Source organism: Cyanistes caeruleus, chromosome 5, assembly GCF_971803275.1.
Source record: "Cyanistes caeruleus chromosome 5, bCyaCae1.hap1.1, whole genome shotgun sequence".
Taxonomy (NCBI): Eukaryota; Metazoa; Chordata; class Aves; order Passeriformes; family Paridae; genus Cyanistes; species Cyanistes caeruleus.
The window spans coordinates 55,566,389-55,690,024 of record NC_141705.1 but is presented as its reverse complement, the minus strand read 5'-3'; the positions used below and the strand labels follow the sequence as shown (position 1 = coordinate 55,690,024).

The window sequence follows — 123,636 nt, the reverse complement described above, 5'->3', positions numbered from 1 at the left end:
CAAGTTCTGAATCAGGAAAGCGCACTCTGTTTTACAGTGGGTGTTGGTGTTGTGCCGTTGAAGGAATGGCATCAGTTAGGTAATGCTGGATTATAAAGGGTACTTAATTTCCAAAACTGGTTCTCTTCTTGCTAACTGCCTTATATAACAAAAGTAAAATCCAGTTGATGTCTTACTTAAGGAAAGTTGTTTGTAAGGGATGGGAATTCTACAAGCTGGATTGGGTTGTAGCTCCTACTTCATGTGTCCTGTCGCTGTGTGATTTTAATAACAAATTATTGGACAGTGTTAATGGAACAAGTCTGCTACATCAGAGCATGTGATAATGCTCTGAACTTTAATGGTGGGGGATTCCTGGCTTCGGTGACTCGGTGAGGATAGCGGTCCGTTCAAAAGTCAGTAAAGCATTTTCTGTATTTTGGACTAGTATGATTCAGAAAATGTGCATGGATTTTACCTACTGTTTATCTTTAGAAGCTGCTATAATTGTGAAGATGCCCAGCAGAATGTGTCATGGAAACAGGTGCGGTAATCAGTAAGCACACCCTGGCTTTTAGTTACCTTTAGAACTTGGCTGATCACTTGGGTGTTGATGTAGCACTAGAAGAATGCCACAGAGGTAGTGGGCAAACTGCTGCAAATGAGCTTGAGCCTCTAACTTGGTTTCCAGAGGGTGGACCTGTGTTTAAACTGCTGTTCTGTCTGAAGCAAAAGCTCTAAAAGCTAGTTTACAGGCTGGCTCACAGCAGGGTAACATTTAAAATACCCTATATAGAGTGAAAGCTTCTGCACCCAATCTCTGCATCTCAAAGGTTTGCTTGTCACAGCACCAATTCCTGGTCAGTCCAGAGAAGAGCTGTAGCAGGGGCTGTACTTGTGTGTTGGAAGATGAGGAACATCTGCCTGGTGTCAGGCACAGATTAAGGAGGGCTTTTACCCTACTGAAGGTTTGAGCTTTGCTTTTAGTCAGGTTGACTTGAGTTGTGAACAAGTTCTTGATTGCCCTTCTGAGTTAGGGACTGATGTGAAAGGTGTCCAAGCAGGCAAAGATGCTAAGGAGCCGCAGCCGTAGGGAATGTCAGCATGTGGTCTGAGGGCCTGGTTGTAGCTCAGGGGGTGTGCAACACCATGGGAGTGTTTGCTGGTGCTGTGAAGGGTGAGTGTGGTGCTGTGATGGGAAAACACAGAGAGGTAATAAAACCTGGAGCTGAAGGGGAAGGTTACTCGCCAGCTGGCATTGTAATTAGTGTTTTGTTATAGCAAGTGCAGAGCTATATGACTGTAATAACTTTGTTACTAGCTTATTCTGTGAGCAAGTGATGACATAGGGAGTGCTGTAACCACCTGGGTCACATGAGGTTACTTGTTTGCTTTTATGGCCCCTTGTGAAAAAGGTGTGTCTGAAGTGTGACATGTTCTATATGCATCTGCTGTTTCCTTTGCAGTTAAGAGATGGAATCCGAGTTCTCTGCTTGCCAGCTTTGTTCAAAGTGGAGTGGAATTAACCCCTGAGCAGGGAGGGAGGGAACTGTCACCTGGACTTATCTCCTACTGGTTACCTGTAAACAGCTGCTGTCTCCAGTCCTTTTCTAAATCCTTAATTTTGGTCCCTGTAGCATTTAAATAGGACTGAAAGCAGATTGATTGGACAAGTGTGAGATGGATTTACATGCTCAGAACAGTTTTAATAAGCCTGTGGAGGTTGTGCATGCTGTTTCAGCTTTCTGTTTAACCTGTGCTTTGCAATGCTTGGCCAGTACTTACCATGAATTCTTTGTGTATGAAGATTGTAGCCTATTCTACAGTACACGCCAGCAGTTGCTAATAAATGTATTAAGCTTTTATATTTTTCAGTCTTTGCGTAGTTCTCAAATGTACTTGGTGACAGGAATATATTTTTTGTCCCTAGTCCTGCTTGTTCACTGTTGAAGAACTGCTGTTCTTGATGACTTGCTGAACATGCTGAGCTGTGTCCATGTATGTATATACTTCTGAGAGAGACTCTGCTCTGCTGCTTAGACTGGTTGGAGGAACTTGCCTAGGTAGTGTTCCTCTTCTCCACCTGCAGCCATATAGCACATCCTGAATGCTCTCTTTGAGTTGGTTTAGGCAGGGATTGGTTACATGACCCCAGCTACTGCTCAGGTGTCCAGTACAGCTGCACACAGCTTAGCAAGGAGAGTGAGTAATGTACAAGGGTTTGATTAGGTTTTTGTATTAGAAAAAATTGAAGTCTCAGGAAAGCAGGCATCTGGAATGTTCCCTGTCAGCTATGGTAGAAGAGCTGTGAGCTTTCTGTCAGTGCAGTGTCATTATCACTGTGTAGGCAATGAAGTATTGGCTGAGCTCTTTGGTTTCCAGATCTAGTGGAAGTTAAAACCAATTTTGTCTCTTGTGAGCAATGAGGAGGAACATTTTTCTAGACCTTGGAGTTCCAGTCTTGTAAATTGGAATTTTGAATTTCTCAGCCAGGAGTCCCCTTTGACAAATGATGGTCTCTTATCAAGTGTTTTGCTTAGGAACACTGCAAAAGGGTAGCTGAGCTAGGATTGTCACTGCTCTGTGCTACACCCCTGGGCTGGTTTTCACATCAAATGTCTTATAAGTGCTTGTAAACTTTGTGCATGAAGTTAGAGTTGGCAAGGTTCCCTGCACAGCTTCTGTAAGGTAACATAGTCCTTCCAACCTTCGTACATAGAGATAGATAGAACTTTTTCCTTGCTGGAGGAATGGGAAGGGCTTCAGTGTTACATATGGGTGGCATGTTTTGGTCAGGCTGATGGTCTCAGCCAGTGATCCCAGCAGCTTGGCTTCCCTGCCTTCTAATTCCACGATCCTTGTCCCATTATGCACTGGAGCAGTCAGGTGATAATTTACTCACACACGTGTGTGCTACAAAAGACCTGTAAACTGTTTTTTTCAGGATTTTGTTTTGTGGATGATTTTCTCATAGATGACCATTGAAATTTATGCCTTGCTAAGAATTATAATCACTTCTCTCTTAAAGCTGTGGGTTTGTGACTGAGTAGCAAAACATTTTGAGAAAACAGCATTTTCTTAGGAAGCGGTGTAGGCTTGTGGATACAGATTTGCAACCAAATAACCTTCAAAAAGTGACTGCCCTCTATAACCAGTCTAATCTTTTTACATTCCTTTACCTCATAGTGAGATAAAAAATTGTGTGACTGGTACATCCCTTGAAGAAAGCAAAGGCAGAGATGGGGGCAGTGCTGAACTGTGATCAATAAAGCCAAGTGCTGGGCACAGGGGCAGGGAAAGACATTTCTACCTCTTCCCAGAGCTGGGCAGATGTGTTGACCCCTGCTAGACTGTGGTCCTCAGCCCTTCAGTGCTCTGGAGAGAGAGGAGGGCTCTTTGTGCACCACTGGGCTAGCACAGGGACCTTGAACGTAGTTCTGATACTCCTGAAAAGAGACAATTTAGGTGGAGAAGTACCTGCACCAAGAAGTGCCAGAGGGTGGGAATATAGTATCACTGACCTGAACCCAGCAATTTCTGCCCAGTACAGCACTCATGCATGTGCTGGGGGTGTGTGAGAAATAGCTGCTTCTGTGTGAGCTGGTTGAGCACTGGGGCATGAATTAATTGGGTGCTCACATGAGCTGTCTCCAGGCTCATTTGTCAATAGATTGAGTGCTTGTGCATGAAGTGATTGGATGCTAAGGTATGAATAAATTGGGCACTCATGCATAAGCTAATGAGGCACTAATGCATGAAGTTTTAGGTCATTCACGTGTGAAATGATGGGATGCTTTCATAAGTTCATGGGTTGTTCATGCATGGTCTGGTGTGCTCATGCATGCACTGATCAGGCACCCATCATGCTTGCCATGGCCCCTGCAATATCTGCTCAGCCACTTGCACACTGGTTGGGCTTTGTGTTTGCTGCCAGCTGGGAACGTGGACATCCATTCACACACCTCCCTCTGCCTCCAGTCCTGGCTGGCCAGCAAGCACAGAACAGTCTTTTCTGCAGGAACTGGCCTAGAACCAATCCAAACCCAAACAAGCTTTTGGACACGAGATGATAACCGTGTGACAGGCCTCCCAAAAAGAGCTTTTATCTTCTGCATCCAAAGGAATTGACAGCACTGTGCTGCAAAAGATGATGTTGCTCTTGCCCGCCCATGGATACAGAATGCATATTTGCAGCCAGCACTGACAAAGCTGGTGATGAGATCCATGGGGTCAATGGTGTGCTGGCCTGGCTTTTATATTCCATTAAATGAATTGAGTGCCTGTATGAGGCACTAGAACCCCACACTCTGGTTTCTCCTGATTCCCAGGAGGCCCATGGCAGCCTTTTCGGGAAGGCAGTGGGCGTGTGGATTTGAGAGCCTTTGGTTTCCCAATGGAAGCACCTGTGCCCTCCCAAAAACACATTGTCCCACCAGTGCTCCCACTCTTCTGGCCAGTGGCCAAAGGTGCTGTGTGGAGCTGGAGTTTCAAGAAGCAGGAGCTGGACTAACCTAGCTGGACTTCAAAAAACTGAGCTGGAAAACGTCCATCAGCAGGTACTGGAAGAAGCAGGAGCAACTCTTTTTCTGAGTGTCCACTACTGAAGGTAGAGCTTCAACAAAGGGGAGCTGGAATGAGCTGGAAATTTAATTAAGCCTATGTCCATCAGCTGGAGCTGTAGGAAGCCAGAACTGCCACACAAAAGCTGGAGTTTTAACAAGCTGGAGCTGAAATAACCTTCAACTGAAAACAAGCCAAAGCTGTAAGAAGCTGGAGTGTTCAGTAACTGGAATTGAAATCACCTGAACTGAGCAGCAGCAGCAGCATCTCATCACAACTGTGCAGGAGCTGGAGCTGCAAGACAGAGCCAGAGCTTTAAGAATCAGCAATTAAAATTAGCTGGGGCTTCCTGAGTAGTAACATGCTAGACCCTCTGTGAGCACAAGCTGTAGGAAGCACGAGCATCTCTTATGCAGAACATCCAGTCACTGGAGAGCCCATTAGCTGGAACTGCAGCAGGCTGTGGTGTCCATCAGCCTTCCAGCACTGCTGAACAGAGGAGCATCTGCTATCCACGGCCTCTGTTAGCCAGGCCCAAGGGAGAAATGACAACAGGAACTCCTGTCCTGCTGGCACAGACCCTGCCAGAGCAGGGAATGGGAAGGTGCCAGGTGAGAGTTGCAGCAAGTGCAGCCCTGTGTTACCTGCATCAGTCCAAAGAGGCACAGGGAGCACCTCAGAGCCTCACCCCCTAACCCACTGCCCCAGCCAGTGAGTAGGGCAGGCTGTGAGAAACTGGAACTGGGAACACAAGGTCATGTCTAAAACCTGATGCTCTTACCTCTCTTCAGGTCACAATGCTTATCTGATGACAAACTTGGCTTTGTAATGAAACAAGCAGCTCCTTTACTGAGAGGAAAAGGTACAACCCCAGCAGTGTGACATTTGATCCTTTAAGCATGTCTGGTTAAGGGTTTTTACTGCTTTAAACTGCCTTTTCTAAGCCTTTGGTTGAAATTCTATCTCTGTGGCCTTTCTCATTATATTTATACTTTCACTTGACACTGGGTGGCAGCAGATCTATGAACACACTATTCAGTAATCTGTTTCCTTCTCCCTCAGTATTTTCACAGTTCAAGTACCAAAGCAATAAATTGGAAATGCTTATCACTTTTTGACATTTCTCTATATATATTCATGCAGAAGAGTTAACAAGTTAGCTGTTGTCTTTCTCTCCTCTTAAAAAGAGGAGAAAAGTTCATTTTCATGAAATTTCTGGCTCAAATGTTCCTTGAGGTGGTGAGGGGACTGAAGAGGCCCTCTCTGGTTTCTGACTTTTGCCTTGCCTGCAAGGAATTGGCACACCCACCGTATTTCCCTTTCAAGCTGGTTTGTTTCCAGATCCTCTCCTCTCACTGTTGCTCTTCTTGGCTGCAAATTTCAGCTTCCCACATGCTCCCCCTTGTCCTTGATGTGGTTGTTAAATTAGTTAAATCAGTTAAATTAAGCAGTTACATTGCTGTTACTGCTTTCACACATTATAATAACTGTTAAATGCAAATTTCTCTTTCCAGGGTTAAGGGTTATCCTCTTAAGGGATAGGATGAGCATTTCATCCAAAAGTACCAGATTTCACGATTACACCTACCCCTAGGGCAATTCTTGTGGAACTGTGTTATCTTCCTTCTCAAAATGCCTTTTCATTGGTGGGAAACGAAATTGCCATTCAGACAAGGGAAAACAAATACTGTGTGGTGAAATCAGCAAGTCAGCAGCCACCATCAGCCTGTGAAAAAATGGACAGGCTAAATTCCAGCCTCTTTTGGCTCTAGAATATTAGGAGTCTTTAGCAGTGAGAGCTTTAAGAACATTCAGGGAAGAGACAATGATAATATGGGGCTTTTTGGAGTTTTTTTGTTTGGAGGGTTTAAGGGTTTTTTTTGTGCTGTGCCTCTATACATCAAATGCAAACAGCAGCACACTGGTAGGTTTTAGGCAGAAGGAACTTGAAAATCATTAAGCCATTTTTTTGCCAAGGCGGGTTCAAATCTGCAAGCCTTCTCTAAGGGAAGTGGCCAGGAGAAAAGCCAAATCTATGTGCAAAAAAGGTGGAGTTAAAAACTGGAAGACAAAAGCTGTGTTTTCCCAGTTTAAAACTGGAAGCAAAAGCTAGTCTGGCTAAGAAGACAGGCAGCTGCAGACAAAAAATACTTTCCACCACTGTGTCATGGTAATGAAAAAGAGCCCATCTCTCAGGTGTGGGGCTCTGTGGACTCCTGTCTTGGCTTTAAGGACAGCCAGAAGTAGTGATGTGCACAGACTCCCTGTACAATAGGATTCACTTTTTAATCCAGTGGTCACTCCTGGGCCTGGTGTCATTAGGACAGGTGGGGGATGGCACCTGCTAAGATGGGAACAGGCTTGGATTTTCAGTAAGCATCAGGCCCTACATGCAAAACCAGATGTGGTTGTTCCCAACATTTGTTTTGTAACAGCTGCTCAAATAAATCCACAGTTTATAAAATTCGGTGTGACAATGCCTATTGTTAAGAATCTCACAAGCTCAACCAATAAACCCAACTGAATCTAATCAATTTGTAGACAGCTCATTGCAAAATAGATTTCAGAGAGCTTGACAAAGAGTCACAGCACATCAGGAGTCACAACGAGCTCACGTTTGGGAATCCTGCCAAAGGATGCACCTGACACCTGAGTTAAATCCTGCTGCTGTCTTGCTGCTCTCCCCAAGACAGACAGCTGGGAAATATTTGTGTGGCAAACAACAGATAATGGATTTACAAGAAAATAATTTCTACCTTTTCTGTGCCTGGTGTGCAGCTCAGTTTGCTTTGAACTTGTAATTCTATGTCTGGCACCATCTTGCACATGACGTACAGAAGAACCAGGCCCTCATCTCTTGCCTTTGATTACAAGAACAGCACTACAATCATGGGAACCACATCCCTGAATGTGGACATGCAGCCACTTCAGTGGTGAGAAATACAACTGGGAAACAAATTTCTGTACTGGGCACATTCCTGTGTGCATATTGATTTACTTCTATTGGTTTAGTCCTACATCAAGATGTAAAGAAGTCAATCAGAAATGTTCATTTCCATGCCAGGAAACAAAACAACTGTACTACAACATTCAGGCACAAAGAACTTAAGAGAGAAAGCACAAGTCTTGTGCTGCCTTGCAAAAAGTGGGAAGGGAGGAATACTTCAGGAAAGTGTGCTACATTACAGTTGGGAAGGCTGGCTTTAATTTTATCTTCTTTCTCGCATTTTGTACACAATTTTGAGGAAGCAAAATTGTCAAAATTGTCAAACTGTCAAAGGTGTCAAAACCCAAAGTAACACAGCTCTCTGGAGGGACTTCAAAACTATCAAGGGACTGAAATCTCTCAGAACTTTGTCAAAAAAAGATAAAAATTCTTGCCACTACACTGCATCCTCTCACTCTGCTGCTATTCCTACCTTTCTGAAGTGCTCACCTGCATCACCACTCTGGTCTGAGTAACTGGCAATCGAGGGAAGGTGCTTTCATCTTACCAGCCCAGGCTGTTCCCTCACCTCTGTTCTCTGTCAGGAACAATCTTCATGCCCCCTGCCTCCTAAGGATGGTTCTCTTGTGGCGGAAGTGCAGGGAAAAGCGCACAGCTACAGCTGAGTTTCTGAGGGAGACACACCATAAAAGCAAAGCTGACAGGACAGAAAGGCAAAGCACAGATAACACCAAGGACAGAACTCAGACAATGACTAACATATCCATAGCGTGCCCAAAACTTGAATGTCCAAATCCATTATTCAATGAGTTTAAATTAGAAAATACAGCAATAAGAATAATCTGATCATCATCCTAATTGTCCATTCAATTCTCCCATGATCTTCTGCACTGCTGACATTACTTGAGCCTGACTCACTTACTCATCCCCTTGTTTTACATCAGCATAACTCCACTGGTGCTGAGCTGAAGTTAAAGACAGATGGTGTGAGATTAAGTAATATTTAATCTCTACTGTATCAGCTTTTGCTTGTTTCTGGAAAACTTCCCCTCAGTCAACTGTATACATGCCAGAACTCGAATGAATTGGATGTTCATGGGAGCTCTACATAAGTACAAAATAATCTGTGACCTCATTTATTGCAGCTTCTCATACACTCATTTTCTCAGCATCCACTAGGGAAAACAAAATCTAAGTGGGGGGTCATGCTGCAAAAAATTACATCAGTGGCTCTCACTCCAGGGTAGTAGCCTTTTCTGCCTCAGTCTCTTCTGAATCATGTAGACAAGTATAAATACAGTCTATGAATCTGGACTGCTGTATGGAATGTGCTTGTAAAAAATTAATGTCCTTCTAGTTACATTTTAAGCTTACTTTATTTGCACACAAATAAACAAGCTAAGTTAAACTTTATAAAGGAAATATATCCCACAGCTGCAAAAACTTAATGCTAACTGCACTAAACATCATACAGATATTTTTTCACTTAAAAACATATATATATATAATTTTTTTAATGTATATATATATATATATATATAAGGAAACTACATATAAATACAATGGAAAAATACATTCAAAAGTTTTTTATAAAACTTGACACAATATTATTTTGACTGTAATAAAAATATTTATGAGAGAAAGACAGATGCACGGAGAAACACAAATACCTAATGTCTAGTGCTTCATCTGAATCCTGAAAATAAAATTTAGTCTTTGGTATTACTAAATAAAATTAAGTTTTATTATATCTACAGTCCCAGCTTACAGCCTCTGCTCCACCCTCTCTGATTCCACTTTGCACAGGCTTTGCTGGCTGCAAGTTTCCATAATAATTTGCAAAGAGGCAGAGAAACAAAACCAGCTACATGTGTAGTGTCTTCTTTCAAGGGCTCCATCCAACCTTCATTAAATTCAATGGAAAATATTCTATTGCCTTATTCAGGCTGAAGGTTATACAAAATATTTAAATTGATTTGCTGTCAAAGCGATGGTCACCCACCAGTGAAAAATAATTGTAACCATGTAACAAACCACAGAACTGCCCCTGTGGCATTCCCTCCCTCATTTTCCCTTTCCCAGTGGGAAAAGTCATGATCAGCAGCTAGGGAGATGATCCAGCAGCCATGGGTAAGTAAACCCTGAGCACACAGTACAAGTTGCCCGGGAGGTTTTCCATCCAGCGTGTGAAATGCGCTAATGCTACGGCAGCTTCAGTATGGAAATTTAGATTGGACTTGGTCTCAGCAGGAGCTGGAATAAATCCAAGCAGTGGCTGCAGATGCATCCATCCCATAAACCCAGCATGAAACCCAGGAACACCCCTATTTCAACAGCAGTTGGGATTCATAACACAGAGCAGCAGAATTTTTCTGTGTAAGCCACAAATGCACAACATCCATCTGCATTTTTCCCTGCAAAGTAAAAGCTTTTTGTCCATCTGTTTTATCTTCGCACTACACAAAAGCTAAACATTTTAAGAAAGGCACATGGCTCTTTAAAGCAGTAAGGGAAATGTACACCACAGTCTGATTCTCTAGGCAACTTCTGTTAGGTTATACCTTTTCCTTTGACCAGTCTCACATATTCAACCTGGTGCAAAACTAGACTGACGGAGAGGCAGCTTACACAGTGATACCCTTTTAGCTGTAGCTAAATTAGATCAGCTTTTCAGTAAAAGTCTCTTTTCTACACATTCCTGGATCAATGCAATACAGGACATTTTGGGGGAAAAGCGAAACACAGCAGAGAAAAAGAAAACTAAGTGCCTATAGTTTTAGCTACTGACGAATGTCACGACTGTTGGCTTTTGATACCCATCCTCTCCACCCAAGAAAAGCTATACAGAAACCTTATAAATATCAAAATTTTAGCTAGTGATATTTTTAGTGGCAAAACCATAGATCCAATCAATGGTGTCTGAAAATGTTCATAGAGACACTGTGTATAAAATAAAATAAAAAGAATCAGGTTACAGCTGCTGACTGAATGCATGCCCTTGTTACAAAATGCACAGATTTTGGTGGATTATCCAAACAAGTTCTGGTCCCATACTGTCTTCTGTTCTTCAGGGACTGCTGTGTAATTTGTGTAACTTCATTTTAAGCAAGAAATAAAGTAGAACTAATGCCTATGAGTCTCTATAAATGTGCCAGAAGGAAAAATGATCAGAAATCCTTGTCCCAGCCTGAAAGTTCATCTGGAGGGCTTCCCACTTCAGGCGGATAGCTGTCAAAGTAGCTGTAATCGGTCGGTCCAGACAACTAGGACATTGAAAACACAAACAAAAGGGTGTTTCAGAAAGTACCTTTTGAAAATGTTCTCTATTGATTATGCATAATTTTTGTTGCTCCCAACATGGAAATGAAAGGCTAATATGATACAGATGATGTCTTTCAATGGATGCAATTCCTCATTCTTTAAAAGCAATCCCTCCAGTAATTACATTGTACAACAGAATAGTGGCATTAGCCTCCTTATACAAAAGGACTTCCCAAAGCCCTGTTAATTCAGTAAGAAAACAGGGCCACACTGTACAATTTGGATGCTATTTAAGACCAAATCTACACTCATAGGGTAGCTACTCAAAGCAGACCTCAGAATTCATTTTTGTTTCAAATTAAGATCAAAGTGAGTTTCTTATGAACCTCTTAACTGAGGTTAAATACTTTAACCTTAGTCTCTTTTTCATTTTAAGGTGAAAACAAATAGGCCATATAAATTTGGGAGCTTACTCAAGGATGTGTTTGAACTCAATAGTAGGAAAACACATTTGTACTCTTCATAGTAATATGAACAGTACATCTTAATAATGTGCCCATTACCAAGGGAGATATATTTTTTCAACATTAGTTTCTGACCAAACACCATTTTTTCTAGTAATGGTGAAAATGTAGTGCAAACTACACAGGCAGAATAATATTTCCATTACTTGACTGATTGTAAGATATGTATTGCTTGCTGTCTCTCTTTCGTTCAATTTTCACAAAAAAATGTTGAACTGTAATAATTCAAATGCATTTTTGGGGAATTTTGCTATCACCATCAGTACTCCTTTGTAGCCAAGCTGTGTTAGTAAAGCATCACAATACTGAAAGCCAAAGCCAATACCTCTCTTTTTAAAGGCGATGTTAATTTCCTCACTTTCAGACTATCCCAGTTAAAACCACTCAACCACCTGATTAAAAAGAGATGAAAGACAGACAGGAAGAGACCAAAAGAGAAAAGCAGATTCTTTTCTGACATTATACCACAAAGAGCTGAAAATCCCGTGAACAAGGGCTGTAAGAAGCCTTTTTCATGCCAACTCCTGTAACAACACAGTTAGAAGGATGAATCTGGAGCACCGTCACTGCCATACAAGGCAGGGGCAGCTTCAGGGCCACCAGGCACTTTGGCACTTCTGTATGGAGGAGGTGCAGAGACAGGCAGGTTAATACATGCCATGAAATACAGCCATGCAGAGACTTGTGTGCCTCCTTGGAATGCCACCCTTTTTACAGCTTGAGAAGAGGGAGACAAGCAGAAAAATCAAAGAATTGCTTTCCCCAAGAACAAAGTGTAGGGCTTAGAAACAACTCAGATAGAAAGAAGAAAATGTTTAATTTACAGAGGGCTTTCTTTGTTAGAAGAAAGACTTGCATTAGAAAAATTCATTGTGAGAAAGACTTTCTTTGTTACAAGAAAGATGACAAAAGCCTAAAATTATTGCTCTGGAGCCCTTAACTCCTCATTCTTAAAAAGCAAATGTTGAAGGGTCAGGAGGTCTGAGAAGCAGATGCTGAACTGGCATAGGTTTCTCTGAGAACTGGATTAAACTCCTACATCAGCAACCTGCAGCAAAACCAATAAAAAATAAGATTTCTAGATAATCATGCTGAGGATTTATGTTCATATTGTTGCTTGCTATAGTTGCAAATATACTCAATAGCAACAGAGATGTCTATGAGTTTACCAGTCTGGGTTTTAAGACATTAAAAATATTTCAAATGAAACCCCAAATTTTCTTCTTGGCAGTCTCTTTTGCTTACCTGTGCTTCTTGATGTCATTTATTCCATTCCTCAGATTGCCCAATCTTTCTGTAGGGTTTTGCCTCAAACAAAAAACAAAAAAAAAGAATAAGGATAAGAATATATGAAATATCCCTAAAAGAGCATTTATAAGTCCTAACTGGTTATATTTAACAGTTGCACAGGGATGCAGCTTGCATAAAACATGTGGCCTCATGAGGAGATATGAGGTGTTTATCACTGCTCCTTTTATCTGAGGATGAAGAAACCTTCTAGAAAGCCAAACAGTGTTACTCAGCTGTGACAAGCAGCACAGGGAAACCAGCTGGCTGAGTTCTAGTTGCACATCCTTTTTTTTTCCCCTGGCCAGCAGGTCTGAGTTACAAAAGTAGGCAGATCAAAATTTACAGCGACAAAGATCCTTTCAAACATGGTACACAGGAATGTTGAAGACTGTTCCCAGTGCCATGGATGAAATCCCACAGGAGCTGGAAATCCAAAGTCAGCGTCACCAGCCAGAGGTTGTGCAGGCCACTAAGTTAGGCTGGACCTTTGGAAATACCACCTTCCATTCATTTTTCTGAAGGATTTATGCCAGTCTTTAAATACCCTATGTTTTCTGTAGAATCTATATGCCTAAGTAATTTTGGAAGCTTTTTTTTTTTTTTTTTTAAACAATGTGCTTGATTTGAAAATCAAATTCCTTAGCTCTTTCCTCAGCCCACACTTAATAAATTTTCCCAAAGATGTGTTTCAGAAAAAATTCCCAGCTACACAGAAAGCCCAGAGCCTCTGCTGCCTCTGCAGACTCAGAGGTGTGACACATTCAGGGGCATGCAATGCATACTGAATATAATCAGAATAGACCATGCCATGCATAACAATTCCAAAAGCAGTTGTCAGGAATTCAATGCTTGAGTCTGAGTCCTAGAAGAGTTCAATCTATCCACACTTGGGATCTGCCCCAAACTGCCCCTCCTACCTGCAGAGCCTGCGGATCAAATCCTCAGGTCGCCTTGTTATTATTTTAGGAAAATCCAGCTTTTCAATGCCTTTGAGAATTAAATTATATGTCATCATTTGATCAGACCCAGAGAATGGTGGGCTAGAGAAAGAAAGCAACACTGATAAATGGAACATTTGGCAAGAGCAGGTGTGGCCTGTACTTATCTAAGCAAGTATCTGAGAATATAGAAAAAATATAGAAAAAAATATAGGAAAAAAAGCCCACCTTCCTACTTTTACAACCCTCACCCTTTCAGCCTTATCAGTTTAAGATAATGGAAAGGCTTGAAGCTGGGAAACTTTCTGTAGGTACCAGGTGAAATGCATGACAACGTGTCCCTCTAGGCCTAACTCAGAGAAGCTTCCACATTGTATTGCCACTGAGCATTCCCAAAGAGTTGTCATGGAAGAGTGCAGGGAGCTAAAGAGACAGCACTGCTTCAGTTCACCCACCCCTTAATGGGGGAGAGAACAGTCTGTTGTCACTTGTTCCTCACAGGAAACATCAGCAGAAGCTACAGAAGCCCCACACCTGCCAATTACGGCTTGTGCCTGGATAAGCCAGAACTGAGAATATGTAAACCACTTGGTCTGTGGCATTTCTGAAATGATGGAAGGTAAGACATGCACAAAGAAGCATCATTTTGCAAGGATGTCTAAAAATAACCTTGGAAAGGTTTTTAAAAACACATAATCTAGGTAAGAACTTTGAACAGGAGTCACTTACCTGCCAGTGAGGAGTTCATACACAAGAATCCCAAGGGACCAAAAATCCACGCTGAAGTCATGGCCTTTACTCAGAATGACTTCAGGGGCAACGTACTCAGGGGTTCCACAAAACGTCCAGGTTTTCTGCCCTGATCCAATCTTCTTTGCAAATCCAAAATCAACCTGATCAAAATCAACATATGCTGCATAATGCAGAGGAGTTTTGCACTGGGAAGCCTTAAGGTTTTAATTGCTTCCTCACCTCCTGCAAAGGTCCCAGAGTTGCTAGTTTACAGCTAGAGAACAACCACACACAATAGTTGTGAAGGAGAGAGAGGTAATTCCACTGAATCACTGAATGTTATAAAACAGATACATTTATTAGCACAAGTAATTTTCTGAATTGTTTTCCTTTTGGGAAGAACAACAACCCATGATTTCCTTGAGGACATGAGATGTACTGTCCCTGGAAAGCAGTGGGCTGCTCATTGTCTTCAGAATGGATATTTCAAGTTCTCTGAAGGGTATTCTTGTTGCACTTCTCATGGTCACAGTAAAGCATGGCAGGAGCTCTTTTCTGTGTTCCCTTTCATGACTGTAAAAACTGAATCAATGAATGTTGAACTTACGATTTTTTGAGGCTGGACAGGGAGGTAATCCTGCATCTGAGAAATGTAGTTTCTGTTCCTACAATAAAACTGACTGCTGAGAGAATTTTTTCTTTTGCTGTTTATACTGTGGCAAGAGCTCTCAGAGGCTGCAATTTCCCAGTTTGTCCATGACTTGCAGCGGCTTTGCAATGCCTTTGTTTCTCACTGTGCCATGAGAAGCCTGCCCTCTTTACTACTGTAGCACAAGAGTTACTACACTCCAGGATCCTGGTTCTGTAATTATGTGCTGTCTATTTATATCCCCCCTGTGAAGAAACAGGATACAGGCACAAAAGGATACCATTGCAATGGATTACATCTTACCAATTTTATATAACCTTCAGCATCCAAAATTAAATTCTCTGGCTTCAGGTCTCTGTAGATAATTCCTATTTGATGCAGATAGTCAAAAGCCTCTGTTACACACCCAACACAAAACTTTGTGGTAAATTCATCAAAGCTGCCTCTGGAACAAAAATTATCACAATAGAGTTCTGAAAACACCTCAGTTATTAACTAGATAATATGTAACAATCAGAATATTAAGCAAACTTGAACCAAACATCATTAAATGGAGAATCTACTTAGTAGCCACATGGGGCTAACTTTAAAGGGCAAGGTTATGCTGTGTTTGCTGTTACCTGTCTCTCAGCAAGCTCCACAATTCCCCTCCAAGGCAAGCCTCCAGGAGCATGTACACATATTTGTTATCCTTGAATGTGCGATACAGCCTGTGGAGACAACCAGCAGAAATTTAGGAAAAGCAAAATAAAAAGTGAGACTTGCAGTGTCTTTCCTCCAGAACTCATGTGTGCCAAACCTCATTCCTAATAGTGCTGCCCCAGGGGACAAAGTCAAGGAAATCTTAGACTCAACTTACTTTACAACGAATGGAGAACATATCTGCTCAAGGATTTTCTTCTCAGAATAGATATGCTCTTGCTGTTTGGTGTCTACTACGTGTTTCTTCTTGATACATTTCATAGCAAAAGCCATGTTCTCATTTTTAACTTTAACCTGTGAATAAAAATGAATGTGAAAACACATGAGGCAAAGAAATGATGTTTTACTAAATTGTTCTCAGTAGATCCATTGATATCCATCTTTTTCAACACAGCACAGGACTGAAATTGATAGCTGTAACAAGGGACAAATTCCAGATTTTCTGCAGAGCTGCTATGTATGATTTCAAGGCAAGCATCAGATATTTTAGTTTCCCAGCCCCCACTTGTAAAGTGAAATGTTCCCTCTGTTCGTTTTATGTATACCAAATAGCAGCAGCTTGGATAGGTACTACATATTACAACGAGTTTTTATCACAGTGGGTCCCAATTCCAATCTAAGATTTCTAATCATCAGCGTAATACAAAAGAACAAAAAGGAGAGGCAGTTTAGAAAGAATGTTTACAAATAATTTTGCATTACACTGAAATATTATCCAATATGCAATAAAAAGATGGAAGGTAACAGAGGGCCTCTTGGAAATGAAGGAAGCAAATATCTATGTTCTACAGCTGGATGAGAATTCAATTTTTAGCTTAGTATTCAGATGCTACAGTAGAATTCTAGTGTGGAAATTTTTTTTGTGAAGCATGAATCAAAATGAAACAGTTGATGGTCTAACTACTGTAAAAGATTATTGACTTCACTCAGAGCACAAAGTCTCCTTTAATTTACCATTACCTTCAGCAGCCTGCACAAAAAGCATTCAGGTTTTTGTCAGGCGTTTGCAACTCAGCCAGAGGCGAGTGGAATTTAAAGCTCTGGGCTAATGAAGCTCCTGGTATCCCAGAAGCACAGCTGTTCATGCTATTGAAGATGAATCAAAAGAACCATTGCAAATGGTTGGAAATTTCCCAGTGAACTCAGCTCAGAGATAGCTCATGCTGGCTGGAGCTGCTGGGGCATACAGAAGCAGTTCTAACAGTACAGACTATGTGGTGCCATTCAGATTGCTCCAGGTCCAGGCAGATTCCTGGAAAAAGGCCTGCCATTCAGGGGACATAATGCAGGCAGGCACATCTGTAAACTCCACATACACAAACTGGTGACTATGCCTAGTGACCAGGGAGGTACTTTTAACAGCAGGAGACAGAGGCACAAAAGAATGGATTTGCTTCTTTAAACACCTAAGTCCTGAAATGTTTTTTGTTCAACTATGCATACATTTATGGAGAATTATTTCTGCCTGAGGGGCATGAGCACATAGAATACCAAAATCCTTCACATTATTCAGTGGCTAAATCAATCATCCAAGACAGAGAGCTACATGAATAATTTTAAAACATTCTCTTACAAGCTCAACCCTTCCGAACCCACCAACACCCAGAGTTGTGACAACTTCTAAATTCTGGAATGGGGAAGGAGGGAACTGGGCTACTTTCTCCTTCAGCTCTATCATCTCCAAAGACACCTCTTTGGTCAACTGTCCACAGAAGGATCTTCCTCTGCATTAAGAAAATTAACATAGGTTAGTGATTTTCCTTGCCATTACTTTTCGTGATCCTATATAAATGAAAGGAAAGGAAATAGAAAAGGGGGAAAGGGGAGGTGGGAAAGGAGAAGGAGGAAAGAAAACCCTTCTTATTTCCTAACAAAATCTTAATGGAATCATGTGGAAGTAAATGCTACTGAAATTCACTGAGTAGAATCGACAGATATTTTAGCAAGAGCTGATCCCTGGTGAGATTCCTGTTGCTGCAGGAAGCTGCAAAAGTTTGGGCACTCCAAGCTGGAGAAGCAATGCTTGAAGGACTGTACCAGTCAAGTACAGTTCTACCAGTTCAAGGAGAATGGTCAGAAATAAGAATGCATCTGTATTTCTAAACAGAGGAAAAACACATTGCTAAACCTTCCAGCAGCACTTAGACTGAAATCAGAGGCACATAAACTGAAAGTGTGGCCCACAGCTAAAAGAAGGCATCAATACCATCAGTGCTACATTGAAACATTAAAAATAAACTGTTTTTTTTAATGATCTCTGCTTCTTTCTTTTGAAAATGACAGGATCTTTTGCACAGTAATACAAGTTCCTTAACTCAGCCTGGAGTTAAAGTTGGCCTTTAGGGGTTTTTACCAGTCAAAGAACTTACCATAAAAATGCAAAATCTGTTTGAGCACAACATTATTTTTTTTTTCCTCTGTTTGTGCTCTGTTTTCCAGGAATAGAGTGAATTCGTGTTTGGAAGTCAATACCCTGAGATTCTATGTAATTTTTGCATCAGAAAGAGTTTGTTTGGCTCCATAAGCATAGTCAGACTGCCTTATTACACTGACTGCTCTCATTCCTAGGGGTCCATCTCCTTCAACTGCCATCCATGATTTTGCTTATGTATCTATCACTCTTTTTTATAATTACCTGCTACAACAATGCAACAAACAAATGATCTGACTTACTTTGCATGTCGCTTTTCATCAGCCTGGGCCAGATTAGCCACATAACCTTCCAGGTAAGTTTGCAGCTCCTCATAAGTTCCAACCGTTTGATTAAATGTCCTAAAAACACAAGTGAAACATCATCAACTGCTGAACATTTAAGTCATGACCTAGTGGAAGTTGGCTGATACTCAAGGATCACTTTCTCCAGGCTCAAGAAATGATCAAGACATCTGGCAAAGAGGGAAAATAAATGTCTAGAAATAAGGAACTCCTGTAATTACTCAGGCTTAAGTGGAAAACACACAGGAGATGGAAGCTGGGCCAGGCTACTTGGAATAATACAAAGAAGTTGTCAGGGTAAATATAAATGAGACAAGGAAGGCTGAGGCCCATCTGGAATTAATCCGGCCAAGGATGTCAGGGACAAGAAGAAAGGTGTCTTCAAGTACATCAGTAACAAAAAGAAAACGAAGGATAATGTGGACCCATTACTGAATGGAGCAGGGGTTCTGGTGACAGAAGGCAGAGTTACTGAATGCCCTCTTTGCACTGGTTTTCACTGACAAGAACAGGGCTTAGGAACCTGTGATCCAGGAGATCGGAATAAACATCACCACTACAAAGACAGAAAGAAAAGAGTAACTCTGAACTACTCTTTAGCTTCTGTGCTCCAGCACCTGCTGTCAGCCTCTCTTCATCAGTATTCCTAAAGCACAACCACTCGCTCAGGATTCACTTAAGGAAACATTGTGGTTTTGCTTACAGTGAAGTCACATTAACCCACTGAAAGTCACATTAACCTACTGAAAGAGGATGCAAGTCTTTTATTGAAGTGTAATGTACTTACTCTCTGTCTATAACGAGGCACTCCACATTGTACTCATCTGCAATAACGTTTGCTGATCTGACATCGTCACTGAGAATTGAAACACATTAGGAGAGTTCAGAAGCATATCAAAATCCTCACAGTACCTCACACTGCACTCTTGGAGGGTCACAGCTGCTCTAGGTAAAACTCCTCAAAGGCCTCTGCAGCCTGTACCTGGATTAATGCTGATGAACCAAACACAAAATTTAGCTTTTTACTAGTTGCTATTATGGTCTAGCACAGTATTTTTTCCAATTTCATTAGGGTTTGGGTCACAACATCCCTTAGCAACCATCCAAGAAATTAGGGTGAAATGTAATTATCACTACATCAGGATTTACTACTTATTTCTAAAATGGTCCTTGGATATCAAATATTCCCAAACCCAAGTGATTCCCTACTCAATCACACATGTAAATATGTGCTGTGTGACTCCTTCTCTGTTTCTTATTGCCATGGGCAATGGAAAAAAGAGCTCATTCCAGTCACAATGGACCTTATCTATTCTGAAATCACCTGGCACAAGCTCTCACCACAGTTTTTCCTGAAGTATTAACAAAAAGCCACAGTGCACAGGGCCAGAATTTGACTTCTGCAGGGAAAACCAAAGGTAGATGCCAGTGTAAGCTTTCAAGCTCTCTCTGCAACCCCTTAAAACATTAGCACAAAGTTGGCCACTACCTTCATCTACTGATTTCACAATCAAAAGAAAGCTTATATTCAAAACAGCCATGAGTTGTAGAATATGACACACAGGATTTTGAAATCCTACACATCACGAATCAGATGGTGTGAACTAACCTAATGAGAGCCTTTTCTCCAAAGTAATCTCCTTTGTGTAGATTTTTAATCACCTGAGGCTGTGAGTGGTCTGTAGTACTCTGGGTAACTATCACCTGAAAAGTACAGGAACAAAAATTTTGTAAGGGAAAGTTTAAAAGTACTGCATTATTTTCTTTCTTCTCTGTGTATTTCAGAAATGTCTTAAACTCGGTAACGCTGAGGAAAGAGTTAGATACATTTAGTTACCCCCTCCTCTCAATAATTACAGCCAAACATTCCCTGACACCCTCTCCGATTTTTGCTGAGAAAAAGGAATATATTCATTATTGACAACCCCTCAACATTTTCTCCTCATTCTTTTTGAAACAGAGCAGAAAAAGCCACCTTTTAATGAGACTGAAAAATACTTCAGTTCCCACAGTGGGCAGATGTCATATGAACTTTTTCTATTCTCAACTAAATAGGCAGCACTCCAGAAGCATTAACTAATATTTCCCCTCCTGAAACTCTGCTTCCACAGTAACGCATTCTGCTGATGCCCATGTTAGCAGAAAACAAACTAGAATATCTACAGATGCAGGGATGTTTTGGAAACTGGAAGTTTATTGAGGAAAATTCTTCTGATTTAATTCTTTAGAGTCCTGTGTCAGCCTCCAAGGTATCAGTTGAAGGGTGAAAGGAGTCAGAGACACCTCAAAGGCCATTCTCCATCAAGCCCAGGACTCCATTACTTCTTAGACTTTTCACAAGCCTATGTTTTACCCATCAGATATTGCACCATTTAGGGGAAGATGTATGATCAAATCTAATTTACAAAAAAATTAACTTTACATCTCTGCCACAGTGTCAAGAGGCTTCAGGACACAATTTAATTACATTTTAATTAGAACAGTATAACATGGGTTCATTGTGAACAGAAAATTAGGCTCCCTGAACCTCTGCAGTGCTGCTCCAGGCTTTTATCTTGGTATTGTGAACTTAAAAACACGTGCAAAAACACTCTACACCATTTTTACTGAAAACCACACCCCACCCAAGATAGCTTTTGAGATACAACTGTTCGTACGTGTTACTTTACAAATTAAGTTTATTATACCTTACCTTTCCTTTTGCTATTATAAAGAATGTGTTTCCTTCTTCTCCTTCCCGAATAACATAATCTCCCTTGTCATAATACTCCTGGTGGGGGGCAAGTGAGAGACAATATTGTCCAATAAATCTTTGAAAGGTTACTATGCAGAGTTCTTAACACATGTGGATGTTTCATTGATGTTTAACTTCCTGTATCCTTCATGGCTCCATGCAAAAAGAATAAAGAGTTACCACTGCCCTTGGAACAAAATCCTAGCTTTGGTTAAATATCAAGCCTTTACCTTCAAAGGCTGCTGGCAAATGGAGCCCTAAGGCACGCAGATATTTGGCTGGATTCATGTCTTGGGGACCTACTGCCTTCTTCCCGTACATTGCAGTATATGTGGTCCAAAAAATATGAAAATATTGCATATCCACATCACAAAGAGGTAAATTTGATTACCAAAACAGTCCCAGAGAACAACTTTGTACTTAATAAAGGATAGATCACAAATTCTCTTAATTACTTGCTTGGCTCCTCTGATATGAAAAATATAATTTACTTCTATGTCTCTAAATGTTATTATTTTCTGCCAACCTGGAATTCAATCACTCCAAAACCACTCTCACATTAAAAAAGCTTGGTTGTTTTTTATTTTTGCTGGTTTATTCTTCTTTGTTATTTTGGAAGCTTACTGAATACTATTTAGAAAAACTTAACAGTATCTTACCACTTCCAGACAGTCCATGATCTTGGTTAATTTATCTTCAGGTAAGTTTTTCAGCAGGGACACACTTCCAGAAAAGAAACAAAAAAAAAGCCCCCACAACCCAAAGTAGTTATCAGTAACTATTTTTTTATGATCTCATCTGTGCAATTTTTACAGTCACATTTTATAACCAATTAAACTAGTGGTGAACACAGTACACAACTAAATATTAATTTGGAAGGTTCAAGCATTCTCATCCTGGTTTTTAGATAAACAAAACTCACACAACTTAGAAATATGACAAACACTGGTCAGTTTGTAAATCAGCTTTGTATTTCAGGAGAGGGAGGACTTCAGTGGGTGTAAGGATTGATTTAAAAAGAATCCTGCAATTACAAACACAAGACATTATAGCAATTCAAGAATATATTTTCAAGTGCACTGCAGAGACTACAAAATGAAAGGTAAAAACTTCAGTACTCTTTTCACAGCTATTGAAAGATAATCCAAATATAATTAAAACTTTGTGAACTTGCTGGTAAGAATTAGAAAAACCTCCCATCCTGATCACTCAGACTTGTAAAAGTTATGAAATTATAGAAGTTTCTATCTATTTAGGCTCAGCAAAGAAATGTGTACAGAAGTCAGAGGTGGAGAGTAATGTGAAAATAAATACATGAGACATTCTATGCACGGCCAGGCTTGGCATCTTGATTTGAAGGCATAACAGAATGCTCATTCTGTGTTAAAAATATAAAATATTATATCAGCTATTTATGGCTTGGAACTTCTAATTACCCCATCTTCCTAAGGAGAAGAGTGGCACCACTCTCAGTGTTCCCTGCAGGAGAGAATTATTCGGCTCTGCAGATTTCCTAGTAATTTATGTTGGAATTAGTTCATAAATTGAGAGAGATGCAGATCTCATATTCAAATCTCCAAAGGATAAGGAATAATCCTTAACCTACTCCAGCAGCAAACTAACTACTCATTGGAGGATTTACTTAACTTTATTTATTATACTGTTTTAAATTCTAGACTTCTAAGTTTCCTATACATTTATGCTATGACTTAAAGTCATTCAATTTTGAATTGAATTTAATTCAATTTTGAATTGAACTATTGAAGTTTTCTAGTGTGATGCAGGAGAAAAACAATTAAAATGGAAAAATACTCTTATGAATCTTAAATTAATATTCAGGCTTTTGAGGCCATATTTGCATGAAGAGCACCTTTTTCTCTGTTTACAAGACAGGCACAGTATTGTTGTGCACCTTAGCAAGTAGCACAAAGCAGTATCAGAAATAGAAATTCATCATATTTACCTTCTGAGGAAGTTTCTGTACTGCTCTTGTCTGGTTTGTGCTGTCACTCTCATGATATTTTGAAACACTTCTCTGTCCAGTGCCCATGTTTTAACATTAGTGATTGCTTTGAGAAAACAAAAAAAGAACAAAATCAGCAATGTTTCCAAATTATTTGATGGATGATATTACAGCATCAATGCATACTAGAAGACAGACTAGCTATTTCACAAGGCCCAAGGCTGAATTTTAAAATATCCAGCACCTATTGTAATCAGACCTTTAAAAGAATTCAATTCCCACTTAAACAATGCTCACTAAAGTAAGGAATAGATTTCCAAATGGTTGCTCTACTGAGCACTTTAAATGCAATTCCATAGGCTGAGAAACGTTGAAAATGACATGGCTGAACACTTGGGAAAATCTACCCTAATCATGGACAGTCACTTCACTCAAAAGCTGTAAAATGCAAAGAAGCTGATTTGAAAGAAACAAGAATGTGGCTGGTTTTCCAATACCTATGATGTTAAATACTGTGGCTTGGATCTAACTGAAATTCAGGTTATATGCAGATGTTTGTGAGACCTGCACTAAGATAGAAATAACAGAGGTCAAGAAATACATTTAATTTCATTTAATACTGTGATCCTCACACACTTTTCATCCAAACTATTATATAAGAGAATAAAGGGTGATCAAAATCGTAACAATTCATTTAAAAATATAATTAAACCTTTAATATAATACAGTAAGCAGCACAGGATTCAGCATCAAAGATGAAAACCACTAAGCAGCCTCTGAGTGCAACCATTGACACAACAGAACACTTCTTATTTTTTTAAGCAAAAGGCGATTCTATTAAATTTAATCTCTTCTTTTAAAAGATGCTACACCATATTCAGCAGTTTTCCTTCTGCCCTAAGAAAGAACAAAACTGTGTTGTCTGTGAGATAAAAATTTACAGAAAAAAATGGGGTAATTGATTTCCTCCATCTATCATCAAAACAGAATCATTTTTTCAGGCAACAAAAATGCCAGGTTTAAAAGGAAGCACAGTAATTTCTCATTGTACACAATATACACATATGCTCTACCATCTATCAAAATTAATCAAAAAATATTTTTGGATGCTGGATGGGAGAACAAAAGTGTTACTTTGGTTTTATTTCCCCCCTAGGTAACATCTTTCAGTTTACTTTGCATGAAGAAAACATGGCAAGTATCCAACCTATTGCAAATGTATTTCCTGTATCTTGCAACTTAACTAAATGAAGCAGTTAATGCAGTTAGAAAAATGCCTGCAATCTCAAAGATGAGATAAAAAAAAAAATAGAGAAATTCGGAAACCTAGGGGTAAATCACATTGCCAATTTCAAATACAGCTAGTGCCTTTGAAGATGCTGCTGAGCAGCAGCCGCTGAAATGCTGTTTGGATGAAATTCTTCACTTGTGAGTTTTCAAGGACTGCAGGAAAAGGGTGTCAGGAGATCCAACATAAGAGAGTTTTCACATGTGTGTTTATTATTCTTGCTCAGTTATGACATGCACTGCTCTTCCTCTACAAGGATCACAGGGAAGCTATTGGGGAGGGGTGGATTTCTGCAGTGATTGCAAGTATTCAAATACCTTTCCTTGTCCATAATTGGACAATTCTTGTCCTACCTCAAAACCAATTAATGCTAACAAAGGCCTAAAGCAGCTTGACATCTTATTATGCAGAAACACTACTTTATAATGCTAATGCTATACAGCAGGCAAAAAAGAAAAATAGGGAACATACTCAATTAGAACAGCATGTTAGTAAGAAAAATAATCACATTACTGATGCTGTTCTGTTTATCAGGCAGCAACAAAAACAGATTACATGTAATAACTTCCATCTGCCTAGCCAGCAATGATTAAGTGCCTAAACTGGGTTCAGGAAGAAAGACCAAAAGCTTTTACAGCAAACAACTTCTTGTTTTATTCTATTTGCTCCTTTTAAAGTCAATATGAACTCTTCATATTTACTGGTGGCACAAAGTCCCTGCAGATTTAGGCAAGAACAAAAAGTAGTCTTCAAATAAAAGTATTATTTATGGAATGGTGGAAAGTGGAAAAATTATGAACTTAACCATATTTAGTCACTTAATTGTTTGTCACAGAGCAGTTATAGCATGTTGGAAAGGGAATCAGGGGGTATTTAATAGATGTACACCTGGTCTTATGCAGGAAGAGGAATATTTGTATCAGAGCAACACTTAACCCCATCCTGGTCAGTCCCCAAACTGCCAGCTGCAAATGGATCTAGGCAAGACTCAGCAACATAATGATGATACAGAACTAAAAGAAGCACAGAAGCAACTAATTCCTGCATATTTTATTTCCTCTTGAATTAGACTGTACCCACTCTAAAATACCATGGTTCTAACATGCTCTCAAACTCACTGTAATTTCATCCTTGGCACTGCATTTGGCACAAGAACATAAGAGCCAGTGACCACCACCTCAACTCAAGCATCCAAAATTAAAACACAATCCTGCCCTAGTTGTTAGTATGCTAACTATTGTTAGATCAGGCTAACCAGCACAATTTGGTTGTTTATCAAGGGTTATGCCAGAGAGGGAATTACATTCATGGCATAGTATTGTTCAAATTCTCAAGCAGAAAGAACTCAAGGAAGAAATAAGTGAGTTTACTGTAGATAATTGAGAAAAGCGAACATCTATTAAATGAAAACTTCAAAGAAAATCTGGCTATCACAGGGATCTCACAAAAAATCCACAGTTTTCATTTTGAGCAACATTGCTGTATTTAACCTCTGGTACCTTTCACAGAAGCTGTCCGTGTGCAGTTGTATAAAATGGCCAGTTCACCAAATGCTGTCCACACAGGTATTGAGGAGAGTAGTTTATTCTGCTGAAAGACTTCCAGACTGCCCTCTGTCAAAAATCACCAGGATAATGGGTATTAAACCTGTGCTCAGCTGCACAGAGTGAATGGAAAACAAATCAATGTATTTCTGACTTTGCCACTCCCTGGAACACAGGAATGAGAGCAACAATGCAAAAAGTGCGTTGAAACACACGTACAAAACAATAAAGATTTATTTTTTTAAAATGTACTGCTAATCTACAGATGTGCTCTGGAAGGGAGGGCTGTTCTAAATCCTGATGGGATAAACCTCTGCTACAACAAACCACTCACTTGTGATTCAGATACTCTAGCATGGTGTAACGCAAAAAGTCTTAAAATAATGATCACAGGACAAATTACTCATGATTTATCTCTTCATACAGATGTATATGTATGCAGAATGCAAAGGAGAGGGCAGAAAAATTAAAAGCCCATTAAATCTTCATTCAAGAATTCGTTGAACTAGCAAAAGTCAAAGAAAGTCTGATCCTCTTCACAGTTTATGGCTCCAAAAAAACCTTCCCTTAAACATGTTATGAAAGTTCTGCCCTCTTCTTTCCAAGGCACACACCATCTCCTCAAGAAAGGTTCTAATGTGCCAGAAAAAGTTCCAGGTGTACATCTCCTTTCTGATATTTCAGCTGTTTTCAAGGTGTTATCATTTTGTCTTGCAAGAATATGACCACACCATCACAAATCCTGCCTCTTCTTTTTTCCTGAAACATTTCTGTTTTCCTAACACAGTTCCCATAATTTTTTTTCCAATTAACCCATCCATATGAAGCCAGAAAATGAGCTTTCCAACATAGACCAGTTTGCTCCTGTTTAAACATTCCTGACTCAACAGAACATACTCGTTATAGTGTGAGCTCTAATTCACATGAGTCTCTAGGACTTTTAGTGGTCCCCAGTTTATGAAATATGCAAATTAATCACAATTTTTATTTTTCTTTTAATGGTGAAATTATAAAAGAGCTTATTGCTGATAGGAGCAAATTCCAGGTGTTAAACTATAGCTGATCAGCAATTTGAGGCCCAGGACCAGTTGGCACAAATGACTGCAGACTTGCTGGCCTTATTTTAGGAAAACCTTCTTATCCTAAAGTTTTTGGTTGATTTGCCGTTTGCTTTTTTTTTTACCTCCCAAAAAAACCAAGCACATCTTTCCTTTTAGAAAAGCTATCCCCCAGCTTTGAGAACAATGAATGCAGACCTCATCTTTCAATTTCCCATACACAGAAAACTGGTATCTTATGAATGTTGAAAAGTAAGTTTATTTCAGGAGTGGCTTCACCATTGAGCAGTTCTCTGTATTTTAAGTAATACCTGTTTTCCTCTGGAGAAGGAAGGGTTGGCTACACCTACAACAGAAAGGAATTGCTCACCTCTGGGCTTTCAAAAATTAAAAAGGTCATAAAAAAACATTAAATCAAGACTCACGTTTCCAAGGTGCTTTTTATTGCTCTCACTCTGTTTCATAAAAGTCACAAGTAAAACTTGCATTGCCCTCCACAGGGACAAATTATTTAGGAGCACAAACACCCTCACTGCGATTTCCTGCAAAGCCTTCTAAATCCCCTTCCTGTTTCTTGCACTTGTGAGTTCTACAAGTAAGCAATATTCACCTTTGAGCACAAAAATGTGATTTCCTGGTTCTCCTTGTCTGATGACGTAGCTCCCTTGCTGGAACGTCCTCTCATACATACATTCCACCATGTCTCGTGTCTGGTGAGGCTCCAGTCTCTTCAGGAACTGGTTTTTATTCAGAGCATCTGTGATAAGCCTCTTCTCACTGGTTGCAAACAAAAAACCACAAAGTTTAAATGCCCAGCATGGCTGGGGTTTGTTATTCACCAAGCATTCATTCCTCTCAAGAGGATTCCTCTCATTTCTAATACACTGCTTTGCCTGCCTTGTTTAGACCTTGTGGGATGGTAGCCTGGTTAGTGAGGGAATTGTCTGTGCTGCAATCACCTGGTGGAACAATCTCATCAAACAATCTTGTTCTCACTGCTCCCTGAGACAGTCTCTGCATCATTTCCTGTTGTAAATGCATATAAATGGGTGAGTTGTAAAGACACAAACTGTCTCTATTTGAGCTCCTGGAAGCAGAGCCCGGTGCTTGGATTTAAAGAAGGAGAAGACATGAAAAAATAAACAATGGATGTATCTGTGGATGATGGCTAACCAGCTGAAACAAAGCAGGCCATACATGCATTCTAGCAATCTATGGGTTCTGACTGATTTGAGTGTCTTCTGGCTCAAGGGCATCCTATAAAGCAGTGCCTCAAGTCCACACCAGAAACGAACATAATTAAACAACTTCTACACTGATGAGGCTTTTATGGCCCTGCTGGTTAGTTTTCTTTTACTGATGGAGTGAAAGATAAATTCTGCCTTCAAGTCCCCAAGCTCCTAATATTGACAAAGTGAAAACTCTGGCAGATTTCTGAGGCATTTAAGGCCTCCTCTTGTTTGTATTCATAAAGCAATGGGAGGTTGTCATTAAAACTAGGTTATGTGAGAAAAATCTCCTGAGGACAATCCAGGAATGAACAAACCCAGGGCATGTAAATACACTTACATTGTTACTAGCCATGTAATGACTGAAAATAAATAAAGGTGATGAGATGAGGCAGGAAAATAAAACCAAGTAGCTACGGTGAAGACTGTATTTAGAAACAGGGATCATAACTTACCTTCTGCTGAAAGCAATGGGGTTATTGGAATATAAGCTCTAACTTAGTTTTCATCTAGAACCAACCTTGCTAATTTGATTCATTCTGGCCTGCATCATGTATACAACACTGCAATAAAATACAGTAATTGCATATAACCTGATACGTAAAATGAGCACAAAAGCTTCCAGAACTATAGGAGACTATGCATCTAAAACTTTCATTAAAATCATTCATGCTGAGATACTCCAAACAAAAGTATGGCACTCAAACCCCCACCATACGAACAGCATCAAATTGTGCCAAATTTGTTTTACAAATATTTCTGAGAGGGACTGGTGACACTCTGGAAACAATGCAAATTCAAGAAGCATGGAGCTTCCCCTCCTTCTGAGACAGCTCCTTTCAGAACTGTGCAGCAGCACTGTAAAGCTGCCTTACACAGCAGTGGGGCTGCATTAAGCCCTTTCTTTGTAAAGATGAGGCAGCTTCTGATAGCAGCAACTCCAAGCACCCCTATAGACACTGTCAGGCTAATGGTTCAGTATTTGCTAATTATAGCAGACAGAATTCTCTAGGCAATGAAGGTTACACTTTGTTCTTACGTGTCTGAACTGCCTGAACTTGACCTACTACAGTATTTACAGACTGGGTAAGGAAACCAAATGTTTGCACCTTTCATCATTTGGCTGTCTCAACAGCAAGGTGATGGTGCCTTACACAAATGCATGTGTATCACAGGCTTATCTGCCTTAGAGGCATAGCAATGCACAGCAGTACAGATGTGTGATGCTTTTTTTGGCATGTGTTGGCTTCCAAAATATTTGGAAGATCAAATAATACTTTGACCACTACGACATCAAAAAATGATGTGAATTACATTTGGGTTGCTTAAGCTGCAATACTTACTTTGGTTCTGGCTGCTGCACTTTGCTAATTCACTGGTTCTTCTCCTGGCTTTAATCCTCACTGCTGTTAGAATTCTGTCTCTGAAAGCACCCTAGAAAACCCATGTGGTAGACTGCAGTACAAGGATCGTGCCAAGGAGAAGACAGGTTACAAGTACAACACTCTTAAAACTATGATTTAAGCTACCCAGGTACTTGTGATAAAATATTAATGCAGTTCCCTTACTCTGGAAGAGCACAGCTAGCTGAAGTTCTCAGCTCTTTTGGGATGACTCAGGCAGCCTTTCTGATTCATGAGGCACCCTCTAAGGTGCAGTGCTGGACATGATGGATGAGAAACATGCCTCATAACTCTCAGTTCTAGTATGGTACAGACTCAGATATGCCATGAATAATAAAGCTCCCCACAAATCTGAAGGTACTAAAGTCACTGGCTGAAGTCCAGGTAGAGTCTGGCTACCACCATGTTAAACAGACTCTCATGTTATGTCTACACTGCAAGGTAAAAGAGTCTAAGTTATGCTTACGGATACCAGTCTGATACCTCTGTCTGCAAGGTCAGCTCTGACCACAGAAATTTCTGGGTCTGTCAGAGTCTAGAAAGTGTAATTGGATTCAAAGAGGAACAAGCAAAATTCAGTTCCTACACCATGACTTTTAGAAGCTGGAGGGAAGGAAGAAGCTGGCAGCAATGATAAATCCCAAAAAAGCTGTTAGATTCTCATCTGAAATACAGAGGCTACCCACCACTCTTCATCTGAAGCTGTGGGACACAGATGATTTGTGGGTTAAAGTTACCCACAAACTCAACCAGCATCTATCACAGCTGCAAAGCCTACATGAAAAAGATGAACACTTTAATCCTGATTTATCATGAGGAGAGGATATAATTATGATAAAAGTAATAATGTTGTAACACAAACACAGAAGCCCTCTGAAACAAGCTCACCTGGAATCCTTTCGGACTGTTGCTTTTTCAAGGGAAAACATTGTTTGCCTGCTCAAATCACAGAGTCGTGTTGTTGGCTCTGCAGATACACCTTCCTTGGCTCCTCTCCTTCTATCAGCAGAAACTTTAAATGGAGAAGGCTGGAGAGAGTGCTCTCCTTGAGTGCTAACAACATCCTGCAGCTTGTTCAACTGTATGCACTTGCTCTGAAGCTCCTTGGTGAGTTCTGCTATGACCTTAGTTTGCATAGCCAGCTGTTCCTGAAGCTCAGCAACATGGTTTTGACTCTCTTGCAACTGCTGCTCTTTTCTCTTCAGCTCCTTTTCCAGTTCAAGTACCTTGCTGCAGAGGACATCAGCTTGCCCATTGATCACATTGATGCCTAGGCACGGGTCCATCAGAAACTTGTGGCTGGCAGCACAGCCAATAGCGAGGTTTGCCACGTGCCTATTTGGCTGCCTCAGGTGCTTGGGTTTCGCTAATCCATTTCCCATCTTGTCCAGAGACCTAGATGGAAAAATAGATTTGCAGTTCCATTTCACACCCAAATTAAAAATAAAATAAAGTCATGGAATGCTGAGCAGTGAATTCAGTAATTAGCTGGCAGCTGAATTTGCCATATGCAACTGTAGTAAACACAGCTGATTGCTTTCATCCTCTCCAGTCCTGCAAGTCAGCAGAGTAAAGGGCAACGAGAAGAGATAGGGAGGGGTGGTAGAAACACAGCAAAAGATCTCATGGCTAGTACTTCATTTTTGTGAGTTGAAGAGATGTGTAAGCTCTTTCCAGCCTAACAAAGATGAAACAAGCAGCAGGATGGAGAAAAGCCTGCGCTTGACTGCTGGAGCAAGAAAATTGTTAGAAGCAAAAAATAAAAGTTGGATCACTTCCCCACTGAGTAGTAATAGAGTAATTATTGTGTACACAGACTGATTTAACCAGTGGATACATACCTGTCTGCCATAAAGGATATGTGATTAATAAGTATATGTGTTAACACACAGGCAGCTGGCATAATTTCTACAGCTCACTTATCTAAAACTGGCTCAGATTTGTTAGTGTAACAGCTGCTACTGCTGTCAAGGAAAAATTAATTTTTATGGGGAATTACCTTCTTCCATTGGCTACTCATGAAAAGCGACCAGGAACAAGACAGGTCTTGGGCTCCTGTCAGAGCACCTATGCCTCTAACTACCACTTGTTGCAACCAGCAGCCTTCAGCAGATTTGCAGTGACCCACCTTCTTCCTTGGACACAATCTTTGGCATGTTTCATTGGATCATTTTGGGGGGAGCAAGGAATCGTGTTGCTGTTGTGGTCAGGCATCAGCCAGCCCAAAGTAGTTGTTGGTCTGCCCCGTGGATGAAGGACATCTTTTTCAGGCTGAACACCAAGTGATGTGGATTAAGATAATCTCTTTTACCATTTTATTGGAACTGGATAAGAACATGGCCCTGACAAGGTAGGTTGATCAGATGACAAGAAATAAACTGGGAGGTTCCAGCAATTTGCTTTTACTTGATAGTATAACCATACTTTTAACAGATGCACAGTTCTGTTCTGGTTTACAACCTTCAATGGGTCAGAACTGAAGCAGCTGACAAGGTACCTCACATTCCAAATCTAGTTTTCTTTAAAACAATCTTTCTTCTCAGCTCTGTATTGCTTATTGTGACTTTGAATAATATTTTTCATTTGTGCCAATTTCACAGATGGATTTTGACAGCTGGTGCTTCAGCCTGTTAACAGGGACACCCCAGTATGTCAGAAATGAAGGCAAATCTGTACTGCACAGGAGAATTTAAACAAAGTGCACATCAGGGTGCCGAACCAAATAACTCTGAAGAAGGACTTGTGTGTCACTGCACACGGCTTAACCAAAGATCTTATCTCACTCAGCATGCAACCATATTTAAAAACAACCCCAAACAACAATCAACATAAACTAAAAATTACAATATAGAAAGGAGATCATGGGAAACACATCATCTCACCGTAGCAATCTCTGCTACTAAATGCAGTGGCAGTCACTGCATTTCAAATAAAGGATATCCCATACACTTGAAAATTATATATGGCAGAGTGACTGCCCAAGGGCACAGAAAAACCTACTGTTTGGATTGTATTCAGAAACAGAACTGGTTTAGTGTGTGATGTTTGAGGTTCACCATCTATCATCCTCACTAGAGCGACAATGTCTAGTGAGCTTCTGTCTTCCCATCGCATATGCACGGTTAATTATTGTCAGTGGACAAGGGAACAAGCAGTCGGATCTGACAGTCGGATCTGTTTCCACATGGTGCCCTTTTACTGGCCACTTGTGTAGGAAACTCATGTATGTGACAGGAATCAATAAGAGACTGACAGGTGATTTTGGTAATTCAGCATCACAGCAGCCAATTCTAGCAGAAAACTTAAAGCCTCGCTCCCCCGAGGTCTGACCAGCTTTACCCACAGCTCAGGAGACAAAAGGCACATCAGGGCATTCACTGCGCCGTGTTTGCTACAGGGCACCTCACACGCTCCTTTCGAGGTCACTGGACACCCGGGGCCAGGGTCCGGACAGACACGAAACCCACCGGCAGAGATGGAGGTGTCCGCGCCCGCCGCGGGGTGCTCAGGGGTGCTCGAGGGGTGCTCAGGGGGTTCTCCGGAGGTGCTCGGGAGGTGCTCAGGGGTGCTCCAGGGGTGCTCCCGGGATCCAGCACCAGCCGAGCCCGGGTCCGCCGCAGGCCCGCGGGGTGCCGGCACTGCCGGGCCAGCACCCCCGCCCAGTCCCGCCCCGCCGGCACCCGCTATCGCCCCGGGAGGCCGCAGCTCCCCCAGCCTCCCCGGCCTCGGCCTCCCCGGCCCCCGCCCGCCCGCTGCCGCGGGCTGCCCTCACCTGCGTGCCCGGCGGGCCCGGGGCCAGGGCGGGCTGGCGGCGGCAGGGACGGAGCGCTGCTCCCCACGGGGCCGGGCCGGGCACGAAGCCGCTCCCGCTGCCCGTGAGGGGCGGCCGGGGCTGCGGCGGGGCGGGAGAGGGGCGGCGGAGCTCGGCCGTCCCTCCCCCGGTCCCTCCCTCAGCGGCGCGGGGGCTGCGGGCGCCGGGCCGGGCCCCGCCCGGGCAGCAGCGGCGGTGCTGCAGCGGCGGGAGGCGGCAGCCCTGTCCCAGGTGGGCAGGGACCAGCCCGGCTCCTGAACACACCCCTCCTGGCAGAGGGGTAAATGCAGGGCCCGGCTCGGCTCGGGCCGTGCCGACAAGTGTTTGTCCTGCTCGCTTTCCGCTGTCCTGTGGAGGGGTCTTGGCGTGGCTGTCGGGCACACGGCTGTAGAGATCCTACAGCCCTTGTTCTCTCAAACTGATCCTCGGACACCGCTGCACAGTCCTACAAGGAGCTTGCAGGATCTATCTTAGGATATATCTTCGTTCAGGCTCGCCCCATTTTGCATTGCCTATTTTCAACGTTGACTCTTGGAAGAGTACAGGTTTCACAAGGGCTGTTCTCTCCTAGCACGTATCTTTATGTCGATTCAAAACATCTGTCTCCAAGGGTTGTTCACCCAAACAGCCTGACAAACCAGGGCTGAAAGGATTTTGCAAGAGGCAAAGAGCTGCATGCACACCTCTCCTATGGATGCTGTCAAGACGACTTGGTCTAACGCCAACCTGTAGCCTCTAGGACACTGCCTCTCCAGTTTTTTTCTCTACAATTACCCTCTCCTTTTGGGACTGCCTACTTATAAATCTTCCCTCGCTTCCAACAGATCTCAGTGTTCCACAATCTCTGTCCATGTCTTGGATGAATGTCAGCTCACATAAATTCCAACAGGACAAGAAAAAAATTAAAAATAAATGCTGGTCACATACATTTCACTACTCAACAACCTCAAACCAGAAATGTTATACTGCTCAGTGAAGCATGTGATGAGAAAACTTGTCCCAGCAACCCCTTACACTCTGCAAGTGAGCTGCTGTGGGATGCAGCAATGAGATTTCCTGAGGCACTTTGTCAGCACCCTCTTCTCCTGCTGCAAAGTTCGTAAGGAATGCAGAGACTGTTCCCTATTTGTGGCACACCAGCTGTGTGGGGTCTTGCTTGTTGCTGGTAAAGTGAAAAAGGTAAACGGGTACACTCAGGAGTTCACCTCCCAAGAGCCTTTGGAGATCTGCTTTGCAAACCTGAAAGGACTAAGGTCAGCTGCAGGGCACTGTCTGCAGGGTCTCATACCTGTGTGGGCAGGTCCAGGTGTCACACCTCTTCTAAAAATTCCTTAGATATATTACAGAGACTTTTTATCCCTTCAGAACTTGTTTCAGGGTAGCAGTATGTTTGGGTAAAATTAGGGATGCTTTGGTCAAGCTAGATTAGAACTTCTTTCGGTACAAGTTAGCTTGAGAACTTGGAAAGCTTGCAACTTATTTTGGTGTTATTGTCAAAGAAAAAGTTGTGCAATCATATCACACAAGGCCTATATCCTATAATAACCACTGTACTATCTGCAAACTGCAGGGGCAGCAGTAAACCTGTGAAGCACAACAGGGGTGGCCTGTTGTTAATCCTTTCCATTTGTACTGCTGTCTTAGAGAAAAATAGATGAGACATTTATTGCCACGAAGTATTGAGGAGCAGGAGCTTGAAAACATGGGGATTTTGATTGTGCCTTTCTGCTGCTTTCATGTTTTGTAGCAGAATAAAATTGATGGTGTCAAATGTTGCTTTGTTGGTGTTTATTTATTTTTTTTGTAGGTAGAAATCAAAACAGAGATTAGAAAATAACAGTTCTGCTTCTTTCATGCCTTGGGAAATATTTCTTTATTTGAAGAATTTTGCTCTTAATTTTGTGACTAGCCTATTGAATCAGTAATCTAGAAGATGGACTTCAACCTGAAACACAACACAGGCTCACTTGCCCACTGTACTTCCAGAAAGAGTGTTTTGTTCGGGGTTGATTCCTTCTTCCCTTCCACCTCAAATAGAAGTGTTTTTATTGTGGGTGTGGGGTTGTTCTTGTGGTTTTGGCTCATCTAGTAACATAATTAAAAGTCAAACAATCAGAAAAACATTATTTGAAACCTAAAGCACATCAATTATTTAAGCTCCACCACTGTCAAGAAAAAAAAAAATAATAAAAGTGCATTTTGTTTGCTAAAACGTATAAATAGCAAAAGGTCTTGGTAGTTGTCAGGCTGGCTTTGTGGATTTGTCACCCAGCACCCCTGTCTGCACAGAACTGTAAAAAAATACCTCAAGTCTGTGAAGTGGCCTCTTGCACACTGGGTGAGAACCATTTTTGGGACCACACCCTTGGCAAGAGGTTGCAGTCCTGGCTTGAGGCTGGGATCACAACAGTGGTTGTTCAGAAGGCGGCAGATAACAAGTGAGATCCTGCTTTTCTTTCTGTCCCAATTTGCCAAAAAATATCCTCCTCCTCAGCCTTGTGGGAAAAATAGCTTCTCATCCCACTAAAATGATCACTGGGCAAAGATCACCGCATTTTACTGCCTTTCTTTAAAATTGACTGACAGGTTGAATGTTGCTAGGATGTCTTGAGCAGCCTCTTTATGCAGATATAATAACAAAGATTATGGCATACAAAAGAGGGACTACATGAGGGAAATGGCATTGCTTAATTCCCAAACAGAAACCGGTCATTAGATCCCATGAAAGAATGGATAGTATTAGGATTCAGTTGAGACCTAGCACACTTGAAAAGACACTCATTTTTTCTAGTTCAACTACCACATACCACATTTCAAAGGATCCCGCTATTGTGGTTACTTTTTGCATGCAAACCTTTTCTGATGTTGACCCAGGTGTCATCTTTACATGGAAGAAGTTCTCCTGTGGGACTGCCTATGAAGTCATAAGTTTGTGCAGCCAGGTTAAATAGCCACAGAACTGCTTCTGAGCACTCCTTTTTCCTGACCATCCTCCAAAGATATCCATCTCATTTCCACATCACTGGTGGTGGGAATATAGTCCTGGACTGGGGAATGAAGGCTCACCTGGAGGGCCTGAGGGTCATCCCTGCCTCAAGGGTGTCTAGGCCTGGGAATAAACCCTTACAGCTCCCTTCACACTTTCCCACCCTGACACTTTTTGTCTCTTTTAATTTCTTTTTCCAGCTGCTCATCTCAGTGCTACATTTCAGTTTTCTGTTGGGTGCAGACATCTGGTGGTCGAGCTGGTGATGGCAGCTGAACAAGGGAAGCCAAACAAGAGAGAGGTGCAGGGTCTTTGGTTCTTACTCTTTGGCTGGCCCAGTAATAGGAAAAACTAATTCTGCTATGCAGCAAGGATTTATTTTCAGTTTTGTTCCACTTCTACCTTGTCACTCATTTTCTCCCCCCATCAAGCCTCAGGGACCTGCTGCACCTGGGTGTTTAGAAGAAAGGGCAGACTGTGCCCAACAGATTGCAAGTCACTTCTGCAATGCAAATGTGCTCAGAGTAGGAGAGGAGACTCCTCCAGCAGTGCAAGTGACACCTCCCCAGGCAGTGTCTGCCACACAGATGCCCCACAGTGCAAAGAATGGCTTCAGTCAGTCCTGCCAGCTGCAGATAACTGGACCTCATTCCTCCCTGAGACAGCCAGGAGCAGTTGGAAACAAGAATATTTCCAGACAACGTGTGTGGTCCTTCTTGGAGCACTTCCATCTCCCTGCAGTCTCCGGCCTCTCTTGTTCTGGGGTATATTTTGTGTATGCTTTGGCTCCGTAGTGCAAGAAGGGAATGGAGCCACATATCACTTTGTTTTAGTACATGCTGAAGAAGTGCTTATGCAAGACACAGATCCTTCAGCATATGACACACCTGGAAGGGTATTCAAGCTCTCCCACTGAGGTACTGTGCAGTAAGACACGTATGGAGAGTATTCTATAAGTCGAAAGAAATATGTAGGGTCAGGGACTACTCCATACTCTGTCTGCTAAAGGTGGGATCAACCCTAATTTCATTTTTGACAAAGTGCAGCAAAGAGTGAGATCTCTTCACATGAGAGGACATGAACAAAGTGCTAGAGGTGCCTGGTTCTTTCCAGTGTCTTAAACTACATGTGCAACACCTTGGCTTGTAGGTGTGACATCAGGTGAATCTCTCAGTGTACAAAGCTCTGCTGCCCAAAGAGCCCAAGGCAAATGTAACTTGACACAAAAGACTGATCTCAAGAATGGGCAGATACTCCTTACCTCTGGCTCTGGTCCATCTGTATCTCTGTTCAGTGTTTCTTCAAAACTTAATGCGTTTCCAAGACAAGCAATTCCCTCAGCTTCAGACAACTGTTTTAAGGCCATTTTGCTTTCAAGTGTTTGTGGCTGGAAAAGCAGGAGCCAGCTTGCTGCCATGAGCCTACCCACATTGCATAATCTGTTCTACAAGGAAGTAAATTACAAATTGTAAACTAGATGACTCGTCTGCTTATAGGAGGTTGTGGAAGCAATGTGATATCAAACTGATAAATGAATGGACTGAGAAAATCAGCAAGAATGTAACTGAAATCAACAAGTAAGAGACAGCACTTAGAACTAATATTTTTGCATTTGACCGGTGATTGGGAGAAATGGGAGAGGGAGAATAAACTTATACAAAACCACTTAAATATGCTTATTAGGTTAATTCCCAAAGTACTAGAGTATTTGTTTGCAAAAATTATACATGTGTGTGATGGCAGGCTTGTTGCCTTTTTCTTTACAAAAACCTAGAGGTCTTTTTAGGGTTTGCACCTCCCCCTACACAGTTAAGAGGAAAAAAAGGAATTAAAGGGAAAGTTTGTGTTGAATCATATACCACACATGGCAATCCCAAGAGAAACATTCAATGAGTGCAGTCTTGACTCAGTAGGATGTTAAATTACTGGGAGAAAACTCTGATCATGCTCTTAATGCTTTTCTTTTTTTCATTCTACATTTTACTTTGTCCCCATCTCAAAATACCTGAATACTTTTCAGTTAGACATTAAGCAAGATAACATCTGTGCTGAATCTCATTTCCTTTACTCCAAATAAACCAGCTTTCCAGGTGGTTCACAACAGGATGCAGTGCCCTACCTGAATTGCTGCTTGCCTTTAGCTTGATTTCAATTACAAGCTATTCCAAGGAAAAAGCTGAGAGAAGTGAGGTTGTGTAGGAAATACGCCTCATTAAAATTCATTATGATGCTTAATTCTCATTGGCTTCACACCACATGTTGGCAGAAGTTGAAGACTAAGGAGATAATGCAGTTGCTGGCTTCTGAGTATGGTCACAGTCTAAACTCATTTTTTCTTGGGAACCTTCATTCACATTTCCTCATCCCATCCCACCCGGATCTCTGGATTTGTTTCATTTGTATCACAAGAGGGCACCCCGCATCAGACTAAAGTTTCTTTCCCATCCATATCTTGAAAGGCAGAAGCTGAAAGCAGGAAAGTTCATGGACTGAAATGGGCTTGCAGGGAGAGGGGCACTGAAGGAACAGGCATCAGGGAACAGCCAGTTGCACCTGCAATGCCAGTGTCCTCTCCTTGGGTGGGAGGGGTAAACACTCACTCTCCTCCCACTAGGAAGGAGAGGGTCTCTGCAATTTTTTAAACTCAATTCAGAAGTAGCAGACTACAGATAAGGGATTCAAACAGAACAAGCACGTAACACTTAACTGAAAACACTCTCTCAGTCATGCTGGAGATAACTGAAGTGCCTTCTTCACCTCTTTTTACTGAAAACGTGCTAACCACTGATACAGCAACTGATACTCTTCACATGACATTGTGTAACTATGACTTCCCATGGCAGTTAATAAAAAGGAAGCTTTCTTATTTGACAAGGAAAGTAGCATTTAAATAATCCAATCAAGTATGCTAACATTATATGAAATGAAATTTGTATGGACAAATATATGGATTTAAATACCCACTTAATTTCTAAAGGTGAAGAATGTTTCTTAAGTATAACAAGCACCTGATGGCACATCACCAATAGTTGTACTGTGTCCTGAAAAACCTGTATTATGAAAGCAACCATCTGGGATGAATCTGAATTTGATTTTGTGTGAGGAAAGGAAAATTCTATCTGTTAAAAAGCTAACATTATGATTTACTGTTCTCATACACTTACCTTTTCCTTGAAACTTAATCTACTAATGACATACTCTGTGAATATTGCTCCAGAACATATTTTCATTAATCTTTTGTGAAAAACATCTCAACATGTATCGTGGCTTTAAGTTCTTACTAAACCTGTTGAAATAGAAATTCACAGATCCTTAATGCTCAGCTCTCCATATTCAGGTTGGATCTTGAAATGAGACCTGTTCTCTGTGAGGTTGCTTGAGAGTAAGTAATGTAAAAAAGTGTAAACACTTTTTTATGGGGGGCAAACAGCCTCTGAATTCTGCTGGTTATCAAATTGAGTCACACAGGGATCAAGGAGCATCACCTGCTGCTTCCTCTAGGCCTGATCCTGAACTGCCAAACAGAAAGAAGTACCAAAAAGAGTTGTATGTTTGCTGAAACAGAAATTAAGGAGAAATAGTAATGTTCTTCATTGTTAGCATAAGAATACATTGTTACCTTAGCAACAGCAGTAGGAAGAAACACATTATAAGTTGCCAATTCGTGTTTTACTTCATGTTTCACATGCTATTTTCTAAACCTTTCTGACTAATGGCTCAAATTTTTTGTGAACTTTTGCTGTCATCTTACTAAGTCACTCTTGTTGGCATTGGATGTTATCTTCTCTTAAGCCGGGTAGCAGATACAGCACACCTCTGATTCCCTTTACAAGAGAATCACTATGTCATTCCTGAGTGGAGCTTCTTAGGCAGCAAACCTGAAATTCAACACATGCAAGTCAAACAAATTACTCAAACTTTTATTGCTTGCTCTTCCTTCTATCCAATACTGCAACTACAATTACGTGATATGCTTCAGGAGAGGGGTGCCAATTTATTTCTTACCAGATTCTCTTTTCTATTACTCCATAGATCCTCTTCTAACTTTCTTAATGGAAAAGCAGAATTCAACTACTCTGAACCACTTGGAGGAGGAAAGGACAAGGGAAACCCCAGCTCCTTCTGAAATAATTTTCTCCCAGCCTTAATTATTTCTGACTTCCTACGTATACCTTTCTCCCATGAAAAACAGTGAGGCATTCCATATGTAAATGCTAGTGAGATGTCGGACAATAAGGACTTGTTAATGCCAGGAATGTTATTTAATCTTTTGACCACTAGGCCAGACTTGGTGCTGAAACACCAACAGATATTTTGCTTGGTTTATTGTTCCCTGGAATACACTGGCTCCAGGTGCTGCTTTTCCCTGCAGCTGGAAGTCCACCTAAGAAAATTTTCCCCTTCCAACCTCTGGACTTCACAAGACTGGGGAGAAAAGCACTGCAAGAAATCAGATAATCTGGCCCCACAGAATCACTGGCACTCAGACTTCTTTGACTATATAAATAACTGATGAAAAACAGCTGCTTTATTCACAATATCTTTTGCATTTTTCTTCCTGAAAAGTAACCTTCATGAAAGGAGGACACTGTATTTAGCTGGCTTACAGTGAGATCTGCTTTTCGGTCACACTGTAGCTAAAAATTTCTAATGAAGGAGAAAGAAAAAATCATATTCCACAAGAGCTTTATGCAGCAGAGTGTAATGATGATGAAGTGCCAGTGGGTATCAAATTATGCCCTTGCTGGTACCAAACCCTCACTGAACTTCATCAGTTCTTTGAGTATGAAGTGTCAGCTTAACACATGCCTTCCCTTTAAGCAGGAAAAATCTGCTACTAAGATTGGACAGAGGAGCTGAGAGAAAAAGCAGACACTGGTGCACTACAAAACGATTATTCTTATTTTCCAGCAAAAATACTGCAGGAAGCCCACAAAGGAGCATACTACACACAACTTTTAAGGAAAGTCTCCCAGAATGACAGGGAATATTCTCTAGAGTAACAGAAGTATTGGAAAATGAATGACATTTTGCCTACTAGCCTATTTGCCAATTTTAGTGCTAGATCAAGTACCACTTTCAGCTCTGCCAAGAACATCTGTCTGGGAAGGCTGACAAAATACAACACAAATGCAAAATACCCACGTGGATGTAAAGGTTCCTTCTTGTTCTTTTAGACATGACAGCTGTAAATAGGCTCTTGAACAATTTTGCATCCATCTGACTGCTCTTTTTGTGATGACACCATGAAGATTTTTCCAAATAGGAGAGCAGGGAAATGGCTGGATGGTAAGGACAGGTATTGTTCTTGTGGGCTTAGCCAGACACCTGTAGACTCTTTTGAGCAAGCTGGTTCACATGGCTCTGTAAGAGGCAGTTTTTGTCCCTGCACCACAAGAAGAAAATGCACCACAAATAAATAAGTAATGTTTGAGCCATTTGTACAGGAGACGTTGCTGCCTCTGCCCCCATTAAGCACTGAGCATCTGCTAGCACTGAGCTGGGATTTTCAGTCCTGCCTGAACACTCAGCTTGTAGAGCTAATGAGATCTTGTAACTCCTCATTTCTGAGAGTCTGTGATGTTTCCTTTGGGAGCTGCTCGACCGTGGAAGAATCAGTCCTTTTCTCTCCCATTTGCTATGGACAGGTGTGAATGGCTCTTTCCACATCAGTGGTTCAACAGCCTGACATAGCTTGGGATGTTCAAAATGAAAGCCCAGCACGGTTTGGCTGCACCAAATGATGGAGCAGAGGACACAGATCATGGCAAGGCTCTAACATCAAACACTTAAGTTAAATAATGGCTGAAGGAGCAGCTCTGGCTTGCCAGAGGTTTGGGATTTGCATTCCCCTTTCAAGCACCAGGCATAAGCCGCGACAACAGGGGAAGGATGTAGAGGGGAGGATGGGAAAGACCTCACCTGATGAAATCTGGGAGGCAAGTCTGTGCACAGCAGAAGCAGTTTTCTCCTTTCCAAGAGCTGGCCCTCTTTCTCCTTTACCCCAAGCTCCATTGGATCCCCCCTCCCCCACTGTACAGGGAATGGGAAGGGAGGAGAGGAAACCTTCTCTGTCAGGGCTTGAGGCCCTGGCGCTGGTCCTTGTGGAGTGTGAAACTCTGGGACTTCCAGTACCTTGTACTATCAAACAGGCTGTAGTTAAGGACAGTGTCCCCATTAACAAAGGCTACCTCAATGTGTTACTATGGAATTCAAAATTAAAATATTTGCCTGGAAAGGTACAGACAGAACATAAAAACCACCTTACCTGAAAACTCAAGAGATGCAGTGCAACAAATAAATATATTTATTCTTACTTTTTTCCTTTTTTTTTTTTTTACAACAGTAGCAGAATAATTGCAAATAGGGTTTGTTTTTTTTTTTTTTTTTGCCGAGTATGTACTTTGCTTATTGATTTTTGCATCCAGGGTGATCTACAGCTACAGCTTGGTTTTGTATTTTTTTTTTCAATCATGTTCTTCCTAGGATAGATAGAGTGACTAAGTATTCAGAGCTACTAAAAACTTAATAGGTGTGTAACACAGTGAAATACTTCACAGCCATAAACATAATCCCTAAAGCAAACACACAGGAAGACTGTTTTTTTCATAGCTGGAGCTGAGAAGAAGCCTCTTTTTTTCTTTTTAGCATCTTGCTATTTCAATCAAGAGTGGACTGTGTTCTCCACTGTTACCCTTTCAAAAAAATAGCAGTTATAAAAATTACTGAATAAAAACATACTCTCATATTTCAACACAGTTTTTATGCCAGTTTCTCAAAGACTATTCTAGAAAAGTCAGCTTGTTCAACCTAATATAAGAAGAAGGTCAAGTATGGAAAATCAAGAGTAACAAAACCTCACAGAAAAAATAAGACTGTTTGTTGCACGTAGTGGTTAGCTCTAAAGAAGTGAACAAAAGAAAAAGCCTCCCTAGAAGTTGTAGAGCTACATAGCTACTATCTTTTTATAGCAGGTATATTTTCTACCACAGCCTTGATTTTCATTACTTTATATTTTTTAAATAACTTAAAATAATAATGAGTTTGCCTGCCAGCAGCCAACTCAAAAACACATTGGAAAAAGAAAAAAACCCAGACACCATTACAGTGGTAGGGAGAAATTCTCCTCAGCAGCCAATTTTTGTGTCCAGTCCTTTCCCTTCTTAGCATTCCCAAACTTCCGGGATATATTCAGCTTATTAGGAATGGGAGCTCTTCAATGCAGACTTGGGTTTCACTGAAAGGAATGGTGAACATTTCCCCTCCATAGCCTCCTGTGAGTCCTTGCAGCAGCTCTGCAGAGTCCTTGTAGCAGCCAGCTGCAGCAAAAGGAAAGGAAAGAATATTCCATCCAGGTGTGAAATGATTCATAGGCAGCATCTGAGATCTTCAAAGGATTCTCAATCAATACTTCAGCCTGAATCCCAGCTGAGTGGGCTGTGATTTTATCTCATCTGTCAGATGGGAGAAGCTGCCTGTTTGTTCTTGAATTAACTTCTTTCATCTTTCCTGCCAAGATATCGCAACTGACTGCACATCTTTCATCGTTCTGAGTGCCACTCAGTGCACAGAAAAATAAACCAAGCCGTGCCCCTTGGCAATCCACGTAACACAGCAACAGCAGACATGGTGTGCTCTAGACTCTGCCCAGAAGCGCTGACCTGAAAGGCAGAGGGAAATGCAAGTGGGTGAAGACAATCATTAGAATGAAATAAATCTTCTCAGACAGAGTGACTACGATAAGGAAGCCGTGAAACTGAAATTCGTGTTACTACAGATTTTCATCTTGTCACTCTGTGTTATGTGGAGTGTCTGTGCCCTGATGTGAGTAACTCTTTCTGTCTTCTCAAAATGAGTGGAATCAATCAGATGGAATTGCTACAACTCCCTGCCTTATGGTTTATGTATCCTTCCAATTAGTAAAATCAAAGAGCTGATGAGGCTGCATTCTAATAGCAGTAGAAGAAAAGCCAAAAATGATTTTGCTAAATATTTTTCCCCAGCCTGAACTCTAAATTGTTAAGTGGTTTCATTAATGCATTTTCCCCAGAACAATTTTTATGCAAACCTCAGCCCTGCCTGAAAGGCTGGTGCACAAAGGGATGCAGTAGCTGTGAAAACATCTGTGGGGAATCCAGAGTGCTCTGTATAGTAATTGTGAGGAAGTGGGGATTTCTCGGAGTTTAGGAAGTACTTTCTTCCTTCACTGAGGAACACAAGGAATTAAAATAAAAAAATTACTTATTCTAATTCCCATTTCCTAAGGGAAAGAAGGACCAAGAGAGCTTAAGATAAAGACTGATTGTTCTATCTTTTCTGAGAGTCCCAGACTGGAGGGGAGATTTACAAGCATGCTGTGCCCCATCTGTTGAAACACGTAACATGCCATTTGGTTTTAACTGCTTGATGCTTCCTCTGTATCCCATTCTATTTATTTATTGATCTGGGTAACCTCTGACACAAACCTTAGTGTCTTCCATCTGTCCTTTTCAATGTGGTTCTCAGGGCCTTCGCTTTCATAGGAAGCCAAGTAAAGTGCTGCAATCAGAAGCAAATACATTATGTTAGGCCTACTGGCATTTTAAAATTTGCTCTCCCTGCAAAGCAGACTGAGTTAAACGAAGCAGGCACGTATTCTCCATCCCTCAGTTTAGGGCTTCAGAATCCCATTAGGAAGTATAGCATTGCTTATAATTGCACCCAGACAATGCTAACAAAGTGTGCATGGGAACAAAGACTACCCTGAGGGGGGGAAAAACCAACCGGCGGAAACTCAGAAGCACGAGGAGCAGAAAGCACTCGAGAGAAAATAAAATGAGCCCAGGGACATGGTGCTTTGTATGTAGCCAGTGAAGTCCCTGTTTTCTTCCTTAAGCAGCACCCTTTAGTACAAGGTATCCTGAAAGTCCACATAAATACATTTCATGTGACATTTAGAAGGACCACATCAATTTAGTTCATTCTATTTCAGAAAAAATGTTGATTCTCACAGACTATATGTGCATACAAGAAAAATCTTATCTTCTCTGTCATTTGTAAGGGAGGAGCATTTTTCACTTGCCAGACAGAGATGTCTCAGGACAGTCTTTCCTTACTGTGGAAGCCACAAATTAACACAGAAAGAGATTAAGCAATAGCCAGTGACACCATCCCTGCAGAAATCCAGAGCTCCTTACCATCATCACTGAAGACTGGGACAGAGAGCAAGTACTGCAGAATCTTCCAATCCCTTTCAAAAGGACACTCCACTTGCTTCCATGTCATAAATTCACTGACTTGTTTTGCCAACTCCCAAAATTTCTGTCAAGAATACAAAGCAGAAGAGGTGCTATATGTCGAACAACATTGCTTACCCTGAACATTTTTTCAAAAAGAGGGGGAGATCATGGTTTGGAGACCAAAGCTTTGCCTGTCCTCGGCTTTTAAGATAGAATTGAATGTGATCTGACTCAACACTCAGCCTCTAACTTTTGTGTTCCTGCTTCAAGCTATGGTAACTTCCCACTCCTTCACCTTTTTACAACTGCTATTGTGAATAGAAATATAGTAGATCATGAAGTGCATTTTTTTTTTTTTTTTCCCCAAGGAGCTGGTAACACTCTTTATGCCCAAATTTTGACTTTGATGATGCTCACATTTTTTGTTTTGCAATTAAATACATAGTGATTTTCACTTCAAGTGCTTAATCCTGACATTTCAAAATTCAGATGTTTCCTGTCAGTTAGCAAATATGAAATGCTCTATTTTCTCGCTGGAAAATTATGCCAAAAATAAACACTGCCCATGAAGTGTGCTGGTGCCATTAATGATAAGCTCTTTCAATTAAAGTTTAACATGCCTCAAGTGCACATGGATTCCTTGAGCAAAATGACATTCCATTATTGCACAGCCTAGTTTAAGAACTTTTGGGCTAATTCAGCCCAAAACTACAAACCCCATGACTACAACTGAAATGTACTGCACTTCTGTGTGAATGACCCAGGCTTCTTAAAAACTGAAAGTACCAGGAAACAAATCATTGGGTAACTCACCCTGTGTCAGAAAACAAGCATGAAATCAGAGCCAGAAGAACTACTGGAAGACAAGAGAGTCCAAACTCCCTCATTGCTACTCTATCACATATTTCTTCAGAGACAGTCTGGGACTTACATGCATGAAAATGATGCTTATTTATCTTGATAAAGGAGGAACTTGCTTTTTTATGTAAGGTTTATGAAAAGATAAGCCCTAAAATACTAATTTGAACATTTTGTCATTAACTATATCAAACCTGTGTATTGAAATGTTGAGATGAATTTGAGCCCTGGGAAGAAGTTCTGATGGCTTTTTTCCCCCCACAAAAAAAAACTGGGAATATTGAAAGTTTCTATAAATACTCCATCTCCAGTAAAACTGCTTTTCCCTGACTACCTCCCAGCTCCCCTGAGAAGGAACAGATATACTCAAATTCCAGTCTATGTTTGCTTTCTCAGAATCCAGTGGAAATCAGACTGTGATCTGCTCCAGTTTTCTGTTCAAGGGGCTGACCCTGCATTAAAACCCCACTCAGTGCCCTACTTACCTCAAAATTGACGTGACCATTTGGAAGGCGATTGGCACAACCCTCATTGAGGAAGTAAATATCTTTGATCAAGAGGCTGAAGAAAGGTATCACGATCTAGGGAGAGAACAACATTATTATTATCAGTCTGGTCCTGAATCAAGACACAGTGGTCTACAGAGAAAAATGAAAAGAAGTCATTCAGTGATACAAAAGGTAAGCAAAATACTGAAGGACTAAGCATTCTACATCTTTACACAAAAACTGTGCAGTCACAACATTTTAAAATACAAGTCTCTCCAGAAAGTCCTCCATTTCTGTGTCATGTCCTTCCTGTTTTCATTTTTTCCTTCTTCCTTGCAGATTCCAGAAGATAAATGGTCAGAGGCACCTACTTCTTACATGTAATTCCTGCAGGTATCTTGTAGTGTAGCTTTCCCTCTTGACAGGACTTATTTGGTAAACATGGGGAGATGCACATTGAAGCACAGCAGGGAATATTGGGGGTAGCAGCACAAATGGTTTTCAAGCTACAGTTCCCTGAGCTCATGCAAGTCATGGAACCTTGGTACTGACTGGCTTAAAATGAAGCATTTCCTGCCAACTGAACAAAATATTTTCTTTGGAGAATGCTGGAGAATTTTATTTTCTCAAAATCGTTCTATTTTAATTTTCATCCTATGGAAGTTTTCACAGCTACACATCCTTGTTACAACTGGGGATAAAACAAATACCACTTATTATTTCCATAGAACACTTCACTGCACCATATTTCAATATCTCTAAGTTCTTTCTTTGAAGTCTTAAAACTGACTTTTCTCTGAAAAGAAGTAAGCCTCTTACATTTAAACTTCTGGTACTTTGAATGATATGTGAAGAGATCCTCAGGACACAGAAAGACACTCCATGTAAAACAACAGTATAGATCAGCAGACTGCACGTGGATTTGCTTCATCTACCTGGTAGTTTATTCCATGAACTGCAAGATCACGTTTATTAAACAAGTACTTGATGAGCAACTACTTCCAAGTAGAGAGTAGCTAGGAACATATTTGATTCCTTTCCACAAGAACTACTACTGAGATTCTGCATCTAAAGACTATATACAGGGAGGGAATGCCACAGCTCTGTCTAGATTTGAGGTTTAAATGGCTTTTGTAAGTTTTAAAGTCTTTCCACCTTAAGCCATGAATTACTGAAAGTTTAGCACAAACAGCAGCTGCAAGAACAAGCAGCAACCTCATGTCAGTCCTTAGCCTTTCTACTTGTGGTACAGGTTTGTGAGATATAGGTGTCTGTCAAACAGAAATGAGCTGAGGCAACTTACTTTACTTAAATAATCAAAGTGATCATTTAATATTTGGACTGTCAGCCAGCACCAAACTGATCTGGCAGCTTTTTATAAGCCCACGAGGGGTAGAGTTGCTGAGAATCAGAATTCCAGGATAAAGGTTTACCATGCACCTTAACAAGCACATTTCCCTTTTGCCCACTGCCAAGTCATTTGCCAACACACCTTCTCTCTGTTGCTGTGGGCTGTCAGGGACCTCTGAGTGGCTCCACGCAGAGCAGTTCGGTAATTATAAAAATTGCTGGAAGGGTCCATCTGATGCTGCAAGGCATGAAAAGATGCAGATAATGAGGAACACACAATCCTTTCTCTGCTGAGCAACTCTTAAATAGGAAAAGGTCTTCTGAAGAGCCCCACAAACACAGCTTTGTAGAGGGCTGCAGTATCACTTGTTTGTTTGATCAGAAGAGAACCTTATTTTTAAAAATGTCCATTCAGCACAACAAGGAATCCAATATATTCTCTTGGATAAATCACAAACTCACACAGTGCTGCACCTGCACGATCTTTGACACAGTCAGCTGGACAATGTCCATTAAGAGCACATATATACTAAATTAAATGTCATAATGAAGCCAAACTCACATTTTAGAGCAGTTAAAAGTAAAATGGTATTAACGGCCTCCTGTCCAAATATTAGCCAAACTTACCTCAAGAATATCAAATTTGGCTGTCTTCACTTTTGCCCAGGTTTTCTTTAATCGAGACACAGGACTCATGTTCATGCCAGCTTGATATAAGAGAAAGAGATTAGTGGAGTATTTAAAAGAAAAAAAATCTTTCAGGTAGCTTGGACTAGTAAGTATTTCTAAAGCAAAGAACCTATTACCAATAACAAGTATTTTCAATTGAGTTACTCAAGAAATCAGAGTCACTGTTTCTTTAAATTCCAAAATAATCTTGGGAACAAAATCTTCATCTCTTACAGAATGAAAGCTCTAAGAAAAAAAAGCTAAGACATGATTTAATGTGGGTCTGATAAAACATGTATATACAGCAGAAAAGCTCAAATGAGTGTTCTGAACACCATCTCTTACATAATTTATTGAAAACTACACATAATTATGAAGTTTTCATATTTCAAATGAAAAAAAAATATTCCCGGCATTTTCCCACCAGATATAAAGAGGTGTGGAATTTTTAAACCACTAGGATGTGATAGAAATGATGGAAGACATCAATTCTCCATATTACAAGGCAAGTTTTTATTCCAGTTTAGCACTGAAATTACTTTTAAAAAGTGGGGATTTAGGTCTCTGAGGAGTGGCAATGAAAACTTTGGTTTATACCAACTTTATACTACGCACATAGCACTACAGTGTTGAGCAACTTCATGCTGCTGACCAAGCTATGCAGTAGACTTCTGTGTGAAGCACTCTGCTTCATTTATCCAGATTTAAACAGGAATAAAATAATATCTCAGTACACATACTTACAAATAATAGCCATTAAGGAATTGAAGTTGCCAATGTTAAAACATTCCCGTGCCACATCAATGAAATATTCTATCACTCTTGCTCTGTGCTTCTTCTTCACAGGCTGCAAGAAATGCATTTGTAGGGTTATGCTCTGCAGGAACCAGCACTCAGACACATCCCTGAAGAAATAACACCCCTGTTAAAAGTCATTTCTGCAAGTACCACAGCTTCACACTATCCTTCATGTGTAAAGGAAGCCACACTATTGTGTACAAAAGCATTCAGGACAGCAAAGACAAACCAGATCCTGGACAGGCAGAGAACAAGGACAACAGGCAAAGAGGCTCTGCCAAGAAAAAGGATATGAAGAACAGCAGAGCAGAGTAGAGGGTCAGCCAGGGAAGAGAATGTGCCTCAATTCACAAGAGGCTTTCAGAGAAGAGAACAACAGGCCAGACATGCTCATGTACCAAGAAGGGCTAACCCAGAATAAATCATTACTGTCACATAAACAAGGCTCAGGCACCAGTATAATGCTAAAAACACTGAACTTATTTCCTCTTCAGATGTGCTCTGACTGCGTCCAAATGCGAACAATTACAGAACCAAGTGAATGAAAAGTCCAAAAGGCACCAAACCTGAAAAGGCTTCAGAGTTTTAGACAACTAAATAAAACCTTTCAGCACAAAAAGCCCTTGCTCACCATACAGATTTCTGTTGCAACCAAGTAACTGAGCCTGTTAAACCACTCCACATAGGCTTCGAGATTCCGAGTCTTCTTTCGATCCCCGTAGCAGCTCTACCGACAGAAATGAAATAGCAACTTTTAGCACAATTTTTATCTTTTTCCTGTGAGACCTTTTGGCTTTCTGCCTTGCCATTCCCAAACAGTCAAGTAACCAGGAATAACTCAAATCACCCAAAGTGACAAAAAGCTTAGAGGGAAAGCAGCGGTGGTAATATTCAAACACGTGTAACTTCCTTCTGAGCTGTCGGCCCAGTAAAGCACTCCAGCAGGCATGCGGAATCCACCCCATGCTTGAAGTCCTACTGGGATGCTTTAAGGATCTTTGGACAGGCTTATCCAAACAATCAGGCCTAAATATCTGCATAAAGCTCCCTTGAATACACGCACTGTTTCAGTCCTTACTCCTGTCCCTCTGATAGAGCAGATACAGCACTAAGCTCTCTGCAAGTGAACAGGAGAACAGAGGTCAGGCACATTACGTTCAGCTGTTGATGACAAATGGACATACTGCATCCTAACTTTGGGAGACCAGCTCTACCATTTTGAGGGGATTATCCCTTTCCTGAGCAGTGCTATGCTGTATCATCTTGGAATCATTCCCACAACACACCGCAGGATTGCCTGAAAAGAGGTAGACTGCAGTTTCAGTGATCTCTGTCTGGAAGAACAATTTCAGAGACCGTCTGACTGAACATCAAATTGTACACTTTTGTCATTCTATCCTGTTTATCGGTTTTAAATTCAAGTTTTAATGGACTGACTTTATCACAGTTTATTTACAGAGGTTAAGTTATCTTCAAAAACATAAAAAATTAAGTCCTTTTGAAAACAGCACTCAAAGAGATGACAACTCTGTCATGGCTGGTTAGAAACACTGCATATTTACCCTCCATCTCATGTAGATCTAGAGCCCTCTGCACACTCTTTTTGTTATGTCTGCTCTACCTGCAAATTCCCCCATGTGCCACTTGGTTGCAAAGAGTTCAGTTTACTAAAAAGGAAGAACAGATGTCGAAAATGAATAATGCAAAGGCTGGAAGAGAAGCCTCTTCCAGCTGTAGGCCACGTAGATGGCCTGGGGAAAACATTCACAGGATTAAGTTCTCCCTTAGCTTAAGTCAGAAAACCCAGGAAATGCGTTCATTTAAGTCAATTTTTTGGCTGAGTTCCAGAGCTTCAGGAATTGTACTCCAGAAAGAAAAAAAACATTAACAAAATGTTTAATGGGATTACTAAAGCTTGTTTTCTACTGGTCCTCATTTATTGCCGGACCTCACTACCAGCCCATGGTGCACCTGATGGTAAATGATGCATTTCAGAGCTGCTCCAGATCTGCTCCCATTACCTTGTCATTATTCAAAGGATCCTTTTGCACAAACGCCTGGATAAATTCTTCTGGTCCAATATAATTGAGTCTCTCCTAAACAAAGCACAGAAGCAGCCAAGTCATATCCCCTGTTAAGCTGAACTTCAAAAAGAGGAGAGGGATGAAGTCATCCCTGGGAATGTAACAACTCACAAGCTCTATGTGCGTCAGCTGCTGAGCTAACACGTAGGGATCATTGCAGACAGTGATTATGTCCCTCTGGATGGACTGGGGCTTGGTCTTTAGGAGCGTGAGGCGATCTGTGGATGTGGTGGTGTCAATTTTTGCAAGCACTTCCTCGTACTGGGTAACTGCGGCCAGCTTCCGAATCAGGTTCTGGAGGAGCTGCTGCACGTTCTTCCGGTACATCTGTTTTAACACCAAACAATCAGAAAACACTTCTGAGATGTGAGAAGACATCATTAAAGTCTGCATGACACTGCAACAGAGGGATGCTGATACCTGTATTTGTTGTCAACTCAAGAGAAGCTCTATTATGTGAATTTGTAATATTGGCATTTCATCAGATCAAAAGGAGTCCAGCTGAGGGTTTAAGCAGTGATTGTCTCACAGGTTCAGTATTGACCCAGTTAGCTCAAAGAAAAGATGTGTTCAATCCACTTCCTGAAAGTACCAACCACCACTGGAGGAAATACAAGAAATGAAAATATTCCATCTTCTCCTGCTTGAGACCACAGGAAAAAACAAATATGTGGCCACTCAGTGATAAACAAAGGGCCTGCTTCTCTCTACAGAAAATCATGATCAGTTTCACCAAAGTCAGAGCTTAAACTTGCAGTGAATCTGAGGAAAAGAAGAAGATAATAAAACCATCTCTCTCTTCTTTTGTTTTTGCAGGCCTTTCCATGTAGTTATTTAAGTTACCAGGAGTGACAATTTTAAGCAAGAGCAGAACTCAGTTCTTAAGTAGACAGAAATGTGTAACCAAGGTGGCTACTCTTCCAGATTCCACATATCATCCTAAACCATTAAAGCAAAACCTAAGTGGCTTCAAAAAGGATCATCCAAAAACTAGTCTGCACACTATAGTATGATCAGTCCAAGGCTGCAGTATTTCCTTTATTCTGATAAATTTGTCCTTTTCTCCAAAGCTTTTTCCAAATATGTTGTTTTGAAGGAGCAATATGTTAGCGTGGTGAGAAGTTTTGGTTGTACTCTTACTGACAGATTCTAAAAGAACTGGAGTACAATAATTCAGGAAGTGGAATAAGAACCTATAAGTAGAACTGTAGTGAACAAGAGTAGGAAACTGCTTCTTTTGTGTTCTTTAGGGTAATGACTCACAAAAATCCAAGTGATCTGTAGAAAAGCAAGATCAAGGAAGTTGCCATTTACTGATCCAAGCAGTTCACAATAAAACAAGTCAATTTACTGCAGTGCTTGCTTTCACTTTGTCTTTCTAAAGGAAACCTCAAAGTCAAAAAAAACTCAAAGCTACAGCTAGAAAGGATTTATAGTTCTCTTCAGAGTAAGATTGCTCCCTTTGCACATTTCCTAGCAGCTTTGTACATCTGCCTTTCCCTTCAATAGACGATTTCACTGTTTAAACTGTCTGTTGCGCCAGAAACTTCATTGCAGACAACCCTTCCCTCTTCTCATTTTATTCTTCCATCCACCAACTCAACTTCCTCCAGGCTAAGCAGTTCTTTTTTTTTTTTGTGCCAGTGAGTATTTTTCAAGTGGGTGTGAGCTCTCAATCATAACTACTTTGCCTGGAACTGAACTTCAGTTTCCTACTTTGCTATGAAGAGTATCTAGAAACAAAGCAACCTGGCACCCCTGGAGTGAAGGCACACCTCTTGCCTCTTCCCAGCCCAAAGCTCCCTGGAGCTATCTTGGAACCTTTCAGCTTGCACATCAAATTGGATCTCTTTTTCATTTATACTTCGTACTGCATCTCCGTTATCTTGTCCCATCTTCTTTTATCCCTCCCCACTTTGACAACAACAAAACATATTTCAGCTTCCAAGTTCAGCTTAGATTTGTTCCTTTCCATGCTTGTGAACAGCCTTTCAAGACCCTTCCAGGCCTCTGGCAGCACTCTCAGCTTCTCTCAGTCCAGCTTACCTCCACGCCTGTTAATGTGCTGTTTGCTGCCTCATCCATATCATTACTTAAAAGCTTATATAAGGAACACTGGTCCCTGAGGAACACTGGAAACACAATGCCATTTAGCAATTGCTATTTGTGTTTATAGTTCTTCCAAATGCCACTCCAGCGTCTTTTGCAATTGCAGTGTTATGCCAGCTACACAGGATTTGTTTACTGAAACCTTGTTAATTCCCTTCCACTAAGTAAATATAACCCTTGGCTTTTGGCTGAGTTTATTTCAGTATTTAAAAGACAACTATTAGTTGAGCATTGAATTATTTCATAATACCCACATGGAACTTTACTTCCATCTGAAAAGTGGGATTTAGAAAAAGGTCAGGTGATTTCCTTGTGTGCTCCATCCACAGGAAGGAATATGATAGACTTCCTCTGATCTGATACTTTAAGCTCAAGACAATTATTCCTGGTCCTGTTCTCTTTTGGAAATTCCTCCCAAAAACTGCTATAACTTTTTCACTGACCTACAGGTCAAAGGCCCAATTCCAATACATCTTACTAAAGAAATGATCAACACTGATGGGTATTTCTCAGCAATTGTCCTAGATAGCTTCTTCCAAGTAGAATCACTAAAATGATAAATACTAACATACACCAAGTTGTGCCCATCTGCACAAAACGGGATTATGTTACAGGCTTGGAGGGGGACAGAACCTTGCCCATGCTTTGGAGAAGATCTGCTTATGCTGCGTGATTTCATCCTAGGCTTAGGTACCAGACAGAACTTTTTGCCTACCAGCACCTTCACAGAAAGTTTTCTTAAGCACCCAGAGCCACACCTTGTTATTAACAGCAATATCAAAGCAGTAACAGGAATGCTTTTTTATCCAATAACTTTGTTTGCAGACAACTTACCTCATCCCCACTGGCTATTCTTTGTGCCAACTCCTTTAAGTTCCTCATCATTCTTTCATCTCGGAAATCGTAAGGAAAAGTCTCTGTCCACTCAGTCAACAACTGTAGGATTTTTGGTGCAATCTTCTGGGTCCAGTTCTATTTGGAAACAGTGGCGAGGAATGTTACACAAAACAGCAATGCAGGAAATATCTAGCTCAAAGGAAATAGAATACTGTGCACTGTAGGACACTGTGGAGCATAAGGCTATGAATGTAAGGTAAATTTTAATCTTAACTTCATTCAGCACTGGATTACAGGCCAGAGCGCCTCATGGAAGCCAATGAGGAGACGCATTGTCTTAGCTGACCTGGAAATTCTGCCCCAGGTGGGTGGAAATGACTCCCCTCATTATCAGGAGTGTCTCAATGCAAGGCATTGATTAGAGTTTCTATAATTTATGACTAACCCTCAGCAAAGAAAAGTGGTGAATTTCAGTTGTGCCAAGACCTACATCCCTATAAGGTGCACTACACCTTATAGGGATAAACCTGTACACAGACAGACAGAGAGAGGCTGGTGGGGAGATGAGGTGGCGAGAGGCTGCCTTGGACACAGTGACCATGAAACGATTTCTGATTCTTAGTGAAGTAAGGAAGGCGATTGACAAAACCTCTGTCTTGGACTTTTGGAGGGCAGATTTTGGCCTGTTCAGGACCCTGGTTCAGAGATTCCCTCGGTAAAACCAACAATGCAGCAGAAGCAGCAGCCCTCATGGAGGACAGGCTGCGCAGTGTGGAAATTCCCCATGAATCTCAGTGAATAAAGGGTCAAATTCTAGTTACTTGCATCAGGTTTTCAATCTCTTCAATCCTACTGAGGACTGTCTTGAATAGAAGCATTTTGGTTTGGACAGGGACCTGGGAAGTCCCTGAGAGTGTGGGATCTCACCTTGTCCAGGCCAGGCTCACAGAGTCTCTGCTGCTCAATGCACAGGTGGCAGACTTTGGCCATGAGCTCGTACGGGTGCATGAAGAGACGGGAGCTGAGAAGGAAGGTGAAGATGTACGTCCTCTGCAAACAAGAGGAAGACAGAGAAAGGCATAAATCACCAGCATTTTTTTATATTTTCTTGAAATGCCTTCCTGAAAAATCTGCTACTCATACTTCACTATCTGAAGAATAAAACTCTACAGGTGGCTGTGCCAAAAGCAATTACTACAGAGGTAAGCATTTAACAGTTATCATTGCTCCAGAACCAGTATTATAAGTTTGTGCTCGAGCCAAGTTATGCAAGAGTAAACCAAAACAAGGCAGGGCAAAGGTGGCTTAGCTCTCCTATTGCACGCAGCCTTACTGCAAGCTCATTACCTGAAATTACTCAGAATAAAATTTCAACTCATCTTCTCTTGCTCTACAGTAAACATTTGTCTCCTGGGTGAAAGTGGAGGGAACTACATAGGTTAATTTTACAGAATAAAAATCAGTAACGGATTCTGAGGTTACAAGAAGAGGCTCCTTATTTTGCTTTGATTTTCCATAGATAATGGTTTGAACTCATTGTTCAAATCAGTGAATGGATATTCAGAATATCCATTCCACTTTCCACTTTGCCAGTAGTTAAATATCTATGGCACCCACTCTACAAAGAGTCTACAATGTTCTGGCTCTAGAAACTTGGAATAAACCATCATGTCTGACCAACCAGTTTCTATATTGCTACATATTTGAAGTTTACACTAAGCATTAATGGATAAGCACTAGCTTAAGTACAGTCCTGTGCTGCTGTAATTCTGTCCCAAGTTAAAAAATGATCCTGTCTTGGAACCGTGAACAGATCTATGACAATAACAAAAGCTGGATATAAGCAGAGTTATGTCTTCAGCAGGAGCATGAGCAAGTAGAGCTGCAGTTTCATCATCCACCAGTTATCCCCAGCTGTCCTTTCCTGCCACCTTTCGATACCATTCCTTTTTATCTTCTTTTCTAAGAATTATTGAAAATGTCTCAATGCATGGATGTGCCTAGACAGGTCAAATGACAAATTCTCAGATGACAAACCTCCTGTTGTCACATCCAGACTCTGCTGATCCTAAACAGTGTGGTACTAGTTCAACATTTTGGTTGCTTATTGCAAGATACATGTGGACCTCAGATGAGCAATGGGAAGTATGCACTAAAAACCGCTTGGTTTTGCAATAAATACTTTCATTGTGTCACAACCGTGGTGATGCCTCTCTGTTCAGCTTTTTGAGGGTCAATGGTGCACACAATCCATCAAGCGACAAGCCAGTCTAGGTGTGTGCTTTATAAATGAGTCACCAGGGCTGCTCACCTTACAACAGGAGTAATAAAGCATTAGACTTCCTAGGTTAGGTGAGTTTTTGCATGCTGCCCTCCAGTAAAGCACATGCTTCAGGCACCTGAACCCCTTCCTTAGCCATGGATGTGACACATTCTGCTCTTCCTGCACACGTTCCCCTTTAGGAGACACAGCAGGCCTGGCCACGGAGTTAGCTGGGTGTGTAACTTACATCGGGATAGTAATCCACGTTGGGTACTAAGTGATGGATCAGAGCTTCCAAAGACCCCGACAGGAGATTGTTGTCGTGGTAATAGAGCCCTCCACAGCTGCCTTCTTTTGTCTGATACAGGTTCCTGTTGTAGCTGCTGCTGTCAAACATCGCTGCAAAGGGAGGTGTCTGTGGCATCTTTCCCTGAGGACACACACAAAGGAGATAAGGGATAATTCAGAGAAGGTACAATGTGAGCGGTTTTCTGTCTTCCAGAGATAATACTGCACTAGAAAGAAAACCCAGTGTCACACCACGGGTTACTTGCACACAGTAAAGATTGTACTGTTTTCAAGCCTGTCCTCTTTCTCAGGAAAGGGCCAACACAAGCTTTCACCACTGCCTGTCACAACTGCCAGGTGCTTATTTTATATCTTGCTGTTTCTTTATTAAATGACAGATAATGTCCAGGCTAAGAGTTACCAGGAGGTACAAAAATCCTGACAGACTTTGGGAACTCAGACTTTCTATAAAGCTTTTGGGGATGTGGCATAGCATTCACTTTGGTCAAATCCTGAAAGTAGCTCCCTAAGAGCAGCACCCTGATGGGGAAGTGCTCAGGCTGTCCCAGGCTGACACACCCCCAGCCAGCGCAGAAGGAGAGAGACTGAGGTGAAACCCTGAAAAGGTCATGTGAGAGGATGGTCTCCTTTATGCAACATGACAGCCATGTAACTGCAATCCCAAACCTCCCATTTCCCAACTCCACCCTGGTAAATTGGCGCTTGGTTTTCCCAATAACACCGTGACAGGCGTGACCCAGGCTAAAGCCTGATGCTTCAGTGCATCTGCCTCCACCTACTCTCTGACTGGCTCTACAGAGATTTGAAAAGTTTGCCTGGGCATAGTTGCTTACCACTGTTGTCCAAGTCCACCAATGATATAAAAGATGAGACCAGATTCAGAGTTTTGTTAGACCTTCTCCCCAGATTCTGTGAAAATGTTAAAAAAATCCAGCCCTGTGCTCTCCAGCTTTAGGAAAAATAAAGCAATTACTCATCAGTCTGCATCTTAGTGCCTGTGGAATCAAAATGTCTTTCCAAGGAAAAGATCAGTCAGTGCTGCAGGGCGTTTAGTCACTCAGAGCAGTGGGTGGGCAGCAAGGGGGCCACGACCACCCAAGAGCTCTTCTGGTAAAGCAGTATCTGAAAAAGCCAAAAGATAAAATCTCTCTGACTGCTTGAGTGTTGAGTTATAAACCCCTTCCTTCTCCCTCCTTCCCTGCCTTCTGGGAGTAGCAATTCTTGTCAGTTTAAATAACTTAGGTTGATGGGAAGCTAAGTTTTAACCACAAGCACGCTGGTTTTAACTCTACTGCAGCAGTTACTGGGCTGTGGGTGCTGATGGGCATTCAGGGAGTGACAGATAAACTGCAAAAGGGGATGGCACTTTGTTTCCAATCCTGCCCACAACTTCAAGGCAAGGGAGATCAAACTGAGAGGACAATATCCACAGGCTGCTGTGCCCATGTGTCGACTGAGCATGTGCATGTGAAAAGAATTAATGCCTCTGAGACATCATTGTAAGTGCAGATGCTGTTTCTTTTCTCTCCATTGTATCAAATCCTATTCGGGAAAAGGCTCTTTAAAGCCACAGATCTCAGCAAACACCAGCCTGTGAAGGCACCCCGTTTTGAGAACAACTAGTGATGTGACAGCCTGGAGATAAATAGAGTGCTGCCATCTGTGTGCTCCCCAACCCACAATAAAGCACTTTTCAGAGGGAGCTCAGTGGAGATGAGAAGCTATTAAGTTATTAGCCAGATTCCTTAGCTTGGACCTGAAGCACCACACAGACTTGCTGCTGCTGCTGGCAGTGTGTCCAGACAATGGAGACATTCAAACCAGCGCAAGCCTGAGTGAATAAAAATAATTTCAGTAAATAAACAGTAAGAGAAAGCCAAAAACAAAGGCAGAGAAGGACAGTGGAGAGAGTGGAGAAAGCCTCCTAGCCTACATGACCTGTGCTAATTCCACCTTGAGAGATGCCAAAAGATATCTGCATCAAAATGGGAAAGACTGAAAAGTCTCCACGCCTGCAAAGTGACATCAGACACTCTGTGCAGCTGTTCAACCAGAGATTCAACCCCATTCAGCCCAAAGAGCTGGGAGAAGAATAAAGTAAATACACATGCCACAGTGTAAGAGGGTGAAGTACAGGACTGAACAGGGTTCCTCTACAAGTGAGTTCAAATTACTGGGCAGGCGAGGTGCAACCCTACCGCAGCCATGCTGTGCACCAACAAAGCATCCTGATGCATAAAGACTCCTGGTCTTTCAGGTTCTTTGCAAGGCTAACCCAGTTTAAGGAACAAAACTTTACTGTTCCTTAAAACTTTTTTGTTTTAAAACTGTTCCAAAACTTTTTTGAGGAGCTGACAGGAACCTTCTGCAGCATTTTCTAGGTTTTCATACTATGCATGTAAAGCCACAGACTTGAACCAACTCCAAAATATTCTTCAGCCCACTGACACTGAAGGATGTCCTGTGCACCAATTCAGTCAAAATGCAAGCGGTAGTGAACAGTGTGTAAACACCAAACGTTTGTAGCACTGCGGCTCTGAGGTCGTACTCCACAGGGAAGTGAGAAAGGCTAGGCTGCATCTGCAAAACAACTTGACACCAATATTAGCACTTGTAAAAAACCAAGGTGAGTAGTTGTTCCAATCCAGATCTCATATTAACCAAAACAGCCTAATTCAGGGGGTGACTGGAATCTGCAGGGAATTTAGCCAGACTAGCCAGCAATTAGTTTTGATTTCATTCAATCCTCACAACACAAATCAGACAGGTTGGAGACACAGTCTTCTAGAGCCTCATCAACAGGAAAGAAAGAATCATCAGGCCATTAACAGATGTACTCATTTGTAACCATAAAATAAAATTCTCAAAAGTCTGTCCCAAAGGGTACATTTTGTCTCACTTGTTTGCTATCTGTTTCTGGAAGCTGCTTGACAGAGAGGGCTCAGTCCTGCTTCAGTGAGACATCAAGTTGTGGTGATGCTCTGTATGTTCAGAACTGGGTTTCACTTGGAAGTGAGCAGCACACAGGACACGTTCTCCATGTGATGAAAAGGGATGATATCAAAAGTATGACAGAGATAAATATAGCATAGCCAATGGGATGATTCATACAACACATGTGCTTTTCCAGCATGACTACTTTATTATCTTGACCTTGACTCCTCTGCTGTATGTTATTTGGAGGTGGAGACACAAAGCAGCATGCTTAATTCTAATTAGAAGCTTCTTTAGCTAAAGCTTCAGCCAAACCCTGCCTTCAGAATAACTTGAGTGGAACTGAAATTTGGTTACAGAGCAGATAATGGTCCACAAATCCATGGCACATAGAGCAGAGGTATCTTGGAACCTAAAAATATTGTTGACAAAGCACAGCAGGGCAAGATCTGATGAGCAGGAAATGGGAAAAAAGACAAGAAATATTATTCCAGTGAAAAATGCTCTGGGAATTAAAAACTGGAACTTTTTAACTGGGCTTTGGAAACATTTGGCTAACAATCACATGGAAACCCATTAATCTCTTCTCTCTATTTTTTTTTTCCCAAGAATGAAAAGAGTGGGATTTTTTTTTATTATTTTTTTTTTTTATTAAAGATCTGACTTGAAGGAACGAGCAATGAAATATTTTCCTGGCTTTACCAGTGATGCTTTCTTGTGACAGAGAGAAATCCATAACTCTGCACTGTGGAAAGAGGAATACAACATTTTTTTCTGCATTTAGTATCATTATGAAGAACATGAGACTTTGGGCACTGAGGTCCATATTCTGTCTCTGACTAGCCTCTGACAAGAAAGAAGCCTCAACTTTCCCAGTAACAGCACTGTAAATCGGATGTCAGAGCCAAAGATGATGTGCTCAAACCCCCACCATCTCCTGCAGGAGCCAAGTTTCAGTTTGGCAAAATGAAAGGAATCAGATACAGCTTCCAAGGCTGCCAAGTGCTTTTCCTAACTTTTATGTTCAAAAAACATCTGTTTTCTACTACAAACAGTGGAAGGTTACGTTGGTTTGTTTTAATTTATATTAAAAAGCTCAGGCTGCACATCAGGTTCATAAAACAAACTCAACAATATGGACAGCTGGTATCCTTCATAGAAGCACCCACTGAGAAGTTCCGCAGTAGCAGTGAAAGATGCCTTTAAATCCACTGTCAAACAACTTTCAGCTCCTCTGCTAGGTACAGTTTTCTCCCACACTATCTCCCTCAGGCAGAGGAATGGTATGAATCCCAAGGCATACCTCCCCTTAAAAGATGCAAACTTCAGAAATGCAATTACATCCTCTCAGAGCTGTTCACTATACAATCAGGAACTCTTTACCACATTTAGCAGGTGATTACCATCCACCATTGTTATTAAAGATGCCATCATAAAACTGATGTATGGTAAAACAAAAGACTGACTTCCTGCAGAACCAAGTTCCAGAGAGGACCCTCCTTATCCTTACTCTTTCTTTTGTTAGCAACATGTCTACAGAAGCCCTTCCTGCTGTCTTTGACATCTCTGGCCAGACTCAATTCCAACTGGTCTTTGCTTTCTTAACCTCATCCTTAGCTTCCTGTAAAATTACTTCAGACTTACACCCCCAACTCATCTCCCTAGGCTGTCTTTCATGAAAATCCCACAACCTTCTCCTGCCACAGGAGCCACCCCACCTCGTCTTTGTGATGCCAGTGATATCACGCCCATGCAGGCATGTGCATGTCTCTAATTCTTCTTGTTTGTTCCCCATACTATGTGTGTTTGCGTAGAGGATCTGAGCCAGGTCCTTGATAAAGCTGATTCGCTGGCTGGAGCAGCTGGAATCCCTTTGCAGTGCTGGGGCATCCACCCAGCCCAAAACAAAAGCATACCAGCCACAGAGGCCGCCCATCGCATTCCATACAGCCCTTCGTGGTGTGTGTGCTTTGCTCACTAAGCTTTTTGTTCTTGCACTGAAAGGTAAAGGGAAATTTTACAGCTCAAGCTACCGAGAAGATAAGAAACCTGCAAAACTCCCGCATGGGTGTTTCATGTGTCTTATTTGCAGAAATTAAGATCATAGAACTATCCCAGCTCAAGCCTTCTTGCTTCCACTCTGTGATGAATTTGCCATACAATTCTCAGAGCGTGACTTCAGCACCAACACTGAGTTATAGTTCCTTCCTACTTACTCCTATATTACTTATCCCTACTTATTCCTATATTACGTATTAAGTGTATCTTTTAAGGGGCAGAGTACAGAATAGCTTTTCATACTCACAAAGGAGATGAAAAGGGGAGTGATACCGGCTTTTTCCAGCTTGAAATCAAGAGGAAGATTGAGAACCTCTTGTAAGGAATCCACCCCAGAGGATGAGGACCAAAACTATCCATGTGGGACAGTGTCACAATTGCAGAAAATACATCTTGAACAGTCGCTGGTGGGGCAAGGAAAGACCTGAGGTAGACATAAGAAACCTGACAGAGCCTTAAAGTATTTTTTTGGTTTTCACTAAAACAGCACAGGATGAACAATTTTGTAAAGTTTTCCAAAAATCACCCAGGCAACAATAAGCTGCAAAGGAAAACGAAAAATGCAAGTAAGCAAAGAATAAAACAGGAACTGAATTTCAAGTAGAGGCATTTTCCTCCTGAATGTGCATTTTTCTTGGGCCTATAAATAGACCCAGCTGATTTGGGAAGGTCAGATGGAGCACTGCTGACTGATCACGTACGTATGAGAACTTTGGCACAGCAATTAAGTGAATCCTGAACAATTCAAAATCAAAGTCCTTGGATACTGAACAGCAAAGGTGTGATAGGCATGAATACATTTGTGTGTTTACTTGGGAGCATTAGGAACATGGTGGGGCATTTAAGAACGCCTTGAATTTCTCCAAATCTGCAAGCATAGAAAAAGGGAAGGAAACAAACAAGTTTCTCCTTGTTGCTGACGTGCTGCAATTCCATGCCCCCTGCCTAAGCCCCACGACTCAGCTCTCCTTCTATGCTCTCCCATCCTCTTCTTCAGTGGGGCAGGAATAGAGAGAGAGAGTCTAATGATGCTGAAGGTGGCTGTGACAGCGTTGCTGCAGTGCCAGACAAGCACATGCAGGCAGACTGCATCGCGGCAAAAAAAATCCCAGCTGCAGGAAAATTACTCAGTCCAGGGTGAGGACAGGACATATGTTCCTCCCAAACAAAACACATGATACAATTTGTCCGTGTTGCTGGACACACAAAAGCAACAGCCTTGGAGCACATGACACTAGAAGGATACCACGCCTATAACATGTAATTTCTTAAAGCACTTATCTCTTACCATGACCACGATGCTGCTGAGATTTCTGTCTGTAGGTTAAAACTGAGGAGGCCACAATTATTTAAAAAGAGATGAAGCATGCTCCATCACTGACTGATTAATCTTTTTGTTAAGTTCATTTTTAAGTTATTTTTAATTTCATGGGTAATTTTTTTATCTGGATGGTGTCCTTTTAGCATTTGAATGCAAAATATGGGTTTTCTCATGTAAGAGTGGGGTTTTTGTACCTTGTGTATCTTTTTGCTAATCCCAGTTTCAGAAGAGTAGCTTAAACATGAATAAACAGGATAAGTATATATTGTAAGTGACATGATGGATTAGCACAGCAGTAATTAAATGTCAGAAGGCACAAGAGATTCTAGAAAAGTCCAGCCCATTGCATGCTCCATAGTGACTTCTTCAGCATTTGAGGGATTTACAGAATGAATGAAATGGAAAAAGATGCACAAGAGTCTCAGGCCAGCCAAAGGATTCAATGAAACACCTCCCATCTTAAAAAAGAGACAGCACATACAGCTACTCTCTTCTACCAAGATTTCTGAGTGGACAGCTGGACTGAAAGCAAGAATGCTACTAAAGCCTTCCACTTCTTTACATTACTGAAGCAGGGTGGGGATTTTAGAAGCAAAGCATTCCCGTTATTGGACCCAGTGAGGCAGAGAACAGTTTTGCCATTCATTCTATTTGTTCTTAAATATTACAGCCTTAAAAGAGTAAAATCCCACCTCTCTACTCAGCCGGCTGCAGACCGGTTTGTCAGGGCTGCCATCCACCAGCAAGATGCAGAGCTGCACAGCCTGGAGGAGTTCACCACCCCAGCTCCCACACTGCTGAGCAGCAGCTGGGATGCTGCTCCTCAATCAGCTGATGGGTTGCTGCAGCTCTGAGGTCAGGAGTTCGAAGGCAAGTGAACAGCAGCGATGTTTTATTCCAAAACATCACATTGTAAAATGAGTGATTCAGCAGCTGATTCACGGAGGCTGAGATGTCCAGGAATGGGGTGTGGGGTGGGGTGGACAGATGGGGCCTGTGATGCCATCCATGCCCTGCTACCCCCACTAGTGAATCAGAACTCTGCTGTGGGTCCTGCAGCTCTGCATCTACAGAGTTCTGCACTCTGCATCATTTCTGTATCATGCTTTGTGCCTCCTGCACACTTCAAACTGACAAAACTGAAATTTGATGTTTTCAACAGAGATGGGAGCAGTTTCCCCACACTATCACCAGAAGATCATCATTGTGGTATTAGACTTCCACTAACCTTGGGGAGTGTGATCCATTCTATGTGACAGGGATGTGAACCCTGGGATGTGACAGGGATGTAATCCTAATCCACCCCAGGTGATCAAAGCCAAAAGATCCACCTTCTCCATCTGCATGGTCAGCAGCTAAGCGTGGCTCTGGACCATTCCAGAGTGAAAACTGGCTCCATCAAGAGCTGCTCGCATATCCATCCACAGAAAACAGAAGTGGAATTATTTCAGTGCTTAGACTGGGCAGCTGGTACTTTGGATCTGCTTCTGACTCTGCTACAAGCTCCTCACGTGGCTTTAGTCAAGTCACTCAGTTTCTCATTACTGCATTCCTCTGCCTGACAGTACAAAGAGGGATAAGTATGGGGTTATTTCCTTTCATTGAGCACTAAGATCTTTTTTCAAAAGGTGTACAGAAGGTGTATCATATATTACTGTCAGGAGCATGGTACTAGCCTCAAGCATGAAGCTCTCTTGACAGGGTTCCTTCTTCAACCTCATCAAAGCAAGATACCTTCTGAATCCCAAAACTGTTGCTCTTTGCAGGCTCCCATGCTTGGACTTTTGGTACAACCTACAGCACACTTCAAAAGAAAACACCTGTCCCTTTTGTAATCATTATAGGCAGCCAAGTTATAATTTACAACAGCAAGCTGCAGTAGTGTTAAATAACAGTACTAAATTTCATTTAACTGTTTCTACCTAAAACCTCATTGCCAAATGTCTCTGCCATTTAGATGATGCGGAAAAATTGCCGGTTTTAAGGCAAACAATTAATATGAGTTTTTTTTTCCCCAGTCACTCAGTCCTTATGTCTCCATGAACAGTACAGAATTTTTACTGACACTTCAATATACAGCAGGTTGAAAGCAGTATATTTACAGTTTCTGCAACAGAAGTACTTCAGCTAAACCCCCACCACAAAAAAAAAAAAACCCAACAAACTTTCCAATGTCTAGATTGAAGATAAAAATGGATGGTTCCACTTCATCAGTGACTTAAGAAAGGAAGTTCATCTCTGTATCTGTATCAGTTACACTTGCCTCACACCCATTTATATCTAGGCTGGGTATCAGCCAGCGGCTTCTTAGAACAGAGCTGGGTCTGAGGTACAGAGGGCTTGTAAAACAGTTGTCTGCAATCAGCTTGCCTGACTCCTTGGGAAATCAAAGAGAAGCACATTATGGCCAAAATGTCTGAGAAGACCTTTTTCCCCAGTCTAGGCAGGGCCAGAGCAGCAATCTCCTCCGCTCACACGCTGCCTCTGCTGGTCTGTGTCAGCCCTTGAGCCCCAGCAGCAGTTCCCGTGCCCGACTGAGGGTGGACCCCTGGGCTTTGCAATCGATGGTCAAACGCTCCTCGCCCTGAAACAATTACACCTATGAAATCACCACCAGGTAGGTACGGTATTGAGCAAATGGACACCACGCTGGGCTGTGAAAAGATCATTACACACGTGGCCTAATAGTGTCTGAATCCCTGCAGGATGTTTAAGGGAGGATCAACTCTAGTCCTGATGGACAAGTACTGTCAGTTCAGCATGCTACATTCATGCAGAAAGCACCTGGCCTTGTATCAATGAGAGCAATTATCTCAGAGAATACCCCACTCCCCAGTCTGACTCAAGCTTATTTATCCTCTGTCTTACTCCTTATGAATCCAAAGGTCTCCCTGTGCTGGCTGATGCCGACTCCCAGGAGCTCCCAGGCTCTTCTGTGCAGGTGTGTTACCTGGCATTTCTGGCCCTGTTTCCAGATGTGACAAGAAGCAAGCAGACTACCTGACCTCATGGGAGGCACAGGTCACCTGGGGAACATTTTATTCTGGGAAGACGATGTATTTTGATGAATCAAACCCTAAATAGTCAGAATGCATGGATCTGAGTCATTCAGTGCTATTCTGGAGCCGCCTAGGGAGAGTGAGCTGGATTGTTGTCATGATCCTGCAAATTTTCCATTTAAAAATACAGCCATGCAAAATGCCTCCGATTCAGGTTCCTCACAATAGCAATTTAGTTTTTTAATACTACTTCTTACAGCAGCTAGAACAGAGGAGAAATTAGCAACAGCTTTCAGACAGAGTTTTTGCCTCCTGTTTGTAAATTATGTATTGTCATGCTGTGGCTGCAAAATGCTCTCTGGAAGCTTTGTTTACAAGCTCATTTTCTATCGAAGTGTTTATTAGATGATGTGGTTCAGTCCATCATACCCATGCCAAGCAAAGGGCGCCTGTCAGTGCTTGCAGAGTACACCTGTGTACTGTTTACTAACATGTTTCCAGATGTTTACTAACATCTGGAAAAAATGCTTAAGTATGGGCAATCACAAGTTGTGCCTCCTCTGAAATGCAGGCAATCTATCCCAACCAGCCCTGGTAGGTGTCAGCAGACCCTTACAGTGATGTACAGCGCAGACTGGCAACATGATCCTTCCTGTCTTCACCCCAAGAAAACCTCACTTTTTAACTACACATTTACAAAAGTAAAGCCCCATCTTGTCAGCTTTTCCAGTGCATATCCCCTTCACTGATCATGCTCCAGAGCTGAACTGTGCCTGTCACTTCTGACAGGGTGACAGCAGCTCACCCCGCAGACCAGGTACGGTGACTCTGCACTCCCCAAGGACTGTTCCGATAACTCACACAGGCAACAATAATAATAATAATAATAATAATAATAATAATGATGATAATAATAATAATGATAATAATAATAATAATAATAATAATAATAATAATAATAATAATAATAATAATAATAATAATAACGGGAGCACAGGCAACAACACGCAGTGCTGTCCCCCAAAACCTCAGCAGGAAGAAACCACAAAGAATGTAAACCAACAGGGATTCAGTGCACCATACAAAAAAAAGCGTTTTACTCTGTGCGTGGCACAGCTGTGAGCTTAACCCCTGCTAAATCAGTAGTTTCTTTCCTCTTTGACAAAGATTTAACAAATCCTACAGCGGCCTGTTTCAGTCCTGCTGTTCAAAGGAGTGATATCTCCACTGCTTACCCAAAATCAGAGCTTCGTCTCAGCTATTAGTTCTCTCCAGCACAGCTCATCAGTTAGCTCCTTGTTTTGAGTGTATTTAGCATTGATTTTCAGCTGACTAACAGCTTCTTTCCAAGGCATCTCATTTGGAAGCCGTACCTCAAAAAGCTCTTCTCAGCTTTCAAAATAAAGAGACAGCCCGGAGACGCAGTGCTGCCCATTCCCAATTCCCCACAGAAGGCACATCTCAGCCCACCAAGGCGGTAATCTCACTGAGAGCCACCCCCTCGACATTCAGACAGAGCTGCCCGAGGTACAGGGCACCTCTTTGTTCCCGGCTCTTTGGACTTGTCAGGCCATTCCTGACCTTTGAGAGGAGTCCTCCGCTCTGTTCAGGAGAACTCCTCTGGAAGAGTTCCTCACCCTCTGTCATATTTAGCTTTACACACAGGCAGACTGGGAGGCACTCCTTGTTAGGGCTGCCTTAGTTTACAGTCTGGGCTGAGGACAAGGTAGCAGATTGGGCTGACGCACTGCTCTTGGATCATTGAACATTGATTTTGGGTCATTTATCAGTCCTTTCTCTCCTCGTACCCCTGAACTGCCGCCACCTCACAGAGCGCAGGAGCCCGAAGTTTTACCACACTTAGTCCCAGCAGATGCCCAGCGAGAGAGACACACACACACATCCCGCCCACACACCCATGTTACACAGCCCTACCAACACAATCTGGTAAACCGGTGCTTTTTTATCCTTCCCATCCAAGAAAGCCAGCAATCAGCTGAACTGACGGGCGTAAAGAAAAGCAGGGGAAGCTTCCCCAAGGATTAGAGCCACGGAAAAAAAAAAAATCACATAGTGCACTTGTAGGACCCAGCAGGGAAAGGGACAAGGAGAAGGACCCAATCACTGCTGCCTTCAAGTCTCTCCCTTCCCCAACACGCTGATAACCCCCAAAATAGCAGCTCTGTACAGAGGTGGGTAGCCAGGAAGCAGATTAAACACCAGGAGGGATGAATGAGACCGTCCTGCCGGGGGGCTGGCAAAGAAGACAGAGATGGACGGACGGACGGACGGACGGACGGACGGACAAGACGCACCGCAGACTCGCGGAGTGTACCTGGAAGTGTCCGCAGGCGCTCCCGGTCCCTGTACGCTGCTGGATGGCTCTCACGCACTCATCCCCTCCGACACGGCACAGCTCGGCTCGGCACAGCTCGGCACAGCACAGCTCGGCTCGGCACAGCACAGCAGGGCTGGGCACAGCTCGGCACAGCACAGCTCGGCTCGGCACAGCTCGGCACAGCACAGCACAGCTCGGCACAGCACAGCTCGGCTCGGCACAGCTCGGCTGGGCTCCCCGCGGGCTGTGCCGGCCGGCGGGCGGAGCGCTGGGCAGCGCCGCTCCCGGCCCGTCCCCGCCCGAGCCGCGGCAGGGGCGGAGCGCCGTGCGGGCCGGCCGCCCCCGAGCGGGCCCTGCCGGGACACCGGGGGCGGGCAGGTGGCACCGGGGACCGCCAGCCGTGCCCTCAGCTGCTGCCCCGCTGGCCCGGCAGCATTCCGCTGTCAGCGCTCTGAAGAGAGGCGTTCTTGCGGGTGGGCAGGAACGGGACACACACACACATACACACATACCCATACCCATTCCCATTCCCATACCCATACCCATTCCCATACCCATTCCCATACCCATACCCATACCCATACCCATACCCATACCCATACCCATTCCCATACCCATACCCATTCCCATTCCCATACCCATTCCCATACCCATTCCCATACCCATTCCCATACCCATACCCATTCCCATACCCATACCCATACCCATTCCCATTCCCATACCCATACCCATACCCATTCCCATTCCCATACCCATTCCCATACCCATTCCCATACCCATACCCATACCCATTCCCATACCCATTCCCATACCCATTCCCATTCCCATACCCATTCCCATACCCATACCCATTCCCATTCCCATACCCATACCCATTCCCATACCCATACCCATACCCATACCCATGCACACATACACACATACACACATACACACACACATACACATACACACATACGCAATGCCTCCTTCGAGTCTCCCAGGCTGTATTTCCAGCACACAGGATTTCCTCAGCCCGCTGCCGTTCCGTCTCTCTTCCCAGTTCTCATCCAGTTCCCCATCTCATCCAGCTTCAAAAGGGTCCTGCACAGATCTGCTCCAACTCCTCACCCACCGCCCTTCGTTTTCTCTGCAGCTCGGTTTACTGGCTTGGATCTGGTGCCCCACTGCTCTTGGATGGAGGGACAAACACTCTGCTTCCATGTGCACTCTCCAGAGCGCTCTGAGTCTTCTCCCCTTCTTGCACAGCACCCTCAGTCAGCACTTTTCTAGGGTGAAAAGTCCAGGTTTACCCAGTCATTCTGGGTTCCACAGCTTGGACAAGTCTCACTATCCTCTACCAACGCTTTTGCAGTACCTCTAAACCTTCTGAGATGAGGGAAATGGAGCTGCATATGGGCAGTTCAAGATGCAACTGAACCTCAGATTTAGGGAGCAATACTCCAACTTTCTCTGTTCTCCAACCCCTCCTAACATTTACTGATCTATGCTTAATTTCCATTTTTTGACCCCTCAGAACATCCAACCGAGGTTCTTCCTGTGGAGTGGCAGCAGCCAGGTCAGAACCTGGGCTTTACAAGTGAGGCTAACTACATGCATCAGATCTTTCACTAATTGAAGAAAACTTGTCCCTGGTAGTTAAAAGCTTGAAAGACAGGTGCTTCTAGCTACTATTTCTACATTCAAGCATAGAAGGAGCTTGAATAAACCTCACACCCTGTGGCCAGGATGGTTTTGGAGGCAATCACACAATCCTACCTACCTGCTTTCCCATTTCTTTAAACAGATGATATAGAAAGAAATACCCATAAAAACTAGTTTTAAAGTAATCGTGCTGTCCATGCAACTTATAGTAAAAGGAACCCCAACACAAAGGACCTTTGTGCACACAACTCTCTCTCTGGAATTAGGACTTGAACATGCACGTGGTCTCACTGTGGATTCTAGAAATTACTTGCAAATCTTCAGGTTTTAGATTCACACAAAGGCCTGCTCTGTCCCTTCGGACAGTGTCACATATAATGTGAAATATAACAAAATGATATTGCAGTGCTGTTTCCGAAGGAAGATGACATACTGCCAAGTCATGGGTCCCAGCATTTGCACACATATCCTGGTACTTTTCCCATTTTGGTGACTATGTCAGAGGACGGTGCTATGTATTTTCTTCAGGCTCTGTTCTGTGGTGATTCTACCTCCAACTCCTCTCTGTGACAGGTTTCTCAATGCAATAGACTACCTGGCTTTCTTGATTCCTGTTTACCCCTACAATTCCCTTCATCAGACAACCCTTGTTACTCTACATACAAGAAATCTATTGGAAAAAAGATTTAGACTTCATCTAGGTAAAGAGGCTCCAATTTTTATTATTTTTTTGTTTCCCTCTCAGATTCAAGGGCAAACATTGCTTTTCTCTCCCCTTGTCTCCTGTGTTCTCAGACAACATCTTTGATTAAAGCAGAAATATTTTACTGAAGTAATTGCAAGTACAGGCAGATTTATTCTGGTTTGTTTTGGTGCAGGCTGACAAGAGTGAAGGCAGCCCGTGGGCTCCCTGGCAGGGAGGAATATCCCAGGGAAGTGACGGGTGATGAACGACTCCGAGTGGTGCTGCTCAGGCCTCCTTTGCATAGTGCAGGTGGTTATGAATCACTTGGCAAGAGTTGAGAGGAGATCAGAACTTGGAAGGAGGTAAGGAATTACAGTTATGAGTCAACACTGCAAGCACAGAACATGCCTGGTTTGTGCTGCTCAGATGTTTTGCTTCTTTATTCTTCCCATTTTGATACGGTAGCAGTGCAGATTGATTTTGATGGGGTAGTCCTCATAACAGCAATGCTAAGGGAATTAAGCATGAACAAAGCCCAACAAGTTCTTCTAAAATCCAGGCCTAGTCCTCATGGATCTGCTAGCATGAAACCCAGCATCTGGGCTGGGCTTTAACATGAGACCATCCACCGTGTCTGCAGGCTCGGACTGTAAACCAGACCTCTGCTTTTTCTGTGTATTTGGGCTGTGGAAAGCGTCACCCACAGCCCCATCTTATCTCTATTGTTACTATAAAACATCAGCATGTGGGAACAGAATGTGTTACTTCAAAACAAAATGGATTTTAGGAGAGAAGAGTATTTCTTTGTGTCATAGACATAGAAGATCCCTGGGCAAACAAACTACAATTCTGGCTAATTGTAATTGGCTCCTGGGTTTTTTGACCCACTCCAGAAAATGCAAGCTTGACAGCAATGCCAATATCAACTGCTGAGGAAGTGAGAGCTTTAAAATTTCAGTGCTTCCATAGAATAAAGATGCATTTTTTCAAGATACTTCTGTTTACTTTTCTGGTGACTAATAAGTGAGTTAATGTGCTTCAAAACAGCATATTCAGACTATTCCATCTCTCTCTCAGACACAAGAGTTAGAACTTATAAAGAATGGAGGGTAGGGGGAAAGCAAATTTAATGGTATCAGGTAACTTGAGGAAATGAAGCTTTAGAAAATCCACCAAGCCTGGGCATAGTGAAAAAAGAGTTGTTAACTCTGTGCAACTTGTGCTGTGGCCTAACTTCTGTTATGTGGTTGAAAATCTGTGTACTGATAAAACAACCTATACCCTCCCCATCTCCAGGTTTATCCTGACCTCATGCAGCTTGGGTTGTGTTACGTGCCCCAGCCTGATTCTGATCATTTCCAAGTGAGAAATCAGAAACCATTTCCCTCAGTTTATCCAGCAGTAATTTGCTGGCCAAGCAAGCATGGTAAAACAGTTAAATGACAATGAATTTTAAACATCAAGAGAGAACATTCTCTCTTGTTTCAGCAAGTAACTGTCTGGACAGTTCTCCGTCAGAGCAATGTAAACAATTGGCCAGACTAGCTGCTTTCTGCCTCCTGGAACTCCAAAAGGTCACCAAAGAATAATTAAGAGAAAACAGCCAGTACACCAAATTTTTTTAATTTTTTTTTCTTCATTTTTAGGACTTGTTGCTGTGCAAATAAATCAGCCCTTACCCTGTGGTTTGTAGCAGTTCCCAGTGTAAAGCAGAAAGACATCAGGTTTCATTTTAGCCCTATGTTTATTCAGCTTGAACTTCAACTAGGATCATATTAAAAACAGATTACAAACTATTTAAGAGCTCTTAATGCTTGCCAAAACTAGCCTGTGGTTTTAAAAGAGATGCAAGGCAAAGTAAATGAAAAGTAATATTCAAGTCACTGTGGAGAAGTCATGTTACCTAAAACGTGCACAACATATTTGGCATTTCAAAAAGTACTCAGCAGAACTCCATACACAAAGAGTATTCTTGTGCAAATGGATGGAAGGGAAGGATTTAGAATGTGAAGTCAGTTGTCTGAAATTCAAAAGTCTGGCAATACTAGTACACGTTGAAACCTGTGCACAGAACTCCTGCTGATATCACTGGGCCACCTGCAGAATTTGACACATCTGTTAAGTTTTTTGCAGAACCGGATACCAAAGCTCTTGACCACTCTGAATTTTCAAAAAAACTGCTTCAAATTCAATTCACACTGTAAACAGGTTAGATGTATCAGTCCAGCAGATCACTTAAACTTTGCCTTGGCTTCAAGTTTGAGATGAAGTGCGTACTTCAGTGATTTGGCAGAGGAATTCAGGGAACAGTCTACAGTGTTTAGATGCAGAAGTGCAGCAGTGCAGGGGTTGTGTGTGGACATTAGAGATATAAAAGCACTTGGGGCACTTGAATGGCATACAGTAGTTCCTGTAGCAGATCTGTTGTAACAAGACTTTGATTTTAGATGTTTACAGCTTTGTCAGAAATTATGCAATTGGAGCTCAAAGTGTTGGTGGCAGGTTCCTGCTTCAGGCTAGGACAAAATTCAGAAAATGTTATTTATGCTCTTCTAAAAAGGTGGTGGTCAAAAATATTTTCCTGTTGTTCATACTACTGTATTGACTATAGCTTTCTTATTTCTTCCTGTTACCTACTGAAGGAACACCTTCTGTGCAAAGCCTTGGATATGGGCTTGAAATTTGAAACAATACACTCCCTCTAATTTGCCTTGAATGTTTTACCTTTAATGCAGGAACTGCCAAAATTCAGACAAGCTCTGTGCCTGCCCTGTGCGCAAATGTGAGAATTTGTCAGCATGATTCTCACAGACCTTTTCATGATGGACAAAATCAGTCACAGGCTTTAGGGGCTGAGTTGGACTTGCACTTCAGTGATCGATCCCCTTCAGTGCAGTGGGCACCAGAATTGAGAGGATGGAGAGACTCTTTTATATTCTCTGTGCCCTCCATGCTAGCACTGAGACAGTGTGAAAAAGAGGGGAAAAGTTGATCCTGACTCAGTATGGCTTAATCCCAGCTTTTATCACTAAAAAATACTGGTTTCTTCATTGCAATCACTTGCATTATCAACAACCTCTATTCAATTGTCCCAAAGGAATAAAGTGAAATAATTAAGTCTCCCTTTTATTTCTATAAAACTTTGCCAAAGTATTTTAATCAATGAGTCTTTGCAAATTTGAAAAATATTCCAGCTTGTCTTAAAGATAAAGAAATGGAGGCATTTTCAGAGGCAGGCGATGCAGCATGTGAACACCTAACACTGAGAACAGAATCCTGATCCCCGAGTCCTCTCTGGCTTGGGAGGTCAGAACCTCATGGGCTGGGAAGTGTGCCTAAAAGCAGATTATCTAGAAGAAATAACATACTTTGCACAATTGCTGTCTTTAATTATGGATAAAACCTCTCGTTTAGGACCTCGCCTCTTTTTATAGACACGATGTTCAAATATAAGAGAAATGGGAGTACCAGTAAATATAGTCCTTCTTCTTTCCTGATGGAGAAGTGTAAATACTTCCAAATGTGTCAATGCCACCTTCCCGAAGCTTTAGAAGACCTAAACTGAGTGGTTTAGGTAGCTTTTAGTAGCATTTCCCAAAGCTGGATGCTGGGATCTTTTTTGCTGTTTAAATATTGATTTACCGTGGCTGTTGCTGGAGGCTTCTCCCTCACTTCCTCAAGACATGGAAACATTTAATTTCTCCTGCCTCCCCATCCTCTCCTCTTTCAGTCTGACATCCTGTCACATGCTGACAGCAATCACACTGTGAATGGCAAGTCATTTGCTTATTGACAGCCTCCCATTTACTGTGACACCTGCCAGCAGTCTCTGACCCCTGAATAAACATTAAGACATTAACAACCTGACATAGGTTCAAGGGCTTGAATAATAATGTCCTGCAGACTCACTGCACTCACACAGGCAGCCAAAACCCACCCCCTTTGCACTGAAGTTTGCCATCCTGGGGGCTGGGAAAGGCTTGCTGGAGGAGTGGCTGCAGCAGCAGATTACCTGCATGGATGAGCAGCCACACTTTGCTATTCCAGAGGGGCCTCATCTCTGGCCAGGGAAGCTTTGAACATCTTTGCCTGTGCTGCAATATTGGGATCTGGGCAGAAAGAAACAGACTTGCTGGTTTAGGAAAACAATGGGAAAGAGCAAAGAGGAGAGAAGGATGTCTGCAGAAAAAAAACCCCGCAAAGCAAAACAAAACCAACAACTCTATCCCCTATCCCTCAAAATCCAAACCTCAAATTAAAACAAATAAACCACCTCCTCCCATAGCCAAAACCAATCCTTCCTCTGAATTTTGGAACGTTCATAAACCCTCTCTGAACTGCTCTGGAACTGAAGGGCTCTGAGCTGCTTTTGGAGTGCAGAGTCTCGTGCTGCAAGTGTTGCGAGGACTAGAGTGTCCATTTCAATGGATCATCAAATGGAGAAAGTGATCCCACTATGTTTGTTTTAAGTTTTTACTAGCCCTGGGTTTGTTTCTCTTGTGTGTCTCCCTGGCATGTAGCCAGTCTGGGACTCTGCTATAATGGATGATCTATCAGCTTGAAAGACATTCCCTTCTGTCACTTCCAGCCATCCCACCCATGTCACCGTAAGTCACGGAGGAAATGAATCCTTTCAGCTTGCCACAGCCATGGCTCTTAGGAGCTGTAATTGCAAACCTCAAAGCCCTGGTTAGAAGTAAGAAGCTTCTGTACCAAATGACTTGCAGGAAACCTGGTCTGCCTCCCAGATGTTTAATAAACTTAGCAGTGCCCTCTCAAAATCTTTGGCTAGAGTTCAATCATCTCTACCCACAACCAGTGCACAAAGGATTCAAAGACTTTGTAAACCACAGCCTTTGTTTTGAAGTATGGATAAAGTATGCTCACACATTTCTCTGGGCATGCTATTTGGTGAGGGAAGCTAGGATCTTTTCCACCCTTATGTGTGACAAAGTAGTCTCTTACACTTCAACAAAAAATATGTTGAAGGAAAACGTAGAAAATTAAGACTTATTACATTAAAGTTGTTATTTCACTTGCTGGTCAGTGCAGAAAAAGGAAGATTTATTCCTAATGAAAGCAATTTGACAGTCTAAGTGAAAGGAATTTGGTGGGTAACCTCTGTCAAGTGCAGGGCATGGATTCGTATTTTCCCAACTCTCACCACAGCACCTAGCAGCTGTGTGGGGAATGGCTTTTGTATTCCCTAAGTATTTTTAAGATGCTGAAAATCCCTCCCGAATCAAAACATAGGTTTGAAATCGCCCCCAAAAAAACTCATGTTAATGGGCCAACACTCCTGAACATATTTCAGACTGAATTTTTTATTTATATATTTTTAAATGTGTAAATATCAAATTAGAAATTTAGTATTATTTAAGATCTTACTTAAACATGTGAAAAAAAAGGCTTGGAAAAAAATCCCCACTTTTTAATATTTGGAAATAACTAAGTAGATGAAAAGCAGGCTATTTTAATTCTCTCCCCAAAAGAAGGTTATCAGCTTGTTTTTTCAAGAACTACCTTATTTTTTTTTTTTTTTTTTTTATTTTTTTGCAAATTTGTCTGGTCAATAGGGGAAAAATCTGTCAGTGGAAAATTTTCTACTCTTTCCATTTAATTGAAAGGTTGCCTGCTGTGTCCCCAGCTGTCCCTTTCCAGCTTCCAGTGAAGAGGGGGATTACAAAGCTCTGAAGAATAAAACCTTCCTGGAGCTGCACCCCTGCCCCCACCAGAGCAACTACTACTCCCAAAGCAAGAAAAATAGCTGGCTCTCAGACTTCCACCCCCTATATTTGGCATGGTGTGTATCTCCCAGAAAGCTGGGAACTGCAGCTCCTGAGCTCAAAGACTGCAAGGCAGGACATCCAAGGCAGAAAACAAAGCTAAGCAAAACTGAATCTTCTCCAGCTACAGGCAGAAGCACTGGCTAAGGATCTGGGTAGGCGTCTCTTCCTGCACAAATCTGCTCAGACTTTCCTAAAAAATAAACCCAACCATGGTGGGGGAGAAGATAGAGACTGTTATTATTGATAACTGCTTTTTCTGCTGTTATTTTTCAGTAAATGCAAAGACTTGCATTGGGTCAATACTTTTGATGGGCAGCAAAAGTCTGGAAGGAAACAACAGAGGCTCAGCAGCTTCACTGACACCATTTGACCCTTCAGTTTCTTATTGTATTAAGCAAGCAACAGTAATTTGAAAACTGTTCACTTGTTACTTCATGTAACAGAAATGGCTTCAAAACAGCCATTCTTGAAACAGAATAAACAGTGACTGCTTCAGTTCTTGTCTAAATATGGTCTAGGATGCTTTTACACCCATTATAGGCTGCAGCTCTCTGCTGTCAGTTCACTACTTTTCCCTGACAGTTTGCTTTTCCTCCTCTTCCAGTGTAATAGAAAGGCACCCTGCCAGAAGCCAAGATTCAGATTCTGCAAACTGTTCTGCACACACTCAACATTAATAAGGTCTGACCTGACAGAGAGTCTCACTAAACATTTACACAGTGCTTCAAATGAAGCTCATCAATACAGGTATGCAGGACACAGGCTGAAAAGAAGGATGTTTACACTAAAGACTGCCATTTCTTCCTCAGATTTACAGTAGTTTTTAAATATTATTGCTTTGCTGTCATCTCTACTTAGCAGTGCTGTGCTACTTAATAAGAACATAACCTCAGCCAAGTAAGATGTTTCTCATCACCTCTGACTTCATTGTTGGGATGAGCATCACTGCACAACAGGAAAATTCATCAGAAGACTAATTTTAAAACAAGAGAGGTTGTGAATCTAATTTTTTTCTTTTTAATAAATTCCTACATCTTTCTTGTACTGAAACAGTAATACAGCCACTGTGTCAGAATTCAGAAAGACAATAATAGTTAAATGCAGGAAGCATTTATGAAAGCATCTGAAAACAAGCCTTCAGAAATCAGCGGTGCCACATTTTCCAGTTTGCTGGGGTTCTTGCATAACACTGTACTCACCTTTCATAATGCAACAAAAGCTAGAACTGTCCCTCAATTTTTCAGCAATTCAGTTCAATTTCCCAGTCCCAAGGGTTTTATCAGAAAGGTTGTAGCTTGAAAATTTTTGCTTCCTTGCATGAAGAGAAATTTTATTAAGCAAAAATCTAACATTTCCTTCATTTGGTTTTACCTAAGTTTCATGGTTATTGGAAGAAGCCTGTATATACAACCAATATATATATTTAAGGCTCAGAAAGGCACGTAAAAATAACTCTATTTTGACATCAAGGTATTCCAGCTCATTTGTCAATTTTTTGTGGGAATTTGGAGGCAGAGATTCTAGGTGTTATCCATTTTACCCCCCTCACAACCTATAAAATAGGCCTTATTTTAGGCATAGGAAAGTGCAGCTGGCAAGACACATCTGCTCTGTTTTTTTGGGGTAGGGAAAAGATTTTTTTTTTATTTTTTAAAGCAATTTCTATTCCATATTCTAAAGAAAATTAAATATTTTCACAAAAGAATTTCCATTTTATTCCAGCTAGAGAGGTTTAATACAACATTGATTTTTTTACCCATTAGTCAAATAACCAATTATATATCAGCATAGCTCTCTATGAAGAATTAGCATTGCTTATTGATTTGATCTAGAGCCTGGTCTATACCTTCCCTTTTCCAGCACAGGGGAGAAATAAGAAGTTAAGAAATATGTACAGTTTGCTGAGGACAATCTCTGTAAAAGAGTATTTCCTCCTTCAAAATTACTAACCATTCTTTGAGGACAGGATTAATTTAAGAGTAGGCTTAGATGCAGTTCATAATGGTAAATGAGCAGGTGGCATTCTAAATAGTCACGCAGAAGTTTCTCCCTCTCTTGGCAAACACAATTGTTTGATGTGAACAAAGCCAAAAGGGTTTTGTTATTTGCTGCACACTCGACTCTGGCTTTCATTTCCAAGGTTTCCTTCCCTTGGGACATATGGGCCTTCACTCACTCACTCACTCACTCACTCACTCACTCACTCACTCACTCACATTACAGGTTATCCTTAAAAGTGTTCTTACTAAGGCAGCACAAAGCTCCAAGGAGGTTTCCACTGCTTAAGAAATGCCCTCAAATATTATGCTTCCAAAAATGGAAGGAGGGAGGGCATTTGGATAAACAGGGGGGACTGGCTAAAAGAGAGGTCCAAGTACAAAAGTAACAGCCAAACTCCAGGATGCAGAAAGTAATTAAGGAGGATTGTAGTTCCTAAGAGGAAATCAGAGATCACTATGTACAATTTTCACTAAACCGTGTTATTGCAGTTTAAGCTCTGCATAGCCATGCTGTAATCAAACAGGAGGAGCTCCAGCAAGGAACAGTGTGAAATCCATGTGCATGAAAATCTGCTAAAACTCTTTGGGTCACCCACATGGAAAAAGACCAAGCCTGTACTGAGCAGCTTCAAACTCACATGTTAGATGATAAGATGCTGTTTTCCAAGAGTATATAACAGGTTAGTGGATTTCAGTTTTTTTCACAAGCTTTGTCCACTCTGCAGAAGATACCGAAACAGAACTGCAGAAAACCACAACCACATGGTGTGTGTCTGTCAGGAAACATGGTGAAAGGAAAGGGTGTTTTGGGAAACCTTGGAGACAGTGTTGCCAGAGTGTCCTGATGAACCAGAGCAAGGAGGGAAGTCCTCTCCCTGGTCACGATGCTTTCTATAGCTCTGTGTGCATCATTTCCCTTCTATGCCCACTTCCCTTTTTCAGTTTCTTACAGAATAAGTGCAAAACCAGCTTATTTCTATGTAGCTGGACAATCCACAATTCCAAAGTAAGGGGCATCATCATGCACACAGAGTTCTGTGTGCTTTCAAATATAGAACCAGAGATCAAAAACACCTCCTGAGCCAGTTTTTAACAGCTGAATGTTCATGAGCATCCTTTCCAAATGCAGCCACCACACTTCACTGCATCAAATGAACTGCAGAGCGCCAGTAGGACACAAGCTCTTGAAATAAGAACAATGCTGGCAAAGTGGTGTGGTAGTTATATCATCAGTAAATAATCATCATGATAGTTTTAAATAAGTTGAAGAAGGAACTTACTCTGGATTCCAGCATTCTTCAATGCCATGGAGTCTGAGGTGAAAATCATAGAATTCCTGTTTCAATGAACATCATGGAGAAGAATGTCCATAATAAAACAAACCTACTGGATTGATTTCTATTGCATTTCTTTTCAGAAGCATTTACCAACAGGTCTCTCCTGCACTCTACAGAATAGATTCTGTGTTCATCTACCTGCACATGTCCTCTGCTGCAACACTGACAGTTTTCCCATCCTCAGTCTTGAAGTCTTGTGGATGATGCATATAAAGGGAAACAGAGCTTGTTCTAGTATTGCTGAATGACATAATGTGGGCTAATCTGGTCTGAGATATCAGTCACTGAAGGGTGAACTCTGGTCTCATTTTAAAGAAACCTCAGGTATGAAAAATTCCAATATCTTATGCGCTAGAACCAGTAGTAAGGTGTAAAGTTCAACTGGTGTTAAAACTGATATACCAACTGGGTCTTGGGGGCTGAAAGAATACTCTCACCTCATCTCCCTTCCACAGTTCTATGTACAACCATTGCTCTGAGTGGAAGAGAAACTGCAAACTTGCAAACATTGTCAAGTAGAAGAGTCTTTTGTTGTAGGAGCTCGTAACTTTAACTGTTAGCCAGTGCTGCAACAAATCACCCATCTGCAGTGCTGATGATATAAAAATAAGTTCAGAGAGCCGACATGCCGGCTAAAGGCATTATTTAATGTGGTTGCCAGAAATCCCTTCATAAAAATTCATGACTCCAGCAGCTGGTCCTAGTTGCCATGAGACTTCTTGTGTGTTCTTTCTCAGAAGGCAGAGAAACCAAAACCATTCTCCGTCTCAGCAAAGATCTGTGCCTGATTTTAACTAAATTGAACAAGGAAAGGCTGCCATCACCACCCATTACAGAGATGGCTTTTCCATCACCTTACAGCTTAGGAGCATCTTTCCAGTCTGCCCTAATCTTCATCGGATCAGATATCAGTGAGCTTCAAATGTAATGATCAGATCCAGCAGAAAAAACCCAGCAAGGTTTAGAGGTTTTTCTGTATTCATTCAAAAGAGCACAGCTACTCGTATTCATGTCTTAACAAAGCACAAATCTTTACCAGGAAATATAAAAATAATTTCCTGTAGTGGTATGCAAATTGTTCCCTTCTGGTCAAGACCTTACAAACATTTCTTTTTGTACCCCTCTGAAGCTGTCAATTGTTTTAAAAGAGAGGTATTCCAGCTTGTGTGAAGCAGAGGGACATAATTTCAAACAATGAGAAATAGGTGAGAGTTTATTTAGTTTAATCTAGCATATTGATCAGACCACCTCTTCTCCAAACACTCTAGAGATTACAACTCACTGTTAACAGTCAGAAACTAATAATCCATGGGGGAATGAAGCCTATGGCTTCCACATCCTTCTGGCTTTTGTCCATATGAGAGCTTACCACATTGCCTGGGATAACAGGATCCTCTGCATACACTTCACTGTCCCTCCTTCCTTCACCACTATGTGTTAGTACTGCAGAGCTCTGCAATAGCTATTGCTCAGCTGCTGTTTCAGAAACAGAAGAAATCTCATTATTCTGCAGAAAATACACAGAGCTATAATGTGATAGAGTTCCCATGGAGTTATTAATTGAAACACAATAGCTTGTTCAAAATCAACTTTTAAAAATATTGCTTTTTAAGAATTACCTGCTAGCTTAGATTTTTCAAAGGTTTCTTTAACTGTCTGTACCTATGAATGCTTTCATTTGCAGTAACTTTTCTTGGTGAAAATGATATTATGGACAATTAAATTTCAAGTTATAGAAATGTTTCTGAATTCAAAATCGTGCAGCACTGGAAGAAATGATGCTATTCTGATTTCTCAAGAATAACAGAACTTTGAAAACTGCAATCTTTTCCTTTGTGGTACTTTTCCATAGCTCTAAATGGAGCTAACTGGTTTCCTGTACTATATGCAATGAGGCAAAGAGATGTGTAGGGGCTTGTAAAACAAAATATTCACTAGGATGTATTTTTTATTAATATAATCTAATATGGTGAAATTTGGCCACTGATCCACCAAGTAACAACAAAGTGAGTTAGGTAACATTTTCTGAGAAAGCTCCACAGGGAGAGCAAAGTGTCAGCCCTTTACTGCCTCACACCTTGCAAGGCCTTTACTGCTTTTGCAGAGCAGACAAACATTCCTTAAGCACAAAAAATTGAGGATGAGTGTTCTGAAGCTTCCTCAAAAAAGTTAGATCACCTTAAAAATCTATAGGGTACTCTGCCACACAGCACCGAGTCCTTCACATACAGCTGTACCCAATGTGCAAGGAGGGAATGCTGGAATTCCTGCCTACAATTGAAGTGTGGAACAGAGAAGGTGATTTTTCTGGTTCTAACAGGGTCATGCTCTCCAGCCATTTCCTAAGACCATGTGTAGCCCTGTAAAAGTAACCAGAGGGGAAAAAACAAGGAGAAGCAAACATAGGAAGTAGCTGAATCCTGACTAGAAATGGGGCCATGTTTTCTTATCAGTTATCTTTCCCCAGCTAAAGTGGCCTTTAGTCTACAGATCACACTGGGAGAAGTCTGCCTAAGGGATTTTATGAAGGGTTCAGAGGGCTTAGAGGGAGCTCCTAGTGAGATGGAGCTGAATTCCTGCTTTGGGGGGCAGAGGATCTGTGTGAAAGACATGCTGGATCTCCCTAATGCTCTATCTGCCCACATTTAAGCAGATTTCTTTCTATTGCTTTTTGTTGTGACATGTGGATCTAATAAGTGTCCTCTTCCCTTCTGGATATCACAGAATTGCTTTGCTTGAGTTTACCCACCCCAGCACACACTTCCTTTGAAAGCCTGCCTCCCTCTCCATAGCTCACTTCCTTCAGTTTAATAGCTCCCAAACTTCATCTGTGTTCTGGGCACAAAGGTTACTCCTGCAGCCCTGGTCTGACCTGAGCAGCACCCTCTCTTTGCCACAGCAGTGCTGCAACTTTGATTGGCTCTGAGGATGTGAGACAGGGTGAGGCTTAATAGCTCTAAGTCAATTAATGCTTTCCAGACTTTACACTCAACCTTAGTACTGTCGCTAAGGCTGGTTTATTCTGTAGTGCCAAAGGGCCAATCTGGACAAGCAGGAAAAGGAGCAACATCTGGGAGAAGAACCTGCTTTTGTAGTCATGGCCAGAGCTGTGAGCTTGGAGGGGTTTTGTTTTGCTCGGTCTTTACACCTTCCAGCCCTGCTTGGGGCTGGACATGGCAAGCTGCTTTCTTAGTGGCAGTGCACATATGCCAGGACCCAGATGAACTGTGCCTTCCCCTGAGGCACTGACTCAGATTCTTTCCAGTCTTCCATTGGGCATTGCCTCCCAATAACCCCTGTAAGTCCCATGCTAGCTGCCTTCACCACAAGAAACTCCTGCTGCTGCTGTGCACAGCAGAAAGAGGAAGCGGTGAAATGTTATAACAAAATGCATTTACTCCATAGAAAACAATGGGAAAATTTACTAGACAGAAAAAAGGCAACTTTCAGCATTTTACTGAGGAAAGAGTCTCCCCCATCCCAACAACCTCATTACCCCCCATGAACTTAAAGCTGCATCTGCCAACATATGGGCTGGGTACAGATTGTCATGTGTAGGCTTAAGGTGTTTTAGCAAGTTCTCCAGCTAGGAACAGGTGCGTCTTTCTAATGCCCTTTCAAGTAACATATGGACTTCAGAGAAAATCCAGCAGGGTTGTCAGATCTCACACTCCTGGCTCTGTCTGGTCAGACACTGTAGGGAAACCCATCTGTGCCAGCTCTCGAGTTCCCTTTGTTCTGTGCTGCCGCTCCCGTTGTGACGGTAAGTACCAGAGTGCAGATTAGAGAGCTCCTGTTCAGACTGGATGTGGGCTCATCTGTGCCTGAGACTCTTACTACACAAAGAGTAAATTCAGGAGTTAACTGCTTTGCATACACCCAAAACTTTCCAATGCTGTTAGGGACTGAAGTACAACAGCAAGTTCCCACAGCCTTTACTCCTCACCTGGTTTTTCAATTCTGACAGCTAATTGGATTTAGCAAAAGCGTGCATAAGCGTCTAAATCTGGTGTGAACTGATGTCACTTGGATTATGGATTCTTGCCTTCCAAGGAAGAATTTCAAACTGGGAGAGAGCAATCTGATGAATGAAACTCAGGCCTGCAGACTATCTGATCCTGGTAGAACCATCTAGCTGGCTGGCATGCAAATCCAGGGATAAAATTAAGAATATAGAGGCTAGAAAATTATACTTTAGTTCTCATTCCTGCTATACACCTGCTTGTGGTTCTCAGAGTCTCCTTCCTAGCACATCTGCTGGGCAGGTAGGCTTTTTCACCTGTTTGTTATTCCAAAAGCAGATACCTCTTTTCCTCCCTTTGGAATGAAAAGAAATGTGAGGCTTGTTTTTCTTGCCTCCAAGCAGAGACCACTAAATTGATTGCAAATAATGCAAAAATTATCAGAAAATTAAACTGAGAGGCCTAAATTCCCAAATAAACTAATTTATATAACTTAAAGAAATTACATCCCTGCATCCTTAACCACAGGCATGTTTTTGTCTTTTTCTCATGCCTTACATATTGGCATTCTTTCCATTACCACTGTCATCAGAGCTTCTCTATGTATTCAGTCCCTTGCTGTCCATATTTTCCTTCTTGAATAGATCCAGGTCAGTCCAGTGATCAGAAAGTTCATCAGAGTGAGTTCACTCCAATAATTTCAGGGGTAAAAGTCCTGTCTGTCATCTGCTGTACATTGAACAACCACGTAAAAGACAGCACTGAAAGAACTTTAACTCTGTGGCTCACATCACCAATTACAGCTTGGAATGAAAACATCTTACTCATAAGTGGAAAGGAACTGCAAGTCAAGAAGAACCTCCCAAGAAAGGAACTGCTGGCAAATAGAGTGGCTGTGGGCCTGTGTTCTCATGTCACGGGTGGCAGGAGAAGCCCTCCTTGCCTTCCCTCGCCTTCCTCGATGCCTCTGTACAATGAGGCTCTGGGTTTGGAAGGCCATTCAGTGGATGATGTGGATGATGTGTTGTGAAGGCCAGAAAGGCCTGCCCTCTGATCTGTACCAAGATCACCTCCACGAGGAAGGAAAGGTGGGTTATTGTTGTGACTCCCTTCTGAGGGGAACAGGGGGTCCTACATGCCAGACAGACGATCCTGTTAGGGAACAATGCTGCCTCCCTGGGGTCTGGTTGAAGGACATTGCTAGGAAACTTCTTAGCCTGGTCCAGGGGCCCTTGGAGTATTACCCATTGTTTCTCTTCCATATGGGTGGTAATAAAGCTGTGAAGAGTAGTCCAAGGACAATTAAATAATACTTCATGGCCCTGGGATGGTTGATAGGCAAATCTGGAGCAGAAATAATTTTTTTCTTATTTCTGGACATTGGAAGAAAGAGACAGACCCAGTCTACTAATATATGGCTGTACCACAGAGTTCTGCCCTCAGTCTCCTCCAGGCTGAACAGACCAGGTGACCTCAGCTTCCCCTCATAAGGCTTCCCCTCTAGAGCCTTTATCCAATTTCTAGCCCTCCTTTGGACACCCTAAGATCCTTTCTTGTATTGTGGTGCCCCAGAGTGCACACACTGCTTGAGATGAGGCTGCATTGGTGCAAAGTAGAGCGGGACTGTCACCTCCTCTAGCCAGCTGGTGATGTGTTGTGCTTGATGCACCCCAAGACACAAGCTGGCACAAGATCATTCAGTGACATTGCTTTGGAAATGTCAGACTTGCAAGTAATTTCATAGCCTAGATCTAGGCAATGTATGCCCCACTTAGCTGCTGAACTGTGAGTCACAACTTGAACGCAGGAGAGGAAAAAATGTTGCTCTTTCTTTTTCTGCAAGTAGGTGCAGAGACAGCATAATGAACTCCTATCACTCAACTCTGCTTTCAGTTCAGCCACTGAAAACCAGCAGAGATAAAATTTAGAATGGTATTAATTGAAAGCCATTTATTGCTATTTTGATCATGAAGTTGATCAATCAATCAATCAATCAATCAATCAGTCTGGGGGTAGATGAGACTCACAAATTCTGTTCTAAAGGTGTCCCTGAAAAAGACTGCCACATGGAAAAGAGTGATGTTCTCTGCTTCCAGTCAAGCCTGTTCAGATTTTGCTAAGGTCCTGTAAGTCACCTCACTTCATAACCACTGAACCTGATGCTGATAGTGGGCAAACCTCAGAGCAGAACATTTAAGAATCAAGGCACTGGAGATGTCAGTTATTCACATTTCTGACACTTTCAAATGGAAAAAAGAAGTCACCCACCTAGTTTAATAGTATAGGTAAAGTTTAATACTTCCCCTTTCAGTGCACCATCATAGTTACAGCTCTTCACATGACTATTGGAATATCAATTACTGAATTTCTTTATAAGATTTTATTAATTATACTCTCAAAGGATAGAATTTACCAGACCCTTTTCTGTGGCTGAAATGAAGGAGAGTGTTCCAAAGGCATCAGTGTTCCCACATGAGTTTGCCCCCATGGAGCTAAAACCACTGTTGCCAGCTCTTGTGGAACAGGGCCATGATATGTTTTTTCTTTGCTTCAGAGATGCTGAATGTTTACCAAAAAGTTCAAATATGTTTTGAGTGTGATAACATCTAGAACTGTAATGCAAGAGATAAAGAACCTCTATCAGGCAATCTTCAGATTGCTCAGAGCAACATCTTTGGAATACACATGCTCATGCATGCTTGGGGGAAATGCAGCACTGAGATAAACAGCCTGCAGAGTTCTCCAGTTGTTTCACAATATTGCTTGTGGACAAAAAGTAAGCAGCTTTACAACAGACCACATGCTTGGGAGATTTTGGAGACCAGAATTTAGGAATAAGAGTGTTTGCACAAAAACCCCCAGGTATGGAAAATCCTTGGAGGATCAAAAGCTAAAATTAGCTCAATAATACTGATCATGAGTAGGTCCTGCTGCTCAGATCCTGAATCTGAGAGGCACTCCTTTTTTATTGCCACAACTGGTATTGCTAATGCATTTTCCTATGGCTTATGGAGGTTTTTCTGATGGTGGGATGGCTGTAATATAAATATGGAGAAGCCTGGCAGATTGACTCTGTCACACTCCCACAGATTCCCAGGATCACTTTTTCCCTCAGGCAGGTAAGGCAGAGGAATTTCTGTATTTTGTACTGAAAATATAATGATTTACAATTTGAAAAGGAATAATGACAAACCACTATAATTATTTCCTCCTAAATAGGCAAAAATAATTTTCATTGAAGGAAGCTGACTTGGTGCCATTCTGTTTCTCCAGGTCAGTGTCTAGCCCACCTCCATCTCTTCCCTTCTGCCTTTATTAACACAGAGACAGATTCTTTCCTGAGCTTTAATTCAGGCATGGAAAAAGCTCCTCTGAGACTATGATATTTAACCCTTCTTTAAACCCACCTCAAAACTCTTCTTTGTAGTGATGAGTAAAATATATTCTGAAGTGGACAGAGGCCACTGATGTGCCCTGACGTGCCCAAACTCTCACAGCTGGCACTGACTGGTATTGGTTGCTCTAAATCCTGATACTTCCTTTTCTGGGCATATCAGTTTACCCTTCATTGATACAGATGGTAAGTTCCTTTATGATACAAGAATTTTGTTGTTTTATGCTCCTGTGGTGCTAAGCACCATCACTTCACGAACTGTGATACATAGAAATGCAAAAAATAAGGTTTTGGCTAATAACAATTACAACAGCTTTACCTAAAGAAATCTGAAGCAATACAAGAAATTACAAGAAATGAAGGCTTCTGTGTGGCTGGAAATGAAGACTTCCATGGGCTGCCCAGCAGCTAAAAATTTCTAAAACTGTATATTGCTCATGTCATAGGCAATGCTGTCATGTAGCAAAGACAAAATTTAAATGGTTTCTGAGATATTGCTTCAACCATTAAACTTCTCTATGCTGATTTGTTCTGTATTTTTACTACAACAACTTTCTAAACACCCAAGCAGCACTAATTTTTTCATTTTGTAAGACAGTAAAGGTATAATTTTGCCCTGTTAGGCAAAATACTAATTAAAGGTTCTTGAACTACTGCTGGAATAGTTGGATCTTGATTGCTGTGTCCATTCCCCTGAAGAGCTGCTGCCATGATATGGAGTAATTGTGTGTTTTCCTAGGGGAAGAAAACCCTTCCTTGTCTTATGCATTCTGTCATCAAGTATTAAAAAAATCCCTCTGGTTAGGTCACACTGATAACAATCTTTGCAATACATTGCTCATCATCTTGAATTTCTGAAGATGCCTCCCATATTAGCAGCAGAACATTCTAGAAGCCTTTTCCCTGCTAAACAACTGCCCTGGATAAAGTGTGAGGTATACTGAGTATATTGAGAATATTTACTTGCAACAGAGTCACTGCCTTAAATAAGAGCAATCTCCAGGTTGCTTTACCTTCTGCTCTAAACCCAAAGCTTGAGGATTAGGATGTGTTATCCCTTTTCCCTTAATCCACCAGGCTCCAATCCCATTGGGGACCGCACATGCAAGAATACAGGTCCCAGGACACTGAGGACATCTGCTATCCTAAGAAAAGTGCAATTGCAAAATGTCATGGTAGCACTTGCACTTTTAGAACTTTTAACCAAATAAGATGCCATGGATTTCATACACAATTGGACCAGAAAGGTTTTCTGGAGCATGCTGTCTATCCCAAAACATGTCCCATTCAACTATCATAATCTGAGCACTGAACTTTATGTCTGGTATAACTTGAATGAAAGATTTTTGAGAAATCATAGTCAAAACAAAACAAACAAACAAACATACAGACCAACAAAAAATCTCCAAACAGTAAACTGTAACAAACACAAAACCCTCAAATAGCTAATGCAACAGGTAAATATACAAGTGTTATTTGCAGCAGCTAAATAAGCTCAATTTCACTTTCCAGTCACTGGACCAGATTCACAGAATTTTGTGAAATTCAGTAGAAAAGTTCTAATTGCTACTCCATGTATACAATTTACCAAAAATACAAAGGATTTAGAAGATTATTCATAAATCAAAACATGACTGCCTACACCCCTGCCTGCATCTCAACTTCCCAGTCACCTTCTCCTGGCCACAAAAACATGTGTGGACCTCAGAATCTCCTATCAAAGAACTCATAATCCTACATGCCTCAAAATGATTTTGGGAGAGAGGTCTTTCAGCTGATTTCCTAACTATTTTGCAAGCAGCTAAGACTCTATTCTGACAAATCCCCAGTGAGTTAAAATGAAACTGAAAAGAAAAGTAGATTCTGGTAAGTGAAAAAGCATCACGGGTTGAAACCTATGATAAACTGTTTGTGAAACAGCAATGCCAACTTCTTTAAAGAGAAACTTCTAGAAAGAGAGCTAAAAACAGATCAAATGGTCTTAAATACAGGAAACAACATTTCTACCTTTAAGTCAAAAATAATAAGGAAGATTCCCCAAATGGAACATGATTGGAGGAAAAAAAAAAAAGTCTTATTTCTTTTACTTACTAATAATTCTTAAAAAGAAATATCTAGTCATCTTTGTGATTTTGAGGCTTTCTAGCTAATAGTTTGGAGACTTAAATGTCCTTCCTGCTTCAGAAAAACAAAACCAACATGTAAATTCAACTTGAAGTCAAGACAACCTGCATTGCCTTAACATCAAGGCAAAGAACTGTGGCCAGGAACTGTGCACTTTGCCTTTTTAAATGGAATCTCAGAGGATCAAGATCTGTTTCACTCCCTTATGTTCCCAGTTATTTGACAAAGAAGCTCTTGCCTTCAGCTGCCCTGAGTGAAAATGTGTAGGCTGCTCCTTTTGCTCATCTTGCAAGCCCTATAGACCAACCTTCTCCAGATCCAGGCACGGGCAGAGCTCTGAGAGCTGTGCTCTGTGAACAGCTCCATCTGACACAGCCCCATGTCCCCATTCCTGCACCTGCTGCTCTTCTCCTCCATTCTGCCAGGCTTTTTAGGAGACTCGTCCTTTGACAGCTGCCTGGTCACCTCTTCAGCAGACACAGGGGACAGACATTCCCTCTGTAGCCCTGCCCAATCCTACTGTTCTGGTGCTCAGATGAGCAAAAGAGCAGAAGTTGGCACTAATAAAAACACCAGACAAGGCTCTTATGAAGAATTCTTGCCTCACATCAGGTGGAAAAGGCTTACAAAAATGAATCCACTGCTGCTCACAGGGGTTCCTGCCTAATAAAGCCACCAGAATTTGGGCAGGAGATTGTCAGCTAGGCAGGAGTTAACACAGAATCACACTGCCCCTTAAACTCTGTGGCCTTAGTTTGAATCAGTCCAGACCCTATTAATCTGCCATTTTTCAGAAAGCATGCATAGATGTTGGGGAAAACCACTGAAGTTTTTCTGCTTTTTCCAGAAAAAATAACATTAACAGACATGCTTATTAATAGAGCGGGAAAAAAATGCACATTTCTGCTACGTATGATTCTTTGGTTGTTTTGGCCAATGAAATTTATTCTTTCCTTTTTGGTAGACATGCTATTTTTATGTTTGGAAGTTTGTCTGTATTTCAAAGGGAAGGAATTTCTTTGACAATGTAAAAGAGAAGCAAACAAACTGGCAGAGAAAACATGTGGGTCAGTAGGACCAATGCTGACATAAACCTTCAAATAAACTTTGTCTTAGGTTTGTTTTATCATTTGTACAAGAAATTCGGTTCTGTTTTTCAAAATGTGCCTTTGGGCAACTGCACAAATCCTGTTCCATTAGTGAAATTGTACTAATTTTAATCACAAGCAGCTTGTAATCACTGAAATACCTTCTGACTAAAACTATTAAAGCATTTGACAGTGATGCATGCAAAACAGCATCCTGTGATTAGGTTGTATCATTAGTGGGAGATGTTTCAGCTCATATGATTAAATCTTCTTGACATTTGGCATTACATTTGCAATGGCTGCTTGATCATGCACTTGCACACATGACAACAAATCTATGCTCATTCAGACAAGGCCAGCACAGAAATGCTGTAAACAGTATAACAAGCAGCCTTGCATTTGCCCACATGGAACAGAAAGAAAGAACCCATCTCAAAATTCTTGAAATATCCCATTCTGTGCTGCTGTGGTCAGTTTTCTCAGTGCAAGCACAGGCGTAAAGAAACGTTTCCCCTAAGACTCATTCCCAGCTCATCCTTGGCCTGCAGTCATACCAGTACAGCTTCCACATGGAAAAGAACTGACAGGAAAACTTCTGTGTTGATCTCCTAGTCCGTTTCACCCTTTTATCTCACTAATTAGTGTCACAACTGAAGATGAAAATCTAGCCTGATGTTAAAGAAAGTTTCCTGTCTGACCACTCTGGCAGTCACGCTCCCACCACCCAGGTACTCTCTGTTGGGACTGAAGCCCCTTGGCAGCCAGGGGGGTTCCAGTGTCCCAATGGGTGCCCCACATGACTCCCCACACACCTCACACTGACATGGTCAGACAGGTTTCCCTCAGTGGCTGGAGCCCAGATTTCCCATAGCAGAGTCCTAGATGTCAGCATCTTTCACACTATTTAATCATGCTGCAGTAACATCTGAACAGAAACAGCTCCTACTGGTATGTCTGGAGGAGGAAGGACACAGAAAAAAAGGAATCCTTGGGCTTTTGTCCCCTTACAGTCTAAGTGTGCCATAGTCTGGGGTCTTCCTGCTGAACCCCTGGCTCCTGTTGGGCCTGAGTGGTCACCTGGCTGGAGCTGCAGGTCCCTGTGCCCTTTGTGGTGTAAAGGGCTGGTGCCACCTCACGGGCCCTCACCTGGGGCTCCAGCCTTTCCCCTACCCAGGAACAGCCTGCAGCTCCCACTGCAGCTGCTCCCTGACCCACTGGGGTGTATTCCTCAGCCCTGAAGCCACTTCAAGTGGCAGAGCCCCTGGGAGCTCCAGAACTACATTCCTTTTGGCAGCATTGTGTACAGCCATGCTAATTTAAGGTGGCCACCTAAGTGTGGGTATAAAATTAAAGCATTGGGTTCTACTTCAAATAATGCCATGGATGTGGGGACAAACTGTTCTGAGCGTGTTCTCTTTGATCCCCCATGAGCTGCAAACTGCTGTTTCCATCTCCCTAAAGTCTGGCCAGCATCCTGGTACAGATGGCTGTTGTACACATCTCTGCCAGGACAGCCAAACTGCCAAGGCTGTGTGGTGCTGACATCCTCACTCAGCCAGGGAGAAACCTTTATTTAGGCACAGTTACACTGGCAGAAGATGGGTTTTGGCAGCACAGACTGCACTGGCACAGGATGAAGTGAACAAAATTTGTTCAAAGCACAGATTTGCTTTCCGTGAACGTACCAGTCTTATCAAAGCACTTTTGTTAAATTTTCACCGCATGCATGGCACGCAATTCCAGCAGGACTGGGATTTTCCTCTCAAAACCATAAGCTGTGTCATGAGGAACTGCTAAGTTTATTCCCACTGGGACAGAACTGTGATTTGAGAAGCCTTTCATATCATCAATTTATTTTGAGGATGTAATACAGACAAAAAGTCTCTACACGCAACTCTGTTGCATGTGCTGGCCTAAGATTGAAGAGCTGTAATTTCTGAGGATGCAAAGCTGTTATGAAGAGGTAGATCACAGATATATTCTGTTTATTTGCACACAGAGGAAATTTTCAACACTATATATATATCATCCCAGAAACTTTTCCTTTCTCCTTTTTTTTTTTTTCAGAAGTAATTTGTTACCAGAAGCATGCAACTGATAATGAACTGAAGGCACATTTGGTCATAGGGGTCTGATTAGAAATTAAAAGTAACATGACCATTGCAAGCATTCCTGAATTAGAGGTAATGAAGATCCTGAGATCACTAGAGGCAGGTCAGTCTTCTCAAACCCTTTGTCATCTTAAAGCAATAAGTTCCAATCTCATTTGCTTTCAGTCAAAAGACAGCCTTCAGCTAAAAGCATTTATTCAATTAAGACATCTACACTGAGTCTGTTAAAAGTGCAGGCTGACAATGTTTACTTACCCAGAAGTTTATCTCATTTTCACTCTCTGGCACACCTCTGTCCATCCTTGTTTCTTTTAAAAAATAAAACAGAGAGCCAAGCAGGGTGAATCAGCTCGTCAAAGGATTGGATGAGCACCAGAGCCAAAGCCATGGAATCAGGCAGAGAAGTTGAGTGGTTAAATGGAGATGGCCTTTGTCACTACTCAGAGAGAAGGAATACTTGAGGAACAAGATTTTGGTTTCCCCTTTCCTTCTTTTTACTCAAGTGTTGATAGGAGATGGTACCACAATAGTATTTCATTATTATTTCCAAGCAGAAAATTCCGGTTAAATTGTCAAATTAAATTTGCAGGAAGTAGAGAACTTAACAAAAAAACAGGTGTTTTCTGCTACACACTGTAGTTCTATTATAACCTCAAATTCAGTACAGATTCAATGAAATCACCTCAAAATCTAACCCAAATTACATGTGAACTTTTACTGAGTTTCAGATGAACCTTAGATTAATGTTTTTGGCCAGAAACCGTGGGAAATATGTTAACTTCATATGATCAAACCACAAAACGGATGAAAATAAGCAGTTTAAGCTGAGCTTTGTTTTGAAAGGTTTTGCAAAATGAAGCCCAGTTACTGGGAATTCACATGATGCAAACTCAGAAATAAAACCTCCACAAAGTCCCTGAGAAATGAAGCAGGAGTATTTGACACTGTGCTCCTACTTCCCTTTAAGGGTTCTTAAGTAGCAATTATTGCTACTCGGTTTTCTGTGCTTCTTTTTCCAAGATTTTACATGAAAACTCAGACCTACCTCAAACATCAACCCTTCCACTGAGGGATTATGTTGAAGGAACATAGTTTTGGGTTTGTATATTTTTGCTTATGTGTCTTGTTTGGGTATTTTAATGTGAAAAACAAACCCCCAGTGATGTCTGTTTTGCAATTGAGCATTTGTTTTTGGAAAATATAAGTTTAAAATTGAAAACAGGGACTCAACAAATCAATGTTATCATAATCAATATTCCTGATCCGAAGTAAAGGCAGAAAAGAGTTTTGAGTTTTATTTGTGCCAGTTTAAATTGAGATCATTGAAAAGTTACTGCTGACATCAAAACAACACCCAAGGGTAAGGCTCTGAATTAAATCTGTGTTAGGCTGCCTGAAAGCTTCTGAAATGCTGCATTTCAGAACAGTTAAGGAATAGCTGGACGTGGCATCGTGGCAACAGCATAGCCCTGGTGGGTAGCTAGTACTGCTGGAGACCACTAAGAAAAATGCTTCCACAGAGGCCAGGCAACCAAGTCTTCAGGGATGTGCTGAAATCCTGAGGCCCAAAGGAATTTTCTGACAACATACAGTCTGCTGTATGGCGTTTGCCTTAGGAGCTGAGCATCCTCTTGGTTGCTGTTCCAGCACAAGCTGGGCTGCCCCTGCCTGTTTGCAGCATTTCACATATTTCCTCAACATCATGTGACTTCCCTATCCACAGCAGGAATCACCTTAAAATTTAGATGCCATGCACTCCTTGAGGCACTCACAAGTTCTTACAGAGATCCAGGTTGAGACCCAGAAGTCCCCTGAGACCTGTTTCTGTAGCAGAACAAACTGGCAAATACTCAAATACTCATCTCCTCCTCAAACGCCACCACTGCACTTTGTGCATCTTAGGTCATTTCAGTGTGCTGAGTGAAGGTGCTTAAAATCCTGTTACAACAGGATTTGTTCCGTGAAAAAGCACACTGCAAATGCACTTCCATTAGGAGTTCTGGGCAATGCCTCCTTTTGCAATGTATTTACTTGGCTCTGTGAGTATCCAGGGCAAAGAGTAACCCTTGGCTAATAATATAACCCACTGATAGAGTCAGTACACTTTAGTTTACTGACAAGAGGCTGAACAGTCTGATGCTGTGGAAGAACAGAAACCAGGCACCAGCTATGCCAGTATTCAGAGCTGCTTGCTGCACACAGTATTCTTCACTCAGCATGCACCAGTAACTATTATAAAAAAAACTATCAGGAAGACCCCATGCTCCTTTAATCCCCGAAGGAATTATTTAGCAACACACTAGGCTTCAGCTCTTCAAGTCAAAACTTGCAGAGACCTTTCAGAGAGAATGACATATACTAGAAGTCAATTTAAATGGTATTACCAAAATCTTAGGCGTTAAAAGCACGTCCTGACATTGAATCGTTTTTTTAAGCACTCAGGAGACTTGGCAGCTTCTTCTACCTGTGTCATTAAATACCATCATTTATGAACAAGGATTCAGGAAACTCCTTCAGAGTCTTGGTCAATTTGCTGTTTGTTTACTGTAAGGCAGCTCTTATGAGGAGATTCCATGCCAGGTTAATAAACTCACAGAAACAACTGCAAGGCTATGAATCATTCCCCTGTAGGATCTAGTCTCAAATTAGTGTGATAAAAGACTGCACTGTGCCATGAGAAGGTTGAACACAAGCTGGGTTGCCTAGGACACTTCCAGGGCTGGAAGGACCCTGCCAGGCCACCCAGGCACATCCCCAGGGTGGCTCAGAAGGGGATATTTTCTCCAGGGTGGAGCTTTGCCCCTTGCTTCCATCAGCCAAACCAGGTTGTTTGGAAATTCCCTAAACACCAGAGTAATAAGCTTATAAAAATTTTGGGAGGGGGATTTTGTCAGAAGAAATGAGAGTATTATCCTACCTGCAGAAAGACCTACAAACAGAGAAAAGAAAAATGAAAATAAGAAGAAAACACAGAAATTTCACTCTTCTCCAATAGACATTCTGTAACTTCACTGTATCCCACCAGCTCAATCAGCTGAGTAGGTGTGCTGCCCTTGACTCAAAAAACAAAATCACCCAACCAAAACCAAAAGCTTACCTAATAATTTTCTGATTTTATTCCTACACTGTGGCTGTGTTTTGATAGTTGTCAGTGCTCAAAAGGACAAGGGTTGCCCATTATCTACAATCAGTAGTACTAAAGACATTTTCCCAGTAGCACCATCAGAATGCAAGATTTGCCAGCTGTGCCAAATCCAGTCTTTGGACCATCCTGGGACAAGAAAGACCAGCTTTTTGGGCCAGTGGGGCTGATGTGGCTTCTTCCAGGTGGCTGCTCAGGAGTTGTTGTGTCTATTTCAGAAGCAGCTCCATTTCTGCCAAGTACCACCCCGTTCATGAAATGTGTATTGCCATCAAGGCATTGGGGAGATGCCTTTGATTTGAGACTTCATACTTAGCATAGGACAACAAGATGATAAAGAGGACGGAGCAGTTAATACTCAAAGACAGCACCACCAACAGATACTTTTGCTCCCAGGAAACATGAAGTTTTTCTACTGAGAATCTAAAAAAAGTTCATCTCAGTGGAGCCAAATGGGTGCAGTAACTTCACTGAAGCTGCTTGCCTGGAGCAAATTCAAAATAAAGAAATTTGGGGTCAAAATGAAATTAGTGTTAACAGTCCCATTTGGGCTGCATCCTGAGAGCTTTACATGGTATTCTTCACAATTTGTTTTTCAGGTTAATTTTTTTCTGAGGCAGCTAATCTTGTGATATTCTGTCACTCTAGTTCCCCCTTCCTACAGTGACAGAGCGTTCTGCCTGTGAGTTGAAACGAAGAGACTTCTTGGAAAGGTCTAATAATCTTGGCAGCATTTCCCCCCGCACCCCAAGGTGGATCTGAGGGGATGTTAGGAAGGATGGCCCCACAGGCACCAATCTGCTTGTGAAATGAAGGCACCTGCAGTGAATTCTCAGCAAATTTAACCCCAGTGACATAACTCCTGACCAACAAAACAGGAAGAATAATGCACAGATTTGTCATCCTTTGCCTCATGTGCCAGAAATAATATTTTGTTGAAGCACACCATCTTCTAGTCTTTAAAGGGCATGGTGTGGGTGCCTGGTACCAGATGCTTCACAACAGAAATTCTGAACAATGCCACCTCCCACGCCAAGCCTGAGGGACACTGAAGTGAAGACAGAGAAAAAGCATCTCTAGAAAGGTCTAAGGCTGATGCTGTTGAAGATAATGACAGACAGGAGCCACACAGGACTGAGAAAAGGAAATTTCCTCTGAAAATTATTAAAAACTAACAGTTTCCTTTTGAGATTAATGAGCCATGGGAAGCAATGGATCTTACAGGACAATGGGGCTGGACAATCCCCAAGTCTGAGTTGCAAGAAGAAAGCCACCCTGTTTTTGTAACTGGGCATTTTCCTCTCTCAGTCCCTAGTATGACATAGTTTTCTCCACAATTTTCCCCCCATTATTTCATTTTCCAGTGGATGAAGACAAATTTATTCTCACTCTTTAGTTGTGTAGGTGCCTTTCTGCTGCATGCACATGCCCTTTTTATGGAAAAACAAAGGGTAGATAGCTTTCCATGTGCTTTTGTTTTCCTGCTGAATGGTGTTTCTATTCACCAGTTCATCTCAGCAATCATATGAGGAACACGGGAGTTTTTCTGGTCTTTTGCTTTTTTTTTTAACCACAGTTGGGCAAGGCTTCAGTTGTAGCCTATGAGAACTTCCCATAATATTCTCTAAATTAGCAGTTCTTTCAGGCTGCAGCTCTCAAGGGGACCAGCACATTTGCATCAGTGACAGCCAACTACTGCTCCAGGGTCACTCCAGTCACATTTCTTTTGCATCAAGTTGACACTCAAGGTCAAATGACATGTTAGCTTTGACACTGCAGTGATATTTGACTTCATCAGCCTCTCAAGGTCAGGCTGTTCTTGGCTGAGTAGCACAGAGGAGCCTGCTTGCCTCCCTCTGCTTGGGTTGTGAAATGATGGAGCAGTTACTTCTACAGGAGGATAAATGGTCAGCAAGAGAAATGCTGGCTGAGATGAGACTCAAGTTCACTTTTGCCCTGCTATTGCTGTAGTGGCATAACAAAATAATTCACACCTTTCTTGCTAAGGTAGAAAAACTGAATGCCCACCATTAGGCTATGCTAGTACCCTCCTGTATCACAGATTATTACATCCTTTTAGGATGTATGCTATTAAATTCTCAGGACAGAGGTAGAGTTCCCTCATGCCCTTAGAACCAAAAGCTGTGATATTTTCTCTAAAGGTCACATGCAAACTAGTGAGTTACATTCACTTAATCCATTCACCTGATCAATTTGTGTTCCACATCAGTTCAGAGGAATCAAAACATTAACCCTCTAACATAAGCTGAGTTTTAATTGCTTGGTAATAAGAAACAAACTGCCTTTGCAGTCCCTGACAATCAAGCAGTGATTGTGTGGTTACTGATTTAGTGCCCTAAATGGGCAGTGTCCAATGGGGGTGGTCTGTGAGGCACTTGTGCACTTCCACAGCATTAAACACACATGGTGGAGAACCTCTGTTTACTTTTGCAACATGGAGGATCTGGGAAAGCATCCTGGGAGCGGACTTGTATTTTAAAATCCAGAACCAAAACAGACAAAGAAAGAATATTCACCTTATTGAAGACACTGATTTGGACAAGCGGCATCCTTCCACCCTAAAAAACTACTGCAAGGCTTAACCAGCACTTGGATATTTATGTCTGAGAAGAGTCCTAAAAATGAGTTGCACTGCATGCAGACTGGAAAACAGACAAAGTGACACATTCAGCTTACATAACACCATAAAAAAGAAAACTTGCTACAATTCAAAACTAAAAGGAAAAAAAAAATCAACCAGGACATAAATGTCTTCTGGCTACCATACAAACAGCCACCTCAGCTTCTTCTGCAGCTTTAATTGCATTTTGGTTCAAAACCTTCAGTGTAACTCAGTAATTATAAATAAATAATAGCAGATGAACACATCTGTCCCTTTGTAAACACAGGAGAAAATAATCTATACAACACTCCACCTATTACTTAATAAAATCCTTTGAAATACAATATGTAAAGAAATATTATATCAGGAACAAAGACAAACCATGTCATTTGAAAACTGAACATACTTCTGTCTGGCTGAAGTAATTTCTCTTTTTCCCATGCATGAAAAATTTGTTCTGCAATTTGAAAACATCTCCATTGAATTTTATTCAATACCATTCTAATTGCTGCTTCTTTATCATCCGTGTCTCCTTTAATTTGGTCCATCATACCAAAATAAACTTATGTAAGCCAAAATTCTCTGTTTTGATGCCACTAGTTTTTTTCTCTTTCCCTCACTAAAGAATCTTCAGATCCAGCTTGCTCCTTTTCATCTGATATTTGGAAAGTATTTTCTCTTTCAGTGCACTAACCCAACATGCTGTTTTTGATAGGGGTTGGCACTGAGTTATCTTGCACTAAGATAACATAAACCTCTTTTCTTCCACTCCAAATGGTAGAACAGAAAAGTGGTAAGTGACAAAACTTGATGATTAAAACCACTTGAAAGTAGTACAAAATAGCTTCTCAAATTCTACTGCCACATGCAATATTTCTCCTACCCAGAAAATCCTGATTTTCTACTCAGAATCTTCTGGTATAGCTGTTGATACCTGGGCAAGGAGACCATGAAACGTACTTTGAAATACTTTGCATAGAGGAAACCCTCCTTCTTCCTTCTTTCTTGTTTATCAGTTTCTCCTCAAATACTTGTGCCTTCCCCTGCCTGAGTTGCAGCACTGGAATGGGAGTTCCTAAAAAAAATTATATCTAGTCTCTATCACCTTTTCTCCATCTTGTGCTTCAGAAGGTAGACCTGACTATCAGGAGGAACTTCTTTGCTGTGAGGGTGGCTAAGCACTGGAACAGACATTTCCTAGTCTCTGCCCAGAGAGATTGTGGAGTCTCCTTCCCTGAAAATACTCAAAATCCTTCTGGACACAATCCCAAGTCACATGCTCTAGGGGACCCTGCTTGAGTAGGGACATTGAACTAGAAGTCTTCCAGAGTCCCTTTGCAATTTTACCATCTGTGATGCTGTGACCTAAATCTCATCTTCTGTGCATTTCCTACGGTTGGACATAACCCACTAAGGAAATGCAGAATATACATTTCAAATGCATTGAGCTGACACAGAACCCTCTGATCATTGCATCCTAAAAGAGATGTAAGTAATAGAATAAGATCTGCATATTTTATATGCTGAGAGAGATCCTGGGGTTTGCTGACCCTTCCTCCAAATTTCTAGAAATCAACTTGAATGAAATCTAACAGAAAGACATGGAAAAAGATTAAATAATTTCTCTTAGGGTAATGCAGCTGAAGCTGTGGCAGAGTAAGCACAGAGGGTTTGGGATAACTCAGATCCCTAGCAGTTGTGTCTCCTGTTATAAATGCAAAGGCAATTTCGGGTTATATAAAAGAGAAAATTTATTATCAAACAATAATAAATTCGAACAAAGAGAAAAAACCACAATAAAATAAGCAGCGCAGCGCTGGGTGGACAGGGTCTATACACAAGGTATAGATGCTCCCAAATCCACGCCTGAGAGTCCTTTGGCCTGGGTTTTTATAGGAAGTTTGTGTCCCGAGGCCAAATTCCAAGCAGGCACCTTTTGCTAAGAGGTTCTTGATTGTTCGAAGAATAGATTTCCTGGCACCGGAGAATAGAGTCAATAGACGCTGGGCAGAGGCTCCTCATATGTAAAGAGGTCCAGGATGTCTTTTTGATATCATTTTGGTCCGGGCCATTAGGGTGGAGTGGTGGCACCCATCCTGGAGCCGATGGCTATCTCGGCTGGCTCCTCTTCCTTTGTCTAGTTTCTCCATTTCTCCAGCACAGGTGGTCAGGGCGGAGATGCTCGGGCTCGGCGATATCTCGTCCGGGCCCGTTCTTTTGTTTGTTCGATGGCCCGCGTCCTGTCTATTCTTTCTGGGCTGATGTGCCTGCTTGCGATTGTTATCTGGGTGCTTGGCTGCAATCTGTTGCTTTGGAAGAGAAATCCTGCCTCGACCTGGAGGAGGATTTCTTATTCCATATTTTCATCATTTACAATTACATATACTTTATTTAAACCTTTTCTTTCGAATTTTTATTCATCCAATTCTTTATTACACTCCTGTTCCCTCACAGCAGCCACATTATATCCTACCTCAGAAGGGGGAAACCTCATTTACAGCAACTCTTCCTCTTAGGACTTCAGTGATAGCATCAGATGATTATTAAATGGGTAACCTAAGTCTGACAGTGACACTGCTCCCACTGTACTCTGTAGAAACAGACTTCTAACCCCATAACGCAGGAAAAGGCTTATTCCTAATCATCAACAGGAGATGAGAGTATATTTAGAATCCTCTTGTAAACAAAACCACAGATGGGGAGAATTATTTCCTTGCAGAAGAGGCTGCTCACACATTTTGTGCTCCCAGAATGGTTCAGTTTATACCAACTCCAGATGATCTGCTTTTCACCACCGCTCTAAGTAAACACTGCAGTGTGCAGGCACTCACTGCAGAGAGTGCAAAAAACAGTGCAAAGGAAGCTTTGCCATTACACATTAAAAATTAGCTCTTCAAGCATTAATCACACAGATCTGGAGGAAAACAAAAGTCTTGACAGGGTTGCAGAAAAATTAAAAGCTGTTCTGGGTTTGAGCCTTTCCTGGGATTTCAGAATTCTCAGAACTAATATTTATATCCTCGGTCAGATACTTGCTCAAAGAGAGAAATTATGACAGTTTAAAATAAAACAAATCAATCAATCAATCAATCAATCAATCTATGAATAGTCCCAGCAAAGCATTCTGCTTTGGATCTAAATAGGTGATAAACACCTAGTTAGACTGGTGAAAACCCAGTGAGATTAGAATTAGAATAGAACAGCTTTAGACCCTCCGGGACCTTGGAGGCTCCACAGTACTGACCTAATGCTGAAAAGCTCCATCTTTCTCACAAACTACCTAAGCCCATCCCGAAATGGCAATGACACCCTGAAAGATCACACTTTGGTTTCTGCTAGCTTATTTTTTTCTTATTTGTCTCCCCAAAGCAGCTAAACTTTCCTTGAATGAGGGCCTAAAACAAAAATGTGAAGGAAGTGTTTAATTAACCTTTGAAAGAGAAAAGGTCTCTCTCGCTGTGTCCATCCCATCACAGAAGAAGAGACGTAGCTGTACTGGGTACTTTATTTCTTGTGTGTATTTTCCAGAGCCAAATTTCTTGCAATCAGGGTGAACACTGGAAAAACAGAACCTTGGGGATGGCTCTGGGAGGAGAAGAAGGACAAACAAACTCCTGTGATTTTCATTGAGCAACATCTTTTTATAGGATGATGAATTGCTGCATGTTTGTTTTAAACAAAATATACTTGAAGTTCTTGGGTATATTAAAACTAACTAAAGTACTCATTTAAGAGTTTATTTATTTGGTTCAAACTGTTTACATTCAGGGAAAAAAAAAAATTCCTCTATCTGTTGATTAAATGGATTCTGAGAGGGTGGAACTGGGCACACAAACAAAAATTCAGAGCTACTCCTTAAAATAGGAAAGCCTCAGCCTTGCCCAAGGCTTTCTGGGCATTTTAGCAAGCAGCAACAAGAAATTACTATAGCTAACAGTTATAGCAGCTTGCAAGAAGTCCAGAAAGGCAAGAGACTAAAGGCATTCACGTGAAGAAACAACACAACAGGAGCAATGGCACCATCTTATCCGAAATCTAAAGAAAATTCACGTCTTGAGCTGTTTCTGGAAAGATGCCACAAAGCCACTGTGGTCTGGATTAAAAATCATGAAGCATTGTCATGAAACTAATTGTTTCTGAAATGAATGTGTCAAGTAAGAATGTAATTAAAAATGTTCTGCTTTATTTCCCCTTCAATATGTTGAGCACAGCTAGCTCTCAGTAGATAGTCTGGAAAACCATAAAGTCTTAGGACCACTATGAAGTCAGTCTTTTTTTTTTCTTTTTTTTTTTTTTTTTTTTTTTTTTTTTTGTGTCACTTTACTCCAGCTTTTATCATCCATCTGCAATTATTGCAACCACATGTTTAGGTGGAATGCATACTTTTACCTGCAGAGGATTGTAATATTTCCATTCTATAAGCATCTTGATGCTTGACACATGCTCTGAAATTCTCTCCATGAAGTGAAATATGAAGCAGACAACAAGACAATAACTTTGGACTCACATCACTGCTTGAGACTAGATTACATTTCCAATTGCATTTTGGGGGGGAGTGGTATAATTTTAAATCCATATCAAGGCTCCCACTGAAAGAAATAATTGTCTTTTCAAATTGGAGGGTAGGAGATGACACCTAGAGAGAGAATTGTCTGCAGAAGCTAAAGTCATGGTGCTGAATGTACATGTAAAAATGGGGTGATTATCTTGCAGAATGAACATAACACCTAAAACAAAGATGAAACACCTAAGACAAAGGGCATCTGAAGGCAGCTGAATGTACAAGAGCCTCAGACTTAACACTCTTAAGCCTCAGTGCATAGTATGACTGATTTTGAGGTAAAGGAATTTGAGACATTCTAAGTGAGGGCTGTCTGCTCAGGCTGATTTCCCATATCCCAAGCCTCAGCCTGCTTATCTCACAGCAGACATTCCTTGAAAAAACACCAGTCCATCACTGTCTTCAGCCCACAAACTGGTTCATGCAGCCCCAGAGTGCCAAGGGGTTGCTCTGGGCCAGATGCATCACGGTGTCATTGCCCTGTTTGTCGCAGCCTCCTGTAAGCATGGCCACAAGCACTGCCAGAAAGCACAGAAGGGCTGCTCTGCACTCGCACTGCAGGGACACCCATGTGCACTTGTTATTTTGAAATAATCATGTTTATGAAGAAACAAAGTCAAGTCTATAGGCTGTGGTGGCTAATGAAAAGCCATGTGCCGGATGTTTTAAGGAATATGACAAGTTCTCCTAAGGGAAGAGACTTGCCAGAAGTTGGTCACCAAGCACAATATTATATGGTTAAGATTTTAACTTGGCAAGACCGAGTGGAAATTCGTGTCAGGCTTTCAAGTTGGTAGCAGGTAAAATATTCATGAGTCAAAAGGGCTCTTTACTTCAGAGTGAAGCTTTTTTGCTGACATCCAAGCTAAGCAAAGTAAGTACAAAAATCAATGACTAAACAAAACTCAGCTGAGTTTAAACTCCCAGCCCTGAACCACAGTGAAGACCATAAGATTTCCCTAAACTTTCTACTTAGCCACTGAAACAGTAAGGTCCAGTGATCAGGGATGTTGCCTTCCCTTTGAACGATTCTGTTTTCACATAAATAACACCTTGTACCAGAATCAAGCACAAAACAACTCTCCAATCAAGCTGGGTCTCAAGGCTTTAACTGATTATTCTGGAGGTTTGGGTCTTATTTCAAAAGCCTCTTTAGGGAACCCACACATAATTTCTCTGCATTATTGTAATATTTGCAAAGACTGGGACACTCACTCAAATCTTAGACTGTTTATATATTCTAAAAACCAGAAGATCAAGTGCAAACTACCAACACTAGCTTGAGTCTGGGTCTAAATCCATGACTTTATTTGGATTTTTTAAAATAACCACATGGCCTAGAATACTTGGTGAAAAACATTTTTATGTAAATCTAATGCATCTCAAGCTGATAGCTTAGTGCTTTTCTTAGCACCATCTTCTGTTGTTTCACAGGGAGAAACCGTCTAAGATACACAAACAGATTTTTTTCTATGTCAGAGAGCTGCTGAAAAAACACACCAAGTCAGTCACAGAGGGTAGGGAATCCAGGCAGGCTCTCCTTGCTGCCACAAAACAACCTTGCCACAGGGCTGGAACAGAAAGGTAAGGTTGGCAAGGTGACTAGCAAGCTGCCATAAAATCTTCTGTGAGGGAATTTACTCACAAAGAAATGGGCCCAGCATGCTGAGAACTCCTTTTGGCTATCAGGACAAGAAATGATAAAAAGAAAGGCAAAAGGGGCAGGCAATGACTGTGTGGGCCAATGTTAAGGCTGGTGGGCCATGAAGAAATTGCCCCCATCTTTCCCTCTGATAGGGCTAGTGACTCTACAAGGCAGATGGAAGGGAGAAGAAAAGAAGGAATCCGTAGGCAAGGGAAGTCAGAGGGTAGCACAGCACTGACTCAGCTGCCAGCAGACATGCTATTCTTTCCACTGTCACATGGAGCCACCAGGAGTTTTGGGCTGGGACCCTTGCACCATGTGGCTGTTCATATGGCCTCTCCCACCTGTGCACATTCCAAGAACTTGTTCATGGGATGATTCCAGTCTCTGCAGGACATGCTACCTCCTTGCTTAAAACCACCATCTTTAATAAAAGTCTATTTTAATCCTGGTATCTTAAAACCCTTAAACTAGCACTGTAGTCCCTCATAAATACACTGCTCAAACTTCCTGTATAGGTTTTTCTGTTGTTTTATAGCTGCTTGAATGTTTCTTTTGCTGTATTTAGCAATTCCTCTGGTTTTTCCTAGCCCTTGCAGAGAAAACCTCTGAGAACTCTGCTCCCGTACAACAACAAACAGTTCAAAAGATGTTAATAATATCCCTGTGGTCACAGTAGTGTTTGGGACTGTTAGAAGTAAATTCCATTCAGTCCACCCCCACAATTTCTTATGGAAACCTACTGAGGTCCACAGCTGTTAAGTACATGTTCAACACAAAAAAAAAATATCCCTTTGGTCTCTTCACTTCCTTCTCCTGCTGTCATTGCTTCAGCTTCCTCTTTCCTTTTTTTCCCCCTGATCCCTTTAAACAAGACCTAGCTTTTTAATCATTGTAAAGGACTGATTTTATTTTCAGCTTGTTTTGTGGTGCAGGTGTTATTCTGTTTGGGCAGGGAGTGAGCTGACATTGCATTGCAGCTGGGACTCTTCTTTCCTGTCTCTAGGCCAGAGCTGTCACTTGACATTGCACTTGAGCCTGTCCTTCTAGATACTACATGTAATTCAAACAAATGAGCAAAATTTAGCTAATTCTTCAAATTTAAAACAAAAAGAGGAGGCCTTGATTTGCACTGTCACCATTTTGGATCCCTCGATGTTTTTCTTGAAACAGGATAAGGCAAGAGAGTCTACCCAAGGTTTCTACTGTGTTATCACTTATGAACTTGATATTATAAGAGGAGAATTGAGGAGTTTCAATCCCTTTAATAACTCTGCCTAGCATGGAAAGCAACTGCAGCTGTGCAGAAACTGGTTTCCCTAAGAAAACAGTATTTCTGTTTATAAAGGAAGACCAGAGACAATTAAGCTGATCTTTAAAAGTGTCTCCTGACACTCCCCTCTTGTGTCTCTCTATGTAGCTGAGAAAACCATTCAAACAGGGCTCTCCCAGTCATATGCCATTATTAGCATAACTCATATCAGAAAACAGCGTGGTAAATGGCCATAGCACGGCCAGGGGAGCTTTTTGAGGATCCTCTCTCCATCCTCACAACACTCTGGCTGAGCACTACCATTTTTTTCTTGCTCTACCCTTCACCACCCAGGCATCTGTGCTGTGTCTCACTGTTTACTCAAGTCTGTGTCACACCACTGAACAAATTATCCCAACATGCAAATGACAGCCCAGAGTCACTTGAAATCCACCTTGAATCCCACAACTGGCTAATGGCCTGCATCTGCCGAAAGACAAGCATTTCAATTAATCTGACACTTGTGTAGTTACCATGTGCTAATTTTCAAACTGCTGCATTAAAACACAGACTCCACTGTTGCAAGGCCTGCAACAAAATTTAAGAGAAAACTAAGTTCTAAGGAGGGAAGATATACAAGAGCACAACTTTAGCTTTGATGAGATAGTGTCTCAAGTCCTAGACGCACTGGGACTGGCTCAAGGTCCAGAATGAGCTTGTGGCATAATCAGAAGCTAAACCCCCCTGTCTTGCATGTAGAAAACACAAAACCAAATAGGAACCCAGAACTGAATGGTTTTCTCAGCTACGGCTTTGCAAAAACAAACTGTCCCTTGAGAGAATTTGCCACACGTGTAAGAATGTTAAACAACTCCCTAAGCAAAGAACAAGTAATCTTCTGTGAATTCATTCTGAAAGGCTGTGCTCCCAAGGGGAAACTTTGATGTCTAATAAGAGGACATCTCATGTCCACCTCTCCTTGAGGATTGATTCTTGTCTCTTCAGCTGCCTTACTCATGGAGAAGATGAATTTCCTTCAGCCTTCTGTTGTACAAATTTGTAGGTCAACAGCGACAATAGGGTGGGGGAGAAGAATCACAAACACATATAAAACATGAAAAAAGAAAGAAAAAGTCTCGTTTCCCTAGAAAAACAGACTGAAAGGCAATCATCAATACTGCTGGTACATAATACGTATTCAAGTTTCCATGATAGTTACAGCCCAAGCGCAGCAAGTTTTTGAAAACTTTTTCCTTATTATAGACACCAGCCTGAAATCCTGAAAGAAATCAACCTAAACAATGGGACAACCCAGGAAACATTAGGGAAACTTATTTAATTGAGTAATCAGGGAAAAATCTTTCAGAAATACTGAAAAACAGTGAGAAGAAGTAATAATATTGCATATACATTTTATGCCTAGATGTAAGAGGTACTAGAGAAAGTTAACTTCATCTGCATCTAGTCAATATTCTTTCCCCCAAAGTGAACTACAACTACCAGTGCTATAACTTGATGCTAATTCTAACTAATATAGGGAATACAAAAAGAAATCTGAAAAGATGTGTGAATAGAGAAAACTTATATCCTCTCAGTGTACATTTTTCTGATACAAAATTATGTCTTCAGTGCTGTAACTAACACTCATGTTCCGTGGCTGTTCTCCCAGGAGCTGTGCTTAATGTCAGAGCAGTGTATATGAAAAAGAACTTAACAAATAAAAGGAGAGCTCCTGGTCAGCCTGCGAGCTCTTCAGGGGTCTCAGTGCAAGGATAGATCCCACTATTAAATTCAGTTTCATTAGGCCAAATGCTCAGACAGGGCAGCACACAACTACCACACTGACTTCAAAGAACGCTGACGAGTCCTTGTCATATGTCATCATCTGTCCCAAGAGGTGAGATTTGCTGTTTTGGAGCATACATGGATTCATGAACGCGCTGCTTTGTAGTCCCAGTACGGAATCAGAACTGACACATGTAGATGAGGGCTGGGTAAAAACAGTGACTGAATGTGTACTACCCAAAGCAGCTCACTCTTTAATTATGAAGAAAGCAGCAATCAATACTTTTCTGGGGCAGTGGCTGCAGAGAAGTTCCTTTTCTCTACTGCCAAATCATTATCTTTCAACACCTCCAGAGCTTCCCTAGGCTGTTTACAGGAGTGATCTCTGAACTGTGCTGTGAGTGACCAATGCCAAAGCTTTACAAACCCATCAAGAGGAGAACAAAGCCCTTTAGAGCACACTAAGCCCACCTTATGTCAGTCAGGCCAGGCTCCTGCTGTTCAGTAAAGGCCAGATACTAAGACCTGCTGAGCACCTTATGTTGAATTTAGCACAAGACTCAAATGCTTGCCAGCTTTCAGGATTTAGCCCCGAGCTAAACTCTATTTTTGTATCCTCATTAGCACAGGAACTTTCTATCTTTCATGCAGCAATACTTTTCATAAGGATAAGCCTAGAGACACATAATGCTGGCTGATTTAGGAAGAAAGGATTTTTTTTTTATTTCTTGTAATTTCTATCAAAACATTCCTCCTGTTAAGAAACTGAAAGATCTATTAGGTGTATTTCATCATCTGGAAAATCCACCAAGGTTTTCAGCTGGCGAAGATCAGCCTTGGTTTCTGCACCAGAGTCAGGCACTGCAGTTTTGTCCCAGCTAAGCTCATGTTCTGTTTCTTTCTTTTTCTCTCACAGTTTCCTGTGTGTGGTGTGTATAACCCCACAGTGTGCCTCAGCTGAGCTGCTCTGGATAATCACTGCAGACTGTAGTAGGATAGACTGACTGTACTCATCAATAACTACATTTTGGGGTGAGATTCAGGACAGAATTGATATGTTCTATGCAGTTTCTGGTTTTAATGTGTTATTTTACGTATATACTGCTTTTCAGCATGCTGTGTCATGGTTCTATGCATTTTTGCCCCCGTGAGAGCAATGCCACAGAGCAAAGATAACACAAACAGCTCTATGCAGTAACTTCCACCAATAGCCAGGCTCCTGTCCCTATCCTTTGGGACATTTGTGAATGCTCAATAGCCATGTTAAAATGGTACCAAACAAGCTTCATCTTTGACCTGAGCTAACAAGATGAGAATTCACCTTCAGATTGCTGACATCTATTCAACAGGTGGCTTTTCCATTCTATGTGGTGTGATTTGAATGACCAGAGAAAGAGATTCCATGTGAATCTGGAAAATGGTGGAAAACAGCCAAAATCAAGTAATGCAGACTTTTTTCTCCTCTTACAAAATCTCCAATTTTTTACTGTCTGGCTAAGAATCCACATGTCACCTACTGATGACAAATTATGTGTTTTGCCCTTTCAGCACTTAAAATGCAAGTGTTTTTCCATCCCATTTACAGCCTCAGATGTGTCACTTGAGGACGTGGGTTAGAGGTGTACACAGTGGTGGTAGGCTGATGTTGGACTCTATGAGTTTAGAGGTCTTTTCCAACCTTAACAGTCCTGTTCTTACACAACTCTCCATCACAGTCATCCCTCTTTTTTGAGTGCAGGTGTCCAAAGGAAATAATCTCTCTTGAGGGCTTCTGTGAAAAGGAAAACACAGTCAGGCAACACCTTGAGAAAACAGACCAACTACCCCTCCTTGCCTTTTATATTATTACAAAGGAAGTTTTAACAAACCAACAGTGTTTAACACTCACTGCTCAGCCTTGAATCTAAGGCTCACAGTAACTCCTGTCACAGAGTCCAGAAATCTGGGAACTATCACTTTGTTTGTTTAAGAACCCTAGGGAAAAAGGAAAAAAAAGCTCCAGGCGCAGCAGCCAACTGTGACAGAAGAAAGGCTGGCTTTCTTCAGGATGAACCAGTCCTCCCACTCACTCTCATTTAAGCAGCAGCATGTCAATTACAGCATAAATTAACTGCCCAGTTGGGTTAGAAGGTTGTTAAACACTGAGAAGCAGCCCAGCCTGTAAAGCTGAGAGAGACAGAAGAGACAAAGTTGCACAGGGAGTTTGGGCTGAGTTGGATTGTTAATCCTACAAATATCTCCCCTCTTGGAAAAGGTATCTTTTCCAAGTCTTACATGTCAACTTTCAGTTTAAAGTAGTATCACAAGTCAGCATCAGGTTCCCACCTGCTAGAACTACTGCAGGCTTGAAAATAATGCTTGAGTTACGCCTTGGAAATACACTCTTGACGGACAATGCTCTGTCAAAGGCTCTCTGACCTGGAAGATTTCAGAAGCTCACCTCAGTTTGAAGTACTCAAAGTGCACCAATCTGTCTAAAGGCTCTGTTCAGATCAAACTGAGCAAGATGGATGAATAGCCATTCAACTTACAAAACCAAGAAAACTTTGGTTGCTGTTTAGAAGACAGAAACCTAAAATTAGATGACAAACTTCTGTTAGTGAATCCAATTGCTGAAAGTCTGGGCATACACATAAAGCCTAATATGAAAAGGATTGACCATACACAAAGAGTCCAAAACCTTGGCAGAAAATACAAGCATGTGCAGCTCCAGAGGAAGATGAGGCTAGAACTGGAAATTAAAGCAAGTGCTCAATGAAGAAAATGAAAAATTATCTGACCTTCTGTCAGGCATTCTTCCTAGCTTAATTCCTCTCTGTGGTGTGTTGGAAAAACAGAAAAGTCTCTAACTTTATTAATATCTTGTTTTAGAGCTGTTCAAATTAAACCCAGGGCATATGCAGTTGGTAAATAGTAGCACAAAATAATTGAACAGAAATTAAGAAATCAAGTGCAGCCTCCTGACAGCTGCAACTATCTCAGGGAACTGAGAGATATCAGACCTTTGAAACAGAGTTAAGAAATTACTCTCCTGTGAGGGGTGATATTTACACAACCTATTAGAAAGATCAGAGCAGCAGGAAGCTTCCTTTGATGTCAGTGGCCGTGGTCAGATCACTGCACTTCTGAAAGCAGCTCACTGTGATGCTTTGACCTCTGGTGATTTTCTCAAGTGGCCTGTTAGGTTAAAATTGTCAGCTCCAAAAGGGAGTTCCACAGCTGAGTAGCTATTAGGATTTTTAGTAAAAAACCATACATTACAAGACCATTGGCCACGAAAGAAAAGCCCACATGATTTTTCAGGTACTATTGAGTCTAAAATAAGAGACTATATTATATTATATTATATTATATATTAATATAATTATAATTATTAATATAATTATATATTATATATATAATATATAATATAATATTATATATTATAAAATAAGAGAAATATTGCAATAGTACTGTATCAGGTGACTTGATATTTGAGAACAGAGGTACTTCTGCCTTCACCAAATAATATGTATTTCATGATGTTGGTCATAATAAGAGGTTACAAGAACTTTCAAGAGATTAATTCTCCAAGTAGTTCAAAGAAACTTATTGCTGGCCCAGCTCTTTCCTCCCTTCTCTTTGGTAAGTGGGAAATTGCTGTGAATAATGTCACTCTCTGATTCATGGGATTGGGAATTGTCTCTTGGTAAAGAGGTTATGTGAGAAGTCAGGAACCATGGATTGGATCAAAAGGAAACATGTTCATTTCAGTGAGTTTAAATCAGGGCTTTTGTTATCAGACATCAGAAAGCACAAGAGCTGGGTCACACTTTCTAAGTTTTGTCAAGCCAACATGAAATACTATGGATGACTTTACAGTGAAATTATAAGACTAAAAAGCTACAAATTTGCAGGGATTTTCATAAAAGTGTCATGTTTACATTGAAAGTTTACATCACTATCACATTTGGGGAGCAGGAAATAGAGATGTGTTCATATTCTTAGGAAAAAAACCCTGTAGGAAAAAAACCAAACAAACAGAAATGCTGATTACAGAGTAAAACCATAAGCTTGAAATGAGTCCAGGAACCAGAAGAGTATTTAAAGGCTGGTCCTACAAATCCACCCAGCTGACTGGACTTTTCCAACACTGTATGTTCCCTCTTAGTCACTGTGTTCATCTTCAGCCTTAAGAGACTGCCCATACAGCTTTTCTATGCAGGAACCTGTGAAATTATTGCCATGTGAGACAGCAAATCTCCAAAATCACGGCTAGTTTGAGTGACAGCTCACAAACAAGGATGCTCAAACTACCAAGAGCCAGGTGAAATATCAGTGGGAGAATATGACATGGAATTACCTGCAGAAGATGCCAGTAGGTACTAAAGGCTGACCTAAGTTCAAAAGGAGACCAATCAACTTCATGAAAGAAAAATCCATCTCTAGGTGAGAAAAAGCCGCATACTGAAAATCAAAGGCCTGAAAAAAGTTGGGACAAGTCTCACCTAAGGAAGCCCCATTTTACCACTCCCTATGGGTTTATATGTTGGCCAATAAATTGGTTAATGGTTGAGGAAACTTTCCTGCCACAGTTCCCTGTGACCTTTGTTATCAAAGGGTTGGTGCAAGGTCACAGCCCCTACCTGGGGCTCCAGCTGCTCTGCCCACCAAGGAAAAACCTGCAGCTGCTCACTGAGCCACCTGCACAAAATGTGTTCCTCAACAGTGGACAGGCTGCAGACTCAAAGCCATCTGGGTCTGACCCTGGATGGATAGAGACCATCTTGACCAGGTATGTCTTTTGTACTCACCCATGGTGTGTACCCATAAAATGTGGTCTGTTCACCACAGCTGTTCTTGTCTGCATGTACAATTCTTTCCTACACTTCCTTAAAAGCAATGAAGATCCATGTAAAACAAAAGAGTGGCTTGGACATCTGCAAACACCCCAAATTACTCACAGAAGACAAGGACTGCAGCAAAGCTTCCCACATCAGCGCACAACTGGGGCTTGAAGTAAGAGGAAAGCCACATTTACATGTTGCAAGTAATGGGTTATACAAACATAATGAAGCCATAGTGCACATTTTCCTGGTGTTCCTGAGAACACAGAGAGATGTGATCCTGGAAGGCCATTTGCCTGGTTTGTGCATTCCCTGGTGGGCTGGCTGCAGCAGCCCCACAAGTAGGACAGCTGTGATTTTTTCTCACATGGAAAGTGTGTAGGTGTGCAACAGCTTTCCTACCAAAATCCTCTTGGAAAGTTACTAGTGAAAGGAATGATTACATTTCTTTTCACAGCCCACACAGAGCAAGAAGGTGAAATCAACAGATCTCACTGCCGTAGAATCAGCATAAAAACAATTTGGAAGTAAACTTTAGTAGAAGATACATTTCATACAACATTTAGTATAATCACCCCAAACCCTGTCTCTGTGCAATAATGTAGACTCAGAACATCTAGGGGGAGAAAAGGGTTTGGGGTGCCAGACCAACTGGAAAAGGCAAATTCTAATCATGAAAGCACAAAGGATATTGAAAATATTAGGAAAAACAACACTCAAGCCTTCCCTTACAGATCAGCTGTGTTTGACACAGGTATAGAAAATCAATTAGATGTTACAAATAAGAATTTTATCTTAAGTACAGCCTCAAAAGTTTATGAGCTGAATGTTTAATCTTTATTTACTCCCTCTCCCCAGGTACCCAAACTACAAAGATAACATCTAAGGTAGCAATCAGACTGTAGCTCCTGCAAATCCTAAAGATGCAGGTACATGCCAGAAGGGATGTCCTAATTTTATTCAGAATGTGAAGGGTGAAAGTAGAGCACTGTACTCTGCCAGTATAAATCTGAACCTAAACCCTCAATACTTTGCTTTCAGACTTAACAGCTGAAAATTAATCCTAGCATTAATTGATGTATCAGTTGAAATGAATGTAGCAGAGAGAAATCTTGGTTGCAGAAAGGGCTCTAGGCATAAAACTATGGTTTGTGATAAAGAACAGCCGAAGTCAAAGTACACATCACTTTCTGTTAAATGAGTGGACCTGGTCCCTGGGCTGCTCCCCTAAATATAATCCTGAGGGGAAGCCTGGCAGCCTTGTTTTGGACTTTTCCAGTCACCAGCTCCTGCAAGTCCTGGACACAGTCTGGTTTTCATGAGGACTTTGATATGGACTGTTAAGCATTCACTTTTGTCTCTCCCCATGAAGAGGATCATAGCAATACTCTCTTGATAAGAATACAAACTTGTGTCAAGCATTTGCCACATTCCTAATTACTTTACATTCATGCTCCTATGTGTAGCTCCTGTACATTTCTCCTTCAGTTGTAATTCAGCTGCCTCTCTTCCTGTCTCCCCACTCTCTCCTCTGCTCCAGTCTGATAAACTTTTAGCACAAACAATGTCTCAGAACCCCATCACTTCTCCCCCTCTCCCCCTTATTAACAGGCTGGATGGAAAATTGCATAGTTTAGGATTTCTTCCTCCCTTCCCTTCACCTCAGCTTCTTTGCATGTTGCTGCTCTAATCTCTACAGAAGACTTTAACACTAAAGCCTCTGCCCACTTGTTTCTTGCAACAATTTAGGATACTGTCACAGCCACTGAAGGTGGCCCATCACATTATTTCAGATGAAGAAGCAGGGTTTGCCAGTCCTGTGTCAGATGGCTGATGCTCCCAGTCTGATGACCCTGTACTCTAATTGTGTGTCAGAGGAATAACCTGCCCAAATTGAGAAAAAACGACTGGATCCTTCTCAGGCTCAATCTCTCTGTCTCCAGAAACCTAAGAGCAGAACTCCTTTATATATTTCTGTCGTACTTACTGTGTTACAGATAGGGATTTTCTCACTAACTGTATAAATGTGCAATTCCCTAACTCCTGCTATGCAATAAGCATCTGTTTTCTTGAATCGTTACGATTAAAACCTTGCTCTTCCTCCTGGCTGCTTCCAATGAAGTCAGCCTCATCCATGCTGGAATTCTTCCTTCCAACATCTGCTATTTGGCACTGGCTCGAATTTAATCTCATCTGCTATGACACTTCAGATCTTTGCAGCTCTGGGAGGTCCTGCCAATGCACTGCAAACTTTTCTAGTTTTTGCTAACAAATACTTGTTTGCCTCTAGCAAATTCTGCCTCCTTGCTGTTGGCCTCTTCTCTTTATCAGTGTACTGCTAGATAAAACACAGTTTGTTGTTTTGATTTCTATTCCTAACTTTGATAGCTCATACCAAAGGAAAAAAAATACTTAGAATTTGGATTTCTCTCCCACTGCAACAGAAGAACACAAACAGGAAATCTGTGACGTGTGGAAAGACAAACCAGACATGTAAAAGATGCTGCTTATAGGCAGGAAACCAATAGCTAACCAGAAGTGCCTTCTCTGGTTCAATAAAAGAGGAGGCAACTAAAGTTTTACCCCAAAACATGGCAGATTAATCAAGAAAAAAATAATTTTTAGTGTTTCATTTTCAAATAGCTTTATTACTCTTGTAGCTTTTGTACTGTTCTTTGCTTATCTTAAAGAAATTTTAAAGAAAGTTCAAATTCTGTCTTGTGCCTGTGAGACACCTGGCGAAACCTGAGCTAGGGATCTCAGGCAATTCCTGTAGCACTTGGTGCTTCATGAATGTAAACTAGAAGAAAAATTAAATTGTTTCAGTAGCAGGACTTTCCTATTACTTTCTCAAGGTGAATAATCAGAATCATGAAACTTTTTTTTTTCCTTATTACTCACCCAATAACCATTTTCCAAAATACTTCACTTAAAAATGGTAGTTACTAAGCCTCTAGCATAAGTCAGTAAGAAAACAGGTCATTTGGGACCTTCAGTTTTGTAATATCAAAGACCACAAAGTTCACGTGGAAAGAGTGGCATAAGCTCTGTCTAGACTCTATCAGCTTTTGCATTTCTTGTTGGCTAGGAAGACAGGAATGTAGAGAGGAATGGGATTTGGATAACGTCTTAATGTTTAAAACTAGGGAAAAGTTTGGCCCAAGTCGGATCTTTATGAAAGCTTGGTGTGGTGATATTTTCAGAAACAGCACTCACAGGGAGGTACTTGCCTGAATACCATTCTAAAAAATAAACAAACTTCCTCCCACTACCCAATGTGACAACAGTATCTTAGTTTGACAGGATTACCCTCATTTCTCACACACTATTTCTAAAGGATGAGCAGTGGTAGCTGTTGAGGCCTGTTAAGGCCCAAGAAACAAAAGTAAAGAAAAATTGCTTTAAGGCAGCAGAGACAGTAATCTTATAGGATCCCTCAGAAATCTCAGGGGATGCTCTGACAGCCATTTAAAGCAGGTGCTTTCAGCAGAGACGCTGTTATCTACCACTGAGCCATGTTATTAGAGCCTTCTCTATTTTGTGCTCAGAGCGTTGAGTTGCTGTGGAAAGCAGAGACAGCCCTTGTTCCTGGGGAGTGGAGAAAGCAATCACATCAGAGCAAGCTACAATGGCTTTCAAAAATAACTGGAAATCCTAAGGGCAACAAGCTCAATTCAGCAGCAGTAGATCCTCTTACCTCAAGGACAACATTGACTGCCTAGCGCAGCTCTGAGCACACTTGGCTCTCTAGTACAGCTACGGAGAGGGTGTACAGTCCAGCCCAAACTCACCCATTGGAAACTCTACAGATGGGATATCTTGTCAGCAATTAGCATCCATTTCAACATGAAGACAGTGGCAGCATGTACCTTATGCAATCCAGCTAGGTGTCTTGGGTTTCGATACAAGATGTAACCACAAGTATGTATTCTATTACCAGCTGTTAAAACCAGGTGAGGCAGCGTTCTTTATCTCTTCCAGGACCCATCCTCCCTCCAGGGTGATCTCTTCTGTCAATGGGCCATTGAGTCTCACTGCATGACTGATAAAATTACATCATCCCATTGGGAGATGCTCCGCCCAGGGAAGGAGCCAAGCATTCCTACCTGGATATCTTTGGAGACCTGAAACAACACAAGCAGCCTTTCTCCACTGGATTCCCAGAGGAAGACCAGACCCATCTACACCATCACTGGACCTTCAGAGGAAAACAACACCCTTCTACAGGATCACTGCTTCAGCAGAACCACATCTGTCACTCCAGGACGACTGCAGCCACCACTTAATTGGACTGCTACCAACACCCTGCCCAACAGGTGTCAGGTTGTATTCTGACTCGGTCAGTGGGTTGTTTGTTGGTTTTCTTTTTTGTACTACTGCATTTTTTTTTTAATTTTCCTTGGAAAAGAACTGTTATTCCTGTTCCCATATCTTTGCCTGAGAGCACCTTGGTTTCACAATTACAATATTTTGAAATTGGGGGGGGGTGTGGGTGTGGTTTACATTTTTATTTATTTCAAGGGAGGTTTCTGCCTTCCTTAGCAGACACCTGTCTTTTAAAACCAAGACACTAGGGTACAGACCATATTCAAGAAGATGGCAAAGACATCAAGACTTTTTTCACCATCTTGGTTTGGTCTTTCATACTGCATGCTCTCTCAAATATTGAGTGAAAAAGCTTCAAAAGATATAATGCTGTTTTATCCTGTGCCAAGACTGTGTTCTGTAGGGATGCTGACTATAGTTTATCAACAGTTCTGCCTGAACAAATAGCATTTTCTATTTTCACACCTTCAGACTTCCTTCTTTTGGAGCTCCCAGTTCTGTGCAGTGCTATTATGGAAACAGCAGTTCTGCTGCCTGGGGCTGTGGGACAGGTGGCAGGATATCATTGCAGCGTACCTGCCTCCCCAGAATCCTTCAGTTTTGGGCTCCAATGGCTCTTCCTGTATCTGGTGATCACCACAATACCAAAACTCAGTTGAAATTTGCAGTCTTCTTTGTCAGCAATACACAAGGGCAATATCAAATGAAATATCATACCCAGGACTCCAAGCCTTGAGCCAAACAGGCTATTTACCTGAAAATTAACATCTTAAAGAGAGCAGTCTAGCAGTGATCACAAGCAGGCATTTGCAAAATAAATAGGGAAAATGTATCTGAAAACGTCAGGTATCATTATGCCCCCTTTGTGAATTCCTAACTCAAGTGTACATCCTGCTTATTAGCTGTAAAGGTTGGAGAAACTAACTCAGGGAGAAAAAAACCCTTCCTATTCCACACACACCATGGCATGCGTGGTCCTGTATGGCCCATGATTGCCACTATGATTGTTTCTTCATGCTACATTTGAATTTTTTACATTTGAATTTGAATTTATAAGCATTCTGCTATATAGAATAGGTTCCAAAGAAGACATATGCATAAACTGTAAGAATTCTGATGATGAGTTTGCAAGGGACAAATTACTGTGCTGGAGATGAATTCACAGTCCAGACCTGTCAATGCATCTGTTCTCTTGCTTACACTGAGTGAGGGTATGCTGTAATCAACACAGAACTAGCTCCCCAAATTTGAAAAACTAAATAAAAACCAATCCCAGCTTCTGACAGCAGTGTTTTACAGAACTTCAGCCAATTCAAAACCAAATAGCATTTTCATATCTGTTGCAATGTGCAGTCCACAAGATTAAGGCCTTCATTTTAAGGGTCTTTACTCTCAAAGGCTTAAAATCCTTCTGACCTCCAGATCTCTGTTGTGCCATCTGTCCCTTCTGATTTTCTTCATCAAATGTGGAGTGACAAATCCTACAAGCAATAAGGCTTATAATATAAACTCAGGTCATAATAGTTTCAGTGGTACTCTCTCTTCCTTTTTTAAAATTGAGGACTGCATAAAAACTTCTGTTCTGAAATCCTTTCCTTCTGAAAGCATATCCACACATATACACTCAGACTTCCAAAAGCTTTCAACAAATACTCAGTTAAAAAAGTAACTCACTAAAAAAAACCTTTTGTAAAGTGTTTTTAAATCATCAAAATGCTTGTCCTATGGATAGACTGCTTCAGAGGTCCGTTTAATGTATCACACCATAATTAGCACACTGCAGGTTGGTAACAGACTGTGGAAAGCAGATGTTCCTCTGTTATGATCTTTACAGACAAATCACAGCCAAAAGCTTTCCAAGTGACTCACATTTTCACAGATGTCATGTTCCTTGTGTTGTGCCTGGAAATGAAGGCAAAACACTGATGACCCCTGGCAGACTTTTCTGTCCCACCCACACCCTTGGGTGAGTTCAGAGAGATGAAGATAATCCAGAAGCCATATGCAGAAGTGAAAAGTTCCTCTTGAGAGCCAAACTGCCATTGATCTGTGTGACATGGCCACGTTTTAGGCCTTGAGTTCCACTTATGGCACAAACTTTCATTTTCTTCAAGAGAAAGAAGAAAATGAAAATTCTTCTTTTCTACCTCACCTTCCCACCTGAAGTGAACAGGTGACACCTGAAGTGTCAAAATCAGTCAAATTTGTAGGTCTCAAGGCAAAGGGATCCAGGATGCTCTTTGTATAGGCTGCTGTGTAATTATTGGTACTGTTTTGATTCAGCTTGTAAATGGACAAGTTTATTCTGAGCCCAGGAACCCTCAGGACCCTTAGAAGTGCCCCTATACTATACCAACACTTGCAGTCTTACTTATCTCTCTTCCAGTGACATTACAAAGGAAAGCCAGAGTAAAACATGACCAAGCACTTGGAAGATAATTTGTCCCCAAGGAAGCTCTGAAGCCTTGGAAGTCACAGGAATCCCATCCTGCCTCAGATTAACTGCTTATGCTTACAATCCTCATTGCACTAAAATCAGGAATCTGCCTCACCCCATACTGTCACTTCAGTTTGTGAATTCTGCAAGTGACAGATAACGTGAATGTTGTCTGGGAAACAAATTCTGAACATTTTTCTACTTAGTTTGAGAAGGCAATCTTGAACCATCCTTGCTTGGACACTTATTAAGAAATAGTGGAACAACAGGGTTAATTGAACCCTTTCATTAATTCAACATGTAGTATAAAACAATTGTAAAGCATAATTTAACTGTTACTTAACTGAGATAGCTGTTATTTAACTGCATAAGATACACAACATTTTTTCTGAAACATTTCCCTGAAATGTTTTCTAGAAAAAAGTAAGGTTTGGTGACTTACTTTTTCACACTGGGCATCCACATTTACAGTGCAGGTTTAGGAAGATAATGAACAAAACATATGAAAAATAATTCAAGGATGTGCTTTCAAAGTGCAATTGCTGGTCACTTATTTCCTTTTAACAGGCTGAAATAAGCCTCAGTTTCAAAGATACTAGCAACAAAATTCCTGTTGGCATCCAAAAAGTGTTTAAAAAAGAGCTTAACAGAAACCTCAAGATCTGATAATGTAATTCCTCCTGAAGTGGGAAGAGGGGAGGAATTATTCCTAAATCTTTTCTTTAATGTTGTGTCAATATATATTCTGATACTTTTTGTACTGAGTTGGAGATCAGTTTAACACAGCTGGTCCCCAGTTGCTAATACATGCTAAAAAAAAATAAAATCAAAATCTCCCTTCTCCCTAGCCAAGATCCAGCTCAGTTTTAGAAAACTTAAGAGTTGGAGTGTCCGAGTAAAATTTCTACCAGAAAATGACCAAAACAAAATGTGGGCACATCCCCTGCTCTGATGTAGGATTTTCTATTTACAGTACATTTTGGAGTTTTTTTCCAGTGTGGACTTAAATTACTGAAAATATTTGAGAAATTTTGCATTTCAGTTTTCACCATCACAGTTTCTTTCCCCTGCTACCATCCAGGTATATCCAGGTGAATACATCCTCTGCTTGCTCAATTTCATCTTCATTTTAACTGTGCCAAATGGAGGAATCTGAGGCACAGGATTTTAAGTGAAAGGGCTGCAGGCAGGCAGCATTTCTGAGCAGGGGGAACCCTTGTCAGAAGATGCTGTCCCAGAGCATCCCAGAAAGTGAGCTGGAAGGCAGCAGTAGTTGGAAATTTCCATATGGCATGTTGGAAATCTCAATCAAGATTTCAGTTGTCTGCAAGCTGATGGCTAAGTAACTCCTAGGGTGACACATATCCCCTCTCCAGGCTTTCAGTGCTGCAGAACTCAGTTTCTGTAGCACTATCACATCAACAGCCTTTCTAGGACTGATCAATTCGTCTTCTCACCTATCATGAAGCTTCTGGATCGGGAAGATCAGTGAGTACTGGTTTAGGATAATTCACATGGATAGTTCTACCAAGATTAACAAGAAGAGGTAGTATATAGACTTAAGTGCTTTGCTGAATTGGGGCCAAAGCCTTCTAAAGCATTTTAACATCAAGAGAGACAGAAATCAGAGCTTTGAGCTTTTACTCTTGAGCAATATATTGTATTACAAAGTTCTGTTTCCAGATCCCTTCCTTCTGAATTGAAGCCAAAAAGCAGATATGGGCTTGCCCAGAAAATAGCAGTGTTTATTAGTTGTCCAATGTTTTCCTCCATCTTGTGCCATTTCATATCTTTCCTTTAGTTTATATGACATTCTGACATCCGAAGGCCAGGCCCATTTCCTTAATGGAAAAAAGTAGGAAACCAACACCCTGCTGCCAGTGCCCACATCAACAACTCATGCACAGCTAGACATCTACCTCAAGCCAACTATACATGTTTTCTAGTTTTTTTTTAGAGAAGCACTGGCTTACTAACTTCAGTAGCAGTACTCTCTTCTGGCCCTTACCATGTCCATTTTACACCGGAGATACCTGTGTGGTTGTATAGAGCATTCTAAAAAAGATCTGACAACTAAAACAGTGTTTCCAAACCTGAGGTCACTCATCCTAATGAGCTACCTCCCCCACAAAATGTGTACAATAATCTTTAGAATGGCATGGATTTTAAATATGTTTACAAGTGCAGGATTACTGTCCTGTTCTCTCTTCACTTTTGAACCTGCAGTATTTCCAAACAAGATTATTACTTCAGGATTATGCCAAGGATTAAACACATGAGAAGCTGGAGTTTTCAGAGGCATACTTAATAGCCAGATTTTGCAAACACCATTCAGGAGGCTGCATTTGTGTGTAGGATCTCTGAGTTTTACACTCTCTTTGAAAGGCTGCTCAGGTTAACCTCTTCAGGAGAAACTCCTGCTGTATTTTCAAAGCCCTGATGAGCAAAGAAGAAAGCAGGGCTTTACACAAGAATGGGGCAGAGGACACCTGCCATAAATGGTCCTTCAAAAGAGTATCATATGACAGCAAAAATACTTACATCATCAAATAAGCTGCTTAAAATACATGAATCTTGCCAGGATCTGGGAAAAGACCTTCATGCTTATGCTGAACTGATTTTTCAAGCACATGGGTTCTGCTACCTGCAATGCTGCCTTGCTGATCCAGTCAGTGACATTGCTGTCTGCCACTTGGGAGGGAGAAGCAGGAATGGGATGTGTGTGTGTGTGAAAAGTATCACAGATATAAATTATAGGGGGGAAAAAATAAACACACAGGACAACATGGGGTAGAGGACAAAATTTCATTTGAGACAAAGGCACAATAAGTGCTCTGTAAAAAATCTGAAGCCTTCTAGATTTCAGGTAGTAAGTGAGGTTTATATAATGGATGGTCTTATCCAGAAAGGAAATGACTCTCTAATGTGTTCATGGTGAGATAATTTAATAAGTAACACATACTCTATAAAACTCATTTGTGTAAAGAGGAATGGATTTCAAACCTCTTCAATGAGTTTACCTTAAAAAGCAGTTACAAAATGGAAAGCTCTGAGTGACTGCAGAGGAAATGATCTCTGGGCTTTTAAAATGAATCTCTAGATTCTTAAACAACTAACATTTAGTTAATGAGTATACCAGTTTTTAAACTGCTGCAAAAGAGTTTAACATCTGTAAACTGTTCGGATTACACAACTTGGTGAACAATTTGATCTCCCTTATTTTTATAAATCACTGGTTTTTTCACCACTACTTCTCAAAAGAAGCACCTGTAACCATTGAACTACAGAAGGTTTTCATTAAACTGGACAGAGTATCAGGAACTGACAGAGGCCCTAAGCTATCACTCAGGCACTATACAGAAATGGTACTTATGAAGTGTGATCAATAAGAACAAAGAAACAAAGTTAAACTCCCAGAGTTAGAAAATATAAATATTAAGATAATCTGGACATGTAGTCAAGTTTCAGTCTTCAAATTTGCCAGGTTCAAAAGCAACTAAACCTAGACTCTGCTGAATGCTATCATCTTATCTAAACTGAGGGTTAGTTCTCCACCATACGTTTAGACAACATGGCCGATGTCAGCCAGGGTTAATATGTGTCTGTTACAACATCAAATTAAAAATAATAAGAAGAATTACAGAGCAAATAATGGTGATGTTGCTTTAGCGGTTGCAGAGCTAACTTGGTTCCCTGCCCCATCCTCTATCACCATGGGCTAGGAGACAAGTCTAACATCAATACAACTCATTTTGGACACATGCATGATGAAACAGCAGACAGAACAGAAAAGAATTTATGCAGAGGCTTTTTTCCTTACAGCTTTCCTAGCTGGTTCAATCAGGAAAATATTGTATACAAAACGCTCTCCATAGCACAACACTAGGGACCACCATCCACCTAAGAGACAGCAAGTGAGGATCTCTGTTACTGCTAAATTCATGATTGTCCAAAATCAC

General features: G+C 41.5%; 2 protein-coding genes and 1 long non-coding RNA gene across 11 annotated transcripts; all 3 read right to left on the bottom strand.

Moving 5' to 3' along the window:
- Window positions 1-9,093: 9,093 nt before the first annotated feature.
- On the bottom strand, window positions 9,094-33,450 carry PRKG2 (protein kinase cGMP-dependent 2). 8 transcript variants are annotated; one of them, XM_086889110.1, is made up of 19 exons: window positions 33,289-33,450; window positions 30,405-30,911; window positions 27,495-27,661; window positions 25,782-25,895; window positions 22,995-23,100; window positions 21,691-21,754; window positions 20,990-21,067; window positions 19,907-20,001; window positions 19,085-19,153; window positions 18,256-18,354; window positions 17,156-17,306; window positions 15,740-15,876; window positions 15,501-15,590; window positions 15,184-15,325; window positions 14,229-14,392; window positions 13,479-13,601; window positions 12,517-12,579; window positions 11,597-11,663; window positions 9,094-10,749 (listed from the first exon to the last, which is right to left on the bottom strand). In XM_086889110.1, exons 2-19 carry the CDS (start codon window positions 30,896-30,898, stop codon window positions 10,654-10,656), a joined length of 2,319 nt encoding a protein of 772 aa, XP_086745236.1. In that variant the 5' UTR covers window positions 30,899-30,911; window positions 33,289-33,450; the 3' UTR covers window positions 9,094-10,653. The 8 variants fall into 8 exon arrangements, with proteins under 8 accessions (XP_086745236.1, XP_086745240.1, XP_023781978.2 ...); XM_086889114.1 differs by lacking the exon at window positions 33,289-33,450 and adding an exon at window positions 32,984-33,209 and having other exon boundaries at window positions 29,457-30,911; XM_023926210.2 differs by lacking the exon at window positions 33,289-33,450 and adding an exon at window positions 32,984-33,134.
- A 6,510-nt stretch (window positions 33,451-39,960) lies between these two features.
- Window positions 39,961-41,699, bottom strand: LOC147653124 (uncharacterized). Its single transcript, XR_015286836.1, has 2 exons — window positions 41,459-41,699; window positions 39,961-40,191 (listed from the first exon to the last, which is right to left on the bottom strand). It is a non-coding gene; the product is annotated as an uncharacterized LOC147653124 (long non-coding RNA).
- An 898-nt stretch (window positions 41,700-42,597) lies between these two features.
- On the bottom strand, window positions 42,598-69,267 carry RASGEF1B (RasGEF domain family member 1B). Of its 2 annotated transcripts, none has more exons than XM_023926207.2 (14): window positions 68,944-69,267; window positions 57,235-57,417; window positions 55,652-55,774; window positions 54,722-54,859; window positions 51,890-52,105; window positions 51,716-51,790; window positions 50,326-50,421; window positions 49,641-49,743; window positions 48,855-48,934; window positions 48,370-48,465; window positions 46,875-46,970; window positions 45,490-45,613; window positions 44,779-44,851; window positions 42,598-43,974 (listed from the first exon to the last, which is right to left on the bottom strand). In XM_023926207.2, the coding sequence occupies exons 2-14, from the start codon at window positions 57,409-57,411 to the stop codon at window positions 43,950-43,952; spliced, it is 1,422 nt and encodes a 473-aa protein (XP_023781975.2). In that variant the 5' UTR covers window positions 57,412-57,417; window positions 68,944-69,267; the 3' UTR covers window positions 42,598-43,949. The 2 variants fall into 2 exon arrangements, with proteins under 2 accessions (XP_023781975.2, XP_023781976.2); XM_023926208.2 differs by lacking the exon at window positions 68,944-69,267 and adding an exon at window positions 67,844-67,864.
- Between the last annotated feature and the right edge of the window lie 54,369 nt (window positions 69,268-123,636).

Excerpts from the sequence above, each read along its gene's own strand:
- RASGEF1B (XM_023926207.2), bottom strand. The coding sequence starts at position 57,411 with ATGCCACAGACACCTCCCTTTGCAGCGATGTTTGACAGCAGCAGCTAC. Across the intron at positions 55,775-57,234 it reads ACGTGGATTACTATCCCGAT|AGGACGTACATCTTCACCTT; the intron begins GTAAGTTACACA and ends TCTTGTTTGCAG. Across the intron at positions 51,791-51,889 it reads AGCTGACGCACATAGAGCTT|GAGAGACTCAATTATATTGG; the intron begins GTGAGTTGTTAC and ends TGCTTTGTTTAG.
- PRKG2 (XM_086889110.1), bottom strand. The coding sequence starts at position 30,898 with ATGGGAAATGGATTAGCGAAACCCAAGCACCTGAGGCAGCCAAATAGG. Across the intron at positions 27,662-30,404 it reads ACAGTCCGAAAGGATTCCAG|TGAGAAGAGGCTTATCACAG; the intron begins GTGAGCTTGTTT and ends GTTTGCAACCAG. Across the intron at positions 15,877-17,155 it reads GGTTCGGAAGGGTTGAGCTT|GTTAAAGTTAAAAATGAGAA; the intron begins GTAAGAGAATGT and ends TTTTATTCACAG.